Raw genomic sequence first — 144179 nt, forward strand, 5'->3', positions numbered from 1 at the left:
GGTAGGCGAGAAAGCTAAGACAGCAGTGACAGAGATGGATGACACAGGAGATGGCAAAACAGATGGAGGAAAAAGCCAAGCGATGGGGGCCAAAGAGAGCAAAGAGGTCTGATTGCACTTGGGAGCATACATCATGTTAGCCACAAAAGAAAATATTTGGAAGGGAGAATATGTGGATATGTTGAAGCTCCTGCATAGGGAATTGCGGCCCAAAGAGAGATCGAAAGAGGACCATAGAAAACTGGACAGCAGCTTTTCTGACTTTCGCTAGTGTATATTGCGAGAAATACCCGGACAGGTGTGTGTCCTTGTTTAAATACATGGACGTGGTTAGGAGGGCACAGTCGACATACGGGTTATGCATGGTCGCACTACTACAAAGAGTTCCGAGCCAGACTAGTTTGGGATCCCGAGGCAAATTGGGAAGGTATTGTATCACCAGATGATTGGGGCAGTCAACTTCGGGAAGACAACGTATATGGCCAGTGGGCTACATTTAGTTTACCGCCCTTTTCAAAATCGCCCCACCAGGGGAGGGGTAGGATACACACCGAAGGAGTTGGGGGGGTCCGGGGGTATGTTGGGATTACAATAAAGGAACCTGTACGCGGGTATATTATAGATTTCGTCATGAATGCTCAAAATGCACAGGAAGGCACCCATTGGTGCAATGCTTCGGGGCAGGATATGCAGGAAGGGGACAGCAAGGGGGGCAAGGTTTCCAACAACAGAATGCTTATAGTGGACAGCAGGGACAACAGAGGGCTGAGAGGCAGGGGAGGAAGAGGGGCGCAGGGTTACATGGGCAAATGCTCATAAATCCATTAAGAATGACGGCGTGGATGCCTGGCTGACATTCTACCCACGAGAGCAGGATGCATAGTTACTGAGTAAGGGTTTCAGGGAAGGTTTTAAATTGGGGTATGAGGCCCCTCGGACAGCAAGATGGGCAGAGAATCTGAAGTCAGTGGTGGCTCATACATCAGTGGTTTGGGGAAAATTGAGAAAGGAAGTTGAAGCAGGGCGCATGGAGGGCTCATTCGCTGTTAGTCCGATAACAGATTTGATTATTTCTCCGGTGGTAGTGGTGCCAAAGAAAGAACCAGGCTAGTATTGGTTGATTCAGAAATTGTCATGGCCACAGGGAGGGTTAGTGAAGGATTTCATATCGAGGACCTGACATTAGTTTCCTATTCATCAGGGGACAAATCGAGGGACCTAGCGGAACACGTTGGCAGGGGTGCCTAGAAGGCAAAATGTGACATTAAGGCTGCCTTCCATCTGATGCCAGTATACCCAGAGGATTTTCAGCTGCTGGGCATCCAAGTGAATGGGAACATCTTTGTGGATAAGGAGTTTCTCTTGTGCTGTTCAATATCATGTGCCTTGTTCGAGAAGTTTAGTTCCTTCTTGCAATGGGTCTTCCCTTGGAAAAGGGGCTAAGAGACGGTGACACACTACCTTGATGACTTCTTCCTGGTGGGATGGCCTGGTTCGTTGGACTGTCGGCAACAGTTGGCATGTTTCCAAGAGCTCAATGGGGCACTAGGTGTGCTCCTGGCACCAGAGAAGACGCAGGGTCCAAGCACGGTGTTGTCATTTCTAGGTATTGAGTTGGATTCGGTGGCAATGGAAGCGAGGTTGCCGGCGGATAAGAAAATGCATGTGAGATTGTTTATTGATGACATGTTGGCCAAGACAAAAGGGATGGTGAGGATGGTACAGGTGCCTCTAGGGCATCTGAACTTTGCATGCAGGGTAGTTAGGTCAGGAAGGGCATTTTGCAGGAGATTGAGCAGGTCATTAGCGGGACTCATGTTGCAACACCATCACATGTGACTGTCCGCAGGGACGAAGGAGGATTTACACATGTGAGGCAAGTTCTTGGAAGAATTCAATGGGATTCCCATGTCCGCACCAGATGAGTGCGAATGGGACGTGCAGATATTTTCCGATGCTGTAAGAGCATGCTGGTTTGGGATGTAAAAACAACAATTGATGGACAGAATGCAGAACAATGTCATACATTGACCTCAGTACTGAGATCTGGGCCTAAATCCATCGTTTTTTTGCACTCTACACCACCCCAGGTCAGACATGGCCATATGCATATCAGCCTTGACCCTGTACCTCATGGGAAAAGTCCAGCTCGAACTGCCAAGCCATGTATTTCCTGGACCGGAATCAAGCATCCAATGACCGGTTTCTGGCTATCAGCCTTCATCAGCCTGGATAGCTTGACTCCAGTGGTGTGGAGAGCATAGGACCAACGTCTGAGCATACCCATCCCACTCGGGGTGACAAATGCAAAAACAACAATTGATGGACAGAATGCACAACAATGTCATACATTCACCCCAGTACAGAGATCTGGGCCTAAATCCATCGTTTTTTGCACTCCACACCACCCAAGAACAGACATGGCCATATGCAAATCAGCCTTGACCCTGTGCCTCATGGGAACAGTCCAGCCCGAACTGCCAAGCCATGTCTTTCCTGGACCGGAATCAAGCATCCAAGGACCGGTATCTGGCTATCAACCTTCATCAGCCTGGATAGCTTGACTCCAGTGGTGTGGAGAGCATGGGACTCACGTCTGAGCATACCCATCCCACTCAGGGTGACGAATGCAAAAACAACAATTGATGGACAGAATGCAGAACAATGTCATACATTCACCCCAGTACAGAGATCTGGGCCTAAATCCATCGTTGTTTTGCAATCCACACCACCCCAGGTTAGACATAGCCATATGCAAATCAGCCTTGACCCTATGCCTCATGGGAACAGTCCAGCCCGAACTGCCAAGCCATTTCTTTCCTGGACCGGAATCAAGCATCCATGGACCGGTTTCTGGCTATCAGCCTTCATCAGCCTGGATAGCTTGACTCCAGTGGTGTGGAGAGCATGGGACTCACGTCTGAGCATACCCATCCCACTCGGGGTGACAAATGCAAAAACAACAATTGATGGACAGAATGCAGAACAATGTCATACATTCACCCCAGTACAGAGATCTGGGCCTAAATCCATCGTTTTTTTGCACTCCACACAACCCCAGGTCAGACATGGCCATATGCAAATCAGCCTTGACCCTGTGCCTCATGGGATGTACTGGCAGGGCAGGTGGTGCCCAGAGGTACGCCCGCAACAATGGAAGAATGGGGACAGGAGTATTGCTTTCTTGGAGATGTTTCCTTTAGTCATAGCGGTCACAGTGTGGATGCAGAGCCTAGCGCATAGAAAGGTAATTTTCGGGGTGGTTAACATGGCAGTGGTGCAGGTGGTCAACAAGCAGTCAGCAAGAGATGAGCAGGTCCTGAAGTTGATGAGAGTATTCATTCTAAGTTGTCTGAAGTGTGATTTACAGTTGCGGCAGAAGCACATCCCGGGAGTGGACAATGACATTGCAGATGCTTCGTCCCGTTCGCAGTGGGGGAGGTTCCATGGACTGCCACGGAGAGGGAGTTTCAGAAGACGCTGGTGCCTGCGGGGATGTGGGTCCGTAGGAGACAAAGGATGCTGCAACTGGTGGTAGGGTCATTAGGAGTTTCTACGAGATGGGCATTTGGCCAGGATCTGGCAGGCCTTTGTAACAGGAGGGGCAAGGAGGAGGACAGGGACTTGGGCCGGAGAGGAGGATGTCATACAGTTCATTATGTCTCTGATAGGGGTTTGGTGAATTTCACTGTTGCTGCCAAGCTAGCGGGGATAGCACTCATGGACAAGATGTGGTGGGGATATGCCCCTTCAGCAGGTGAATTAGGAAAGTGTATGCTGGAAGGTTGGGCCAGGCAAGCAGGCAAAGGACAGCGGGCCTGGATGCCGGTGTCAAAAGCATTATTAGGCAGGATGATAGAGGAGCTACCCAGGATATGCATTAGCTTACAGGAAGCAGATTTATTTGCTGCCTTAATGTAATAGCTGTATTTCAGAGCATTCAGAGTATCAGAGTTGTTGGGGAGGAAATGGATTGCAGGCCTTCATTGAGGGAAGTACACGGAGTGAAGCGGTCATGATCCTCCTCACGCACTCGAAGACGGACCAAAGGGTGTGTAGCAGACAGTATTACTAGGGGCCAATGAAGAGGCTTTGATATGTCCCGTTCGATGGGGGTACGTATTACAAACATGAACATGTGTCTTTTCAGGTGCAGTAGCAGGGCCAGAGTCGGAGGCGCTAGCCATTTGCATAGTCAGGCATTTATTCGTCAAGTTGGCAGAGAGACACTAGCTTCAAAAAGGGAAAGGTGTTAACTTAGGATTGAAACCTGCCTTGTTTAAAATAAGTTGGCATGGGAAAGGGGGTTTGCGCTGGCAAAAGCTCAATCCTAGTTTGAATAAATTGATGCCCGAATGTTCTAATAATTAATTTCGGGGAGAATGATTTAGTGGTTTGCAAGGGTTTGGCCCTCCTAAAGCAAATGAAAAGGGACTTGAGGGAGATTAGGCAGCAGTGGTCGGGATGCTTTGTTGTTTGGACTGAATTCATCCCTGGAAGACAATGGAGGGTGCCGCCATTGATAAAGCCAGGGGGAAGATAAACAGGGACATGAGGGTCTTTTGTGGTGAGTCAGGTTTCGGTAGAGTCTAACAACCAGAACTAAGATATGCTGCAGTGTACTTTTTCAGGGTTGATGGCGTTCATTTGTCTCACTACGGGATGGAGATTTACCTGATATACAAATAAAGGACGTTTTAGACAAAGCACTATACATACGAAGATACCCAAGAATAGCCTAGGTGATGGGGGGGGGGGGTTGGCAGGAAAGTTCTAGGGACTGTTTCTGAGTGGCGTCTGGTAGCTGGTTCTGTACAGTTTTCCTGTTCACTTTATGGTTGAGAACAGGTTACTCCAGGAGCAGATAATAAGGGTAGGATAGGAGATACTTAGTTAGGTAGATATTTAGACAGGTAGAGAAGATGTTACAGGATTTAAAGGGTCACCAGTTATTGACTGAGTTGGGTTTGTTAAATAGTTGCAAAGAAAGGAGAAGGGCGGGGAAACTTTAGGGGTGGGCGTGGAGGATATGTAGATGAAAAAATTATAGCGGGGTTTAGTCTTGTGAGGCATAGGACAAGGGTATGTTTTTTGTAAGATGCACCTGTTTTCAATAAAGTGTCCTTTTTCACACATCTTGAGATTTGATTGTGGTCCATTCTGGGCATGTGGCCCAATGGGGCTTTGGGGAGGCTCGCAACCCCAGGGTTTTTGGGCCATTGGTGCAACCTGCGACAAATTGGTCCCTCTATGGGCTGCACTTGGGCTATGTGCTTGAGTGTTTTAGCTGGACATTTTAGAGGCTGTGTTACCATTTTGTAAGGTGACATGGCAGCCGGCAGTTAGGGACAGTTTCCGATCTCCTCCTACCGACCCTTTAGAAGGTAAGATGGGGGGTTATTTTGGTTATTATGTGATGGATGGCAGTATTTGTTGAGTACAGGTGCATCGGGGGAGTGAAAATGCACTGTAATTGGTTGTCACTTGAAGCAGGTTCATGGCGTCTGGAAGCTAGTTCTGTTCAATTTTACAGTTCACTTTATAGTTGGGAACAAGTTACTCCAGGAGCAGGTAATAAGAGTAGGATAGGAGATACTTAGTTAGGTAGATCTTTTGACAGGTAGAGAAGAGGTTACATGGTTTAAAGGGACAACCGTTATTGACTGAGTTGGGGTTGCTAAATAGTTGCAAAAACAGGAGAAGGGAGTGGAACCCTTAGGGGTGGTCGAGGGGGATATGGAGATGAAGCATGTATAGAGAGGTTTAGTTTTGGGAGGCAAAGGCCAAGGTTATGTTTTTTGCAAGATGCACCTGTTTTCAATAAAGCAGCCTTTTTCACACAGCTTGAGAGTTGACTGTGGTCGGTTCTGCGCTTGTGGCCCAAAGGTTATTCTTTCAATGTGTTACAGGCATGTACTATTTAACAAGCGGCTCCACTGAAGGTTGTAAGGCTGAGTCAGAGATGACTAAAACCACGTTCATAGAATTCTTGAGCAGGGTGTTTGCGTTAAGTTTTTTATAAATAGTGTTTGATTTTAACACAGGGTTTATTCACTTTTTGTTTCATTCACTTTTTGGTGCTTTATTCATTTTGCGGTGTAAAGGCACATATGCAGATATGAACAGCATGGGTAATTTTTCACTAATTTTCAATTTTAAGTAATTGATAATAGGCACACATATTTTGATAAAATATATGTTTGAGTACAATATGCATAACATTTTACATTCATTTTGAAGAACAATTTATACATGGTTCCTGATGGGTTGTTCTAAATTTCAAGTTACCCCTGATGAAGGGCCTGTAGCCCAAAATGCATTTGGTGGACTTTAAATCTGGTTACTCAAATTGAAATGTGATACACAGAGCTGTTGTAAAAAGCCCAGACGGGCATTGTTGGAGCATTGAAAGATTTTAAATCACATTCTCTCTGTCTGAACTTTAAATTGAACACAGATAAAAATGGATGAAAAGTATTACTCACAAATTACTGTTGGTCAACAAGAGTCAGTTAGTAAAGGCCTTTAGTGAGGCACTATACCATATGACATGAGTTTTCATGTATCAAGTAAAGACGAAGTAATAAGGGGCATCATGAGGAAAGAAATCCCTCCAGAGATTGCAGTATGAAGCCTGCCATAAAAAGCACCAAACCCTCATCCTGCTTATCTGATCCCATCACTCCCACTTTTGCTAAACAACAAGCAAATTCTCTCTCACAAAGGACATTTTGAGACACACAGTGGCAGGGGTTTGTTTTCTAATTATCTCGTCTCTAACCTGTAACAGAGAAGTCATGTGACCCTGAGGTAAATATCTTCCTTCTTAGAATGAGTCAGGAGTAGAAAAAATAATTTGGGGTAAAGTTCTCATGCAAGTTAGGGGCTTGTGCACAGATTCACTTTTTTTAGTTTTGTCCTTTATGTATTTCTTTAAGAAAGATGTATGTTCAAACAGTAAGATTCTTTTTGTCCGTTGAACACCCCAAATTACGATGATCGTTGAGAATAGCCAAAGAAGATTCCTAAATGTGATCAACATGGAATTTATTTTTATAGTGGTTTGTGTAAATGCAGTTTCCTAGATTCTTAATGGCTGGTATAAGCGTTTTCGTAAACAAGGGACAAAGTAGTAGGCCTGGCCAGAGTTTGCGGAGTGACCAAAAAACTCTCCACGGACTTCCGCAAGCGATGGAGTGAGGTAAGTTGCACTGCTGATTTTTAGCTCAAAAGGGTGCAGCTTCCTTCTGCCACTTGAGATGTTCTACTTGAGTGGCAGCTTCCTCACTGCAAGTGGCAGGTTTCTCAACATGAGCAGTAATGACCTACCGCGACCCCTCGCAATGAGAAATCTCGCCGGGAGATAGTCTAGCATTGGATTTTCCTAGATCGCTCTTGCTAACTCAATATTGGCGAGCCATGAGAGAGGAAAGAATCTGCTGCACACCAATATGCTGAGTTTTTAGAAGCTCTACGGTCCATGCGGAGTGCAGAGTTAGAAAAAGTCCACAAACTCCTCAAGGGTAGCAGAGTTTACCGCCCAGGCCTACAAATTAGTCTAATGATCAAAATTGTTTTTTTCATATTGCTTCCCTTGCACAGATCTGAGCCAAGCAAACTAATAGACAAAGACCAGTGGGTCTCTGTGTTTCAAACTTTTGAATGTGATTGAAGAAGCATGTTCCATCCAAATCCTAAATTCTGCATAGAAAAACATTGCTGAGAGTGATTTTTCAAGAGTGACGCATTGTGATGCAACATGCCCCACACCTACTTAGTTTTGAAACTCTGTCTTCAAGGATTATGCCAGTCATGTAGCCAAGAATATATGAGAGTCATCATTAAAGACAAGAGTGATTTAATTTTTCAAACATTTGTATTTACTGCCAAGGGCCCTTAAATTAAATTACATAAAATAATGTACAATGTTCACAATCCGAGAGTTTGCACAAGAGCATTTGCAATACAAACATGTTAAACAGTAAGATTTACATTACAAATAGTAAGCAATTTTAAATTCACCATGGCTGTACAGTGACTATTGAACAACTGCTTAATATTGCTCAAGTTATTATGAACTAACATGTCATGGATGATATTGGTGAATGATTTGATGTAGGAGCACCAGACCAGGGGGAAGTAGTGCTTCGTTATCATTCAAAGTGATCCTCAGCCATACTCCTGAGATGCGGTTGTCGTCCTTAGCCAAATCACATAAGTCAAATCCTCATGTTTCTCTATGGCTGGTGTAGCTTTACTGTTCAATGATTTCTAATGGTTCTCTGGACGTCCTCTGGTGGGATATTGTGTTTCAGCAATGAATGTTTATGAGAAAGGGAGATGGTTAGGGATCCTCAATACATTTTGTCAGTGGTATCAGTCGCTGTGGTCGAATCAAAGGCCAAAGAAATGGTAAGTAGGCTGAAACCTGAAAGTTGAAAAATACAAGGTCAGATAGGTCAAGTGGGCAATTGCCCATCCTCACAGTCCAGCAAGCAATGGAGACACCAGGAGCTCATAAAATATATTTTGCTCTGTTTTCAACTTTGGCTTGCAAAGAATTTGAATACCGTTAACCAAGGTGACGAGGGAGTCAGCACTGAAGAGATTGTGACTCTTCAAACACGACAAGAGGTAAGGCAGTTTATAAAAATGTGCTGCCATACAATATTGTACTCCAGCAGGTGCCTCTTGTCTTCTCCAGTGGCACACCCTGTTGTTTTGAAATCATACAGATTATTTTTAACAATGTGAAACAGGCCTAATAAATGTCAGTCCTAGGGGTCGATTACGATCTCGGTCGAAATTGAGGCTTTCCGACCGAGATGGTTGGTTTCACTATTGACACCCTAACTACAAATTCGGTTGTCGGAAATGAAACTGGCCAGTCATTCCAGCTGGCCTCCAACAGGCTCAAGGAGCCCGTCGGCCTGTCGGAGTCTGGCCCGTAATTCATATGGACGCATTTTTATACCGTCCATATTATGATTAGGGTTCCCTGATTTCCGCTTTGTCTGATTTTTACAGATAAACACAGGCAGAAAACACTGTCTCCCCTGTCTGTATTTATTTTTGAAAGTGAAAAAATACAGATAATTTAGCTTCTTTTGAGTGATTCATCATGCTGAGATTAATCACTTTTAGGCCAGTAGCTGTACATAATGACAGCAAGGGGAGCTACAAAACTCAATGATATGTCCTTAAATTACTGCATATCTCAACATGCATATGTGTTATTACACTATTTCTTTAATGTGGGTTTATTATGTTTATATTTTGTACTGTGTAATGTGCTAAAACCTGACAGGCATTTAAGTATGAGTCCCCATTTATCTGTTGAATAAATGCAGAAATACACAAGTTATCACCTCGTTTATTTAAACAACACAAATTAAATATGGATAAATACCAATAAGCTGGCCAAAAAATAAATATGGACAAATACAGACGGAAATGTTCAAATAATAAATACCATAAGACCGTGAGACCTAATTATGATGCACGGTTTCCGGGGCAGACTTTCCATGCCGGCTTCCGACATGGAAAGCCTGTTGGAAAGCGTGTTTGGGGGCCTCTAGCAGGGCCCCTTCTGTTGCGGCCTCTGGTTGGGGTCCAATGGGGCACGTTGATCCCAGCACTGTGTGGCAGGCACCTTGAGGTGCCCTCCACGTGGTGCAGGGAGGAACACAGCCTCCCATTTCTCTATGGGAGCTTGTGCTACAGCTGATTTATAGCCAGAACACATGCTCCCATAGGGAAATGTAAGTATGTGACCGCACCATGTGTGGTTGCATCATAATTAGGCGGTCGGGACTGCCAACTAGAGGTCAGTCGGTCCATGTTTCCCTGACAGTGTTGGGTGGACTCAAGGGGGCCGATAACGATGATTACTCATGGGCCCCCCCTTTGCATCTGTACCACATTTGCAGAATTATTTTTCTCTTCTGTGCAATCACAAAGCATCCATAGAGGAATTACAGCCAAGCTCTTGGTGGTTCTATTCTCACATGATGAATCTCTGAATTGGTAAAGTAGTTCTCTTCTAAAAGGTTTTACACCCAATCTTCCCCTAAATAGAGGTGTTTCTTTTATGATGATGAGTGCTTTGGACAACCCTACCCTGAAATCTCTCCTCCTCCAGCACCAATGGGATGTGATGAACAAGTTACTTACCTTTGGTAACGCTTTTTCTGGTAGATACTATATCTGCCTGTGGATTCCTCACCTTGTGAATATCCCCTTGCGTCAGCAACATTCGGAAATTCTTTTTGTAGCTTCGCGCCGACGTGGTCCCAGACGTCACAGAGGCACGGCACCGCTCGCGATTCCGCTGACGTCACCGACGCCTATAATAGGCCCACGCCGGCGTGATGACATCAGTTCCGCCCTTTTTTCCGTGCCTTCGAGGCACACGGACGGACCGATGACAGTAGACATATACCCAGTATACGCAGTACAAATACCAAGGTAACACACACAGAGTAAAGCAAATGCAACAAAACATTTGAAATAAACAAATACATAATAGAAACTCTGGCATAGAAGAGTGGACAACGGGGAGGCGGGTGGGTCAGTGAGGAATCCACAGGCAGATATAGTATCTACCAGAAAAAGCGTTACCGAAGGTAAGTAACTTGTTCTTCTGATAGATACATCTGCCGTGTGGATTCCTCACCTTGTGAATAGAGTCCCACAGCAGTCCCCACTCCCGGAGGAGGGTGTCCACTCTTCTAAACCAGGAAATCCTGAAGGACAGAGCGTGCAAAGTGACCTTCCCTCCTCACCTCGGAATCCAAGCAGTAATGCTTCGCGAATGTGTGGAGGGAAGACCAAGTTGCGGCTCTACAAATATCCTCAACAGGCACACCTCTAGCCAACGCTGAGGTTGATGATTTAGCTCTTGTAGAATGAGCCCTTATACCCTCTGGAGGTTCCTTACCGGCCAAAGAGTAGCAGATCTTAATACAGAGGACGATCCATCTTGATAAAGTCCTCTTATGGACCGCTCTTCCTTTCTTGCAGCCAACAAAGCCAATAAAGAGCTGGTCATCCAAACGACAGTCTTAAGTCCTGTCCAGGTAAAAATACACCGCCCTCTTGGGGTCAAGACGGTGTAATCTCTCCTCCTCCTTGGAAGGGTGTGGGGGAGGATAAAAGGTAGGAAGGGTAATGGATTGACCAAGGTGGAAAGGAGTCACCACCTTTGGCAGAAAAGCAGCCCTGGTCCTAAGAACCATTCGATCAGCATGAATGGTCAAGAAAGGGGGCTTGTCACTTAGAGCTTGAAGCTCACTTACCCTCCTTGCCGAGGTTATTGCAACGAGGAAAACCGTTTTGAAAGTCAGAAGCCTCATAGGACATTTGTGAAGAGGCTCAAAAGGAGCACCCATTAAAAAGTGTCAAAACAAGATTTAAATCCCACTGAGGCACAATAAAAGGAGTAGGAGGGAACTTATTCGTGAGGCCCTTCAAAAACCTTAAAACTATAGGAGATTTAAAAAGAGAAGGCTGGTCAGGCAAACAGATAAAAGCCGACAGCTCAGAAAGATAACCCTTCACCGTGGCAACAGCAAGCCCCTGCTGTGCCAGAGAAAGGGCAAACTGGAGAACATCAGATAAATGGGCCCTCAAAGGGTCTATAGACTTCTCCCTGCACCAAGTAACAAATTTAGACCACCTATAAGAATAGATGGACTTAGTGGAGTCACGCCTGGCCGACAAAATGACGTCCACTACATCAGGAGGGAGAGAAAAAGAAATCAGGTTGCCCCGTTCAATCTCCAGGCATGAAGGTGTAAGGTCTGGAGGTGGGGGTGTAGAACCTGCCCCTCCATCTGAGAGAGGAGATCTGCCCTGTGAGGGAGACGGAGCGGCGGGTGAGAGGAGAGGTGGAGGAGATCTGAATACCACACCCTTCTTGGCCAATCCGGGGCGATCAATATGACTTGGGCCCGGTCTTGGCGAATTTTCCTCAGAACCCGAGGAATCAAGGGTATGGGAGGAAACGCGTAAAGGAGTTGCGAGCTCCAACTCAACTGAAACGCGTCCCCCAAGGCTCCTTGCATCGGATACTGGAGACTGCAGAATGACAGGCAGTGAGCATTCTCGCGAGTGGCGAACAGGTCCACCCAAGGAGTCCCCCACATCTGAAAGATGTTGTGAACTACCCCCGGATGGAGCCTCCACCCGTGATCGGCAGAGAACTGCCGACTGAGACTGTCTGCACGAACGTTCTGAACTCCGGCCAGATGATTTGCCATCAGACAAATCTGATGGTCCTGAACCCAGGACCAGAGACGCAGAGCCTCTCTGCAGAGACACTGCGACCCTACTCCTCCCTGCTTGTTGATGTACCACAACGCGGTCGTGTTGTCCGTCAGGACCTGAACCGACTGACCGCGAAGGGAAGGGAGGAAGGCCTTGAGCGCCAGACGTATCGCCCGCAATTCTAAAAGGTTGATGTGAAGCAACCTTTCCTCTGGAGACCAAAGACCCTTGACCTCCAGGTCCCCCAGGTGAGCACCCCACCCGAGAGTGGACGCATCCGATATCCCTGTGGCAACCGATGGAGGAATCTGGAAAGGCTTCCCTTGAGACAGATTGCCTTCCACGCTCCACCAAGACAGATCCGCTGCAGTTTCCCTGGAGATCTTCACTGACTCCCTGAGATCTCCGTTGTGCTGATACCACTGCCTGCGGAGGCACCACTGGAGCGCCCTCATGTGCCAGCGTGCATGGTTGACCAACAGAATACAAGAAGCCATCAGACCGAGCAGGCGAAGAACCTTCAGAACTGGAAAGACCGCTCCATTGCAGAACAAAGGAATCATTTCCTGTATGTCTCGAATCCTTTGAGGAGGAGGGAATGCACGACATACAGTAGTGTCCAGTACCGCACCTATGAACAGGTTGCGCTGTGAGGGCACCAGGTGAGACTTGGGTACATTTATCGAAAAACCCAACCTGTGCAAACAACTGAGTTGTCTCTTGCAGATGATGGAGCACCTTCTCCTGCGACTCCGCCTTGATCAGCCAGTCGTCTAGATACGGAAACACATGTATCCCCGTTCTCCTGAGATGAGCTGCCACCACTGCCATCACCTTGGTGAAAACTCGAGGTGCAGTAGTAAGACCAAATGGAAGGACCACAAACTGGTAGTGTTGTGACCCAACCGTAAAACGGAGATACTTTCTGTGCGACTTCAAGATGGGAATATGAAAATACGCATCCTGCAAGTCGATCGACACCATCCAGTCTTCTTCTAGCAGCGCTTGAAGAACCTGCGCAAGAGTGAGCATCTTAAACTTTTCCTGTTTCAGGTAAAGGTTCAAAATTCTGAGGTCCAGGATTGGCGGAAGTCTGCCATCTTTCTTGGGGATCAGGAAATACCGGGAGTAGCACCCCTGCCCCTTTTCCTGCTCCGGAACCACCTCTATCGCACCTTTTCGGAATAAAGCCAGGACTTCTTCCTGCAGGAGAAGCAGGTGGTCCTCCGAACAATAACCCTGGCAAGGAGGGTAATTGGGAGGGAATTCCTGGAAAGGAAGTGCATACCGATTCTCTACAAGATTGAGAACCCAAAGATCCGATGTTATTAATTCCCAATCTTGTAGAAAATGTGTAAGCCGACCCCCCACTGGGCCCACATGATCCGGAATGGCGGATCTAGGGCTACTTTGCTGCGTTGGCAGGGGGTTTGGAAGGGGAGGAGGAAGAGGAGGAGGAAGCTTGACGACCTCTAGGGCGGGATTTTTGCCTGCCCCTGTACGACTTGTACAGCGTATTTTGCTGCTGTTGTGGCTGCTGCTGAGATGGTCTGTAAGAACGAAAGGAAGATCTACCAAACCCTCTGAAGCGTCTTCCAGTAGTACCTCTGGACTGGAGACCCAAAGATTTTGCAGTGGCTCTACTGTCCTTAAAACGTTCCAAGGCAGCATCAGCCTTCTTGCCAAACAATCCTGAGCCATCAAAAGGCAAGTCCATCAACACAGACTGAACATCTGCAGAGAACTCCGATGATTTAAGCCAGGCAGCCCTCCTAGTGGCCACGGAAGAGCCCATGACCCTCGCCACCGAATCAGCAGTGTCCAGACCACTCTTAATCACTTGTCTCGCAGCTGCCTGAGTGTCCGATATCACCTCCTGAAAATCTTTCCTCTCTTCCTCAGGATTTTCAGAACCAATTGCTTGACAGAATCCATCAATGCATGAATATACCTCCCCATCAGACAAGTTGCGTTAGTTGACTTAAGCGCCATACTGGCTGAGGAGAAGACTTTCTTAGCGGTTTGATCCTGCTTCCTGGATTCCTTATCCCCAGGAACCTGCGGAAAAGCCCCAGCAGACCTTTTCGAACAGGCAGCCTGTACAACCAAACTCTCAGGCAGGGGGTGTGTTGACAAGAATTCAGGGTCACCTGGAGCAACTCTGTACCTCCTCGCCACTGTCCTAGAAACTGCAGGAGCAGACAAAGGCTTCTTCCAGACTGCATAGATGGGCTCAGATAAGGCATCATTGAAGGCTAACATAGGTTCAATAACAGATGAGGGTGAATGAAGAACCTCAGTTAAAATATTTGGCTTATAATCAGCAGTGGGCAGAGTAATGTTCAATAAACTCGCTGCTTTTTTAATAACAGTGTGAAGAGGCACCACATCTTTCGACGGTACATTTGACACTGAAGTCAAATCCCACTCAGGAGACAGTTCAAGCCCACTGGCCTCAAGCCAAGTCCTCAAAAGGATCTTCAGAATCCTCTAACTCCCCTTCTTCAGTATCTGAATATTGATATCTTTCTTCTTCCAGAAGTCTCTGAGCTTCTCTCCGAGATCTTTCCTTCATAATAGAAGTCGATGGATTCGGAATTGACTCCGACGGGGTCGGTGCCGGCGTCGAACCCGAAGTCGGATGAGGTCGTTTTATACGAGGTCGAGCAGAATCCTGCTTCGGAGTCGTAGGTATCGGCGTCGATGGAACCGGCGTCGATGGAGTCGGTGTCGTACGCCTCGACGTCGACGACACCGGAGGTGTCGGAAAATGCCAATGCGGTGGTATAGCCGGCATAAAAGGCACGAAGGGCGCAGGGGCATAAGCCTGGGGAACACCCAAGTTAAAAGCCATAGGACCCGTGGGACCAACAGGTGCACCAGACGGGAACATTGCCCTGGAATAAACTCCAAACATGGCGTTCAGGAACTGAGAAGGATCCTGACCTGGAGTCGGAAAATCCGGATATGGACCTCTTGGTTGTTCCTGGGGAGGCAGTGTCGAAAATACGTCGACCTCTTCATCGAGTCCAGGAACCGGGGTCGACGAACCCGCAGGCACCGGAACCTCGACTTCACCAGCCCCCTGCTCCTCACCTTCATCCTCCTGACCAGAAGGATTGGATAGAACTGGAGAATGGACCTGCTTCTGAGACTCGGGCGAATTCGGATGCGAAGCCTCACCAGCAGAGTTATGGTCTTCCGATTCTGAAACTTCCACTTCCTTACTCATAAGTTTGACCTGGGACTTCGGTCTTGAACTAGAGTCCTTATCTGAGTGATGACGTGACTCATGGCTCCTCTTCTTGTGCTTCTACTTCGAAGATTTCGAAGCATGAGCCGAAGACGACTCCGATCGTGACCTCGAACGAGACCTCGACCTCGAACGCCGAGATCGAGACTTCGAAGACTTCTTAACTTTCTTATTCTTTAATTTTGCCACGAGGAGTTTCGTCTCCCTCTCTCGTAAAGCCTACGGGGTCATCTTCTTGCAGCAAGGACAATCTTCGACGTCATGGTCGGAACTCAGGCACCAGACACAGCATTCATGTGGGTCGGTTATAGACATTGTCTTGCCACATTCCCCGCAAGCCTTAAAACCAGTCTTCTTCGACGACATCTCGAAGAAATTAAAGATAGACACAGTATTAGAATAATAGTAACAAAGTTACTGTGAAGCTACAGTACGATCCCAGAAAACCGTTAGCGTCGACGACGCGGAAAAAAGGGAACTGATGTCATCATGCCGGCGTGGGCCTATTATAGGCGTCGGTGACGTCAGCGGAGTCGCGAGCGGTGCCGTGCCTCTGTGACGTCTGGGACCACGTCGGCGCGAAGCTACAAAAAGAATTTCCGAATGTTGCTGACGCAAGGGGATATTCACAAGGTGAGGAATCCACACGGCAGATGTATCTATCAGAACGCTCAGTCTCGCTAGTTCCATCGTTGGTTACATATTTCCCTAGGCTCTTGAAAACCTATGTATTTCGGTCCTTTCCAACCCTCATAACTGTAATGTAATTTAAAACAGTAACCAAAGGCCTTATATTATAAGTGGCTCTGGAATTATGAGACTAAGAAGGGCCAATTGTACTCTTGAACGTCTAGTACAAGAATATCGTGGCACAGTAATACTGTGGACAAAATATCGAGGGACAAAATATTAAAGGGTAAATGCACAAAGGGACATATACATTTGCCATTCTTAACTCCAAATAAATAAAGATATATGTATATGTATTTTGGTACACATATGTTGAATTAGGTACAGAAAATCTTTACATACTTACCTTTTGATATTTTGTCTCTTGATCTTTTTATCAATGATATTAGTGTCCCACAATATTGTTATTCATGAGACAGATAGGAAGGCCAAATTATGGAACGCAGTGCAAATTATGCAGCATAGTGTAGTACATTCTGTGACAGTACTATTTTGCTGTTTTATCAAATATTAATGCTGTTCTCGCAAAATGTTTTGCCTCTCTAGTACCTGTATAACACATGGGTGATAAATTCAGGTGAGTAGTTAACGTTTGCCACAGAGCAACACCATGTGTTGATTCTTCTAAACTAGCAAAACATTTATTTGTAAAAAAACTGTAAACTATGTAGCATAGGGTGGATTGTTTAGCAAGTATAGTAAACCCATTATTGTATGGAAGAAGTGCCTGGAGACCCTCACGGGTGACAAGCAGCTCTCTACAAATCCACCCTACATTTACATTACATTCCAGTGACCCCCATCGATAAGTGATAGTTTGTTGTGTGATCCTTTTAGTCTGATAGTACTCACACTCTCACTCACATTGACAGAAAAAAACATCAAAATCTTACCTCACCCTACTTAGAAAGTATGAACTCGCACAACCTGAGAGTGCTTTTCATCATTTTGATCATGTCCTCAAGCTGGTAGATAGAGAGATTGGAAAGAAGAAGGCTATTTAGACATGACAACATGTATAACAGTTGACTTATTTTTCTCAAAAAACTCAAATTGTGGGCATTGCCAGTAAATGGTTGACCCCAAGGAATAGGAGCTTTTTTCTCCATTGATTGAAGCCAAGGCCAGCCAAATTCTTTGTCTAGTCTAGAAGTGAGGATAGAAAAAGCTAAATTTGCTCCTTTTGTGAAAGGGAATTTTTAGCCCATAGATCCTTGCTCGCCCACAAATTGGATCAACCCCAGTGTATTTTGTTTCGCAGAAGATGTTAGTCTAGTAGTCAGAAGGGTAATTGTGTTAAATAATCTCTTTTTCCTTTAGGAGATAAATTCCACCTCTGTACATTTACACTGTGCACTAACACCAATCTTGAAGTTAAGAAATCAGCTCTAGCTCTCTAAGGGTACCAGTGGATGAGAGACGGATTGAGTTGCTACACCATTCACTCCTTGTTAATAACGTAAAGAATTCCTTGTGTTTCTGAGAATGGAGTATAGTTTTCATGGGAAGTTATTCGTGTGATATCATGTGGATGTACTTTGTTTGTGAAGATGGTATGGAAGAAACAGAATTTGAGAGAGAAGGCACATGAACATGATGGTATTGTATTTTAAAGAAAACTCACATGTTTCTCAGGTGAAAAGTTGGGGATGTGGAAGTCATCCCTGTATTCTGGTGGTGGCACTTCTTCAAGCAGATTGTCTGGATCCTGAAAATATAATAAAAAAGATCAGCATTATCAAGACCGTTGTAAACAAATGTAGACTGTCATGAGTCTTGAAGATGAAAGTCATGAAAGGTTGCACACCTCAAGCAAATAAAAAACATATGTACAAGAAACAGCATACTATGTTCACTCCTATTTTGGAATTTCACATCCTTAGCACCTTGTACTCATCACCTAAAAGCAGAACATATGTGTGAGTGAAATATTGCTTTTGTGAGTAATCGATCAAAGATGCAGTAACAGTGAATAATAGTGATTTGGCAGTGTATACCTGTGCTGCTACCATAAGTGCTCACTCTGCTCTTTACCTAAAAAATCTTGTATGGCTCTTTCTAAACAATACAGTTTCTACCTTATCTGATAAATACCATCCTGGCTCCCAAAGGGCTCGCCTACCATTGACAGATTACTCACCTCCACTACATTGTAAAGAAATCAAGAAAGAAATTACTGGGGGGCGTGGCCAAGCAGCCTAAGATGGTAGCCGCATTTTGAGCGAGCTACATGCCAGCTCCTAGAACCTTGCTGAATCCGAACCTTAGGTGACCTATTTTCAGTTGCAGGCACCAGTGCAGTGGCCCTATAATCACCCCCTTTGGCCCACCCACACCTATCCAGGGAGCCCTGGATGAGAGAGCCAATATCTGCGATCGTCGGCCTGGGTGTGCCTGTAGATGGGCCTGCCAGAGGCAAACACCACCTGGAGCTGTGAACCCACAGTGGCAAACCCTCTCTGCATCGACTCCTGGAGCGTGAGAGGGAGAGAAGACAGGTGCGTGGCTGAGGTGTGGCACATTGCTGCTTTCACTTCCAGGTGGTGGCCCGTAACAATGTAACAGGCACCTTAGAGTGGAGGAGATGGGCTGGTCACCACACGTGGCTAGGACAGAAACTGCAGCCTGGTTGAGCCAACTATGGGGCAACTTTTTCTTGGATGGAAACATTCATGTGGTGCCCGCTACACTTGTCCCCTTTGGCCAACCTAAGCCCATGTAGGGAGTCGGGGATGAGAGAAACCTATTAGGCAAACATTGACCTGCCGGGAGATGGACATGCCGCCAACAGACTCAACCTGGAGCTGCAATCTCACTGCAGCGACTTACCTCTACCTCTGCATTGACTCTTGACTCGCAAGGGAGAGGATACAGCCACTTGGGAGGGGAGTGGTGGGGACCACCTTTCATTTTAAGCACCCCCATGGGCTTGTGACAGCCCAGCTGATTTGGTGGCCCAGAGTAGAAAAGAGGGGGTGGGCAACATGAGAGAAATTCCCCACAGAATACTTCAGAACCTGCATCATGGATTGTGAGATATCCTCCTACTTCATTCTGGAAAGGGCGCACAGGGCACTGGCCCTAAGGCCACAGCCAGGGAGACCGCCTAGAGGCATTACCATCAGTATACTGTACCTTATGGACAGACTATATCCTGCGGCAGGCACAACAACGTCCATTGCACCAACTCTATGGTTACGCTCTCCCCCGATTACGCAGGTAAAGTGCAGCCCCTTCTTACATCTTTCTTAGAGGTTAAGTGAAAAGTCAGGGCTAAGGACATTCAATATATGCTGATGTACCATGCCAAACTGAAAGTATTGTATCTGTGGGGAACCATTTTGTTTAAGAGTCCGGAGGAGCTCTGGGACTGAGCGGCGGAGAGGAAATAACTGCCCATATCAACTAAGGAGCCAATGACAATTTGGGAGGCCGAAGGGGGTCAACCATCCCACTCTAGGAGGAAACTCAGCAGACTGATAGGAGGCCAACTGTGATCACAACTGGAGGACAGACATAGGGCATCCTCCTCAGAGAGCTCTGGTGATCAAGGGGGAGGGGACGCTACCAGTGGATGATGAGATGTTATTCAGTGGTATAGAGGAGGAGTTTGGTCCCTTTCCTTCCTTTCTTCCATGTAGAGCTACAAGTTTATTCTCATTCGCTGACAAAGAAGAGACACATTGCATCTGCAAAGAGGGGCTGTCTTGGGGCAAATCACTCCCTGCTACACAAGACTATGGTGATTACTTTATTTTGATAGAGTACTATGTTGCATTGTATGTTGTTCCTATTCAGGTTGCTTGTTTTTGGGGCGACAGATGCTTCCTCTTTAGAAGTGTTGATTAGAGGGTTGTTGGGGGAAAAGTTGGGTACTTTAGGATTTAGTTAGGTCACAATACTACGACTCATGCAAGACACATTGAACAGGCCCTAGTCAAACGGGCTCTTTTTAGGCTCTATTTATATACAGCACTATTAGAAAGTAGACATTGCACTTACTGCTTTTTTGTGCGTGACAGCCCGTCTCTAATGTATGTCTGGGGTGGGTGACAGCTACACTTTGTACATTCCCGCAAGACCGCCACAGCACATAAAGGATAGATGGAGCTGAGTACCCATCTAAATATATCTGCATTCTGATGGCCTTGCTTGGGCGGGATGGAAGGGAGGGTCTAACACGTCACTTGAATAGGCAGTGTCCTGTCCTCACACCAAGGACAGATTATCCCTGATGGACAAGACTGAGTTGAAAGGAGAACCTATGCACTTCAGAGGGCTGCTTTGAAGTCCCACCCTCACATCAAAGGCACTTTTGGATATAAGTACTGGGTCTTTGACCCTCATCCCGAAAATCAGACACTTCTAGATCTTGAACTGAATCTATCAGAAGGACTGTTGTGGTGCTCAAATGACTAAATTTTAGACTCCAAGCTTGAAAGGCCTGCTTCTATCTTGCGTTGCCCTGCTGTCTGCTGCTCTCGGACTCTGCTGAAGGAGAGCTTGACTCTGCCTTACCGCCAAGTCACTCCAGGTGCTTGTGGCTTGCCTCCTGTTGCTTGAGACTCAGGGATATCAAAGTCCTTACCCCTGCTCCTGTGCCTGAACTTACTGGAAGTGGTCCGGTTAGAGGCTACACGCAGGTATCAAACGGGTGCCAGGCATTGCGGGCGGTGTGCCATTTTCACCTCCACCCCCCTCCCGAGACCTATGGGACGTGGATCTTTTATTTTTCAAACTATACAGGTTCCTCTGATTATGAGGTAATTTTCCCACAACTTGTTGGTTTGTTCATTTTGCACCTTTTTTTACACTGATTTTTAACTTCCATGTCCTCTGGTCAGTGTGGGCCTTAGCGTGCCCATACCGCCGAGGTACACTCCCTATGGTCCTGATGACTGCCCAGTAAATCACACATCAAGGGCAGAAACATGTTGACCCCACTTTAAGTGGAAATAGCCAAAACATTAACTTGGTAGTTTCCTAAACACATTGCTTTTATTATGTCATATTGGCCACAGAATAAAGTTTTTATGTGAGACACAATCTGGACATTTTTAAACCCTTTTCAAATTTACATAATCTTCACAACTAACCAGCTCCGCAGTAATCCGGGCGTTGTAGCACACCGGGGAGGCATTCGGCTTCTCCCGGTGGGCCCGATGATGAAGCATGTCACCAACCAGGGTGGTGAGTGAGGGCTTCCTATACAAATCTAATAAGACTTGCATACTCATCTTCTCTCCTTTTGTGCTTCTCTACATTTATTGATTTACACTCTTTCGTTGTTTGAAGCTTACTGGAAGTGGCCCAGATACTTGCAACATGGAATTTGGCGCATCTCCTGTCTGTGTGTAATAGAACCGGCGATCAATACTGTTGCTGGAGTTTAATTGCCACATCACATTTGAACCAGCACTTTGCCTCTAGAGATTAATGCATCGGACAGCGCATCTCCACCACTGCAGCTTGGTGAGATCGAGGCATCCCCTCGACTGTGTGGCAGAATCTGGTGAGGCACATCACTCAACACCTCTCGACTCAAGCACCCATCTTCCGAACTGACACATCGCCATCACTACATGGAACAGATCGACCCATCTCACTGTTTGTGACCAGGAAAGGTACTTTGATCACTTGGTCCTGCATGGGTCCTGTAGCTGGCCTGCCCTTCCACGCGGTCAGCCTGAACGTTGACTTTGACCCGGTCCAGCACGATGTAAAGTAACTTTTTTAATGCTACTTGCTTCTAAGCGCTTCACTGCATGTATTGCTTTAACATTTAATATCTCAACTTCTATACATTGGATTTTTGTCATTTTGGTCTTGTTTTGTTTATAATAGTGTTAGTATTTCTAAACCTGTATGGAGTCTTTTTGTGGGGTATTCTTTCTGTTGCTGTGTGTTTGTGTGTTGCACAAACACTTTACACGTTGCCTCTTTATGTAAGCCTCACTGCTCTGTGCCAAGCTACCAGAGGGTGAACAGAGGTTATCTTTTAGTGTGGATTAAGCTTACCCTGACTAGGATTACCGCTTCTGCTTGGACAGGCTGCATTCTTTTGCCAACTAGAAACCCAATTTCTAACACATGAGACCCATAGGAAAGCTGGGACAGGAATATGACCCCGTTGACACGCACAATTAAGGGAAATATGGTGAGATAGATCTCCCCCCGATCATGATGGAGTATAGAGCCAGTCAAGTCAAGAATAACTTTATTTCAGCTCAGAGAACCATGAAAAGAATTACAAATTAATATGATTAAAATACAATACATACACAATTCATCATAAAAAGGTAAAATCTCTGTAGAGATTTTACTCCTAAGGCTATCTGAACGCAATGGAGTCTCTTATGTAATTAGCTACTGCAATACAGATTTCAGTCGTAGCCAAAGACGGTAAGAAGTTAAAACCATTAATACGAGCAAGAGTGATTATTTCTTAGTAATGGGAGCAGAAATCTAGTTCTCTCTGATTTATACAATGTGCAAAATAATACAAAGTCCATAGTTATTTAAACTGAGACATTATCACATGGGCAGAGCATAACCTTGTTTGACCACCCTCCTTGGCGAGGAAATGCCGGCAACAAAGTGCACAGTGCATAAACAGAACCTGGTTAGATAAAATCAGAACTGGAACTTAGTAGAAATAAATAGATAACATTGTGCAGGGGCAGGAAGCAAACAGGGGACTCCAATATTGTCATGTTGGTAACTAATAAGCCTATTCCCTCTGGAACAGTATGCCTCCTTGAAAACTCCTTTGACATTTAGGGGAATTTCTTCAGGGTTTTCAATAAAGTATTCCAGACCAATCTCATGGTAAATCCTCTCTAAATATTAAAACCATGGAACCTTTAAAACATTGTCTGATTTTTGGGAATCTTTTATAACATCACATGAAAATATTAAATCCTCAGAGGTCCCTATCTTGGTCTATAGAGGAAAAGGAGCACTGCCTATACGGTCTTCCATAAATTCTAGTTAAGTTCTGTATGGCAAAATAGGTAGGAACACATTTTGGGAGCATCAGTAATCTTTTCATGAATTTATTTTCAATTCCTACAAACTGTTGGTTTTTAGCTTAGCCCCAAACCCCAGCTCCATACCTGGCAATAGAGAGACATTTGGCTATAAAGGGTAATTAGTTCCTTCACAGGCTTGTGCCCCAATGTATGGTTTAAATATTTTATTAATTTTCAAACAGGAAAAAGGACAAGACCCCCAGCTCCCTAGGGACAATGCAATAAAGACAAAAAGTTGTCCCCAATTTAGAAGCAAAACGAAATAGTGCATCCATCACCCTACTTGTCTGCTGTGCTCTTATGGTTAAAAGAGGTTCCCATCTCAACAGTTTGCTAAAAAGATTGCCCAAGTATGAGAAGTTACTGACCTTTTCTGTGTAATGTGCTAAAACCTGACAGGCATCTAAGTATGTGTTTTTTCCCCTTTACTGCCATATCTTACTATGAATGTGGTACCGGAGTGACGACTGGGGAGTAGGGTTACTAACGCTTTTTCCAGACCCATACCTTCCAACATAGCCCATACTTTATCTCGGTTGACAGTGTCAAAAGCACCTGATAGGTCCATGAAGGCCAGATGGATAGAACTCTTCAAGGACCTTCTGTGCTTATTAATGATTAAAGATAAATTAAGATATTGTTCAGTTGTACCCCGCCCTCTCCTAAAACCATTTTGAGTATTGGACAGAATCCAATATTCTGATGCCCAATCTTTCAAGCGTGCAAGGAGGACTCTGCCCAAAACCTTATCTGTGGCATTTATCAAATAAATGGGCCTTTGGCATGCCAGGTCATGTTTTGCCCCTTTCTTTAAAGATTGAAACCACTGTTGCTTTCTTCCATGATGAGGTTGTATAGCCCTCTTCAAAATGGTGACATTGCCACAGCTGTTGTATGTTTTGCCACACTACCTCCCGAAAATCCTTACCCATTGGTTTACAACCCTACAGTTCAACATCAATAGCTACAAGTAGGGAGGACCGGTGCCATGAATCTCTCATAAGGAGTGTCAGTCAGTCAGTCAAATTAACTTTATTCGATTTGTTAAAATCATACAAAGTACATAAAAACAGTATTATTTACAATTTAAAAAGGAATTAAACAATATCATTTATGAGCAAGTTAATTAGACGAAAATCAGTACGTTAAAATATTTAAAAAACACATTATGTACATCAGATTACCAAATTCATGCCCCTTCTGGCTCTGGTTGCTGCCACAAGAAAATTGGCCATGGCGAAAGTGATACAGATGTTACCCAGTGATTTTAAATATAACATGGCTGGTCTCACCTGGGAGAAGCCCGCTTCTCTTAAGACTGGTAGCAGGTATTTTTTCCTTTGGTCGGAGAAGAAATCGCAAAACATAACAAAATGTAAACTGTCCTGAACAGAAACATTGTCACAAGTGCAGGGGGGAGCTAACACAGGTTTCAACCAGGTATTAAAATGGCCCAAATAAAAATGAATAGTGTTAAATCTGAATTTTGTTAACAAAAATCTATGGAACGGATTAGTGACGAAACATAAATAGGGTTCAATTGCAGGTGACTGGAGTGACAAATAATGCATTCGAACAGATGGTTTTGATAATTCGACTTCTTCTCGCAACATATATGCCCTAGACATAAACTGTTTTTTTATAAGACTCACATCCTGCTTTGTGATACACGAAGGGGAGGTGAATAAATCTGGACGACCTAGTTCATTAAAAGATTTGTGCAAATACGCCATCCATGGTATCTTGTGACTATACTCTAAACTCATCACATCCCTCATGATCGTGTGATTTAACAGTAGTTCAGGATTTAACCAAGTCTTAAGCCAGTATATTAATGGGGCCAGTCTCAGTTTGTCCTGGATGTAATCCAAACCAAGTTCTGTATGGATGGAGAAAACCGGGGAGGATTGGGGGAGGGACAGGACTGAACGTAAAAAACTATTTTCGGCTACCTGGATTTCTTCTAGTCGTGCATAACCCCATAAGGAGGCACCATACAAGGCCACGGGAAGGGATTTGCTGTTATAAACCTGGATGATGGCCTTCATGGGTCTATGTCCCAGCCTTTTAGCAAAACTTAAGATGGCCCTAGATGTTCTTATAACCGCTAGGCTTTTTGCACGTATCTGTGGGCCCCAGGTACCCCTGCAATCAAAAAGCACTCCCAGGTATGGAAACACGGGAACTCCCGACACAATCTCCCCTTTGCAAAAGAAGGTTTTAGTTCCTCTCTTGCCACTTTTCCCTTGTGTCCCCACAACCATGGTGTGCGATTTGGAGGCATTAACCTTCAGGTCCAACCGGTCCATAAAAGTCCCAAAAGCATCCAACAATTTTTGGAGACATACCCCTGTGCGTGCAATGAGTACAGCATCGTCCGCGTATAGGAGAGCAGGGATCTTAGCTTCTCCTACACGCGGTACGTCACATGCTGCCTCGAGTAAATGCTTGCCTAGATCATTTATATAGATAGTAAACAACAGGGGGGCCAATATGCATCCCTGCCTAACGCCCCGTAGAGATCTAAAACTTGACGTGCATCTTCCCTCTTTGGTTACTCTTACAGCAGCGAATAAATCCTGATGCATAGAAGCTATAAAAGCCACCAAGTCGGCGTCAATTCCCATATTAGTTAGGATTTCCCAAAGTTTCGATCTGTTGACCAAGTCGAAGGCCGAGGAGAGGTCCATAAATGCTAAATACAAGGTCCCCTCCTTGGCCACCGTATACTTAGAAATCAGAAGGTGCAGGTTTGAGCACTGTTCTAGCGTGCCCCTTTTTTCCCTAAAGCCATACTGTATATCAGCCAGGCCACCGCAATCCTCCAGGCTATCTCTTAATCTCACTAAAAGGACTCTGCCCAGGATCTTAATAGCAGAGTCCAGGAGAGAAATGGGCCGGTAGCACCCTGGGTCATCCCTTCTGCCCTTTTTAAATATTGGCACGATGGTGGACGTAGCCCATGTATTTGGGGGGGCGAGGTGTTTGCGGCTGTGAACACATTAGCCAGGATACCAGCCCAGAATTTGGGGGAATGTAAATAAAAGTCAGCTGGTACCCCGTCTGGGCCGGGGGCTTTATTCTTTGTTGTGGCACAGATTGCTTTTTCCACTTCCCCACTGTTAAATTGTATAGGTGTGGCCACAAAACCTGCACAGTTTTGTGGCAGCGAACAGGCACCAGACTCACCATAAACAGAGCTGAAGTGGGCCAGCCACTTCTCGTCGGGTATTACACAATCGGTATCTAGATTTGGAGAATCTGAAAAATAAGGGTGATTTACTACAGCCCAGAATTGCCTGCTGTCTCTCAAGATGTTAATGTCGTTTAGTTGGTCCCATGCCTCCTGCTTGATGCTATCCCTTCTGGACTTTGTGGCGGCCCTATACTCTTTTCTCAATACTGAAACCAAAACCCTGTCCCTAGGTTGTGCTTTAAGGGCCATTTTTAAGGCTCTAAGGGCCCTGGTGCAAGCAGAATCAAACCATTTATGCGGCTTTTGTTCACCCCTACCCCTTGATACCGTAAGATTCTCAGCCACTACATGACATATTGATTGAAAGGCGGACATGGTGTCATTACCTGGCACGGTCGGGTCTTGGCAGATTTTGATGTGCTCTTCAATCTGTTGACCGATATTAGTGTAAATCTCATCTGCCACCACATTCCCCCATTTCAAACGCCTGCCTTGGTCTGTTGTACGAAGGGTGAATCCCTGTTTAGAATGCCCTGGCATGGGTCCCAAAGCACCCCCCCAGCGGATGGACAGGGAAACAGGATTATGGTCGCTAAAAGGCGAAAACACAGTACAATAGGTAATAATACATTTAAAAATGGCAGAGGTCACGAAAATATAGTCAATAACAGAACCCATGGGGGAGCCCTTGAACGTTGATGCTCTAGGAACCCCCTCTCCTGCTGTGAATTCAAGGAGGTTAAATTTGGCCAGAAAATCCTCCAGATCCTCTCCACGCCTGGTATGTTCGAAGTGTGGACCCTCCTGTTCCCAAGCCTCCGTAACTCCTAGGGCGGAGCAACCCAGATTACAGGGGTGAATATTAAAATCACCCATTAACACCAGTTCATGGCTGGAGGGGGAATTTTGGATAAAAGCGGTTAAAAATGCATCCAGTTGGGTGATGTTATTGCCCCCAAATTCCTTATTGACAGAGTTGTAGAAGTTGATGAACAGAATGCTTTTTAATGGGCAGATTTGCCTTTCCACAATTAGACAATTTGGGGAATCATAATCAATTTTTTTCAGCGTGCCAGAGAGGTCTAAAGAAAAAAAGGTCGAGAGACCTCCCCTCGCTCTACCTGCAGCACTGGGGCGGGCCGCGACTGAAAAGCCTGCAAAGCCGTCCAACCATTGATTGGAAGACAGGTCCCAAGTTTCTTGTAGGGCGATGACGTCGTGACTTGCGACGAAGGTGACCCACTCGTTGTCACTCCTTTTTGTACTAATTCCGGCGATGTTCCAGCTAATAATTTTACAGCCTGTTTCTTCCTTCGAGATAGGTGTCATAGGAGAACAGGGGTGTGTAGTGGGCTTATGTGACACCCTGCCCCCATTGGCCTGGTTAGTGGTAATTGCATTTGATGGACCCGGAGGATCATTGAGCGGATACCCCTGGGTACAGCCTGTTGTTAAATTACTGATTGCGTCAGGAGTTCTTTTGTCAGCGCAGGGCAAGGGGATGGGGTTACCGATAGGTGGTTGTCAGTCGCAGTCATCTAAATTAGAGAATGCAGAAAAACGATTTTCCAGCCCCAAGCCCCAATCCACAGACGCAACATCCTTCCTCCCTCTTTTAGTCACAATGTTCCATTTGGTTCTCAGGATGCTCGAATTAGGACCACTACCCTTTCTGGGATAGAAGAAATCCAGAGTCAATGGAACTATAGAGGTTGATCTCCTTTGTGGTGGTAGGATGTTAGGTAGGATGTTAGGCAGAACCCCAGGGTCAGAGAAGTGTAGAACGACGCACTCCCCCTGAAACTTTTTCACCCTGTCCCCAATCCACTGGACCCTTCTGGCTTTGACGAGCTCTTGGGAGAGTTGCTGTTTTCCCCATGGAGTAATTACCATGTTGTTGGTTAGCCATGATAAAGATTTGTTAATTAGAGAAGATGTTGTTTCCCGCTCTCCTTGAGCCAAAGGAGGAACATTGGCAAGGACAAGTACCAGTGGGGAGGCTTCAACCACAAGCTCGAAAGTCCCTTTTTCTGTAGATGGGTCATCAGCAACAGCAGCAGAGATCGGTGCAAACAGGGGGGCGCCAGGAGGAGTGCTATTAGTAATGTAATTTGTTGGTGGTGGGTTTGAAGCGGGGGTAGGAATAAGTCCGCTGATAGCTGTGGATACCGATTTATTTAAAGATTCCTCTATCTTAGCAGAGACGTTATCAGGGAGTTTTCCTATCTCAGCCATAGTTTGTTGTAATAGACCTTCCAGTCGGTTGACCTCCGATGTTAACTTGTCTATTTTACTGACCAGAGGCTTAACCACACCTTTGATTTTAGAGTCCATCATGGCCAGTAATTTGTTAAATTGGGCGTTTGTAAGTGTGAAATAAGCTTCACTGGTCAAGTCTAGCTCGTCTTCCTCAGAATGCTTCCTCGGGAGGTTAGCCACTTTATTTTTAGCTGATCTTAGACATTCCCGTTTTCCCGGAACAGGTACTAGTGGGGAAATATGACGCTCAAGACTAGTAGTTGACTCTAGCGCTGCCTCCTGCGCGCTACGCTCTTCAAGACCAGCGACAGTGCCACTAGGCTGGATAATACTGGTGTCCGGAAATGGATTAGGTGAATCATTGTTTGTACTAAAAGTGCTTAAAAGACCAAAGGGATCCTCTGACTCAATGTCTATAAAAGGGGATTGAGTGGGTGAGTCTATGCCCAGCGAAGCTCTCCTGTCGCAGTTGATTTTTTCAACGACTTGTACCAGGTAGTTCTCTATAGAGTTGCTGGGTGTGGGTAACTTTTTAGGAGGCATTATGCTGTTGACACACGACCAAAGTTAAGCAAACACTTACATGAAAGCGCACAGAGACCTCGATCTCGGGGCAGGAAACCAAGGGACCAGGCCCAGCCCAACCGTGGCCAACCTCGGACGGCCTCAGACGGCCCGCCCTTTGCCCGGGCTTAGCCCGGCGCCTGCCCGCGCGCGTCCCGCGACGCGGGAAGGGATGCCCCTTTTTGTGCGCCTCCTGGCGCGCTCAGCCTCGACGCGACTTCCGTCCAGGTCGCGGAGGCTTCTGGGGCTTGTGGTCTCAACTCCCCCGCTCGGCGGCAGCACTGGTGGTCAGAGGCTGCAGCGGGGGGAGGAGACCGGCGATGTCAGGGCAGCGCACTGGGCGCTACAAGCAGGCTCCGCGGTGGTGAGGGAAAGCCCAGCAATCAGCAACAGCGGACAACTTGGGAGCTCCAAACAGCAGCAGGTAACCGGCAAAGACGCACCCACTCCCCAGCAAGGGATGCCCCTTTTTGTGCGCCTCCTGGCGCGCTCAGCCTCGACGCGACTTCCGTCCAGGTCGCGGAGGCTTCTGGGGCTTGTGGTCTCAACTCCCCCGCTCGGCGGCAGCACTGGTGGTCAGAGGCTGCAGCGGGGGGAGGAGACCGGCGATGTCAGGGCAGCGCACTGGGCGCTACAAGCAGGCTCCGCGGTGGTGAGGGAAAGCCCAGCAATCAGCAACAGCGGACAACTTGGGAGCTCCAAACAGCAGCAGGTAGCCGGCAAAGACGCACCCCATAAGGAGTGCATTCAATCTTTTGTGATGGCGGACTAGGGGCAGTAGACATCAGACTATAATACTGGGCAGCTCAGCTCAGCTGCTGGCGGTTAATGACTGGATCTTTGGGGACCGGGGGGACCCAGCCACGAAACTTAAGCAGACTCCCTTTACTGGGAAAGCACGAGGGTTTTGGCTGTATGGGGAGTTTCTCCTGCCCACTATTCCAGCCATTTTAGCCGTTCCAGCCATTCCATTGATTAACTGGAGGTTGCCTACTAGGAAGAAGCTGTTGTGCATGGGTACATGCCCAATGGAAACAGTAGGGCTCCAGGGCACTGAGATAAGTTTGGGATCTGTAAATAGGGAGACATCTGGCAGACATGCCATATGATGTTCTACCACCAACTTGAAGCTAAAGAGGATTTACAGAGATCCCAGTTGTTTATTCACCTACTGTGCGGACATGCACTGGTTAGGCACACAGGCCACATAATAGCGCTCACAAGAGTACAGTCCATTAGAAATCTGACTCGTGATGTTAGCTATTGGTAGGAAAGGCAGATCTTGCTTATACAGAATTCTGGTGCTCAATGTCCCAGACCGGCTAAACAAATTGCAGGAAAGATATGAGTCAGACCTGCAGCCCTTGGATGATGACACATGGATTAAGGCAAACAATGGCAGCCGAAAATGGGTAATATTGCCTCACCTGAGATTAGACCAGGTTAAAGAATATATTAAACCCCTGAGAGGCTATGAAGGATGGGGAGGGACAGCTGCCCTGAATATTTTCGTTATGGACAGGCCAGAGGCTCCTTCATGCATGTGGTATGGAAATGCCAGGTGGTTCAGGTGTATTGGATCCTGCTTTACCCTAACCTACAAAGGGTATGCCGATTTCTGATAGAACACAATCCCACGTTGGCTATCATGGAAGTATTTCTGGGATGGGATGGGTAAGTGGACAAAAACTGATGATTGGGACCGGTTGTGTTTTTGCTAAATGTCACAAAGCAGGCAATTGGAAATGCAGGCCCCCCACAATCTCAAAGTAGCCAAGAGGGATGGTATAACTGCTCTTTAGCTGCGAAAGCAGTGTACAGATCCAGAGCCAGAGGCTAACCACAAAAGTATGATAGAATCTGGGGACAGTGGAAAGTGCAGCACAAAACACCCAGAGCTGGCCACCCATAGGAAGTTCTTGGTGGAAAGTGCACAGTTGTCCATGGCACATATCCATCTATAGTGAACCAGATTGGTAGCAGCATACTTAACTGACGTCTACTTCATGGTATTCCAGAACTAAATGGGATGTTGTGCAAGGGGGGCATGGGATGGAGTGCTATGCAGTGATACAGTAGTGTGATCTTAAATGTGTTGAAAACTCAATAAAAAGAGTTTTCAAAAAATAAAGAAATTACTATCCAGCTACAGGTATACTCAACAAGAATTTCCTCTTGCGCAATAACTGCTCTTGAACCAGAGTGAAATTGCAGCAATGAAACTCAACCAATCTGTTCACTTAGCTGTCAAAGCCTACCCTGCAGTTGTGCCAGCTCGACTTTTCCCCAACTTTTAATATTATTGACTGAAGTCCTACAACCTATCATGGGATTTTCAGGCTGTCAGAAATCCCTCAATACGGTGAGCTGTATGGCTACCAGGTCAGGGGAGTACATGCTTCCACTGCCCTGCCCAAATGGAGTTCATTATTTGATGGGCTGGCCCATCTATCAACACTTCAATATTTCTGAAGTTCACATTATAGAAATATCTATGCATACATACATGCAATACCAGTGTAAAGTGTTAGAGTAACTAGCTAGAGCTGGGACTGCTGTTGTGACTGACATATTCTAAGACACCTTTCTCCCCCCTTTTTTGGTGCTGTTGCATTTCTCTAAACTATTCATCTAATCTGAGCCTTTCATTGTCTTGCTTTTGTTAGCCACTGATCATCTTAATCACCATTGTCATACTCCCAGCCAATGAGCAGTGACCTTCACATATATTAGCTTGCATGATTTTACAATAGGTCTCGAATTTGCACGGGTTAGAGCTATAGACGTACATGACAATGTCTTTTACTTTTGTTTTTTGGTTTGGAGTGTAGTGGATGTATGTGGTGTCCAGTGGAATTATGTCGGTTGTATTCAAGTTGTTAGTTTTGAAATTGTGTGGGGTGGAAGTGTGTGGTGTATTTGTGTAGTGGAATTGCGGTGCATTGTGAAAAGATAGGGGTGAGAGCTGCACAAAATAGATAGAAATGGATGATAGAGAGGGATAGGTAGTTTGTGCAGGAAATGGTGATTGAATTTGGGATAGAAGAGCAGAAAGAGTATGTGACAAAGAAGGGGAGAGCAGGCCACAGATGCATAAAAGGGAGCACATGTGTATGTGGAAAACACTTGAAGAATAAGAGGAGAGTGTGGGTTTGAGGGACAGAAATTTGAGATAGAGGAGCAGAAAGTGTATGTGAGAAAGAAGGGAAGAGGAGGCCATAGATGCATAAAGTGGGGGCACATATGTATGCAGGAAAGTAAAACACTTAAAGAATAAGAGGAGAGTGTGGGTTTCAGGGACAGAAATTTGTGAAAAGGCATGGTATGGAAACTGTGCTTGAGAACTCAAGTGAACCGTATGAGAGAGGCGGGAAGAGTGCATGAGAGAGCGAGAGAGAGCAGTGAGAGAGAGTAAGAGAGAGAGAGATAGAGGTACAAGTGGAAGAGGCACCAATAATAGGGGGGAGGCGAGAGGTGGACCAGTGAAAAGCGTGAGGAGGTACAGGAAGGTAGCGGATGTGAGCAGGCAGTATAGAGAGAAGACAGGGAGCGTGAGGGAGGGATGGGAGAGATCAGTGGTATTGTAAGATGAGAGGGGGTACTGGGAGTCTGAGGGAGAGATGAGAGAGGCAGTGGGTGTGTAGGGAAGTGACGACAGGGTTGATGATAGTGCAAGGGAGTGAGTGATGTGTTAGATTGGAATTGTTTGTTGTGGAATTGTATGGTATGGTGTGAAGCTGTATAGAGGAAATATGTGGCATGGTGTGCTCTGGGATATGTGGATATAACTGAAGAGTGATGATGGTGGCAGCAAATGGGAAGCCCATGGGCAGGCTAAAGCCCATCCAGTAGATGCAGCATGTCTCGGTTTGAGACAGCCCATATGCTCCGTCTAGAGCTGAGGCCTAAAACACATGACTTTATCCAGCTGCGTGGTTTACCATCAGAGAGATACCAAATAGCGCTGCAATGCTTTGCCTGTACAAGCGCATATGTGTTCTCTTCCGTGTTCTCAGAGTGAGACAGAGAGCAAGATTGAATAAGCAAACAGACATTGTAGTTTATGAATTGGTGGTCGCAGCATTCCCGACAAACAAAATGGCTGTGTGTGTTTTGACCACGGTGTGGGGGCAGTTGACAGATTTGTAGATGCAGAAAATATGGGTGGCACTAAATGTTCAATATGTCAATCTTCCCCTTGGAAGAATGCCCACGAAGGTAATCCTAGAAAAATCACATGTGCATGCAATTACGGTATAATCAATATAATAACAGAAACATATGTAACAGGTTTCATTGGATCAGATAATGAGTGTAAAATGACTTTGACAGTTACCAAAATGTTTATTGTGTAGTACCTTACAGTTTGCCACTCATTTCCATACACATACTAACCGTTTGACCTACATTTACTTTCTGAGAAAAATAGACAATGTTCATGTTTTATTGACCAGGCAGTGCACAGAGTGGGAGGCCACTTCAGTGCGGGCCACACTTTGCAGGAAAAGGCCCTACCGGCAGAGCCCAGGTGGGCGGTGGAAAGGGACAATTAAATGCTCACATTTTCAATTCCACTGCAGTGTGAGGGGTGCAACGCCACAGGAGTTAGAATCATAGAATAATGAACAAGACTAGCCTCAAAAGAATTGAAACAAAAATTCCAGCAATTTGCGGCAGTCCCGGCTGCCAGGGCGTGGTATACAAATTTTCAACAGGATACGACTAATGCTGAATTACCGTACACATAAAAGTCTACCACAGTTTGCAGCTCATCATTTTTTTAAATTTTTTTTTTTGGCAGAGTTTTATATAGCGCGAACTAGACCCGAACCGAATCAGGTATCAGAGCGCTTTCCATAGCACCAGTTACATTACATTAGGACACACATTCATTTTTGTTAGACACGGGGAGATTAAGTGATTTGCCCAGAATCACAGGAAGTTTGGCGTCGTTACCGAGACTCGAACCCAGTTCCTCCAGGTCCAAGGTCGAGCGCCCTAGCCGTTAGGCCAACTCCTCTCCCCCATGCTCATGCTCAGAAAGAAAAAAAATTAAATGTAGCAAGTTACTGTTTGTAGCATGCTTCATTAAATAAACCCTGGCCTACGACGAAAGGCCTATGCAGGGCTTCAAGTGGTATGAAAAAACTGGTGGGTCCCTCAAAGAGGCGTGGCAAGAAGAATACGGATGTGGCTTAAAACATGTAAGCTAAAAATATGTGCTTCTGTATATTGTGCCTCCCCACTAGTATTTTGGAGCTGCTATCATTGCACCCAGATATATAATACAGCAAGTTACATGGCTGATACAACAAGCTCAGGTTGTCAGCGTTGTCAATGGTGTGTATTTCCTATGGCTATATCTGAGGGTGAACATTTCCATGCCCTTTTCAAATAATTTGTTTCCTTTTAAGTCTTTTCTCTCTCAATGGGGGCTGTTTATCAAAGGGGGGATTTGAAAAGGTTAGTTTAAATAGGCCATCTTCTGTTTTTCCTGAGTTTAACGCCGGATATCCAAGTAAAGCCCTTGCCTTTCTCTCCAAACTTTTTTTCCTGCACAACGTATTTTTAACAACCTTGGTGTTTAACAAAATATATGCTTCAATACCTCGATTACACACTCAAAGCATTTCTTCCTGCAGAACAGTTGTCATGTAAAAATATATGGTTTACATGTAAAGCCCTTTAGTGCCCTAGGGCCAAGTTTACACTATATAAACTGCCAAACAAAAAAAGAAAGAAAAAAGCATAACGTGACCTTGGTGTGGCCTGGCTAGCCATATGTCCTTTTGTGCAACAACAGCATGCAAGCATAATTGTTGCCTTAATAGCATAAGTATACAAGCACATGAAGGGCAGAAACCTTCCCTAGTAGAGGACAATGACAGTTAATGTCATTTGTAGTGAACACTGTAATAATGTACTCAGCATTATATTGCTGTTCTGCAAAGTATGTTGCAATGGTAAAAGACCCATGCTTCCCTGTAGCAAGGAACTTCCCTTAAGCAGCGGGATTAGAGCAGATATTCCAGCAAAAAAGAGGAATCAGACAAAACTGAAGTTTCTGCCTGGAGGGTGCGGGAAAAAATGGAGACCCCGTTAAGGACCCGTCCCAGCACTTGCTTTTTAGAACTGCTGGTGCACCAGCAAGACCCAGCCCACTTAAAGCCCTCAGCCTATGTGATATCTATTTGTGCCTGGGTTGTTAAAAACATTATCTGCAAGACGTGCGGCAATGCTATGAAACTACTAAAATGCAGTTACATGAGCTATAAATGAAAACATACATTATTATTATTACTACGGTGTTCAGGCTGTTAAACATGAACATGTGCGCAGAGTCGGAAGCAGGAGAGCAGAAAGAAAGTATACGAGTAAACTGAATGTTTCTGCTGGGTGAGAACGAAACCTGCAGAGAAGACTGCAGCCCTATGCAGCGTGTACCCCATGTTTTCACATCTTGCTTGGTCCCATCTATGATCTTACTGCGAGGTCCTATAGGCAGGCTTGCTTCCAATGTGATCTGACTGAGCGCTCCTATTTGATTTTCACAACTTAGAAGCGGTGTTTTAGCCAACACAGAATTGGGCATTGTCAGAATTATGCTCTCACTACAGAAAAACAGCTTTTTACACGACAGGCATTGTGCTGTTGAAATTCCAATTTCTTTGCGATACTCCTTGAATAAATGAAGCAGCGGCCATAAAGGGGCACCTGCTGAACAACGGAAACACCACAAACGGAAAACAAACCTGAGCCAATAATGTGTTGAGATAAAAGCACAAGATAACAATAAAAAAACAAGCATTTCCAAGATCAACGAGAGAGTGCGCCTGTAACCACCGTGCACAGTAGTTCTAACCAATGGAAAAAGTATTCCCAAAATGAGTACCTAAAATGGCCATTGTGTTAACACATAAGTAATTGGCTGGTGCTTTCAGGGGGGGTTCAATACAGGAAGAAGCATGATGTATTCATGCCACGGACGAATGGAGTGGATTGGGGCAGCTAAAGGGAAGCCTATGGGCAGGCTGCTTAGAGCAGCGCACATGCGTTGTCTAGAGCAAAGACCTATGAAGTAACCACTTTTGTAAGTTAAGAGCTTTGTCAGAAAGCGGATCTTTAACCTGTCGGAAAAAGTAATTTCATCCATTTAGTGACGACTTCATGCAGCTTCTGGGCACTGCTAAACTTCAAACGAAAACCTAAATTTCAGATATCGATCCATCACACTTAATATCATTTATAACCTTATACAGCTTATTTTTATTTCATTTAAAGGGTGCAGCTCATAGGTTTCATGCCTTAACAAACACATTTTTTGTCATAGCTATTGGCGCATTTATTGGAGTGCAGCTTCCACTTGCCCTGGTACGCAATGTACTGCGAAATAAGTGAGGGATGTGTAATGGCTGTTGGTTATGACAAAGTTTAAACACAATTCTTTTTCTGTGCTAGACAATTGTGGTGGCGCAGGCAACATAAATTATTCACTCAAAGTTGAATTATGGTGTCAAAGAACTTTTGGTCAGCACTACCTCATGCACCTGTCTGCTCAAAAGACACTTGTCCCCTGCCAGTGGTATTTAGGTTAAAATTTAGAAATTAAATATTGAGGAAAAAATACAAAAAGAAAAGTGAGAAAACTGATATTTCAAATGTTAATGCTGTATAAGTATCTGAACATGATTTTATAGGATTTTATTATTGTTGTAAGGTACACAAATCCAAAATCCTATGCCTAACCATAATGCTATCACTATCACTTGCCCATTACTATTATGTACTATAACCGAAACCCAAACCCCCTAACACTAGGAGGATAATATACCCACCACTTTTCATAGACCTGAACCTAGTTCATTCCAGCAAAGTATGCTTAACAATATTCTTTACCCTAACCCTGTATCATGCCCATACTTCATCTCTAGCCATAAAATTATCCTTAAGACTAACATTAAACAAGAACTGTTCCGTAACTGGCACAATATACGCAACCTAGGTCAATCTCTATCCTTTATGCTTACATTAACTCTACACCTAACTTTAATGTGTACCATTACCCTTACCCTAACTCTTATTCACACACACACACACACACACACACACACACAACCTCAAAGGCGGCAGGAAGGCCACAAAGAAAATGCCCTGCAAAACCAATGATCCAGTGAATATTGCCTTACCCGGCTGCCTGAATCAACCCTGGCCTCAGTGTCACCCAGCCCCCAAATACAATGATCCTCCCTGGCCTTGTCCTAGGCATACGGGATATGTGTGGTTCTCTGCCCCTACAACGCAATCGCACTGCCTTACCCATGTGTCAGGGTGGGTTGTTCACGTTGGCCTCATGAAGGCCCATCCTCAGACAGGAGAGGTAGTCCTGTTACACAACAATCTAGTGCTGGTGCTGGTTGCCTCCTGGCCCGAGCCAGTCACCATTTCAGTAGGAGTTTAGAACACAGTAGAACAATTTACTTACCTTCGGTAACGCTTTTTCTGGTAGATACAATATCTGCCTGTGGATTCCTCACCTTGTGAATATCCCCTTGCGTCAGCAACATTCGGAAATTCTTTTTGTAGCCTCGCGCCGACGTGGACCCGGACGTCATAGAGACACGACATCGCTCGCGACTCCGCTGACGTCACCGACGCATACCAATAGGTCCACGCCGGCGTGATGACATCAGTTCCGCCCTTTTTTCCGTGCCATCGAGGCACACGGACGGACCAATGACAGCAGAAAGGTATACAGTATACACAGTACACAATAGTAAGGGCAAAACACACAGTGTAAAGCAAATGCAGGAAAGCAATAGAAACATTTCCCTGACAACAAAATATATATACATTACATCACAGTAACTCTGGTATAGAAGAGTGGACAACGGGGAGGCGGGTGGGTCAGTGAGGAATCCACAGGCAGATATTGTATCTACCAGAAAAAGCGTTACCGAAGGTAAGTAACTTGTTCTTCTGATAGATACATCTGCCGTGTGGATTCCTCACCTTGTGAATAGAGTCCCACAGCAGTCCCCACTCCCGGAGGAGGGTGTCCACTCTTCTAAACCAGGAAATCCTGAAGGACAGAGCGCGCAAAGTGGCCGTCCCTCCTCACCTCAGTGTCCAAGCAATAATGCTTTGCGAAAGTGTGGAGGGAGGCCCAAGTTGCGGCTCTGCAAATGTCCTCAACTGGTACCCCTGTAGCCAAAGCTGAGGACGAAGACTTAGCTCTTGTAGAATGAGCCCTTATACCCTCTGGTGGTTCCTTACCGGCCAAAGAGTAGCAGATCTTAATGCAGAGGACGATCCATCTCGACAAGGTTCTTTTATGGACCGCTCTTCCTTTCTTGCAGCCAGCAAACCCAATAAAGAGCTGGTCATCCAAACAAAAGTCTCTAGATCTGTCCAAGTAAAAAGACACCGCCCTTTTGGGGTCCAGACGGTGCAGTCTCTCTTCCTCCTTAGAAGGGTGAGGGGGAGGATAGAAGGTAGGTAGGGTAATGGACTGTCCTAGATGGAAGGGAGTTACCACCTTAGGCAGAAAAGCAGCCCTGGTCCTAAGAACCATTCGATCAGCATGAATGGTCAAGAAAGGGGGCTTGAAACTAAGAGCTTGGAGCTCACTTACCCTCCTTGCCGAGGTTATTGCAACGAGGAAGACTGTTTTAAGAGTAAGAAGTCTCATGGGACATTTGTGAAGAGGCTCAAAGGGAGCACCTATCAAAAAAGTCAATACAAGATTTAAGTCCCACTGAGGCACAATAAAAGGAGAAGGAGGGAACTTATTTGTGAGGCCCTTCAAAAATCTTAAAACCACAGGAGACTTAAAAAGAGATGGCTGGTCAGGCAAGCAGAGAAAAGCCGACAGCGCAGAAAGATAGCCCTTCACTGTGGCAACCGCAAGTCCCTGTTGCGCCAGAAAAAGAGCGAACTGGAGAACATCAGACAAATGGGCTCTCAAAGGGTCAATAGACTTTTCCCCACTCCACGTGACAAATTTCGACCATCTATAAGAATAGATAGACTTAGTGGAGTCACGCCTGGCGGATAAAATGACATCCACAACGTCAGGCGGGAGGGAAAAGGAATTCAGGTTGCCCCGTTCAATCTCCAGGCATGAAGGTGTAATGTCTGGAGACGGGGGTGTAGAACCTGCCCCTCCATCTGAGAGAGGAGGTCTGCCCTGAGAGGGAGACGGAGCGGCGGGTGAGAGGAGAGGTGGAGAAGATCTGTATACCACACCCTTCTTGGCCAGTCCGGGGCGACCACTATGACTTGGGCCCGGTCTTGGCGAATCTTCCTCAGAACCCGAGGAATCAAAGGTATGGGAGGAAACGCGTAAAGGAGTTGATTTCCCCAACTCAACTGAAACGCGTCCCCCAAGGCTCCTTGCATCGGAAACTGGAGACTGCAGAACGACAGACAGTGAGCATTCTCGCGAGTGGCGAACAGGTCCACCCGAGGAGTCCCCCACATGCGAAAGATGTCGTGAACCACCTCCGGGTGAAGCCACCACTCGTGGTCGGCAGAGAACTGCCGACTGAGAACGTCTGCACGAACGTTCAGAACTCCGGCCAGATGATTTGCCATCAGACAAATCTGATGGTCCTGAACCCAGGACCAGAGACGCAGAGCCCCTCTGCAGAGACACTGCGACCCCACTCCTCCCTGTTTGTTGATGTACCACATCGCGGTCGTGTTGTCCGTCAGGACCTGGATCGAACGACCGCGAAGGGAAGGGAGGAAGGCCTTGAGCGCCAAACGTATCGCCCGCAATTCTAGAAGGTTGATGTGAAGCAACCTTTCCTCTGGAGACCAAAGACCCTTGACCTCCAGATCTCCCAGATGAGCACCCCACCCTAGAGTGGATGCATCCGTTATCACTGTGGCCACTGGAGGAGGCAACTGAAAAGGCTTCCCCTGAGACAGGTTGCCTTCCACGCCCCACCAAGACAGATCCGCTGCAGCTTCTCTGGAGATCCTCACTGACTCCCTGAGATCTCCGTTGTGCTGATACCACTGCCTGCGGGGGCACCACTGGAGCGCCCTCATGTGCCAGCGTGCATGGTTGACCAACAGAATGCAAGAAGCCATCAGACCGAGCAGGCGAAGGACCTTCAGGACTGGAACGACCGCTCCATTGTAAAATAAAGGAATCATCTCCTGTATGTCGCGAATCCTTTGAAGGGGAGGGAATGCACGACATACAGTTGTGTCCAGTACAGCACCTATGAACAGGTTGCGCTGGGAGGGCACCAGGTGAGACTTGGGTACATTTATCGAAAAACCCAACCTGTACAACAACTGGGTTGTCTCCTGCAGATGATGGAGCACTCTCTCTGACGACTCTGCTTTGATCAGCCAGTCGTCCAAATAAGGGAATACAGGAATCCCTGATCGTCTGAGATGCGCCGCCACCATTGCCATCACCTTGGTGAAGACTCGAGGCGCAGTAGTAAGACCAAATGGGAGGACTGCAAACTGATAGTGCTGCGATCCCACTGTAAAACGGAGATACTTCTTGTGCGACTTCAGGATTGGGATATGAAAATACGCATCCTGTAAGTCGAGCGACACCATCCAGTCTTCTTCCAGCAGAGCCTGAAGAACCTGAGCAAGGGTGAGCATCTTGAACTTCTCCTGCTTCAGATAAAAATTCAAGATCCTGAGATCCAGGATTGGACGAAGCCTGCCATCCTTCTTGGGTATCAGGAAATACCGGGAGTAGCATCCCTGAGGACCACCTCTATCGCACCCTTCTTCAATAGAGTAAGAACTTCCTCCTGAAGAAGCAACAGATGTTCCTCTGAGCAATATCCTTGGCAAGGAGGGTAATTGGGAGGGAACTCCCGAAAGGGAAGGGCATACCCATTTTCTACGAGATTGAGAACCCAAAGATCTGATGTAACCGATTCCCAATCCCGTAGAAAGTGGATAAGCCGGCCCCCCACCGGACCCACATGATCTGAATGGCGGATCTAGGGCTGCTTTTCCGTGGCTGGGGGGTTGGAGGAGGTGGCGGAGGAAGAGGCCTGATGCCCTCGAGGACGTGCCCTTTGCTTTCCCCTGTACGATCTATACAAGGTATTCTGCTGCTGCTGCTGTTGTTGTTGCTGCTGCTGACCTTGTCTAAATGTACGAAAGGAAGAGCGACCAAAACCTCTGAATTTCCTGGTCGTAGAACCTCTGACTTGAAGACCAAGAGATCTAGCAGTTGCCCTGCTATCCTTGAACCTCTCCAAGGCCGTGTCTGCCTTTTTGCCAAAGAGTCCTTCACCATCGAAAGGCAGATCCAACAAAGCAGACTGTACATCAGCCGAAAAATCAGATGATTTCAACCAAGCTGAACGCCTTGTGGCAACCGCCGTGCCCATGTATCTTGCCACAGAATCCGCAGTATCGAGGCCGCTTTGGATGACCTGACGAGCTGCCGCTTGAGTGTCAGATAAAACTTCCTCAAAGTCATTTCTGCTATCTTCTGGAACCTTAGGGATCAATGAACGCATAGAGTCCATAAGTGCATGTACATATCTACCCATAAGGCAAGTGGCATTAGTTGATTTTAATGCCATACTTGCAGAAGAAAAAGTCTTTTTGGCCATTTGATCCTGCTTCCTAGCTTCTTTGTCGCCAGGCACCTGCGGAAAAGCACCAACCGACTTCTTAGAACATGCTGCCTGAATCACCAAACTCTCAGGAGAAGGGTGAGATGACAAAAAAACAGGATCTTCAGGAGCCACTCTATACCTCCTAGCCACACCTTTCGAAACTGCAGGAGCAGAAAAAGGTTTCTTCCATACTTCCATAATGGGCTCAGTTAAAGCATCATTAAAAGGGAGTAAAGGTTCCACAGCAGAGTTCGGAGAAAGAAGAACCTCAGTCAGTAAATTTGACTTAAATTCGACAGTAGGCAAAGTTAAACCTAAAAGTCCCGCTGCCTTTCTCATAACCACATGATATGGCTGAACATCCTTAGAGGGTGCATCAGGGCCTGATGGTAAAGCCCACTCCGGAGAAAATTCAAGACCACTCGCCTCTGCCAGGTCCTCAAAATAACTCCCATCCAGCTCACCTTCTTCTAAGTCGGAATGAGACTCACAATATCTCTGTTCTTCTAGGAGACGTTGAGCCTCTCTCCTAGACCTCTGCTTAACGCGGAGTGCAGCCGGATCCACTGCCAAATCCGACGGCGCCGGAGCCGACGTCGGAATCGAATCCGAAGGCTTAGAAGGATGTTCCATAGACTTGCTTGGAGCAGGCGACGCCGGAGCCGGAATCGTCGACTTCGGTCGAGCTGGCGTCGATATCGGCGTCGACCTCGGTGGAGCCTGGTACTGCCACAGCGGGGTCGGGGCTGGCATATACGGCATGAAAGGTGCCGGGGCATTAGAGTGAGGTACACCCAAATTAAATGCCATTGGACCCATGGGACCCAAAGGCGCTCCAGAGGGGTACCATGACCTCGAGAAAACACCATACCTGGCGTTGAGAAACGCCGAAGGGTCCTGACCTGGAGCTGGAAATGGCGGATGCTCAGGTTGACTTCGAGGTAGATTCGAATCTGTTTCATTAACAGGAGTCGAAGTCTCTTCCTCAACAGGAACTCCACCGGCGTCTTCTGGAGTCGGAGATGGAGCCGGAGACGGAGACAGAGTCGGATCGGGAACCGGCGTCGGAGAATGAACTAGCGACTCCGAAGGTGAGGCCTCACCTTCCTGATCCGATACTTGTGGAGGAATTACCTTCGACTTCATCCTCTTGGGAGATTTCGACCTTGAGCCAGACTTATCATCCGAATGACGTCGGGACTCATGCCTCCTCTTCTTATGTTTTTTACGAGAGCTGGAAGCGTGATCAGACGAAGACTTCGAAGCCGACGCCTCTCGAGACCTCGATCTGGATCTTGACTTTGACCTCTTCGAGTGTTTTGAAGATCTTCTAACTTTATCCGCCTTCAGCTTGGCCACAAGAAGCTTAGACTCTCTTTCTCGCAGAGCCTTCGGATTCATCTTTTGACACGATGAACATCCATCAACATCGTGGTCAGAGCTCAGACACCAAATACAGTCTTGGTGTGGGTCCGTAACAGACATCATCTTTCCACATTCTCTACAGGGTTTAAAACCTGTTTTCTTTGTCGACATGACAACCGAGTAAAAAGGTCAGAGAATGGAGAATCGAAGAAATACAGTAACAAAGTTACTAGAAGCTACAGAGTATCCCGAAACCGTTAGCGTCGACGACGCAGAAAAAAGGGAACTGATGTCATCACGCCGGCGTGGGCCTATTGTAGGCGTCGGTGACGTCAGCGGAGTCGCGAGCGATGTAGTGTCTCTATGACGTCCGGGTCCACGTCGGCGCGAGGCTACAAAAAGAATTTCCGAATGTTGCTGACGCAAGGGGATATTCACAAGGTGAGGAATCCACACGGCAGATGAATCTATCAGAAAGCTGTGTGCTATAGAATATGGACTCAGCTGCATACCTTTCCTCAATGTAACTGTATTCTGTAGATACAGAGCCCAGCCTTTACCCAGGCCTGTTGTTTGATATCGAGTACCACTTCCCCCTTGAGTCCCGGGCCTGGTCTTAGACCCTGTCTTGTATTGAACACCCACATTCCTAAATGTAAGTTGTCTTGGAGGGTGGCATTTCCGTTGGTGCTCTATTACTTCTGAAGTCATGAGTAAATCAAAGGAGAAAGTAAAGGTTGAATGACTTGTTTTTATGGTAAATTTAAGAGATTGTTGCATTTGGTATCATAAGCCCCTTCAAAATACATTTTCTAAACAAATTTCTAAATTTCTTCAACAAATGTTATATACACATGAGGAATGGAAGCTGCACTGGACATTTATTTGATACAGTTTTGTTTTCGGAATTGTAGACTACCTACGGCTTTAGACATATTTTAGCTTTTCTTTCTCGTAAACTTTTATCTAATTGTAAAATACATTTAATAAATATGACCCGCCGCTGCTGAGGAAAGTTTGAAATATGAGACAGAAAGAGATGCATGGTTCTTACCAGCTCAATATCAGAAAGACAACCCTTGTACGCTTCAAGTACCTGCCGGCATGCGAAAGGATGAACCTTGGCACATGTTTGGAAACCAATTACTATGCCCTGCAAATAGGGAAAGACAACTCACAGCCTCAGGGAGACAATAGACATTAACCAAACACAGGCATTTAGTACAAGAGATTTCATATTAGAAAGAAAGGATAAAGCTGGTTCTTGATTTCACATTCAGTGTTTACAGCTGGTATTGGTGAATGATTGTCAACTAGTAAAGCAAATATATTCAGGGGGCTGAAAGCATCATTTAAGGATTCCTTTATACAGCTATGCTGGAGGGCCTTTACCATGCTATTTAAAAAGCATCTTTGGACAATAAGATGAGAGTTTCATCACTATTTGTTTTCTGTCACTTTGTTCTCTCTGGTGTTTCACATAAAGAAACTGCAAGGACAGTTCAATACACAAGCCTTCTTTACAACAAAGGAGTGCGATTTCTTTAGAAGGGGTGCTTATCCTTTCTTCCTCATGTCTACAGTTGTCTATTTTGAAGGCCTTTCTGAGAGAGTCATTTCAAAGCCTTCACATGGCTTTATGTCTTTCACCGCTTTATCTGCTACATTGATGAAACTTGATTTATCTTCTTCAAACACTGTCTTCTATCAAGAGAGATCACCTAAAGAGGCTCCTAACTATCCCTGATGAAATGCATTATTAGTCACCTATAAAAAGGAGCTCTACATTTAGTTTCTGCTAACTTAGTCCTCATCTACTCTGTAGAGGGGTTTCACTCTAATATAATTTGGCTATGCACGGAGTACAAAATCACACTTTTGGGTGAGACAAAGTACTGAGTGAGGAATGTTTCACCGGTCATCAATAATTTACCATCAAGCCCTATGAATGACGTTACAAACCTATACAATGTACATTCAGATGCCCAACAGCCCCATATGACTACCTTCTCAACTTGTTTTTGTTGTGGTCGTACAGGGTGAAATACCCTAGGGAAATAAATCTATGATAATTGTAAGAAATGCACTTGATACTTACTGCATGGTGAGGTGTAGCGATGAACCTAGTAGATTCGAACATGCTTCGAAGGAAGGGTAAGATCAGTGCAGTATCATCACAGCTGGCCATGCACTTACCAAGGCACTGGAAAATAAAACCCTAATATGGGAGTGAATTAAAGACAGTCTGAGTTAAGAATAAACAGCATCTCCTGCTCACTCTATGAAAGTCTTACTTATATTGGAGTATTCATCTTTGATTCACTCTACACACATATTTGTCTCCCACTTTCAAATAGCACTTAATACGTTGAGTGAAATGTTTGTTATCTTATGTATAGTATAGTTATATTTTCCGGACATTGTAGAGATTTGTATATGGCCCTGAATATGACTCAAAACAAGGAAGTGAGTGGTAATGTGAGCCAATGAAGGTCCAGTACCTAGGCTCTGAAAGTGCTAATGCAGAAACCAGTGGAAATACTGCTCCTTTCAGAAAGCAATGTAGAAAGAAAGGCGGACAAAGAAAGGGGAATCCTAAGGATTTTTTCTTGGTGCCTTCACAAATCCATGAGCATGTAAATGCTCATCATCAAGGGTGTTCTTCATAGGTCTGGCAATGCAATGCCCTATGGGCCCCACGAAGGGTCGCTTTAGCAGAGATCTTTTTAATTTTGCCATCTGATGAAAGTGCCAGTGTGCGGGCGTTTTGAATGTGTGTGGTTGAGTGAATGTGTATAGTGAAATGAAGAGAGACTAAAAAGAGGTATTCAACTGGACTTTAAACTGATAGTTTCCTCGGCAGGTTTAAAAAAAACATAATTTGGTATGGGCGACTACAGGGAGGTAATGTATCCAAGTAGCCTAAATCTGTGAATGTGGTCAGGTCAACGTGTTTCTTGCCTGTTGGCCCAAAAAGTATCTGTACCACTTCTTCAGGACTAAAAAAGGGAGAGCTAACCCTACCCCACATCTAAGATGTGATATAAAGTGTAGGTAATTCCCTAAAAGAAAATACCTTTGTTCAAAAAGTTTAAAATTGATCGTCCAACTTAGAAAAAAAATGAGAAAATGAAGAAAACACAGAGTAAACAAATGTTTTGCATGTATGGGCCAATGTGTCTCCAGGATCGCTTTTCCGGGACACTGTATGTGCATGCTATTGTTATGGCTGATCAGTCGCCACAATGTGAAGGAAGTAACAAACACACTAGTACATGCAACATAACAGAACAGGGAAGTGGACATACAGGTAACAGACAACATAAAACCAATCTGTGTTGATGTTACACAGTGTATCACAAGTTGTCCTCAGGAGTGAGTGAAGGGTCTTACCCTTTGGATCAATGACCCATAGGTCAAAAGCAGAGTGTAGCACTCAGCTGCTAACTGTGGAAAGAACAATGATAGTCAACATAAAGAAACAGCAAGTCAAGTGGACCCAAATTGCCTTGGGGTGAGAAAAAAAAGAAAAACAGACAGTTTTCAAGAGATGCCACCATACTCATGTGGTTTCTGTGCAGAGAGCGCAGGAGACCTACCATCCTCTGTTCATCTGGATTGAGACTGATCAGGGGAGAAGACCCGTCTTTTAAGGTGCAGGTAATTGTAGTGATTGTCCTTGGGTGGGGTGCATGCGACTGTGGGAAGGAGTGATGACGTACTGGGCCCCTTGAGATTCCAGAGCCATGATTCGCTTTTAAATGTACCCAGAAACTGAAGGACCTCCTGGTAAACACCAGACCTCATATTCAACAGTCCCACGTGCAGAACACCTTGTGAGCCTTACCACCTGTCACAGGGCACTATCCCTGTGGGTCCTACGGGGTATGCCCACTGACTAAACATTGCTAAGAGGTCAGGTTGGGTCCCCAATTCTCCTGGAAACAGAAAAGTCACAGTAACTGCAGTACAAAAAACTGTGTTTACCTGATCACCTGCCTTTGTGGCCTTCATTATGCGGTAATGACCACGAGCGCTATTGAACCAAGAATAATGGAGTACTGGAGCAACATATGATGCAGACACAGCACTACAAAAATGTGCCATCACTTTTCCAACTCCAACCACTCTCCAGATGACCTCCGGCAGATAATTTTGGAAGCTATTAATTCATGGAGCCCTTTAAACCTTTTCAGAATGGAGCAAGGGTGGATTTTATGCCTCTCCACCAACAGCAAAGGTTTGAAAGATGAAATCCTCTAGTGCGAGGTGTAATTCAGTCCCCTGTGAAATCAGATACTCTCTTACTATGGCTGGATTGACATTTTCTTCATACATGGGACCTGATATACCATATCACCATTGACACCATGTCACATATGGAATGCCCGTCTATGGAGTCCCAGACACCACACTAAGCAGTGCTTATGATAAGCATTTTGCGACTTGGCATTGGTCTCTTCTTCAGTAACACAAATGATTCTGTTGATACCAATGAGGTGGTACCCTCCAATAAGAAACCATTTATCTGTCTTAGTCTACTGTTTGAGATGAACAAGTTACTTACCTTCGGTAACGCTTTTTCAGGTGGATACAGTATCTGCCTGTGGATTCCTCACCTTGTGAATATCCCCCTGCGTCAGCAACGTTCGGAGAATTCTTTGTAGCTCGCCGGCGTGGACGACGTCACAGGAACGCACAACATCGCGCGTGGCTCCGCTGACGTCACCGACTCCATAATAGGCCTACGCCGGCGTGATGACATCAGTTCCGCCCTTTTTTCTGTGCCTTCGAGGCACACGGACGGACCAACAACAATAGATATATACACAGTATACACAGTACAAACTAGTCAAGTTAACACACATAGTGTGAATATAACATAGTAAATCATGTACAAGAACACACTTCCTTTGAGGATAACATGTATACATTAAAAAAACATTACCAGAAATTCAGGTATATAAGAGTGGACAACGGGGAGGCAGGTGGGCATGTGAGGAATCCACAGGCAGATACTGTATCCACCAGAAAAAGCATTGCCGAAGGTAAATAACTTGTTCTTCTGATGGATACATCTGCCAGTGGATTCCTCACCTTGTGAATAGATTCCCACAGCAGTCCCCACTCCCGGAGGAGGGTGTCCACTCCTCTATATCAGAAAGTCCTGAAGGACAGAACGCGCAAAGTGGCCGTCCCTCCTCACTTCGGTATCCAAGCAGTAATGCTTCGCGAAAGTGTGGAGGGAGGCCCAAGTTACCTCGCTACAAATGTCCTCTACAGGAACACCCCTACACAAAGCAGATGTTGATGAATTTGCTCTAGTAGAGTGAACTCTTATACCCTCTGGAGGTTCCTTACCAGCCAGGTAGTAGCAGATCTTGATGATTAGAATAATCCATCTCGAAAGTGTGCGCTTGTGCACAGCTCTTCCTTTTCTACAGCCAGCAAATCCAACAAACAGCTGGTCATCCACTCGATAGTCCTTTGTCTTATCAAGATAAAAGCTTACCGCCCTCTTAGGGTCCAGACGGTGAAGCCGTTCCTCCTCCTTGGAAGGGTGAGGGGAGGATAGAAGGTAGGAAGGGTAATAGACTGTCCTAGATGGAAGGGAGTTACCACCTTAGGCAGAAAAGCAGCCCTGGTCCTAAGAACCATTCGTTCAGCATGAATGGTCAAGAATCGGGGCTTCGAACTAAGAGCTTGAAGCTCACTTACCCTCCTTGCTGAGGTAATAGCAACCAGGAAGACCGTCTTAAAAGACAAAAGTCTCAAGGGACACTTGTGCAAAGGTTCGAAAGGAGAACCCATCAGAAAAGTAAGCACCAGATTCAAGTCCCATTGAGGTACAATAAAGGGAGTAGGAGGAAATGTATTCGTAAGGCCCTTTAGAAATCTTAAACCAACAGGAGACTTGAATAAGGACGGCTGATACGGCAGGCAGAGAAATGCCGACAAAGCCGAAAGATAACCTTTGACTGTAGCAACAGCAAACCCTTGCTGTGCTAAAGAAAGAACAAAATGAAGTATATCTGATAAACGAGCCCTCAAAGGATCGATGGGATTCTCCCCACACCAGGAAACAAACCGAAACCACCTATAAGAATAGATAGACTTGGTGGAGTCACGTCTGGCCGATAGAATGACATCCACCACATCATGTGGGGGAGAAAAGGAATTCAGGTTGACCCCTTCAATCTCCAGGCATGAAGGTGTAAGGTCTGAAGGTGGGGGTGTAGAACCTGCCCCTCCATCTGAGAGAGGAGATCTGCCCTGAGAGGGAGACGGAGCGGCGGGCGCGAGGAGAGGTTAGGAGATCTGTGTACCACATCCTTCCTGGCCAATCCGGGGCCATCAATATGACTTGGGCCCGGTCTTGGCGAATCTTTCTCAGAACCCGAGGAATCAAGGGTATGGGAGGAAATGCGTAAAGGAGTTGTGAGCCCCAACTCAACTGAAACGCGTCCCCCAAAGCTCCCTTCATCGGATACTGGAGACTGCAGAATGACGGGCAGTGAGCATTCTCGTGAGTGGCGAACAGATCCACCTGAGGAGTTTCCCACGTCCGAAAGATGTGACAAACTACCTCTGGATGAAGCCTCCACTCGTGGTCGGCTGAGAACTGCCGACTGAGACTGTCTGCACGCAAGTTCAGAACTCCGGCCAGATGATTTGCCATTAGACAAATCTGATGGTCCTGAACCCAGGACCAGAGACGCAGAGCCTCTCTGCAGAGACACTGCGACCCCACTCCTCCCTGTTTGTTGACATACCACATCGCGGTGGTGTTGTTCGTCAGGACGTGAACCGACCACCCTCGAAGGGAAGGGAGAAAGGCCTTGAGTGCTAGACGTATCGCCCGCAACTGTTATGTTATGTTATGTTATGTTATATGTATTTGTTTTGCGCACAGCTGCTCCAGCAAAGGAGCGTCCTGGCGCCACCAACAAGGGGAAGCACAACACAACAAGCAGCTGGAAAACAGAAAGAGCTAAACAGGAATACTAAAACAGAAATGTTTTCATAGCTTTCCGAAAAAGCATAAGATCCTCCAACAGACGAATTTCCATCGGGAGGGAGTTCCAAATATTTGCGGCCTTAACACAGAAAGAGCGTCCACCAACACGACAAAGCCTGAAACGTGGGACCACGGCAAGAGCCTGGCCAGCGGAACGCAGAGCACGAGTTGGAACATAGAGGGACAAAAAGTTAGATAAAATCTGAGGCCCCATGCCCTTCAGAATTTTAAAAGCCAGACAGAGGACTTTAAAATCAATTCTCTTCCTGACAGGTAACCAGTGCAAAGAATGAAGGACATTGGAGACAGGACAAAATCTGGGCAGACCGACTATCGCTCTTGCGGCAGCGTTTTGTACCCGCTGCAAGCGAGAAATCTCTGCCTGATTAGCTCCCACCAGGAGAGAGCTGGCATAGTCCAGGCGAGAGATAATCACCAGCTGCCTAGTTGGGGCATCAAAAAATCTAAAATCTAAGCACGGGTCTCAAGCCTCGAAGAACGCCAAAACAACAAGCTGCTGTTTTCTTAGTATGGCCGATAAAAGTAAGGCCAGCGTCCAGCCAGACTCCCAGGTTTCTTAGTTCCAGAACCGGAGTCGGAGCAGGACCCAGTTCTGGAGGCCACCACCTGTCGCCCCAAAGCTCCACTCTCTTCCCGACAATCATAATCTCCGTCTTAGTGGCATTAAGCTGGAGGCAATTCGCCGTCAGCCAGTTGGCCACCGCCTTCAGTCCATTCTGAAACCATCTGGGGGCATCTCGGTCCGCATCCCCGCTGAGAGTAACCGCCAGCTGAGTGTCATCGGCATATGAGACCAAAGTCAGGCCCCACTGCCTAGCGACCTCAGCCAGCGGTCTCACGTACAGGTTAAATAACGTGGGGCTCAGCGAGGATCCCTGCGGAACCCCCATGGCCAGAGGATGATTTTTGGACTTGAAGGGAGGAATAGCCACACAGAATGAGCGATTGTCAAGGAAAGAGTGGAACCACTGTAAGGCCTGTCCCTCTAGAAGGTTGATGTGAAGCAACCTTTCCTCTGGAGACCAAAGACCCTTGATCTCCAGATCCCCCAGATGAGCACCCCACCCTAGAGTTGATGCATCCGTTATCACCGTGGCAACCAATGGAGGTAGATGGAAAGGCTTTCCTTGAGACAGATTGCCTTCCACGCTCCACCAAGATACATCGACTGCAGCTTCTCTAGAGATCCTCACAGACTCCCTGAGATCTCTGTTGTGTTGATACCACTGCCTGCGGAGACACCACTGGAGTGCCCTCATGTGCCAGCGTGCATGGTTGACCAACAAAATGCAGGAAGCCATCAGACCGAGCAGGCGCAGGACCTTCAGGACTGGAACGACCGCTCCATTGTGAAATAAAGGAATCATTCCCTGTATGTCGAGAATCCTTTGAGGTGGAGGGAATCTTCGACATACAGTTGTGTCCAGTACCGCACCTATGAACGGGTTGCGCTGGGAGGGCACCAGGTGAGATTTGGGTACATTTATTGAAAAACCCAACCTGTACAACAACTGAGTTGTGACTTGCAGATGATGGAGCACTGTCTCTGGAGATTCTGCTTTGATCAACCAAGCGTCCAGATACGGGAATACAGGTTTTCCCGACCTTCTGAGATGTGCTGCCACCACAGCCATCAACTTGGTGAAAACTCGAGGTGCAGTAGTAAGACCAAACGGAAGGACCGCAAACTGGTAATGTTGCGATCCCACCGTGAAACGGAGATACTTTCTGTGCGACTTCAGGATAGGAATATGGAAATAAGCATCCTGCAAATCGATCAACACCATTCAGTCCTCTTCCAGCAGCGCCTGCAGAACCTGAGCAAGGGTGAGCATCTTGAACTTCTCCTGTTTCAGGTAAAGGTTCAAGATCCTAAGATTCAAGATTGGACGAAGTCTGCCACCCTTCTTGGGAGTCATGAAATACCGGGAGTAGACCCCTTTCCTGCTCCGGAACCACCTCTATCGTACCCTTTCGTAACAGTGACATGACTTCCTCCTGCAGGAGAAGTAGGTGGTCCTCTGAGCAAAATCCTTGGCAAGGAGGGTAATCCGGAGGAAATTCCCGAAAGGGAAGAGCATACCCATTCTCTACAGGATTGAGAACCCAAAGATCTGATGTAACGGTTTCCCAATCCCATAGAAAATGGGTAAGCCGACCCCCTATAGGACCCGCATGATCCGGAATGGCGGATCTAGGGCTGCTTTGCTGATGGTGAAGGGGGTTGGGAAGAGGAGGAGGAGGCTTGACGTCCTCGAGGACGAGCTCTTTGTTTGCCCCTGTAGGATTTATATAGTGGATTTTGCTGTTGCTGCTGCTGTTGAGTTTGACGGTAGGGACGAAAGGACGAACGTCCAAAACCTCTATACCTCTTAGTCGCAGAGCATCTGGACTGCAGCCCCAAAGATCTGGCAGTAGCCCTACTGTCCTTAAATTTTTCCAAAGCAGCATCAGATTTTTTGCCAAATAGTCTAGCACCATCAAATGGCAAATCCAACAAGGCTGCCTGAACGTCCGCAGAAAAGTCAGATGACTTCAGCCTGGCAGCCCTTCTAGAGGCAACAGAAGTTCCCATAATGCGAGCAACTGAATCAGCAGTGTCAAGACCACTTTGAATCACTAGACGTGCAGCCGCCTGTGTATCGGCCAACACCTCATTAAAATCCTTCCTGCTGTCCTCAGGAATTTTAGGAGCCAACTGCCGTACAGAGTCCATCAGGGCATGTATATATCTCCCCAAGAGACATGTGGCATTGGTCGATTTTAGAGCCATACTTGCCGAAGAGAAAATCTTCATCACAGTCTGATCCTGTTTCTTGGACTCTTTATCCCCAGGCACTTGAGGGAAAGCACCAATAATAATAATAATAATAATAATAATCCACATTTGTAAAGCGCACAATCACCCGTAAGGGTCTCTAGGCGCTGGGGGCCGTCGGGAAGATTAAGCGAGCTATTGCCCAGAGTCACATGGTGCTGGGCTAACCTGCCGCCGGAGCCGGGGATTGAACCCCGATCCCCAGATTCCAGCGTCAGTCGCCCTAGCCGCGGCGCCACACCTCTCCCACCAACAGTCTTCGTCAAACAGGCTGCCTGTATAACCAGACTTTCAGGCAAAGGATGCGAGGATAGAAACTCAGGATCACCAGGTGCTAACCTATACCTCCTTCCAACACCCTTAGCCACTGCAGGAGCTGTAAGAGGCCTGTTCCAAACCTCCAATATAGGCTCAGTCAAAGCCTCATTAAAAGGAAGCAATGGTTCCACAACTGAAGATGGGGATTTGAGGACCTCAGTCAAAAGATTAGACTTGTATTCAGATGTAGGCAAAGTCAAATTTAAAAGATCCGCAGCTTTTTTGATGACCACATGGTATGGTGCAACGTACTTTGAAGGGGCATCAGATACAGAGGACAGCTCCCATTCAGGGGAAAGCTGTAAACCACTAGCATCCCTCAAATCATCAAAATAGTCCTCCTAAAGCTCACCTTCTTCCACCTCAGCCTCAGCCTCTCTAAATCTTTGCTCCTCTATAAGGCGCTGAGCTTCTCGCCTCGATCTCTCCTTCAAGAGTCGCGCCATCGGATCCGTGACCGACTCCGACGGAGCCGGTGCCGGCGTCGAGATTGAATCCAGAAGCCCAGGTCGCTGCTCACGAGGTCGAGTCGAAGCCGGCGACGATGGAATCGGCTTTGACGACCTCGGAGGCGCCGAGAAATGCCAAGGCGGAGCCGGCGCCGGCATAAATGGCATAAAAGGAGCTGGAGCATTGGAGTGGGGAACTACTAAATTATATGCCAATGGACCCATGGGACCCGAAGGTGCACCAGAGGGGTACAAAGCTCTCGAGTAGACTCCATACATTGCGTTTAAAAACGAAGTAGGGTCTTGACCTGGAGCTGGGAAGGGCGGGTAAGGACCCACAGGATGCAATCTCGGAGGTTCCAGATTCGCCTCCGCTTCCACAGGCGGATGGACTGGAGTCATCAAGCCCTCAGGTAATGGAGCCTCTTCTTCCTCTCGAGCCGGGGACGGCGCCAGAGAGGGATCCGATACCGGAGCCGGAGAACGCACTGGTGACTCCAAGGGCGAAGCCTCACCTTCTGGAACACCAGGTGAAGGAGACAACTCATCTTTTCTATGCCTCCTCTTAGCCGACTTCGGTCTCAACTCCGAGTCCTTACCGGAGTGATGTCGAGATCCATGCCTTTGCTTCTTATGCATCTTCTTCGTTGACCTCGAAGCATGACCAGATGACGACCTCGAAGGCGACGCCGTGCGGGACCTCGACCTCGATCTCGACTTCGACCTCGCCCTACTCGAACGCGATCTCAAAGTCTTCTTCTCCTTTCTACCTTTCAACTTTGCCACCAGAAGTTTCGCTTCCCTTTCTCGAAGAGCCCTTGGGTTCATCTTCTTACACGAAGAACAGCCTTTGACATTGTGGTCCGAACTCAGGCACCAGATACAATCCTCGCGCGGGTCCGTAATCGACATCATCTTGCCGCACTCCCCACATGGCTTGAACCCGGTCTTCTGAGATGACATCTTCAGCGAGAAACAAAGAAGCAAGAAGACACCAAACAGAGAAAAACAGCTACAGAGGTTCCCCAAAAACCGTTAGCGTCAACGACGTGGAAAAAAGGGAACTGATGTCATCACGCCGGCGTAGGCCTATTATGGAGTCGGTGACATCAGCTGAGCCGCGCGCGATGTCGTGCATTCCTGTGATGTTGTCCACGCCGGCGAGCTACAAAGAAGTTTCCGAACGTTGCTGAGGCTTGGGGATATTCACAAGGTGAGGAATCCACTGGCAGATGTATCCATCAGAAGCCGCCTTACGAATACCATTGACAACTTTGGTCGGCCTGCATTTGACCGCTACACACTCCAAGATGTCCACCACGGAGGGATGATACTTTTGCTACACAAGCACATGAGGGCTTACTCCTATTGGCTCCAGCCTACCTCTTCTCTTTCCTCTTCTCCTCATTTGACATTTCCCAATAGTGCTCACCAAGCATCCTAATCCATTGGGAATAGACCACTTGGCCGCTTCGTGTTACTTATTACATGAGGTGGCCTAGATTTCCAACATGAACACAGATGCCAATATGCCTAGATTCCACCATGAGTGATCACTAGTAGTTATGTGCACCTGATTTGCTCTCCATCACTGTATATGCAAGAGTACTTAGGTTTACTATACTTTTCTCTTACCATTACCCTTGATTAACAAAACATTCAACCGTCTTAGTTTACTACTTAGAGGCCACCTTACAAAAACCATGGATGACTTTGGGATGTCCAGCTTTTAACCACTGCACACTCTGAGATAGGCACCACTGAGGCATGATACCTCTGTTACATCAGCACGTGAGAAGCTCACTCCTTTTGGCTCAAGCTCGCCCCTCCCCTCCTCTCCTCATTGTCCACTAGGTCATCACTCCTTCCAGCTGCTGCCCACACCACACCTGAGGACAATCGCTCCAATAGCCCGTACCTTCAATGACAGGTCTTCTCCTCTGCTCAGTCTCGAGCCAGGCGAGCAGAGGAGGGTAGGTCTCTTGTGCTCTCCGTGCAGAAACCATGTGAGTATGGTTGCTTCTCTTGAAAACTTTTTCTTTTTCTTTTAACACTAAGTCATTTGTGTCCCCTTGATTTACTGTTTCTTTTTACTGACCATCATAGCTCTTTCCACTGTCAGCAGCTGAGCACTACCCTCTGCTTTTGACCTATAGGGCATAATTAATTGATCCAAAGGGTAAGACCCATCACTCACAATGGAGGACAACCAATCACTTATGATACGCTGAGTAACACGAACACAGATTGGTTTATTTTGTCTGTTCCATGTATGTTCACTTGCTTATTCTGTTATATTATATGTACTTGTGTGTTTTTCACTTCTTTCACGTTGTGGTGACTGGCCAAAAATAGCATGCGCATGCCTACCTTTAGAGACACTATGATACAGTGAGTTGGAAAATCGATTCTGGTGACACATTGAACCAAACATACAAAACATTTGTTTACTGAGTGTTTTCTTTATTTTTCAATTTATTTTCTAGGTTAGATGATCAATTCTAAACATTTTGAACCAGGTATTTTCTTCTAAAGGAATATCATAGCAGCATATCATGTCTCAGGTGTGGGGTTGGACTTTCCCCCATATTTTTGGTCCTGACGAATCATTGTGGAACCTTTTTAGGCCATCGAAACCTGACCATACTCACAGATTTAGTCTACTTGGGTACATCACGCCCCTGTATTAGCCCCAACCAAATTATATTTTTTTAATCCTACCAAGGGAACCATCACATTACAGTTCAGTTCGGTATCTCTTAGATAGTTTTAGTCTCCCTTTACTTCACTGTACACATTTACATCACCCCTCACATACAAAATGCCCTTACACAAGCACTTCTCATCAGACAGCAAAAATAAAAAGATCTCCCCTAAAGTGACCCTTCTTGGGGCCCGTAGGGCATTATAGCGCTGGACCTATGAGAAGCAAGCCCACGTTGAAGCATTACATCCTCAGTGATGTGTGAGGGCACCAAGAAATAATCCTTAAGATTCCCCCTTCTTTGCCCACCTTCCTTTCTTCTTTGCTTTTTGTTAGGAACAATACCTCCACTGCGTTTTGCATAAATATGGCCTAACATCCCCTGAATGGGGATTGGCTCTAACATGAAGACTACCTATTGGCTAAAGGAGATCCATTAGGGAAATGAGTATAGCCCTGAAATGTTGTGGCTTTTATTGATTCAAGTGAAGAGGATTACCTCAGGGACTTCATCTCCATCTGCTTCTTAGTAGATCAGTCCTTCCAGGGAGTGGGAGAACCATACCTGATTTTCCCAAAAGGCTAAGCCCAATGCTGTGTACCCATATTATAAAAATTACCTTTACTAATGGAATACACAGTTCTACCGTTCCCCGACTTTGTGTTATATTGACTTCCCCAATGGTTCAATACTGACCCTTGAGAGCACTAACCTCCTCATTCACATGATGGGCGAAACTGTCAATCTGTTCAGTGAATTCTTCCATAAAAGAGACATGCCATTCTCTGTATGGGGCTTGTTTTAGGATAGTCCCCAGGAACTGCAAGGAAAACAGTGAGAGACTTTAATGCAGTAATAGAAACGTAAATGCAGTATCGACGGCTGACGGCTGCAGTGATTTTGAGAAGATAAGGGTAAACAAACTTCAGATAACAACCTCTGTAATGACGAAATTATATTTGGACAGAAGAACCAGAGAACACATACAGCAATGCTTAAATAGTGTGGTGTGATTACAGTGCTCAGAAGAAACAGGAGGCCTTGACAGTGGCCGTGATTTACACAGAAACACATGCAACAAAACCATGCTGCCCACAAATTATTGTGAAAAGAGCAACAGTGCAGCCATCCAGACAGAAAACACATTGGGACTATGCAACAATAGAACATACTTAGAATCAGAATGCAAAAACATTTTTGGAATCCAGCAAGTGGGCAGAATGTAAGTTTCATGATAACAAGGGTGAAGACTGAACACAAGGAACATACAATTGCATCTCAGGAGCACAATAGAAGCTCAGTGGAGTGTGATGGCCTGGCAAAACATACAGTGACAGAGTGACAATTAAAATGTAGATAGGGAGCATGGATCATGTGCCAATCCGATTGCAAAATTTGAACTTACTGATAATGTGGAATGCAGTGGGAAGAGTGATAGTGTGACAATCCAGAGAAAGAAGAAAGTTGTGCTAGTGTGACTATCCGTGGGGATAAAAAAGAGTCGGAGGAAACAATTACCAGTAAGGGGCTACATTTGTAGCCATGTGCAACAACAGTCAGATTTATGAGTAATGCAATGATCACTGTAGAGCCTGTAATTTACCTGGGTAAAACATGCAGATAAACTCTGATACATGTAGGACTAGGTGTCGTAAGCATGAAATTTCCAGTTTTATGAATGTCAACTTGTGCCAATATGGTTTTTAATGCTTCTGGTAAATATTGCATATTATGGAAATGTTATGTACCGAGTACAGCTGCTCCCCCTCTGTGCCCAATCATAATCAACATCATAGTAACAATCATAATCCATAGAAATAATAGGGATATGGTGAGAATATTGCAACCTCATAGCAGAACAGCACAATGATGGGGTGAATTTAATATCTGCATATATTCACGCTGAATGAGTAGCTATGGAAAACAAAGAGACAAGCGTCATGTGTGACATTCATTAGCAATTCATCCTTACTGAAACAAGCGTGCATTTCCACTTTGCCAAGTCGAAGGTTCTTTCCGTTGAAGCTGAAATAGTAGTTGGTAAAAAAGAAATATATGTAAGTAAAAGTGAATAGCAAGCAACATTTCAAAGGCAATGTGCTTACATACCAAGCACTAGCAGAAGTAGATTCACACAATTCAAAGTATGCAAAATGTGTTTGTTGGCTCAGCCTGTCCTGGGAATTGAGTTCAAGGTCATTAGTTGTTCATGTGCCCTTGATGTCACTCTTAGCTCCTTATATCTGGTTGTAATTTCAGGTTTATATATTCTGGTTTCCTTTCTTATATAACAGAAAGGTCACCACACCACTTGTTTGCAGAAAATCAGTTTATTATAGAGCTACTGCCAATAAGCATTTCAGCTGTCAGATGAAGCCTTGATCACATAGGGGATCGCCGTTGTGGTTCAGAGTAAAAAAGTGCATATGTGCTCTAAAATTACAAACACATAGAAAAATACTCCTTTAATATATCAAAGACCAAAATATTTTGTAACACTTCTTAATTTGCTATAATACCCAATGTACCCCAATATAGTCCTAGGTAGTCACACAAGCTTTTACCTACATTTGTCCTACCTTGCGCTACTTAACAGTTCTGGCCCTGACCTTTTACCTAGTTAGGTGCTGCATAAATGTTGTGTCGTTTTCTCAAAAAACTAGCCTAATTTATTATGCATGAGGATTCTTAGTATCACAGCAGGATTACAATCTTGTGCATAATATCTCTGTATAAGGGTCACCACTATCGTCATCCTTGGCTGACATGCCCACAGTACCATGGGACATCTAGGTAGAACCCCTGATGGTAACTTTCAGGTATATAAGTACCACATCTTTGCTGGGCAAGCCGGAGGAGAAAAAGATTCTATGCTGACATGCTCAAACGAGACACTGAAGTCCCTGCTTGCAGACACTCCAGTTAGCAGTTGTCTGACATTACTTGTGGGTTGTCCACTCGAGACCAAGATGGGGTCCTTTGCTTTCTCACATCAGGTATTGGGGTTTGCTCTTTCCTAGGGGGTTCTTGACTATACACCAACATACATGCTAGGTACACTTAGGTACATCTAGTTAGGGTTTGCATCGTAGGAGTATGCACTATTAACTTCATCTATTTATATGTCTGCATATATTCACTATTTTAGCACCATGGTAGAATTCTACTTTTTATTTACTCTATTTGTGCTTGTAATCGTCCATATCTGTTTCTGTCTCGTGGTTGTTGCAGCACATGTATTTTATGCTAGAATGACTCTGGTTCAATAAATACTTATTGAAAACGCCCCCACCATTTAGTCTGTGTATCTCTCTGAGATAAAGTGAGCACAAGTGACCAAGCAAAACGTATTGTACTGTTTCCATGATCCCTGAGGGGTCAGGGTTCTCATGTTCGATAGTTGCCAGAAACGATTCTCTCCTTGGTAAGGTTGTGGGGCTTATAGTGGCACTGTGAGCTCGCTGGTCTACATACTAACATATCCTTTGTTGGTGTCTGGAATCAGTCTGGACACCAATCCCTTAGTTTATGTTGTCTAAAACGTGGAGATCCTTTATAGATTTGTAGGAACTACCCGACTAATTCACATAAGTGACATTATAATTTGCAATTAATTCTACCTTAAAAACACAATAAAACACTTCCGCATGATATCTGCTACACAGGCTGAAATATAAATCTTGTTTTTCAGAAAACAAGGGTGTCTAACCTTACAGAAATATGTATCAATCAATTTATTAACAACATAATATCATCAACTTTTCTAAATGTTCCTCCATGTGAACTTCTCACATCGTAGGATTCAATTATGCAACATTTAAAACATTACTTTTAACTGCAACATATTGTTATACCAGAGTTCTAACATTTTCTTTCATATTAATTGCTGTGAAATATCCTGTTCATCCTTAGTCATCACACAAACAATGTTATGCCCGAGTAGACTAATCTAACCTACCATGTACCCTGACTAATACCTACTTCTAATACAAACGCAGAGAGAGCATTTGGTGTTTATAAATGTTTGTGCAAAATCTCTTCTGTATTGAGGCCACCAGGGGTCTTTGTTTCAAGTTTAGTCATTAGAAGAGTTGGTGCTACTGAGTTGTTACAATAAGTCATAATTGAAATAAAAGAAAACGTGCCAAAACAGGTAGTGCTCTAAAATAATGTTGACCTTAGATATACTGAGAAATATTTTTTTCTATGTTTATGGAATTGTTTGGCACATATGTACTTTAAAACACTGAATCAAGATGCCGCATTCTTGTGTGATCAAGGCTGCGTCTGACAGATGAAGCGCTTCATGGCAGAAGTTTGTATTAAACTGATTATTTCGGCAAAACAATGTGTCAACTGCCTTTCTGTTATATGCGGAAGTAACCCAGAACTTGCAAGAAGATACCTGACTCCGTTTCTGTTATTGCCTCATTCGGTTTGGAGTATGGCATCGGCCAGCTACAAAGAAAGACTGTGACTATTTCTTTTTTTGCTTACTTATACAAGCCTTCAGCCATCCCTTCTCATCTCCTGGTCTAACGTGTCCCATCATTCACATTCTCTTCTGTCCTCCACAGCATACATCATGGGCCAATTCTGCCGTTGGCTAACTACACTGTGAACAATGGCGTTCTGCTTTTTCACAAGGAGCACATCCATACACAAATTATTTTCATTTAGTTCCAGGGACAACAATAAGAATGTGACCTTTTGAAACCAAAACAGTATTTTTTATCTTGGTATGTACCTGGCATCACCTCCCACAACACAAGTTTATAAAAACTGTGAAAAAAACATGAGTGGACAAGGTCTAAAAGCTAGCAGCCAACACCAGACTTAATGGCTTTGTCATTGGTCAATGGTTGTTTGAAATGCCATTAATACTTGTTTAAATTGTGTGCTCACTGGTTCATGCTTTGGGGTCTCACCTTCTAAATATGTTATCAGCGGGGGGATCTTCATTCTGAGGAGTTTTGCTAGAAATGGGTAATTTGCAGGAATCAGGCGCTCGAGAAGAGCCAAGACTGAAGTTCCCCTTTCGACATCCCAGCGAGGATATGAAGAAATTACCTGAAAACCCACAACAAATAATTTAGAAAGTGATTCTTTCATGAGTTCCTATTCTCTAGCCTTTAAAACTTCTGGAAATGCTACCTTGTTCTCTACGCAGTACTTAGTACCAACCACATTTTGGCTGTTTCTGTACAATGTAAGTAGCATGTCGTACTGATAACCAATTGACTGGAAATAAAACCATCAAATTCAAAAGGATAAAAGCTGAGTTGAATTTAAGATCTCTATTAGCAGGTTGCATAGAAATGGCAGCAAACAACTTGGGAAGAGGGACCTGGTGGAATATGATGGGGGTGGAATGTGATACTCACCAGCAATCTTATGAAGAGTCTGTGTATTGGAATTTCTTTAGCTGTTTAGGTACAAAAGAACGAAGACATGTCATACTCAATCCATAAATTACTGAGCAATACTTGCCAAAGGAAGACATATGGCTGACACACACACGTAAGACACCCAGTAGTACCTGTAAAGAAGATGATGGGTGATGGGTGGCATTTCAATGAGCCTCTAGTGGTCATGAGGATGCTTTGAAATTCCTGCAAATACTGGCAAAGGCACCCCTACCACTAAGGAGCGCCCAGGGGTGTACAGTACCTTGACAGCCTATGCTGCAATTCTCTTCTTCCCTCCCTTAGCGGTTGCTGTCAAGGAATGAAAGCTGGAGGAGGAGCTACCTAAGCTGCCATGCACAGGTTCCTGCTACAGCTTTCATAGAAGACTCCAGTGGGATAAGAGAGGATGCGTCATGAGCCGTGGACGTGCTTTACATCCTGAAGAACCATGGAAAAATGGGAACCATTTTCTGACAGCGGATACCCCAGAAGAAAAGAGGACCCCAGAACATGTTCTTGCATATCTATTTTTTAATAAGGTTAACGACCTGGGGCAAGCAAGAACGAGCACCTATTTTGCCTGTTCGATTCTGCTCAGACTCCTAACATGAGTGACAAATAAATAGACTATGATAGCATCTGCCCAGGTCACTTACACTTTATCAACACATCCACTGGAAAGTTGAACGGGGAGAGCTAATTGGAACCCTGGAATTATAGCAATTACAGGTATTCACCACCAGATGCGAATCTCCTTCATAACCTTGGAGTCAGTCAAAATATTTATTTTCACTTATCATCATTAAGCATGCATCCCTGCTTACAAGTGAGGGTCAATAACTACATTTTAGTATGGAGCTGAAGTCCAAAATGTTGAACCAGAAACATTGCAGAGACAAATATCACAACTAAAAGTAACTCCATGGAGAAATAAAATACATCCCTGTTGCGGTCGGCAAAAGTAACAACACATAAATAGGTACCATACCCAGCAGGGCATGATCAACATACTAGACAGAAGTAACATCATGGAGAGCAAGAATATTCCAAGTTTTGAAGAGGAGCATTAGAGCCCTGGGTAGCCTCATGGTGTGTGGAAAACTGGGACAGTTAGTACATTGCATTTAGGGGTGGGAGCATTAACCAGACTAAGAGCTGAAACAAACCGGAAAGTAACTTTATGTCTGGCAAACTACAAAAAGTATATAGGGATTATTTACAAGCCCCTTGCGCCACCTGTGCATCACTTTTTGAGACACACCAGCAGTGCAACCTGCTGCTTCATATTTACAAGGACAGGTAACGCCACCCTGCGTGGCTTTTAATGCTCTTGTAAATATGGCCCCTTTACACGCAACACTTTGTGTGGAACAGTTGTGCCATGCGTTTTGCTGTGAGATTTCCTGCGCAACACCCAAGGCTTCTGACGCATTTCCAGATTTACAAGAAATAGTACACCTGGAAATGTGTCAGAATGCTACACCTCCCCAGAGGGAGGTATAGAGAGGTGCAACAAGAACAAATATTTGTATTTTCCTCGTTGTTTACCTCTTTCTACGCGTACTGCATACTGCAGCACATTTAGGAAGAGGAAATTAACCATTGTGATTGTTTTTGTGCACAAAGGTATGCCTAACTGCATAAAAACAAAGATATGCCTTACTGCACAAAAACAATCATCCCTGTGACGCAGCCACCCTTGCACCATGGTACAAGGGTGCCTTCATAGGTACATAGCAGCTAATTATGCACCAGCACTGGTAAAGCAAAGGGATCCATTATATCATTGTAGATAAGAAGCATCCCTGTGCTTCGGAATTAACGCAGCGTGGCACAGCCAAATGACTTGAGGCACAGCAATTAGGTAATTCCTTGTGAATAAGGCTCACAGCGAGCAGCAACATCAGCACAGACACATATATCTCAAAAAGGAGAGCAATAAATGTTATTTGAAATATTGACAACCACATTCTATAGTAACTCAACCATAACATCCTGAGCTAATGGACTGGTTCTTCAACTGATGCCTGATCATGACAAAGTAAGAGGGGATCTGGGGAGTGGAGGAGGAAGCATTAACCAACTTCAATGGTAGATCCCACTGTGTCAATGAGTAGGATTCTAAAGACTAACCACATTCATGAAAGTTGATGCATGCTTTCTTATCAACAACAAGTAGCATCTGGCACAGTGCTGGCACAGATGAAGTATAGTCATCTTCCAGCATGTAGCTCAAAATCTCTTTCAAAAATCCCTGCAAGAAAGAGCAGTGAATGTGTTATTAGTATCATTAGCATTTAATAAGGCTGCATTCCCACAGATAAACAGTCATAGCTGGTGGGAGGGTTTCTAGTGAGTCTTCTGGAGATGGGGCTACATTTGAATTATCCCCTTCCTGATACCATTCCTTGCTGATGGGGTCCAAGACAGATTGCTGGTATTACACTGATGTAGCACCAACCCTATTCAATGCTACAATCCGTGATTCTATATCCGAGCAATTATTTGCAGAGAATGAGTGCAACATTTATTCTCCAAAAACCTGCGTGTGAGCTGCTTTGTAAATGATCTCATTATCTGCTGTTATCCTCATAACAATCACAAAACAGAACTATCTTTATAAATGTGCCAGTGTGTGCAAAGCTATGGCTGGGAATGAACGACCCTGTTGATATGAAATATTGGTGCTTGGTGTATCATCGGGCAAGTAGCAAATAGGAGATGCAGATGGAGTAGCTATGTTTTGCAATGTGACTGATTCAATCTTGTTTCAAAGTGGCTATTTAGAATAATTTGGAAAACCTCCTGCCTCATTAAAAAAAATTTGGTAGGATTTGACAATCTTCTATGAATGCCGGAAATGCTGGGAATGAGGACTGCATGGGACAGCAGACCTCTATCACTGCAGCAGAGGAAACAGACTTAACATCGCGTCTCAAATCACGCTGTGCCTTAACAACTTGGTCCAAACCACTAATAATAATAATGAGATTTATAAAGCACATAGCTGCGTCAGCTGCGTGTCCCAGCACTGGGGTATCAGTCCTATTATACAGAGTAAGAATATGAATTCCCCTAATCTAAGTTAGCGTGAAAAAACCTGTTTTTAAATTCTTGCGATATCGTATTTCAGATTTTTCTTGCCTAAGCCAAAGTGGTAGGGAGTTCCACATCTTGCCTGCCAAGTAGTTGAAGGAATGGCCTCCAATGTTAGCACTTTTGATTCTGGGGATAGATGCAAGAGAGGCATCAGCTGATCTCAGATTTCTTTTAGGAAGATAAGGTGTGATCAGAGGTGAAGATATTTAGGGCCTTTATGATTGAGAATCTTGTGACAATAGCACATGGCTTTGAAATATACCCAATGCCTTAACGGAAGCCAGAGCAGCATTGGTAGAGCTGGGGCTGATGGTGAGTGTCTAGGCAGATGAAATAGCAGCCAAGCTGCCATATTCTGCACCCACTGTCGTCTTCTTCATCATGTCTGTGACACTCCAAGATACAGAACAATGCAGTAATACAGTCTCAACATGATTAAAGACTGGACCACTGTCTTTCTGGCAGCTTCTGGCAGGAAGACAATATGTTTTTAAGATATTTAAGATCCCAACACATTGCCCTGCAAGACTCGTAATTGCTCTACGTGCCCTAATGTGTCTTTTCAATGCATTCCTTTATCAAGCAAGCCAATACAACCACTTCCCTGAAGGAAAGCGTTGTTGGACTAATGTACTTTAAGTGCAACTCTTTCCCTACAGTTTCACAGACTAGAATTGGAATAGTAAATACTATTCCAAAGTCCAGTGCTTTCCTGAAGGCAAATCATGGTAACGACTTGGGTGGAAATGGAATGCATTTTAACCCCTTCAGTGCTGCGCGAATTTCGCTGCAGTGCTGAAGGGTTAAAAACCGTATTGGCTCATGACGGAAATGTTCCGTCATCAGCACCGGAGCACCGACGCTGATGACGGAACCGTTCCGTCATGAGCATGCAAGGGGTTAAACATGCATTCATGGTTCAGATTACTATGTGCATATTTCCCACATACAAACCTGCAGCAGAGAGAGCTTAACTAAAACATGCTATTATGTGAGTTAGAAGATAATGAAGATAACCTGAGAATTGAGGAGTCTTTGGACATTCTGCAATTTATATTTTGTTCACTTCTAGTTTATTGACCCACCTTATTTCACATCCTTCTCACTTACCTCGTCAGTATTTTTATGGCGTAATGCAATTTTATTGAGGAGCTGAGAGATTTGGATGTGGATGGGCTCTTCTTCAACATCAGATTCAGGATCCATGTGACTAGTGCCCTGTGAAAATGTGGAAAAAAGAGAAGTAAAGTAACATATATTTTCACATCATTTTCACTGTGTTTTCTCTCCTCATGGAGGTTCAAGAGATTTGAGAGTGAAAACATCACAATTTTCAAATCAAGGTTGTAAGCACAGAGAGAACCTCCTGGCTTAAATTAAAATGTGAAATTAAAACCACTAGCTGAAAACATGTAAATAAAAATGTATAAATGAGGTTATGCACCCATGCTCCGCTCTACAGAGAATAAAAGTATATGGTCGTTTGGCGGAGAAGTGTGTAGCATTCATATACAGTCAAAATACCGGTGGACTCACTTATAATATGTAAGGTTCTGATGCACTGGGCACTACATCTGAGACATTGCACCACTGCCACCACAAGGTAGTCTCTTTTGCTCACTACAAAGATTGTGATGCCCCATGAGCCCTCCCCTTGCTGCTTGATGGGGAAGTATGTGCTACATAATGGTACTTCTTACACTCAATAAGACAAAACCGGGAACTGCATTTCTGGGAGGCAGTGTTGATATGAAATACGGATTTGAAGTATGTTTGTGCTACTTTGTGTAGGATTTGGTAGTTTGCCCTGTTAGGCATTTTGACGATAAAGCGGGGTATGTAACAGAAAGGAGTCCACTAGATAATGTATTATCAGTGAAAAACACAGCTTATCAGTGCATTCGCTGAATGCCCATGTGCCTTGCCGAATCACCCAAGAAATTTCTCAGTTAGCCCCGGCAAAGTCTAAGGGCCAGTTGTCTCACAAAGGCTGGATTGTGTGGTAGGCCTATGTACTACATGGGAGCACTGCTGTTGAGACGTGTATGGAGCGAGTCCCATTCTCACAGTGTCTGAGCATCTTATTTCTTTGCACTCATGCCAGTCAACATGTGCATCAGGTTACTAAGATGGGATCTAGGTATTCAAGCACCATTGTTACAATGCGATGCAACATAAGGACAGGCATCTGAATTGTTCCTGGAATGATGCCTCTGGCCTGTGGTAAAAACAAAACTATGGACAGTGTCTGGCTCATCTATTAGTTGAGCTTACTGGGAACCCAAGAGTAAGACTAAGCATGGACTGCAGACACTCTGGATTATGGTCAGGCCCCAAGGAGATGGATACCAGACGTCATCAGTGGTGCCCAATCCCCACACATATTACTGAGCATGGACTTGAGATGTGCATCTTGGTACAACTACTCTGTAACATGGATGCATTGACCAAGCTTGAGGAAGTCCTACCTGGTTCACAGTGATCAAGAAGGTCATGGCACCTCTGCTGTTATGGAGGAATTGGTGAGACCATAAGCCACTATGGCCTACTCTCCCAGAAACACTGACAAAGCCAAGAATACTGCAGTTTTCAGACACCATGCCACCTGCCATTGCCAATGCTGCCACATATCACCTGCAGCCCCACAAGCACCGGTGAAGAGCACTGATTCAACACCCATTCCTGGCCCCTAGTCAGAAGACAGGTGTTTCCTCCAGCTACTAGAGATAGGATCAAAGTGTAAGTGCCCAAAGGACTTGAGATAGTCAAAGAAAAGAGAAGAAACAGAAGAAGTGCCCAATACAAAATCATACATGAGGCCTGTGGAAGAGGAGGGCAATGAAGGAGAAAGAGAATAACTAAAGGAGATTATCAGACCACTTTCTGAAACTCGTTGTTCACAACAGTGGACGATTTTGCACAACATAAAAGCAGGATAAAAGTTATAAAATTGCCAGAAGTGCCACAGTATGAATCAAACCAGCTGCAATAGTTGAACTTCGGGACAACGACTCCACTTGCATTTGACATCACTAACTCAGACCCCACAATAGTAAGGGTACACTAGGTTAAACTTTTCACAATAATGGAAAAACCATAGATTGGGTGTACTGGAAGAATGACTCTTGAAGTGAAAGCTATGAGTAAATTCACTTGAGTGGTTTGGTTCACATCATGGGCACCCTGGAATAACAAGACATGAAGAAAAGGCATGTACAGTGTTGGCATTGATGGGCAGCTGCTGAATTTCAGGTACAAATGTAAGCAGACAAATGGATAAGGGACACCCATAAAAGTGACGGAGGGAGAAAGGCGCACTGGAGTGGAAGTAGGGAACATCAAGCTCAAATGTAGAACATAGAATGTCTAGGTGAGACTATGGGAATTAACGAGAGGGACATGAGGTCTATATTCCACCACCAGGGGCAAATATGTGACACTGCCAATGTATATTATATGGCAAAGTAACTACATTGGGGTACAAGGGGGCTAAAAGGTCCACTTATTTCTTGTGTGCTGACTACTGTTGCTGTTCCCTAACACATTCACCTACCCAAATATGTACATCTGCCACTTACCTGCTCTTTGATAAGGAGGCTGGTTTTTTTAAGCACATAATCCATCACAGCTCTTCCGTTCACATCATAAAAACCTTTTGCTGTTAAACTGGACATTAAACTTAAAGTGGCAAGAATAACCTGTAATTGAGAAAAAAGGTAAACATGGTTAGTGAGAAACCCTTTTGGTGTATGAATAGGAGAAAATCACACATTCCAGTGAGAAAGTAGCAAGGGAGTGTGAGAAAACCATGTATTCTCTCCTTCCCTTTGTCCACAGAGTAGACAGATATACATTTTTATGTGTGGAAAGCCAGTACCTGGATACAACCTTTTAAAGTATGTTGCAAAAAGGGCTATTATGACACTCTGAGAATGAAACTAGAGTCAATTTAATGAAACTGTTTTTACAGAGTGTCTGACTGAAGTGTGATTGAGGGAATATTCAAATATTCCAGGTGGGCTCCACCTTCTATAGGTGCCTGAGATTTGATAAAAGATTTAGAAAAAACATTGCAAAATATGCCTAGGTAGGCTACAACCAACAAAAAAGCTTTAAGGACCTGATATTGATTACAAAAATGCAAATGAGAATTCAATAGGCTGTGGATTCCACTGCTAAGGGAATTACAAAAAAAACTAGAGTTGTCTGTGGGAAGAATGATGGCCGCTGTCTAACTCCACCTGTAAGATTGAGCAGACATCCCAACACGGACAGCAGATAACAAATGGGTTGCAGTACTTAGAGTTCATTGTCCCACACCTTGTTGTTTGGTTGATCCATATCACTTTCAAGAAGTCGTTTTGGCTCAAGACCGTAAATAGTCAGTCTCCTGTATCCAGTATTGAGTTAAAATTCACATCCCTAACATGGTTCTGTACGCTGTATATTTGCACAATCTGGCCACAATGGCTTCAACTGCCAAAGAATACATCCATGCTTGATTTCTGTGATTCTAACATTCCTAGCAGAGTCCTGTCTCTGATGTTCCTGGTTTAATCTGAAAAATATCTAAGGATAACTTGGTTTATATCTTGCCCTGAGGTTAAAAATGACAAACCCAATACACCGCTCAAAGAGAATCCAATAGAGACAAAGTTATGGCAATACAGCCTTTTTTTCGTTATCAAAAGAAAACAGCTTTATTGATTTTCCTTTGTGCCTATGTCCTGTGCTTGCTAACATGCTGAACATGGTGATTCTGATACTGAGTTACTTGCTTTCTCCATGGCACTGAAGTCAGGCACATTGTGGACATACATGGCATCAAGAAAGTCACATATATTCCAATTTCTACATAAAATACATCTTTTATATCACAATCAGACTTTTCAAACGTGCACATTGAATATTATCCTGTATTATCGATCCGCGTTTGGTGAAATTTCGCTGAGACATAGCCCAAATATTATTCTTGGTAGAGACATTTGAAATACCTTACACCACGGTTGTTAAAGATTTGAGGAGATATTAATATTCTGAACTTCGAAACCCCTTATTTGATCATCAACATTCTCCTCCTCAGTGAGGGGCATTACAGATCAACTCAATGTGAAATACAGACCAAATATGTTAACAGCATTCACAACCTTTCTTTTAACACACATTTATTAAACAATTAGGGATCAGCAACCTCTGGGATTGGGTCTGAAAACAATGCATTGACACAGACTAGGGAAGGAAAACTGGGATATGTCCACTTGGACAGGGAGACAATGGAACACAAGATACACTGAACTGACAGAAATGGCTGGAGGTTGCATGACCCAACACCTCCACTGAAGACTTGCCTTGGAGAAAGTCAACAGATTGTGGTGTGCAAACCACAGCTCTGAGTCCATGTAAGTAGGACTACTGCACTATGCAAAAACTGCATAACTTTAATTAGATTGAGTTGCTAATTATGAAAGTGCTTTAACACACGTATAATAGCTTGATGGTACCTTGCGATTGTCATCCTCAAGCACGTGATGGACAGCATCCAGATAAAAGGCACCTTCTGAATCTATTAAATAAAGCCATACATCAAATGTTCATAACACATAGATATTGACTTTGTCTAGTAAGATCAAGATTAATACATAAGTAGTGAAGTTTCCACTATCAACTGTGAATACCACCCTGAGGGTCCTGTCTTTCAGTTTTGGTTTGTGAGTCTGTGACTGTGAGCCCCATGGGGTTATTAAAGCCTTCCTGTTTTGCCGTGCATGTCTGTGTCATCATGTACCACTGAGTGTGTCTGTGTTGACCTGCTTCATATTTTATTTCCCTTTTTGTTCCTGTCCAGTGTCTATGTCAGAATCAGTTTTCACAGTGTCCCTGTCCAATTAATGGCTCACAATGGGAACAATTAACCGAAAAGAAAACAGTGGCACTCCTTTATTTCTTCACCATGATTCACATAATTGAAGTTGATGTAAGCAAGACTTTATTCGTAAATTGCAGTGCTCTACCAGGAAAAGATGGCAGTTAATATAGCTGAAGAATATAAAATTAAAGTATTTTGCTTATAGCTGCACCATGTTGGACAAGTAAGGGAGTAAGTTGGGAATACAACTTAGGGCTCCGGATTCTATGACAAGCATTATATCCTTTTAACTATTTTCCCTGCCTAAATCACACACTGCCACCCACCCACTGACAGTCTTACCAGTTTCCGAAAGGAGCTTGCAGAGCAGCTGTAATGTTGTGGCACGGGACTCTGCACCTATCTGCATCAAGCTACCTTCAAAATATTTAAGGACCTCACTAGAGTGAGAATGGGCTGCAAGAGTAAAGTGAAAAGAAAAAATAGACATAATTGAAAAATAGCACAACATAAAATTATGCAAGAAGGAACTCAACGCCGGGGAGCAGCCCATCAAGGCCATTCTTCAACGCATGTCCAGGAGGTATGTTATCAATGGTCTGCAACATTTAATGATGATCTTACGAGCACATGGTACTCACGTGACTACTATAGCTGTATATAGTAAACTGGGCACCATATTCCAGTAGCAAGCCAACCAATGTGCTGAGGGGGGGAAGTTAAATACTGAAGCAATAGTAGCTTTTAAGACGATCAAGTTACGTGCAGGGCAGTGTACAGAAATTAATGTTACAGAGGACCTGATCCCTAGTAAAGGCCAATATATACTTGCAGTATCACAAATATATACATACATACATTTATGACCAACTCACCCAGTGACAGGATAATAGCCGTGGACAACTTGAGTGGCTCTTCTGTTTCATCGGAAACCCCACTTGAGGGTGTGCAGATCTGCCAATAACAAAGCCATAATAAATAATAATGGTAGCTAGGCTATCTGAAAGCCAATCCCATACATCCAGACAGCAAATAACTTCCAGTGGGGGAATGACAGCATAGGAGTTTGTCAGGACTTGTGGGGCCATGATCCATACCACGCTACAGAAAAATTAATTGTGTGGAATACAGCATGCTCAGGGTGCCCAATATTGGTGGAAGTGCAAATTCTCAGTTACCACTCTAAGATGGATGCCTTAGTTTCCTATGGTTTTTAGATAGTTTGTAGACTCAGAAGTCTGGCGAGATTGCAGAAGGTAGTGGTACTTAATGCTTTTAACAAAGCTGGCACTAGTGGCGGCTATTCAACGTAATCAAGACGAAGGCTGTTGTTATACTTCATCTTGGTTTATCTCTGGGGACGGTAAAGCTGTTGCCCTTTAGCATCCTACGGTGTCTGGCCAGCATAGTGGGTTGCATGCTTTTCAGAGCAGGCCTTTTTTGCTTCACTTTTTGCCCATTTTGCGTCCCAGGTCTCTAGTCAGCAGAGTGGGGAGCGAGTGTTTCTGTCGGTGGCTTCATTAGGGCCTTTTTCTGTTCTCACCGCCACTCGCTGTTTCAGCTGTACCACTTCATTTTTTTTTCTTTACCGGCATTCAGTTCTCGCACTTTGGTCCTCATCAGAGATGCTTGTCTTTTGTTTCCCATTCATTCCAGATTCCACGAGCCAGCATTGCTATTGTAAATGTCATGCTTATGGCCGTCAAGTTGTGCACCTGTTTTCAGAGGGCCTTCTTATATGTAGACAGAGGTCTTGAATGCTTCAAGTTTGGATTGTAAGGATATTCCAGAAATGTTGTGTATTTGGATTATTTGAACTAAATTGTGGGGTAGTTTCTGCACATATTGACTTTAGGAACCTTAGTGGGATAAATACTGAAATTCCTTTGATTGATGGCATTAATCAAATGTATATGATATAGCCTTATTATTATTAAATATATAGATTTAAGATTGGGTGTACTGTTGTTGGGAATGTCATGCATAGTCCAGTATATGTTATATAGTAAAGTCTAACTGGACAATTGAACCTCCGAGATAAGCTTTGTTAGTATTATGTCTCTGTTGTAAACCATTGTTATTGGGTACAGCTTTTTCTTTCAGGTCTCCATCCTTGGTCTTCCCCCTGGGTCCCTTCCCTTTCCCTGTCACTCTGTTCCTCTGTTACCTATTATCAGAGCCAGAGCTGCCGGGAGGCAGACTTATGGGGTGTTCTTGCAGAGGAGCTCTCAACACTGACAGATTTATATCCATTGTTTTCTTTCTTTGCATCTTAGAAGCAAATTGGTTCATATAGGATTTTTATGGATTATAATTAAATATTTTATGCAAGAGAGTTACCAAATGTTGCCCTTTAAAAACACTCCTACTATAAATTGGATGAAGGTATAAACTTTATTTGTTACAATATGTTGCACAGGAAATGTCTGTCACCTCCCACTGAAATACTTTGTTTGTCCTCATGTATATACTTACCAGGTGATGCAGGATGGCAAGCACGGTTGGCACAGTTCCATTCAGCGCTCTGCAACTCTTAGTAACAGCTGCCTTGATGCATAACTCAAGGGTCTGCAAGGAGATAAGAAAATTGAGATGAGGCCAAAGGGCAGTTTGTGCAAATGATGATGGTCAGTGGTGAATTACAAACTTCAATGTGTACATTCTGTCTGAATGCAAGAGTGAGTTGGTGTGTGAATGAGCTCTCTTGTGTACTAACTCTAAATACATATGACCACAAGTAGATTTTGACAGATGACCGTGCTTATGTCTATTTTTTTCTTTCCTGGTTGCTCTGTTTTCTTGACTCACAGTGCCTTAAGATCTCTCAGATCCACATAGTGATTTCTGTAGAGGTTATCTTTTGGAGTCAGATGTTGGATTTTAGTCCATCAAGGAACCAGAAGAGAACATGTTCAGCATTTAACAGGGAAGTTAGTCCAGTCATGCACTGTTCACTTGGTGTTGTCTCACACCTTCTAAATTTCTCAAACTTAATCAATTAATATAACCATCACTTATCATTCATTTGAATGCTTCTTAATCGCTTCAAAATTCATGTTTTAAATCACATGTTATAAATGAATCACAGTAAATTTTTTAAACACAATATATACATAAAATGTATTGTCATAATTCTTCAAATGTTCCAATCAATATTAACATATAACACATCTTAATCGCATGCCCGGTGGCCACTCTTGGTGGAGTTGGTAATTTATTAATATCGCCGGAGCGTGCTCAATGTTATCAACGATGTGTGCTGTGCCGGGTAGTAGTCTACTTTCAACCTGAAATTTATGATGTTCGCGAGTCTGATTATATTCCTTTTTTCGTCTTGAACTTTCGAGCGCTGGCAAGTCAACAAAGAGCTAGTCTTAACAATAATTTAACCAAGGAGTGACAACCCTTATCAATCATAGCACCAATTGACTAGGAGGTTAAAACTACTAGATTAGGAGTGCTCCTCACGCACATTCCCATTAACCAGCATTTAACAGGGGCATGTCCTAACACATGAAGCCTAGACTAACTTGTCATCATAGGCCCTGTATTCTTAGCCACTGTTGATGACGGCCCTTGCCTTGGTTGTCCTAGTTCTCTTGGTGGTTCTATTTCTCTTGGTTGTCTGCTACTCCTTCTTCTACTCCTTCTTCTTATGGCACAGTCTAGATCCTCTTGTCCATCTTAGTCCCTTCCTTCATGGCCTTGGTCTTCCTGCTCCTGGTCTTCCTGCTGGTCTTGATCTTAATGGTACCCATCAGTTTTGTTGATCTCTCTTTCATTTTCAAATCATCATTCTGCCTTTGCTTTTCCTGTCCCTAGTTCTCCTGATGCGTGTCCCATTGTGATTCCCTTGATAGTTGTGTCCTCTTGGTGGATCTGGTAATCCTAGTGCTCCTGGACTTCCTGGTTGCCCTGGTCCCTCTACTCCTATTGGTCATTCTCATCTTCCTGGTCTTCCACCTATAGGTTTTCCTTTTCATGCTCCTGGTTTACCAGGTCTTCCTTTTCATAGTTCCCCTAATCTTCATATTGATTTTCATGTTCTCCTTTTTCTAGGTGTCTTCCTCCTGATCATCCTCTTATTCTTCTTTCCCTTCTGTCAACTCATATTTTCCTCAAAATCATCCTCCTGGTCTTCATCTACATATTCTTGGTCCTGGTCTTCTAGGTATTGGTCATTGGCCATAAGTAGCCCTTATCCAACTGAGATCCTAATTCTGTTAAAAGGATTATCTTTAACATGGTGCTTATTGCTGTGTCCCTCCTAGTTGTTCTTCTGGTGCTCTTGCCCTGGTGTTCTTCAATCTTTTCATTCTTCTGGTCCCAGTCCTGCTGGTCCTCATGATCTTCATTGTCCTTATGTTCATGGTCCAGCTAATCTTGGTCATCCTCTTCCAAGGTCCTCTGGATCCTCTGGTGCTGTTACTCCTAGCAATCCTGGTGTTGGCCCTCAGTTTTTTCATGGTGGTCATGGTGGTGGCTGCTGTTCTGGACCTCCTAGCCTCCGCTTTCTCTTACTGGTCTCCCTCCTTCTGGTTTGCCTCCTTATTTTCCTAGACCTCTTAGAAATCCTTTTCCTATTCTTCCTGGTCTTGATCCTCTTGGTTTTCCTAGTTCTTGGACATGGTATTGGTCCCCTGTTGGTTCAAGTTTTCCTAATCTTCTGGTGGTCCTGGAGTTTCTAAACTTCTTGGCTGTCCTGGACCCTCACCTCCCCTTCTACTCATCCTCATGGCCATCTTCCTCCTCCTCATTCTGTGTAGGGTCTTCACAGTGGTGTAGGTTCTCCATGTTGACCTGCTCATCTTCTTCCTTCTTGTTCTGGTGGTCCTGGTCCTCCTGATGACCCTCCCTTTCCACTTGCACATCCTTCTTCTCCATTCCATTCCATTCCAAAGTACCTTTATTCGAAGTATACTCATAAAAGCACAACATTTAGATACAGTTAAAAATGCCTTGGATGGATAGTTAAATATGTTTGATAAAACTTAGATCTCAGAGCAAATGGACGAGATAAAAGTTACACCCAGTTAAAATAATCAATCACATTCACTGGCCAGGCTATGGAAGTTAAAATTAATGCTCACCAAAGAATTACCCAGATTTAGGTTTCAGCCTTATAGCCCACGCCCATCCTAGGTATTTGGCTACCGCTAAATGGTAAAGTGCTGGTGCGCATAAGCCTTTCCGATTCGGCGCTCCTAAATGTGCAAAGTAGTTTGCACACTGGAGCCAGCCAAACTCGCCTAGTGGGAGTGCATAGGCGGGACAGTCAAAAAGCAGGTGGGCAACTGTTTCGCTATGACTCCCACAGGCAGGACAGATGTTATCACTTATGGGAGTCCACCTGGACATAAGGGACTTTAAAGGTAAGGAGCCTGCCCTGAGTTGGAAGAAAAGCTTCCTATCTCTCGGCCTGGTGATATTATCCCAATAGGATTCTAATCTGGGTGTGAGTTTTGTTTCTAAGAAGATTCCCACCATAGAAGATGAGTCAGAGTTACTCCAAGCATTAAAAGCAGCCCACTCCCAATACTTCTCTTTTAGGATGTTTTTAGAGGGAAAGGAAGCCTCTAATGGGTTCTCCCATAGCATTCTCATTCCAAGGCCAATTAGGCTATTCCTAACACCTCTTAACCAACCGATTTTGTGGAAGGCATCAGATTTTATTACATCCAGAAAACCTGAGGCATATGATGAGAGTTCAGGTGTCGTCCACAACCTGCGCCAATATAAAATCGGACGCAACTTGGCGACATCAATAATAGCTTTTCTACCCAAATCATATCTAAGTGGCTTAAGAGGGGTGCTATGTGGGAGATTGGTAATACTACGGAGGAACGTATTTTCAGAAAGAGTTAAAGGAGCTGCTTTCTCAAACCCCCATAATTCGGCGCCATAAAGCGCGGAGCTAACAGCTTTAGATTCATAAACTTGGAGGACTGGTCTAATTGGTTTTGCTAGAGACCTTTTATGCTCCAGACTTAAAGCTCCTGTAACTTGTCGATGTTTCAGGGCTGCTAAATCTATATGGCAGTCCCACTTAAGGCTCTTCTCTAACTGTATACCCAAATAGGTAAAAGCCCTGACCAGTTCAAGTGGTTGTTTATTCATGAAAACCCTCCCCTTAAAACTTCGATGCGGATTAAAAGCCATTATTTTCATTTTTGACACATTAACTTCCAGGCCTCGAGCAGCACAAACATCTTCAAAAATTGATAGAGCTCGCTGGAGGCCATTAGGAGTCTTGGAAATAATTAATGTGTCATCTGCAAACATTAAAATCTGAATTTTTACACCTGCTAGAGAAGGGGCATCTGTATTCACTGGCAACAAACGGTCCACTATTCCATTAATATACAAAGATAATAACGTTAGTGCCATGGCACAGCCTTGCCGTACCCCTCGTTCAACCGGAAACTGGGTGGTGACCCTACCCTGCCCTCCCCAGCAGATTCTAGCATGATTTCCCTTGTGTAGCCTCATTACGAAGGTTAGGATGTCGTCCGAAAGGCCTAATTCACTCAACGCCACCCATAAACGGGAACGGGGGACAAGGGCAAAAGCTGAACGTAGATCAACAAAGGCAGCATAAAGGCTGCCCTTGCCCAATGTCACAGTCTTCCACTGTAAAAGAATAAAATGAATGACTTGATCAATGGTGCTAGTGTATTTACGGAAACCCTCTTGGAAAGGGGACAATGTACCATTTTCTTCAATCCGGTCTAAGATATTGTTCAGGATCAACCTCCCAACTACCTTCTGAATCGTATCTATCAAGCTGATAGGTCTGTAATTCCCCGGTTGAGTGTCATCTCCTTTTTTATACACTGGAATTATCACGGCCCCTTTCCAGGGAACCGGGATCGGGCACCCTGGGCCGTAGCATTTGCCATCAACAAGATATATCTACCCCATCGTATTTTGTCGTAGAGGAACACATTCGCAGGGACACCATCGGGTCCTGGCGCTCTACCTCCAGCAACTGCACTAAGAGCTGCTAAAACTTCTTTGTCATTAAAATCCTCATCAGTATAAAAAACATAACTAACTTCTTCCATTTGATCATCTAAAGGGTTACGCGCGTATTGGGGCCTAAAGTAATTAACCCATCCTTCATGAGAGACATGACTTAGGGGCTGATCAGGTTGACCCCCTCTGCCTCGCTTAATGATATTCCAGAATAATTTGGTATTATTCTGCAAACTAGCTTCTTTTAGGTCCTGCCATCTAAGCTCATCCCATAGGCACTTGGCTTTATGGATAGCTTTTTTGTATTCATATCTTGCAGTACGGACAGTACCCATTTCCCCAACCCTGATAGCATTGCCAAGGGCAATTCTCGCTTGCATACATTCATTGTTATACCACTGAAAGGGTTTGGAGTCAGCTAGTTTCTGGCTTCTATGGCGCTTAATAAAGGGTCTACTTGTACTTCTTCTCCTCTTTGGCCTCCTGGTTCTGGTCCTTCTGGTCTACTTCATTCTACTTATTCTCCTGGTTTTACTGATCCTCCTCTTTGTCTTAGGCATGCTGGGCCTTATGTCCTTGGGATCTCAGTCATCCTGGTCGACTGTGGTTTTTGGCTGCCTGATCCTCCAGGTTTTTCCCATGGTCCTCCTGCTATTGCTTCTCTTCATTATCTTGGAAATCCAGTTCCGTGTGTTCCTAATCCTGCTAGTGATCTTGGTCCTCCTCCTCCTCCATTCAGTTGTACTGCACTTTTTGGAGAGTCTTGTTCCCTTATCCTCCTCCTCTGTTTGACCTCCCTTTCACCTTCCTGTTTCTCCCTGTTCATCCTACAGGTCCTCTAGTTATCTGCCTGCTTCTCCAAGTGATCCACACTCCACTAATGTAGTCTCATCCAAAGTCAGCAAAATACACCGTCAAGCCAAAGGGCACACTTAGATGTAGCATGGGTGGATGAACACTATTGGAAATACATTTTTCCCTTTTTTCCTGTTAGATAGTAAAATACAGACATAATTGGGGTGCTCCTCTAAAAACTGGATCCATGTATGCGCCGCTACATCTGTTTCACTATTAACAGTTGTGGACCAGGATTGCTCAATGTCCCTCTTGCACCCCTGCACACTGTGAACCATGGGAGTACAGAGGAGCCTAAAACGATAGTGTTTGCTTATGAGAATCAAAGGCAACGTGGAGGCAGGAGCTGCAACACAGAAGATGGGTGATGACTAAAAGCAGTTTTAGGAACACATTTAGCTACACAGATGCTAATGAGGAGAATGCTCACCTGCAATGAGGGCTTGTAAGACTCACTGGGGGAACAACCTCAAAATATGTATATGGTCAATATGCCATACAACAAAATTCTGTCATGTTTTTATGTTTGTAGCTGGTATTCAAATTTTTATTACAAGTGGAGACTGTCAAAAGAAGGACTTGTAAGGAAATTTGAACATCCTGTCCTTTTAACTGTAAGTGCTCCGACCTAGCAGAAACTGTTCCTCTTAGAGCCTCTACATTAATCTACAATTCTCAAGCCTCAAAAACAATAGTACTGCGGAAATGAAAATTGGCAGATTGGAGACGTAATAATTCTAATAGTGTGTCCACCAAGGTCTACGTCACTCTTGCTTTTTCAGCTAATGCAGTTCCCACGTCTCTAACTACGGACTCTTTCCTTTGCTATATTTGTTTTTATAGCAACTAAAAGTAGTATTCTATAATTCCAACACATTATTGATTACCAACATGATACATTTCCAGTGCTCCTCTTTAGACTTCACTGTTTTACCTGTATGTTCGGTCACCAGAAGTGCAATGCAAAGTCATGGGGCTCCTTAGTGAAGGTCATTTGTAAATTTACTTGTATTTCACAGGGTGTAAGCAGCCTCTCAGACTAGAGAAAATGCAATGGCACACTGTTTGTTATAAGAGGTCACTAGGGCTTTAGTAAGCCCAATTACTGCTTAGGACCTATGTCAGGGCTCTAGTGACTGAAGATCTGCTGTTTTGTTATGATTAACGCATCAAGATGGAGCGTCAGTATGCTCAATTTCACTTCCATAACCAACTTTTACTTACCCAGTATCACAACAACAGTTGAAGCAAATTTCAGCACTGTTGATGTTTATTTAAATTCTAGCACAATTGCTTTGGCACACATTTCTCCTTTATTAATCCCGATTTCATATGTAACAAATACAAATGTGCATTTTGCTTCTCTGGCTGGCTTCATGGATTGTGTACTAATCACAATTGAGCTGGTTCAGTATTTGGAATTAATGTTGGAAAACTATATTCCCTGTAATCCCTTCATCTCCCAAAACAATACACCAGCTCAAAACTGAAATAATTACCAGGCGTGAATGTGTCAAATAGTGGGGAATTACTGTCCGAATTGGTGTGGTCGTTCTATTTCTCAGGGGTACCTAAGGGGCAAACTTGGAATCATACATTTTTCCTACATCCCAAAATTTCTGATACCCACAACATTGGTACTGTCGGGAGAGGAATGCCAATATGTTGGTCCAATGAACACATGATGGAGGCCTGAACCATCTCACAACTCCACCTGTGGTGTAACTAACTCACCAATGGAATCCTGTAGTTCTTTATTCAACCCTCATTTCTCAATAATGTAGTGTTTCATTGCAGCTAATCTCTCATTATGGGATACAGTGTTCATTATGAGTGGATCATTTGAGATTGGTTGAAGTGACAAGCATGGACAGCAAAAAAAGGTCACACTCACCGTGAGCAAACGAAATGCCATATCAGCAGGCAGCTGGGGCTGGAGCCTTTCAACTTCATTGACCAACCAAGGAAGCTCCTTATCTAGTTGCTCCTCTGGCAGAATGGCGGCCAAATGTCCCAGAGTGGTGATGACCTGCCCCCAGACCTGTTAAGATAAATTACACTAGGTTTTCAGTTCCACACACTACACATTGACTACTAAGAAAAGATGAGCCTCATGTGGAAGTAGAGGGTTCCCTGGAGAGGCAGCTGCACTTGACATCTGTTCTCTAGGAAGTGATTCTGTCATGCAAAGGCAGTGGTTTGTTTCACTGGCAGAATATTCCAATAGACAAAACTGATTCTCTAAAATAGAAATGTTATCCATGAATTTGTTTCGCTCTTGTCTTATTTGGATGAGGGTTCCCCACACACTCTCTCTATTTTCTCACTCTCCCCAGCTCTTTTTAAAAAATATATTTCCCCTGCCTCCTATTCATGGACAGGTTGTGGTAGACATAGAAAATACACTACTGCAGCTGCGATTTTATTAAATTGTCCTAGAATCTAATTCTGTCACTTTCTTTTTCAAAAATACTTATTTCACTTACTGTTCCCTTACACTTAAGTATTATAGCATGGTTTTGCTTTGATTTTGTTTTATATATCTGACCTGATAGGAATTTGATACTTGGTCAGTTACAATAAAGGTTTTTACACATTTTATTCAGCTACATAAATAGAGATCACAAGTCTGGGTCAAGAGAATGAATTTCATATTTTTTTGTATTTCATCAAATGAAGTATATATGCAAAGGCAGAGGAAGGGGCAGTCAATGTGTATGCATCAGTTATCTCACAAAACGTAACAGCTCTAAACCTTCATCCACTGCACTCTGTTCTTTCCCCACTTTACCAACTCACCTCCTGAAGACTGGGGATGGTTTCAAGAAGAAATACCTTACAGGTTGAGTAGGCTTCAAAGAAAAGTGTGACTAGAGGAGTGTCTACACTGGAAGCAAACTGGCCTGATAACATCTCAATGACTGCATAAAAATAAAAAAATTACAGTTAAGTTCAAAGGCTTAAGTGTTGCATTAATCTACACATCTACCACCTTGTCTGGTAGTGCATAGGACATACTGAGCAAAAACAGTGCAATGCGTCTGCTGATAGGAAATGATTTTTAGCAGGTATTAGACTAAATTCACATAGGTATTCTCTGACTCTCATAGATACTGTAATGGTATCCATTTCGATTATGCATCCTATTGCACTTTTGAAGCATTCTAGACAATATATGGTAATAATTCCACATTACTGCAACTCGTTGTATTGAACTAAAATGAAGGAAAGGCAGAATATGTGTCACCAGAGTACTTTTTACATTCAATTAGCAACAAAGCAATTTAGTTTGTACAGTTTTGTTGTTTATGAAATAAGAGTGGAGAAATCAGATTTTGCACAAGTTATTACTGTATGACAATATTTGTCCTCTTGGCAAAATAAATAAAAGTATGTAAAAATATAAAAGATGATGCATCCGAGCATTCCTTATCAGTAATTTTGTGAATCATTGTATGTGGTTAACAAAGAAGTGCTGGTTCAGATATCACCAGAGTAAAAAAGCGGTGCAATGATTTTTCACTATTCTGCTAATCAGGCAGGAAGACACTACACAGGTTTTAATCTCACATCTAAATAAACACTGATTCATTCAATTTCCTATATTAAGCATAGCAAAACGTGTAAAATCACATTGCCCCTTTTTCTGTCCTAATATTGAAAATGTTTAGTTGCAATAGAGCGAGCTCTAGGTTGCAACAAGATGTCTGTGCCATTGAAGTGAACAATTACCTCTGGGAAATGATGTACAATTTCTACAGGTATTAATGCTCCACATAAGGCCTGATTCAGGCTGTGGCAGATGGGTATCCCATCACAAACGTGATGGGATAGCCCGTCCCTCTTATTACACATACAATAGGATACAACTTGTCCACCAAACTCTAAATGAAGCCCTTAGTTTTTTATTACTGAAAAGAATAGGATGTTTCCCGGAGGTGCACTATACAGACTAGAGATGTGTTCCAGTCATTGCATGGCAAACTTGACACAGCAGCTCAGCATGCCAGTTCAATTGGCAAATGTACTAGAAAATAGTTGAGTTACACATTATGCAGATCAATGTTGCAGTTGAGTTCTGATTTGTGCCACAAATTAAAGTTTAATGCAGATAAGTAATCAGTTGTTGAAAACAATGGGATGAATAGGGACTGTTATTCTCTGCACCAATCAGACATAAGAAATTGCATCTCTTTGCATGAAGGGTGCTCTCAGGAAATGTTACAAAAGTGAACTTAATAAAGGTGTCCCCTCCCCACACTCTCCCAACCATCAAACCGAACCCGACCGCTCCACCAGCGCAGGTGCACACCAAGGCTAAACCAATATTTCTGGTTGATTGTAGAAGCAGTCTTCATAACAGGAAAGAATGTTCTGAGAATCAGATCTAGATATGGTTCCATTTCTGGTCCTATAAGAGAAAATAGGATAAACAATATTAATTAAATTAAAGACTAATACCAACTTAAGATGATGAGTGTGCTGCAAAGGTGGTGTTGGTCATGAAACATATTGTAAAAAAATCTTGATGCACGGCTTTGGATATTTTCCACCCAGCAGAACATAAAACGTAATGCAATAAGCGTTAAAGAACGTTTCACATTGTCTTTTCCCAGGATTCACTCGCACCTTTTTATGACGTGATGAAGGAGTTTGGCATTATAGCAGAGTTGCTGCATTTACAGAAATTCTAAATCCTTGTACAAATAAAGGCTTAATAGTTAAGTAGCTGGTTGGTGTAGAGCTGTTTCAGTTTTTAACAGTTTTTCCTCAAGAGACATAATGAAACAAAACCTGTAAGGGACATCTGGTGCTGGTATGTGGTGCTAAAATGTGAATCTACAATGTGAAATTACTAAATTTCAACAAATCTAAAACAATATGTATCAATTGAACATAATAACCAAAATAGTAGCAATACATTTGCATCTTTCAAAAGCGGCTGTCAGTGGACCTGTATTTAAGATGCAGCCATTCACTTCTAAGGCCTCTTTCTGGAGTTCCATATTTTGAAGCCTTCTGATGGCATAAGCACGGAGATGCTTGTTTCTTTAATTAGCACTGTACAGAAATTAATCGTTTTAGAGCTTATTTGAATTACCATTATGACATGGAGTTGCAACACATAGTGGTGCTGTTGTATTTCCTTCGAATTAATTGTCATTTCATTAAAAAATTAATTGTTTTAACTATGCAGGCTGAAATGGCAAAGGCATGGGCATGGGACTCTATTCTGAATGCCACAATCAGTTTGAAATATATGTAGAAAATAACTTAAATATACCCTGTGGCTTCTTTCCACTTTCAATTTGCATTGTATATGCAATGCTAGTGATTGATCCATTCTCAATCACCACTGTAAAAGGCATACATTCACCATACTGTTATGTGTTTTGTACAAAATGTATAAATACTTTAAACAAGCAATGGAGTAAGGGAACTGAAAGAACAATGGAGTAAGGGAACTGAAAGAACATGTTGCCGCATGCTTCAGAGCCCACTCTGTGTATTTGAGTGTTGTGATGACATGAGCCATAGACAGATAAAACTATTTGCAGACAGACCTAAAATGAATGTAGAATCCGGTAGACTGCCACAGAGCACAGTGTTTGACAACAACATAGCATTTTTTCAAATTACCGTATTGAATTGTCATTTGATGAATGGCCCAAAACACAATCTCCTCTGGAATAGAAGGCACCGTAAACAGATTTACAATCTTAGAAGATATTGACTGTGGTATCCACTTGGTAAGAGTAATTTGACACATTAAAGCCATCCTTTCAAGTTCAGGCGCATTCTCTTAAATATGCAGAAACAGGAAATATTGGTAATTTGAAACATTTGTGACGAACAAGAGGAGAAAAACAAATCCAAAACAAGTAATAAGTACCATGGATCAGATATAGAGGGAATATTGTGAAACAGGAGATGCCTGAACAAATTAATAACGGCTTGATTATGAGTTTGGCGGATGGGATACGCCATCACAAACGTGACGGATATACCCTCCGCCATATTACATGTTCCATCCATAGGATATAATGGAATTGTAATATGGAGGTCGGGATATCCCTCACGTTTGTTATGGAGTAAACCTGTCCTCCAAACTCCTAATCAGGCCCTAAGACTCAATTATCAATAAGATAGAAGCGGAGCAAAAAACAACAATGTAATCACTCCTTGAAATAGACCAAGTAGAACCAGCAGTTGCCAAAACATATTGAAAATAAGGCTGTACCTGAGATGTATTGACCCCTAGCAGCAAGAACGTTTACAGGATAAAAATGGGTCATAACAAAATTATAAATATATTGGTACCCCCAATGAATGAATAAATAAGTCCATCCAGTGGCTCACTGGTTAGAAGCGGCAGACCCTGAAGCAGAGGTCGGCCCGCGACCAGGGTTCAATTCCCGTCGTGGCAGGGTCTTGGGTCAATGTCCACGGACTCGATAATTCTCGCCTAGGTGCCTAAGCTAATCATGGGTCCCACTCTGCAACTCTGGGCAATAGCTTGCTTAATCTCCACAACGGCCCCATCAGCGCCGGGGATGCCTGGCTTCACCTTGGGGGTGCCCAGGAGGGACCATCTCACAGGGAAAGCCAGGACGGGTTCCCCAGCGGTATACAGCGCCAGGACACTCCGAGATGGAGTAACAGTGCGCTTTACAAGTATACATTTACAAAATATCAGAAATTGTTGTCTTTTCTTAATTTCACATCAAAAAGACTTTTCTTTTTTTATAAATGAATGTCTTTCTGCACTGCAGAGGTATCCAAAAGTGACTGATACCATTAAGGATGTGCACCAAATGTACTGTTGGTACGGGCTGAGAGGTGTGAGCTATTCGACCTAGTAGCTGTCTGTATTGGCATGGGGCATATATCATCAGAAATAATTAATTCTATTTGGCTATTCTCTAGACCTGGATTACCTTAGTGTTTTCTACTTATAAAATATCTGTACTAGGGGTATGAGTTTGTGAAATATTTAACCTCTTTTCAACACAATACTGGCCTTAGAGACTGCAATATCCTTTTGAGCAGAACAAAAGGTAAACTGGCTTTAAAAACACTGAATGATTATTTTTACAAATATTTAACCTATTGTAAGACTAACACAAATGTATTTTAAACACTCTAATTAGGATGGACCGTCTTAGATAAAATTACATGGAAATACATGATAAAGCACAATGTCAATAAATCAACAGTACTGTAATGGTATAATACATGAACCACATGCTAATAACAATGTGGTGTATTACGAAATAGGTCTACAGTTGTTTCATCTCCTTGTATATCTTGATAAAAACATGACCTTGCTAGTGAAGTCCTGAAGTCTCAAAGGCCAGAGAGGGTGCAACAGTGAAAGATGTGTGGCACTTCCAAGCTGCTGTTCTGTTTTGTACTGCCAGCATAACGGAACACATTTGGAGGTGGGTATATTACTTAACTTCATCTTCATGGGGATGACTGGGTTTCTGAGACTCTCCGTAGCACCTCCCAAAGTGTGCCTCGGTAGGTGTGCTACCTTTGCACCGCTTCCCTTAGAGTTAGACATCTTCTGCGATCCAGTTTGCCTTTGCCAGTGCTTAGTAATTTGACAGAAACACCTGGACAAAAGTGTTCCCTCATTTGTATGGGCCCTAGCCTCCTAGAAAAATGGTGTAATGCATCTTGACACAGTGTGGGGGTGAAATGGGTGCAAGTACAATGCTTGTTACAAAAGGCCCAGCACATGCCTTGGCAGAATCTGCTGCAAAACAAACACCACCTACCTCCTGTGGTTTTTGCCAATCTAGTCCATGAATTTAAATGAGCGCAGCCCCGAACTCTCATCCTCTTTCTTATTCTCTCTTCTCTCAGTTTCTCACACACATAAACAACTACACACATAAACCAGTACAGACATGCACACACATTTCTGTGTGCAAATCAGGTACTAAAATAGGCAATTCATTCTACAAAATACAAATCAAGATCTATGAGAGAGCTTTACCTTTGAATTTATTAGTTTGTTATATACAGATTGACTCTATTTTGTGTCTCAGCCCTTGCCTACCTGTGGAATGTAAAGAAGAATCCGATTCTCGGTGTTACAATATTGCTACCTTTGTCAGGATATTTCAGAAGTTCTATAGAAGTGAAAATATGGAATTTGGGGCCTGATTTTGTATTTGACAGGCAAAGCAGTGTCCTCCAGGGTGTCAGAGGACATTGCGTCCACCACCCCAATGGTATTTGAGTTGTTATGTTCCAAGCTGACCTCTTACCCAGCGATCATCTCTGTACTTTGAAAGGAACCACTGTCACAGTGGTTTCCATTAAGGTACAAAAGGTTTGGTGGATGGCCATCCTCGGTTTGACAGCCGTTCACCAACTAATTAATTTTTTTTTTCAGAAATCCATGAAGCGGCAGTTTCTGAAAAACAAAAGATTCATGACCTCCACACTCTGGGAGTTTTCTCCCAAGGTGTGTAGATCATTATTGTTTTTTTCCTGTCCCTCACAGGCAAGTTTTTTTGCAGCGATGGGCAAAAGAAAATCATTCTAGGCTTTAGTTGACTAAGCCTTCAAGAAATCCACTGATTGAAAAGCTGTAGTCTGCCCACCTGTAAATAAGGCAGAAGCTTGGAGGGCAGGGTACTCCGTCATATTTGCAACGGTATAACCGGTACGCCAACCCCTAAATCAGGGGCCTAATGTTTGTTATAGTCTTATTAAAGGCTCTGCAAAATATATAAAGAGGTGAAACAATCATAGACCTGCGTTGAAATCCACCAGTTTCTCTGAGCATCATATTGTTGCAAAGAAATATTTACTTTGATGAATGCTCATTTACTTTTTAATTGATCAATGTATTTACAGCTTTCTTTTGCCGTTAGTTGTGAAATAAACCTCTCTTTCTTTTACTGTCAATGTGCAGAAAAAATAGAGTGGATAACATTTGAGATTTTATGACTTTTTCCGTTTGACCAGATTAATGTTTTCCTAATGTATAAGGTGGGTTAGATGTATTCATAATTCAAAACATCTGAACACAATATGCAAAAAATGTATTTAATAGTTACAAAAATCACAACCAAGTATACCATTATTTTGCAATAGAATCAGAGATAAAGCAGAACAGTTTTATTGTTGCATTTTTTATGGGCATCGGTGTGGGATTTTGTGTTTATGTTTGAGATAAGCTGTATAGAGTAAAGTTTGTGAGACTCATGATTTGGCGGGTATTGAGAGTGACAGTGGTGGTGCAGGAGTTGTTGGTCAGTATGTAGGTATACATTATAGGATGTCTGATCTGGGGGTTAGAATTTACCACGAGGCAGTTGATTTATTTGAGGGTAACATTGGGAGGGCTCTGCGCTCCACCAGGAGTAACCTTGACTTCTGGGCCTCCCTGCCTTTGTCAGTTGCGGGGCGTGTGGCATTATTAAAAATGATAACCCTCCCCGTTTACTTTATTACTTTGTTACCCTGCCGATTTGGATACCTGGAAAGTGCTTTGCCCAATTCAACTCCATGGTTTCGAGCTTCCTGTGGGGAACGGGACGAAGAAGAGTGGCTCTGCCGTCCATGATGCGCCCGCGTCGGGAGGGAGGCTTTGCAGTGCCGGATTTTGAGGCTCACTACAATGCGGCCCAGTTCCAATGGTTCACACAACGGCTGGCAGGGAAGCTGGGAATGGAGACAAACCAGAGAAGTAGGGACCTAGAGCTTCGTCACTTGAGTCGGATTTTGCTACAGCTCCCGATGCGGGAACGTGAGGTATCCAGGGATCTATGGGTCCTGAGGCAATGTTGGTATAGGACTATACGACGCAATAAAGGGAGTCCAGCATATGCCCCTGAGATCCCGGTGTGGTTCTGTGAGGCGCTCCCCCATGGAGGAGATTGACAGTGGCTACATGACTTGGAGGAATCGGGGATCTCCTCCATTGGAGATCTGTATGAAGATGGTGCACTTTTACCATTTCAAGACCTCATGCAGAGGCACGAACTTCCTGCTCAGGACTTTCTTTTGCACGCGGGCATAACAGCTGCTGTGCGCAAGCACTGGAAAAAAGGGGTTAGAGGAACCACGGGTCTTCCTTCCCTGCCAGTATGTGGTCACCTCTGTAGGTACGATCAAGGCGGTGACGTGCTTGTATCGGAGGTTGACGCAGGGCTTGAGGACACCTCTGGAGGGACTGCGTATTAAGTGGGAAACTGACCTGGGAACGCTTATAGAGGAGAAACCTTGGGAATTGTAAATGGTACGGGCCTGGAAATGTTCCCGAAACACGAGATTCCAACATATTCAATTTTATGTTTTATGTTTCATCGAGCGTATCTTACGCCTCAAAAAATTAATGATTTTTTTGGCTCCCACGCTACCTGCCCACGATGTAGACTGGAGGGTGTGGTATTCATACACATGTTCTGGGATTGTCCGCTGCTTCTGGGATTCTAGGGAGAGGTACTGGCCAAACGGACGGAGGTGACGGAGAGGGACCTGCAGAATACTCCAGGGGTGTGCCTGTTGCACTGGTTTCCCCACACTTCCTGCAACAAAACCACCAGTAAGTTCCTAGGCCTGGGGTTAGTTCTAGCCAAGCGTGAAATCACTAGCCATTGGAAGGTGGCCACGACCCCTAGCCTTGTGCACTGGCTACGTGGCTACGTGACTTTACTAAGTGGGCGGAATGCGAGGGGACGCTGCCCCTCCAATTAGCTCGGAGGACTGACAACGACAAATTGTGGGACTCGCCGAGAGCCTGGGTGGCTTTGGTGGATTTGCTCAAGAATCCGACTGAGGATGATGACTGACCTCGCTGGCTATGGGTGCCCTCTTTATTATATGAGGATGCAACAGCAGGTAGTGAGTTGAGAGAATGGGAGGAGCGAGCGTGGAAATGGGAGTGTCCCTCCGGCGGAGATGTGGGCTACTGACATAGTACTAGAGTGGAGTATGAAGAACACATTATGAGCATTACATGCGCGGCTAGGGAAAGCGACATGTCTGAGGGGAGGTGGGTAGTAGGGTTTGGGGGGTTAGAGGGTGGGGAGTTTGAGTTGAAGGGGGGATTTTGTTTGTTATTGTCAGTGCTGAAACATAGAGGCTGACAGTGCCTGAATAGGCTAGGAGCAACACAATTTAGCCCTGTAGAACTGTGTCTCGGGTTCACTGGGATATAACTCTTGCTATTAGAAAGGCCTCACTCTATATTTGGAACAAATGGATAGACTAACACAGACTTGGCGGGGCGAGGCAAAATCTGGATGGGGATACAATTATTGGTCAAGTGTTGCAAGACTAAGGTAATGAAGTTGCATGCATCACTGAATTGTTTGTGCATTGCATGAAAACCTAATAAAATATGTTTTAAAAAAAAAAAGTTATAGGATGTCTGGTGCAGGTGTTAATGTAGGGCACCGAAGGAGGAGGAACGTAGGTACAGAAGTAAGAGAGACTTAAAGAGTAGGCAGTGGCGTGTTTCCTATTGGTGGATTAAAAGCAATGGTCTCCAACTAATCAATCACATGTTACTAGTAGCTTGCAGACTGCCATTGAGTAGCTCGCATATGATAATTGCCTGTCAACAAGCTTGAGAATATACAGGTGCCCACCTGATAACACAGCTATTTAAAACACAGCTCCCGTTCCTATGATTTACTCAAACGCTGACAGTACTTGAGGATGCAGACTACCCTTTTCTGAAAATAATTTCTTTTTCTACTTCTTTCTAGCCTCTTTTTACATGTCTTTCTGATTTCCTTGCTTTTATGTCTCTCTTTCATGTCCCAATGTATTTTATTCTCTCTTTCTTGCTGTCCTCTTTCTTTATTTTTCCCTCTTTCCCGCTTCCCCCCCATTTGTTTACACTATCTCTTTCCTTCCCTCCTTTGTTGTGCATTCTTTTTTAGTTCTCTTTCTTTTTTTCTTATTGGCTTAATATTCTTCTTTTTTCCTCCATTTTCCAGTTCTTTGTATCTTTCTTACTATTTCTTTCTTCTCTTTTTCAATCTTGTGTCTCTCAGTAATTCTTTCCTTTCTTCTTTCATTTTTTCTTTTTTCTCCAATTTCTGTTTTTCTCTTTTCTTCGTTTATTATTCTTTCTTCTACTCTTACTTAATTTTCCTCCTTCTCTCCTTCTTTTCTTTTGTCCTATCTCCATCTTTCTCAATGTCTTTCTTTCTCTGATTGTTTCCTTCTCTCCCTTCTTTTATTCAGTCTTATCTGTTTTCTCTGCCTTCATCTTCCCTCCTCTGTTATTCTTTTTCTGTATTTCTCCATTTGGTGTTATTACTTATTGTTCTGTTTCTTTCTTTTTCTCCTTTCTTCATCCACAAGGATCTTTTCTTAATTCCACCTCTGACCTGATCCTCTCCCTTCTTTTTTCTTCTACTTTTTTTCTCTTATTTTTTTTCCTTCCATTGTTTTCTCGCTGTCTTTTTCTTTCTCTCACCTTCTTCCTTTATTCTTTCTCTGTTGTGCTCTTCATTCTTTCGCCTACTTCTTTTTTACCATGCCTTCTTCCTTCCTGTATTTTCATTTATTCCTTTCCTAGTTTGTTTCTTCGTCTTTCATGTCTTCTTAATTGCTTTCTTCCTTCATTTCCTGCATTTGATTCTTTTCTCTGGGTATTTCGTCCTCGTTTTTTTCCCCTTTATTTTATTTCTTTTCCTATATTTCTCTTTCTTTCTTCCTTTCTTTCTGTTTTTCATTCCTGATTTCTTTCTTTATTTTGTCATTCTTTCTTTTTTTTAATTTATCTTCCTCTTTTATGCTCGTCTCTCTTTCTCTCTCTTTAGGTGTTTCAAGAGCAAAGGGACAACACTGATCCTCAGGGACCCCAATTGTAAACATTTGCGTTACAGCTCCTGTTCTATTAATACTTTATGCTCCCTGTATCTGGAATGAAGAACTTAAGGGTACTCTAGGGGCAGTGTTTAAGTTATTTGGTCTCTGTGTGCATTTATGAAATTCCTATATTAGACAGTAGCTCAGGAAAGGTTTGAGACTCCTGATTTAAAGAGTGCTAATTGAACTCAAGGCTGCATTTGATGGGGAAAGAAGTATATGCAAGCTAGTTGTAACTGATGTATTTTGTGATGCAGGAGTGTAGAACAGCAAACATTGGGATGTAGGTTTCGTTTCATGTACCATGTAGGTAGTGAAGGTGTGGTATGGAAGTGCAGTGTAGATGCAGGTTATAGTTTAGCTGGTGGTGTCAGATTTCCCTACAAACGTATGAGAGTGTCATGCTTACCCTAATGTGCATTGCATAATGATGTTCAGTACACTCATTTTCTACAGGCAGACCATTTAAGGCACACTATTTCTTTCTTCCTCAGGACACACCCTAATATCAATATAATAATTCATCACTATCAACTCTAAAGTACTACTACACCAATCTAAAGGACCTGGAATGATAAAAAACATAACACTCAAACACTAGATAACAAAAAATTAACTGTTGTCTTTTGAGTGCTAACAGCAGAGAAACGCCTTACTAAAACTTTTAAAAGGGAATAATTGAATATTGCACCCACAATAGTATCAGAGATGGTAGTTAAAAAGATCAGCACATTGCATTTTACTCCTTCCTAAAGAATTCTTAATGGAAAAACATGAGAAACCGGTGTGTACATAACAAAACTGTTTGGAATATGCCATATTTTATAGTTAATTACTTTTTTATGTGTGCAATGGTTTTAATTAACTATGCACTTTACAAATAAAACTGACTTACTTAAACTTACTTAGTTAATAAGGCCATTGTCAAAATAATGTGTATGGATACAGTGTTACGTTAAGTGTTTGCAGTTTAATTGAAATAAAAATACTATGGCTACATTTCAAACTCTGTGAAATCAAATATAACTTCTTGCTGCAGACACAGCTGAACTAGCACCTAATCTATCATATAGGTCCATCTGACATAATGTTATGACACAGTTGCAGTTGGTGTCAATGCAGTACTGTACATAGAGTTTTTCTGCTCTGCCTTCAATGAACAGCCCCAAGTGCAAGGTCAACATGTGGCCATACATACTGGATTTTCATACGGTACATCAGCCTGAAGAAAGCATGGGTCCCCTTAGTTTGAAATGGTAGAATAAGCTGAGGTAATTGCCAGCGTTTCTCTACCGTTTGATGGCCGTAATCTGGCCTAACGAAAAATTCAACCCCCTTGCCAACTCTTTTCCTATCGGGGCGGGCCAGATCGGAAACTGCTTCTCGTGCCAAAAAGTTGTTAAATTAAATCAGTATGGCCCTTGGTTTAGCCACTTCTGCCGACTGACCTGGCGGGGCCTGGACAGAAAAGGGAAAACGGTGAGCCCTCTGAATCCACTGTCTGCCAGTCCCATTGAGTTCATTCAGGAAACACCTCAGTAAACAATTCAATAATACATTTACGAAGGTCCTGTCCTTCAACCCCCTCAGGAATGTGAAAGACTCGCAGATTGTTCCGCCGAGCTCGGTTCTCCAAATCAATAAGTTTCCATAGCATATCATCCTTCACTGCATGTAAAGTCTCATTCATCGTCTTTTGTGAAGCTAGTTTATCCTCCAAATACTAAATACAGGCTTCTGCCTCTGTAATTCTTGCAGTAAACTCTGAGCAAGTCTTGGCGATGCGCCGTACCGAATTTTGTAATTCATGACAGACATTCTGTGTCCTTTGGCTTTCTAATCGTGTTTCCTCCCTGTGAGTAATCACTGTTCAATATATAAGACTCAAGGATACCTCTTCTGATGGCTCTAGTGTTCTTCGCACCACAGAGGGGTCAGATTTATTCGGAGTTCTAACCATTGACTTTTGCACCGGTAAAGAGGAATTGGCAAAGTAGCAAGACTCCTCTGTCAAAGCCCTTTTCTTCCGCATTGCCTGGGGGCTTCCCTACGATGAATCCCTTCCCGTATCCTCAGGGGGTGTAGTACTATGCTCACTCAGTTCATCCCAATGTTGAGCCATAGGCGTTTTCCCATTTCTCATCATCTCCTCACTGGATATATCCGAATGATCTGATAATGACAAGAACTTATCCACAAGATCCACCAACTCCGCCTCCTTCGTTAGTGAATCTAGACTGAGTGACTCTGTCCCATTAAGAGCCCCAGCCAAGCCAACTGAGCCATTTTCGCTACTAACCACAATGTTATTATCATAACAAAGCTTCTGTGGTACAACTGGTTCAGTATCTTGGCAACCCAGTTACAGGGGTTCACCCCACTGTTGTTCACTCCTGCAGGATTGCGCCCATCCTTTTTACCAGCGCCGTTAGCCAGATCCATATTGCTGCCAGATATTAAATTGCCCACGGCAACAGCATCATACAGAGAAATCTGCTGAGCACCTGAACTCTCCTTCATGATGACCGGGGGACCAACAACAGCTTCAACACCTAATGTTCCTAGGAGCTTGTCTGTTTGGGGATTCAGAATACCCTGGATTCCCGTTTTCCCACTCTTCCCACCTTTGCCTTGTAATGGACATTTCTACCGCGCTACTACCACTCCAAGGAGTATCTTGGCGCTTACACAACCCAGATGGAGGAGTTGGATAGGGAAAAGAAGTCCTAATTTCTACACATCCACTACACTAGGGTCCTACACAAAGCATCAGGCAGAGAGAAAATCCAGGTTTTCAATGCCTTCCTAAAGGTGGCTTCTTGGGAGAAGGACCGCAAGGAAAGGGGAAGCTTGTTCCAGGCCTTAGTGCCTAGCACAAAAATGGATTTGCCACCCTTTGTGGCCAGTTTGAAACGAGGAGTAGTGAGTAAGTTCTGGCTTGCGGATCTCAGACAGCGCGCTGGATAGTATCTTTTAAACCCCTTGTCAGAACATTTGCGGGATAGTGCATTTTGCGGGACTGACCATGCCCGTAGAGTTACCATGGGCACAGCTCTCGCCCTTATTTGTTTTACCATTGAGATTAGAGGCTTTCTTATGGCTCAGCGGCTCCGCGGTTTTTCCTACCGTTCCGGAGACAGTTCCAATGGCTGCCACTGTAGCAGCAGCGGTAGCACCATCAGCCAGGGCCTGGGCTTTCCCTCTAGCTCCTTTAGGCGGCATTATCGATGTTCTGCGATATCCTGTTCTCGACTCTCCAGTAGTTTTGCCCGCAACAGTTGCTGCTTCTCGGCTCGGCGTCTACGCCCGGCCCCTTGCGGCTACAATGTATCCAAATCGGATTTTGCTGAGATAATGAAAAATAGCTGTCGCAGCAAACCTGAACATGCCAATAGTACCAGGACTGAGCTTAGCACACCTCGGTAAGTGCTCAGACCCACTTTCACCCTCTCGTCCTCTCACTATCCACAGCACATCTTCCTCACGGGTGTAGGAGGACAGGAGCTACCAGCTCACACGACTGAGCTGGCAGACGCCATCTTGCCTCTGTCAAATGATATTCTATATGTAATATTCTGATATATAGTTCTGTTGATTTCTACATACCCACCCACTGTAAAACTAAGACAGTGTCCTTGTTATAAGAGCTGCTATATTTCTTGTAGCTCCCATGATATCCCCAATCCAACAAAATCCCTTCTATTTCCTTTGGGTAACTGATTAGACTTTTTCATGTCAGTAATATCTTGTTTTTTTTTGTGCCCCATTGTGTCTCCCATGCACTACTTCTGCCAGGCTCTCTACTCACATCCATTGTGGCGACAAGTTATTCATCCTGTGCAAATTTTTTCAGATACTTTGAGAGAGCCAACTGTATAACCCTGGTAACAATTCAATCGCAACACTGCTAGTTTCCATACCGGCTGCAGACCATGATGGAACTATCTGGAATACCAAAGTACTGACTGAATGATCAGAAGTAATTCTGCTTTGCCCTGAAGGTTCTGAGGTTTTCACAGACTGAATGAATGATCACCATCTGTGGGTGAGAACCTGTTGCTTACCGAGTCCGTCAAGATGCTATCCAGAGTGTCAGCAGTCACCAACATGTTGCTCATTGTCACTCCCCTTTGAGTGATGGTAGTATGCATACAATGTACAATGGCTAGTTCCTGCAGGAGTGTTAACTGGAAGAAAAAGTACATTTCATACATGTGATTAACAGAGTCAATCAGAAACTTATTCACAAACTGCAACATACTACAAAATGCTTATCCCAACACATTTGTCTGAAGACCTCTACCTCCACCTCTCTTATCTTTACTACGAGATCTTTGCCCTACACATATAACTATATATTTGTACTACCCGAATATATGATGTTACCACGAATACAAGTTCCACGCATGGCAATACCACGCGAATTTTAGTTCGCAAGTGGCTTTACCACGCTGGAATTTGCAACGAAGGATCATACCACGCATTTTTACGTCCTAAACACAAACACAAATGCTAAAGATTATTTTCTTACCTGACACCTTCCTGTCTTTCACCAGCAGCCCGTACCTTCCATCCACCATCGAAACAAGCGTGAAAACACGTCTGCCAAAATTAAAAAAGGACTGCCGTAACGGCACGTCTTTGGGGGAGGCACTTTCCTTTTACCTCAGTGCGTTTTTTTTTTTAAATGTAATTAACCCGCTCTGGAGGAAGCCGTCGACGCCTGCTCAATTAATTTAGGTTTTTCTTTGTCTAATTATCGTAAGCACTGGGAAAGGGAGCCGAGCTCAGGGCAGTAAACTGACACTCTGACGCCGTGTGTGGCATCCTCGTTGGTACTGAAGTGCGTTTTTTTAAATTTAATTAACCCGTTCCTTTTTTTTTTTCTGGGGGGGAAACCCCCCCAGGCCCCCCCCAGCCCCTCCCCCAGCCGACCCCCGCCAACCCCCCAATCCCCCTAGCCAGAACGTATATGCGTGGCAAAGACTGTCGTTGAAGGCATACGCGTGGAAAAGACGTTTGCGAGGTAAGTGCCTCGTAGTAAACGTCACGCGTAGAAAAGCCTTCGTTGAAAATGATGTTTCCCGTACTACCCGTGGGAGGGATGGGAGTGAGTGGCTGGAAAACAGGTTATAGTTATTACTAAATGGGAGAGCTTTAGGTAAAGGTAGATTGGGTGTATATATTTTCATTAAAAACCAAAGGTTATAGGGAGGTTACAGTTAGGTTCAGATTTTCCACACTCAAAACCATAGAAATTTAGCAGTTATAGCTAGAGTTATCTCAAGTAACTATAACTTGTGCCTAAGGTAATTATAACGCAACCCCGCCATGAACTGTTATCTCATCAACAATTTGACAGCAAAAGTTGCACTGATATTATCAATAATGTCAGAGAAGATGTCACGAGTGAAGTAAAATGTGAGGTGCATGGTGACCTTGCGAGTTATAGTTGCCTTAGGGCACAAGGTATAGTTACTCCTCATCAGTAACAGGGCCGGGCCATGGGGAATGGGGTCCCTAGGGCTTGAATCAGCCTGCATGCCCCCTCACCCTTCTTACCTATATCTGTACCCAAGAAGATGGGGTCCGAGGCTGAAAACGGTAAGGGGCCTATGTGCTGCCCTCTCAATATTTTATAAAGCTGGGACCCGGGAAATGGGGACATCAGGGTTGGCCCATCATTGGGAAGTGGGCCACGTACGTCCCTGACCTATATGCATATACAAAAATTAATGTGCCCTCAAGTAATACAACTGGTGCTATGTAAAGCGCTCTGATACCCGATTCGGGTCAAGTTCGCGCTATATAAAACTCTGTAAAAAAACAAAACATGGGACCTTACCCGCCCAGGGAATTAAAGAAAACAAGCACAGGAGACTGTACTTGTTTATTTATTTTTTGATTTGGCCACAGATCCTCTGGAAAATCAGAGAAAATTTTAAATCCAAACATTTTTGCCCAGACACGGTTACCTGGGGCCCCCCGCAACCAGTCCTAGGGGGTCAGAGTATTCCTACCCTGCCCCATTGCATTTTTTTCCTGTTTTTTTTTGTGAATCGGGCCAAGTTCTGAGTCCCAAGATGTCTACCGCTACTTTCTAGTAGAAGTGTTGGCAGCCAATCAGATCTCACTATGAGAATTGTCGGATCTGCAGACCCTCTGCGTCTCTATATATACATATATATTTGTTTTACTTAAACACTACTGAACAGATTTAAACCAAATTACGAGAGCATGCTTTCTGCAAAATTTGGTGTAATTCCATTCAGCAGTTCAGGTTATAGTCAGGTTCAAAATTCCTATGGGAAATTACATGAGGAAAAAGTGTTTTGGATCCTCCTACCTAATGGCAACTGCCAGTAGGTGATTTAAAAATATATGTAAATAAACAAACAAAGGATCCCTATACTCTCAGTCCTTCTTGCAATGGTTGTCTCTTCAGATTTCAAGCCGTGCAGTGTCTCTGGCCATTTTTTGTTGCTCAAGTGAATATGGAGAGTGGATAGATCTATAGATAGATCTATTATTCACTATAAAAACAAAGGGTACAGGAACGTTATAGTTAGGCTCAGATTCCACTTATACAAAATCTGATCTAACTATAACTTACGGGCCCGCAATGCACTGTTTAGTACCTCACATATTACATCACTCATGACATGGTCAGTGACATCACTGAGGACATCACTAATGACATTATCCACAGAACTACTCACACACCCTCACAGACCCATACAAGTACTCACACAACCACTTACTCATCAATAAAGCCACTCACACACCCACTTATAGTGAAGATTCGCCAAAATACGCCAAAGATATAAACAAGTTGCAAAACCCTTTTCCTATGGAAACATGGTCCAATTGTCCAAACTATAACTACCTACTGGTGTCCGCCAATAGGTAACATGGCATACATCTATATGTACATATTGTCAGCATACAAATATTTATTCGGCTATAATCACAACCATACAAGAACATAAAATCATATGTTTATAAAATAGTAAAAACTAGTAGGTTTAACATTTTTTAAAGAAATACGAATGTGTCAACAGTAACAATACATTATATAATCTCATGCATCACATCAAGGTTAATCAGGTCTACATTGTCTTGATCTCAAAGCAGCATGTAGAAAGCATGAAACAGCAAAAAGATCATGTTTGATCATCAGGAGCTGCAGATACATAAGTGGCAGGTATCCTTGTGAGAAGTTCAGAACTTTCAGTAACGGAAAAATGAACTGCTTCCTAGGCAAGCTCAAATATTTGCAAAACAAAATGTAGGGTAGCCTGTGGTGACATATTGTTGCATCCACAGGGCCCTAAGTGCCTGAAAGAGACTGACCACTAGATGTGGCCAAAAGATGATGTAGCACGTTAACCTTGAATCGTACCAACAGAAATCTATCCCTTTCATTAGATAGGAGAGAAAGGAAAGCTCCATGCCCTGAACAGGTTTTATAAATAAATGCCCCTATACAATGGGTTTCACAAGCTCTATGTGTTCATGTTGTAATAAGAGACTTTTGAGAAACACGTCTCTCACTCTTTTGAGTTCCAGGGGGTACGGGGAGTAATAATTGCAGTATATGTTTACCCAACCCATGCTGGTAAAAGCTGTCTTCATATAAGCAATCCAAGGGATTTGATGCATGTTGTCAAGGGTCAGACAATCAGACAAAATCAGTCTATTTAGTTGGCATCCCTCCCCAGTCTATATCTTGATCCAGCAAAGCAAGGGTCTGAGAGCAACAAGGTCACCAATGTATCTAAAACAAAGTTCCTGACGAACAAAAAAAGCTGGGGTACTTTGAGGACCCGCAAAATACACCTTAAAATGTATTTTCTGTGAGTTCAATTTTATCGACCGTCATGTAACCCCATACATCACTGTCATATAGCTCCTTGGAGATGCACTTGGACTTAAAAAACTTAACTAGAGGGTCCAGTCACCATGAGCCCATTCTCTGTGCAACGCTGAAGGACTGGACTTTTTAACAGTACCAGCGGTGCCAGGGAACAACACCTATAACCTTCATGGGATACCTGTTTCGGCGCACAAACTACAGAGACACGGGACACTTCCTTCGGCGTCAAAGATTCAAGGTTTATTTACTGCAGGGAACACAGAAGTCACAACAAGTACAACACGTGCAACTTGGGGAGACTGCTTCAAATTGGTTCTGTGGAGCGCTCCTTTTATACAGAATTTACTCATAGGACAACATGGTACACAAAAGTCTACAACCTGGTTCCCATAATTATCCCCCAGAGGGGTCGCTTTGGTCACTTTGGTACACATAAGGTCCGGAACATAAGTGCGGAAACATTTGGCGGTTCCCAACTGTAAAAACCCATCTTCCCAACATTAGTGAATTCCGATCGGCAGTAAAACAGATCGAAATAGGGACAAAGACAGGTGCAGAGGAAGATGGAGACAGTGGGGAGATCGAAAAGGGTGTAAAAGGGGAGGTATCGGGAAACACGAGATACAGGCATCAAAGGGACGTGCCTAATGAGATGCACGGCTGAGACAATAAACCGGCACGGCAGAAGCGGGGCCATCTGCCTTACAGTATCATCCCCCTCATCGTAAAAGATACTTACAAAGAACATGTGTCTTCCACAAATATCTTGAGAGTCCCAAGGTAACGAAGCGGACAGTGTCCGTTCGCTGGCTACTTGAGGGCAAGAGACAAAATGGATGCCGTATCTAAGATGGAACCCGTGGGTACAGATGAAAAACCCACATATCAAACGAACGGTTTAAGTTAGCACAGCGAAACTGCGTATACTTACTAAACTCGTCATTTGCGGTTCTTAGATACCAGACTCGACCATATTCGTGCGAGTCGAAAACATCACTTACAATTGTCACGGAACCTCAGACGCTCCTTTTGCCCTCATGTAGGCAAGCACTAGTCGGAATCATATTCGATATTCATCAGACCCTCGAGATGTTGCTGTAGCATAGCTCTGTCCAACCGAGACCCTTTGGTAACAGGTGGCTGTCTCATACACGTTGTAGCACAGAGGCCACATAAGGCAGGACCGCACTGCACGCAAAGGCAACACGTGAACAGGAACGCTACAACGACTCCAATGATCATCAGAATCTTCCAACCCCAAGTCGACATCAGGCCCCAAAACCATCCAAGTAGCGTCCAATCCCCTACATTCACGTGTATGGATTCGGAGATCTTATGCAACTTCGAGATGGCTTGATAGACAGTCGGAGCGTTATCAGGAATGAAAATACAGCAGCTCGAATGGATCACCTTACATACCCCACCTCGATCTGCTAAGCAAGCACTCTCTCCAAGTCGGGCTTTCGATCTACGGCCGCGACCTATTAAACAAAAGTTACCAATGTGGGGTACGACCCATATCGGAGGCGAGCTTTTAAGCTGTTTTTCACCAGTAAACACACTATATTCGCCTCTACTTAGGACCCTATAGGCTTGTACCTCTTCTTCAGGGATAAGCGAGGGATCATAGATATCGCTATCTAAATCCTCTATTGCTATAGACAAAGGTTTTTGGTACGAGGTAGGACCAGAGTAGGGGGAACGTGGTTCTCGAATGGGGTGGAAACCCAGTGCGCTTTGAAACATTGTTTGAAATGCTCGAGCAGACCCTTGGGAGCTATACGGTAACACCAGATATGGAATTCCCTTATCCGTAGTATGCGGCATCAACCCACACACCCAACAATTAGTAGTGTTAACCACTAACTGATGCTGATGAAGGAGCTGAATAAAGGAATTGTTGCGGAATTCTGCACGTCTAGCCTGCTCGTGTTCAGGTAAGATGTGAAAAGAATGAGGAGAATCAGTGGAGATGAGTTTAAGGTCAGGGGTAGGAGTAGGTATGATAGAAGGCAAGAAGTAAGACATCGTGTAATATACTCCACCCGCCAATAACGCAGAAACAGTCACAAACAGTACGAATATTTGGAACACAAAACATTTGGTACGACTGAGTTGCTGCAGCTTGAATCTTTGTGCTTGAGCTCTTTCCAAGTCCATCAGCTTTGAAAATGCCATTCCCTATGACCGTCCGCAACGTTTCTTGACGCACTTCGTTCTGTGTAGCAATAGTCAATTCCTAGGAGTTCCCAGGAACCGACGGTCTTTAACCTAGCGTCAAGACCTACTAACCAGAAGGAAGTACGCGCGCGGCCCTACGGCCTTCATTTCACAAATATATATATATATGCGAAAACAATGTCTCTCAGCTGTGGAAACAAAAAGTGTAAGGAACGAAGCTCAATGAATATGTACAAAATAATTACAATAGTATGAGTGTTCAAACTGATCATGGAAAACGGGATAATGCACTTGTCAAGGGACAGAACGGGGTTTTTTATTAGTCTTTAGTGCTGGATCGCAAAAAATATCGGGTTTTCCCAGGACGTGTCTGTTCGTTAAACAAAAGATCCGTCGAAGGGACAACGCCCTGTTGATCAGCTGAATGTTCTGGTCTTGAGTCTTTTGATGACAAGTGTTCAACAATGCCTTTTTGCTGCACTGAGGATTCTCCGACAGGTTGTGCGTCGCTGAAAGGTACAAACGCTGACAATCCTTCGGTTTCAGTTGATGCAATGCCTTTCCTCACCCACGAGTCTGCTGGCAACGGGATGGGGACTTTCTTGGTATGGGTGGCATGCACCCAATTCTTTCGCCCCTCAAGACGAACTGCAGTTCTCGTGGCAAGGAGGACCTGATAGGGTCCAGTGAACCTGGGATCCAAATTGTTCTTGCGCGAAAAATTTCGCGTTACCACCCAATCTCCGGGCTGGAGCTGGTGGCCTGGACCCTCCGTCTGCGTCGGCAATGCTTCGTGAACCTGTTGGTGAATTAACCTCAGTTTAGCAGTCAAGTCATGAAGATAATCGATCAACATTGGATACTCAAGATCACAAAAGGCACCCGGTCTAGGGACCCCCCAAACATTGGCAGGGCGACCGAACACTATTTCATAGGGACTGAGCCCTACTCGGGAGTGTACAGTTGCCCTTGTTGACAGTAATGCTAAGGGTAAAGCGTCAGGCCATGAAAGACCTGTCGTAGCCTGAATCTTTGCTAGTTTTAGTTTAAGGGTGCCATTGTACCCTTCAACCAAACCAGCTGACTGAGGATGATTGGCACTATGGAATTTCTGATTAATTCCAAGGCCCTTGCACACACTCTTCATCACACTCCCCACAAACTCACTTCCGTTGTCTGACCACACAATTCTAGGCATTCCATACCGAGGAAAGTATTCCTTCAGTAGGATTTTCGCAGTGGACAAAGCAGTATTGTCTTTGAGAGGATAGGCCTCAATCCATCGGGAGAATGCGCAAACAACAACTAAAACGTATTTCAAGTTATTGCACCGCTCCATATGGATGAAGTCCAATTGGATCACCTCAAAGGGACATGAAGGGGGAGCAAAACTACCAGGAGGAGTTGGGGTTCCCTTACCAGGATTGTACAACATACATACCATACAATTCTTAACCAAGCGTTCAGCACATTTCGTAATACCATCATTCTTCCACACAGGAAACAGCAATTTACAGATACCTTTCGCGCTAATATGTGCTAACCCATGTGCCATAGTCACAACAGCCAGCACATATGCATCAGGCAACATCCATCTTTTCTGTTCCGATAAGTCAATCCAACAACCATTCGCATCCAACTTTCCCTTACTTTCTTTCCACTTCGTCTTTTCAGTCTCGGTGGCCTCATTCTGAATTGCTTTCACACTCTCGATAGTGTTTTCACACATACTTGATTCTGCAGGCCACCTAACCGAACTCGTCACATACATTCGAGTGCTAAGGTTCCGGGCAGTCTCCTTAGCAGTCTCATCCGCAAACGCATTACCACGACCAACATCATCCGTCACCTTACGATGCGCACTACATTTAACAATCGCCACTTGCTTAGGCAACGTAAGTGCATCCAAAAGATCATTTACAAGCTGGCCATGCTGAATCTTCGTACCATGTGACGTAAGGAATCCTCTCTCTCTCCACAGTCGTCCAAAACTATGTGCCACACCAAACGCATATTGGCTATCTGTAAACACATTCACCCGTTTATCTTTAGACAACACACACGCTCTCGTCAAAGCAATTAACTCAGCAGCCTGAGCCGAATTCTGACTTAACCTTGCGTTTTCCACAATCGTTCTCAATGTAACTACAGCATACGCAGTTGTCACATCACCGTTCGGCAACTTGAAACAAGAACCATCCACATACAAAGTACCATCGGGATCTGTCAATGGAGTATCTTTTAGGTCAATGCGACCCTTGGTTTCCTCTTCAGTTCTGAGATAGCAGTCATGCACTGCTTCACCACTTGATTCTGTGTCGATCGGCAGCAATGTTGCTGGATTCAACACATTACATCGTTTTATCCGTATGTGACTGGCCAGCAACGTCAACTCATATCCAGACAATCTTGCACTTGTCAGATGTTGAGTTTTCGTTCGGTTCAATAGAGTGTCGACTGCATGCGGAACCATTACCGTGAGCATATTATCCATGACTAGACCTGCGGACTGTCGAATGGACGCCGCAGCTGCCGCTGTTGCCCTTAAGCAACTTGGCAAAGCTCTTGCTACTGGGTCTAAAGTCGAAGAAAAGTAGGCACATGGGCGTTGCTTACCACCAAAAGGTTGTGTCAAAACACTCAACGCGCAACCATCCCTCTCGTGGACGTATAGTGTAAACGGCTTACTGTAGTCAGGAGTGCTCAACACAGGAGCCGAACACAACGCATCACGCAATTCAGAAAAACTTTTCTGACATTCTTCAGACCAAGGTACTGGGGATGAAACATCTTTGCACGTAAGGGCTATCAATGGTTTCGCCAACAATGAAAAATTTGGAATCCATTGTCTGCAGTAGGACGTAATACCTAAAAAGGCGCGAACATCTTTCTGGGTTTTTGGCACAGTCATTCGGGAAATTGCTGCAATTCTCTCTGGGGTCAACCTTCTCCCTTCTTTTGACAATAAGTGACCTAGATAGGTAACTTCTTGACAACAATACTGTAGCTTTGAAGGCGATACCTTGTGGTGTAAGTCATGTAGATAGTGTAACAATGATACTGTAGCCGTTTTGCAAATAGTTTCTGTATCAGCTGCCACTAAAAGATCGTCAACGTATTGAATCAAAGCTCATTTACAAGCTGGCCATGCTGAATCTTCGTACCATGTGACGTAAGGAATCCTCTCTCTCTCCACAGTCGTCCAAAACTATGTGCCACACCAAACGCATATTGGCTATCTGTAAACACATTCACCCGTTTATCTTTAGACAACACACACGCTCTCGTCAAAGCAATTAACTCAGCAGCCTGAGCCGAATTCTGACTTAACCTTGCGTTTTCCACAATCGTTCTCAATGTAACTACAGCATACGCAGTTGTCACATCACCGTTCGGCAACTTGAAACAAGAACCATCCACATACAAAGTACCATCGGGATCTGTCAATGGAGTATCTTTTAGGTCAATGCGACCCTTGGTTTCCTCTTCAGTTCTGAGATAGCAGTCATGCACTGCTTCACCACTTGATTCTGTGTCGATCGGCAGCAATGTTGCTGGATTCAACACATTACATCGTTTTATCCGTATGTGACTGGCCAGCAACGTCAACTCATATCCAGACAATCTTGCACTTGTCAGATGTTGAGTTTTCGTTCGGTTCAATAGAGTGTCGACTGCATGCGGAACCATTACCGTGAGCATATTATCCATGACTAGACCTGCGGACTGTCGAATGGACGCCGCAGCTGCCGCTGTTGCCCTTAAGCAACTTGGCAAAGCTCTTGCTACTGGGTCTAAAGTCGAAGAAAAGTAGGCACATGGGCGTTGCTTACCACCAAAAGGTTGTGTCAAAACACTCAACGCGCAACCATCCCTCTCGTGGACGTATAGTGTAAACGGCTTACTGTAGTCAGGAGTGCTCAACACAGGAGCCGAACACAACGCATCACGCAATTCAGAAAAACTTTTCTGACATTCTTCAGACCAAGGTACTGGGGATGAAACATCTTTGCACGTAAGGGCTATCAATGGTTTCGCCAACAATGAAAAATTTGGAATCCATTGTCTGCAGTAGGACGTAATACCTAAAAAGGCGCGAACATCTTTCTGGGTTTTTGGCACAGTCATTCGGGAAATTGCTGCAATTCTCTCTGGGGTCAACCTTCTCCCTTCTTTTGACAATAAGTGACCTAGATAGGTAACTTCTTGACAACAATACTGTAGCTTTGAAGGCGATACCTTGTGGTGTAAGTCATGTAGATAGTGTAACAATGATACTGTAGCCGTTTTGCAAATAGTTTCTGTATCAGCTGCCACTAAAAGATCGTCAACGTATTGAATCAAAGCTGCACCCGTTGGTAATACAAAGTCATCAAGTTGACCTTTAAGTGCTTGGCTGTAGATTGACAGACTCTCACAGTAGCCCTGTGGAGCGCGTTTTAGCGAAAAACTGCGACCACCTAATGAAAATCCGAATAGGTCTCTGCTTTCCTCTGCAATTGGGATGCTAAAGAAAGCATTCTTTAAATCGATCACTGTGAACCAGGAGGCAGATGCCGGGATCATTGTTAATAAAGCCGTAATGTCAGGGACCACGGGGAATTGTGGAACCACTATTTTGTTTACCTCTCTCAAATCTATAACGAAACGGTACACAGGAGGTTTAGTTGGGTCAGTTCGTTTCAGAATTGGCAATACAGGGCTATTACATACATTTCCACGAGTTTCTTCAACAACACCCTTTCCAATGAGATCATAAACAATTTCTAACAGCGCTCGTTCGCCCTCGAGAGAAATACGATATTGAGGTAAACGCGGTAATCGCGCATTTGGTTTCAATTGAATCACATAGGGTGGAATGTCTAACAGGCCCACGTCATTGGGACCTGTGGCCCATAAGGACGCAGGGAGGGAACTCAACTCCGGTGGGAATTTATCGACTGACAAATACATGGGAGAGATCACTCTCCGTCCCAATGTAAGCTTCACTCCTTCGGGGGAACAATACAATGTTGCATATAATCGTTTCAACAAATCCAGACCCAAAAGATTTTCACCACAACCTGTAGATAGAATCAGTGGAGCGGTTAGCTCACGGGGTCCAATCATAAGAGGCAAAGGATTAGAGACTGGGTTACTAACAGGGGCGCCAGAGAATCCAACGGAAACGTTCGTTAAGCCAGACAAAGGTGCGCCAGGGAGTTTTGAATGCATGATGGAACTTTTTGTCGCACCAGTGTCTAACAGAAAAGGCTCAACTACACCCGATGTAGCCACTGCAACGTAAGGCCCACTCTGATCGACCGGAACTGACACTACTCCCTCTCTTTGTCGTTGGCTGTCCTAGTAATGGTCATTTACAACAGTTTCATACTCTACATAATAATCATCAACATTATACTGTGCAGATCGAACTGACCCCGCATTTCGCTGATCAAAGTAATTATTTACATCCGATTGATTTTGATAACGATCACTCTGATTGTGGGATGAACCACGACCTCTACCACGAAGTGCCTGTTGAGGACCACCACCACGGTTTCCACGTGTCGACACACCATTCAGACGGTCCCGTAAGGCAAGACAATCATATTTTAGGTGTCCCTCTTTCCTACAATATGCGCACTGATTATACCCAAGTGAAGATCTGGAATCAAAGTTGTCAGAGCGCGGCTGTGTTCTATCGAGCTGTGCTCGTGGTCGATACTGCTGTTGTGCATCATTTTGGTTTGATCGTGGAGGGTATGCTTGCTGCAACAAAACCTTCGTTTTGAGCTCCTTCGTTTTCTTTTCTACACGATCACTTTCTTCCTTTTCCCTATTCTCATAATACTGAGCCGTTGCTAGTATTTGCGCAGGGGTTGAAACTGCCCATGCACTTTCTGAATTCTTTAGTTTGTTGCTTAGTTCAGGCAACAAATTCGACACGAATTTGTCAACGAATAACCGCTGGCCTCCCTCAGCGCCCATGTCCTGGCCGCTGTGGTCGACAAACGCTTCCTCAAACCTTGTAAAGAAATCCGAGACACTCTCGTCTTTCTTTTGCTTACAAGCTGATAACTTATCCCAGTTCACCTTCATCGCTGGCATGAGAGTTTTCATGAGCGTAATGATTTTCTGAGGCAAATCCAAGATCAACTGTTCAGGCTTGGCCCCACCGACTTGTAATGCATCAGCTGCTAGCAGTGCAGCCCAATCACCCCCTAATTCAGCTGCGTGATTGGCTTGACGAATTTTAGCCCAAACTGGTTGCGGTACAACGTTGCCAAACAACATGTCGATGTCGGCAAGGTTCATAATAGAAGCTTCTATCAGTTGTGATAACTCCTTATAATAACCAGCCGGATTTTTACGCGGATCGGGTAAGGATTGCTTCACTTGCAAAACTTCCGATCGTTTCCATGGAAGATGTATCCACACTCTTCGAAAATGCGGTAGCACCACAGGGTTACCCTGCGGATCTCCAGGCACCCACAGTGGCGGGACTTCTCTCATAGGATACTGACCAGGAACCGCTTTCCAGTTTCCAGTGGTATCATCTAATGATACCCGAGAATGTGCTGTGGGTCTGAATGCTAATAAGCGTTCCACAGCACGTCGTACATCGTCTCCTATAATCATACCGTTTGAAAAGTGACTCTGAAGTTCAATTATGTCGGACGGTACATTATCTACATCATCATTATACCATTCTTCTCTCAAAAAGTTACACATCTCCTCAAATACGAATCTCTGCGTAGGCTCATTAAACTGAGAAAACGTATCAAAGACTACACGTGGAGTGTAATTAGCAGGATGTCTTATCCACCTATGTGCCATTGTTACTAACGTCTCTTTCTCCCTACCACTAGGGATCTGACTCCGTCTCTGAGGAGTTTCAGATAAATTAGACGAAAATAACGGACCAGAAAGAGGTGAATAAAGGGTAGCAACAGAGTTAGGAACACGCTTACGAACAGAAGGAGAAAGAAAAACAGGGGCAACAACACTGGAGGTGAAGGAAGGCATAGTAGGAACGGACAAGATAGTTGGAGTGGCAGAAACAACAGTCTGCGAAGGTACAGGTACAGGAGCAGTAGGAACGAGGACAGGTGGTGAAACAAACGTAGGGTTAACAGCGGGCTGACCCGCAGCCGCTGGAGCAACAAGAGGTACAACAGGAGGTACTACAGGAGCAACTACAGGAGCAGTAGCACCCTGTACATAAGGAGGTGGTGATTTCATCAAGTATGACAGCAAGGAATCCTCCTTCAAATCTTCTTCTTTCTTTTCTGATTTATTCGGTAAAACTGGGTAACATTTATCTATTTTCATGTGATGCAATCTAGTAGCGATTTCCATGTCTTTTTCTTCTTTGTCTTGTCTACATTCTTTTATAGCTTGCATTACAGGAACGAACTCTTGCTTTTGATCCTTTTTAAGTTGTTTGATTTCTTTCTGCTTGGCCTCTTTACGCCATATCCGAAAAGAATCAAACATAGCTGGCCTAGCTTTCTTTGAAAATAATTTAGCCTCAAGATTATCTAAAATCGAAAGTTCAAAAGTTCCATGTGGTGGCCATCTAAGGTCACCGTCTTTCTTTGTATAACGGACCCAGTAATCATTATAGATTATAGGACCCACACCATGTCGACTATAAAGATCATGTATCGGAGTTCCAACTGGAGGTATCGGACATGATTCCTCCAACCGGGAATCCATTGCGCAACATTTGAAAATACGAAACAAATCACTATGGCTAGGCATCGTGCACACTAACCTAGTATCAAACTTCAAGGATTACCGAAGCAATAAAAACCTCGTGTAAGTCAAAACCCTCGGTTTTTGGCAATTGCAACTGTCAAATAATACTAAAAACCAATACTAAGAACCACAAATGCAATGGAACCATGCAATACAACAAAGCCTTAAGGCTATTACAAAGCTCGGAGAGCTATTACCACAAAGCCTTAAAGGCTAACCACAAAGCTTTCAAAAGCTAGAACAACCACTAAGGACTGGGAGCGACCCACAAATACTTAACTCAGAACTTCAATGGCGTCACCAGGAAGGCCCGTCTGTCGTCTCGCTTGTACATAAGGTCTACGCCGGGCGTCGAAGACAGGTCGACAGTCAGGGCATCGGTCCGTCGCAGCCGTCAGGAGGCGGGAATCTTCGCAGGGAAAAACTTCGGGCCACTTATTTCGACAACAGGATCGATGAAGCGGGGTGCACCTTCCCTCGGAGATTTCACACGAAGTTCCTCACGATCATCAGGCTTTGGACCGGTACCGCTGAAGTCGCCCCACATTGGGCGCCAACTGAAGGACTGGACTTTTTAACAGTACCAGCGGTGCCAGGGAACAGCACCTATAACCTTCATGGGATACCTGTTTCGGCGCACAAACTACAGAGACACGGGACACTTCCTTCGGCGTCAAAGATTCAAGGTTTATTTACTGCAGGGAACACAGAAGTCACAACAAGTACAACATGTGCAACTTGGGGAGACTGCTTCAAATTGGTTCTGTGGAGCGCTCCTTTTATACAGAATTTACTCATAGGACAACATGGTACACAAAAGTTTACAACCTGGTTCCCATAATTATCCCCCAGAGGGGTCGCTTTGGTCACTTTGGTACACATAAGGTCCGGAACATAAGTGCGGAAACATTTGGCGGTTCCCAACTGTAAAAACCCATCTTCCCAACATTAGTGAATTCCGATCGGCAGTAAAACAGATCGAAATAGGGACAAAGACAGGTGCAGAGGAAGATGGAGACAGTGGGGAGATCGAAAAGGGTGTAAAAGGGGAGGTATCGGGAAACACGAGATACAGGCATCAAAGGGACGTGCCTAATGAGATGCACGGCTGAGACAATAAACCGGCACGGCAGAAGCGGGGCCATCTGCCTTACAGTATCATCCCCCTCATCGTAAAAGATACTTACAAAGAACATGTGTCTTCCACAAATATCTTGAGAGTCCCAAGGTAACGAAGCGGACAGTGTCCGTTCGCTGGCTACTTGAGGGCAAGAGACAAAATGGATGCCGTATCTAAGATGGAACCCGTGGGTACAGATGAAAAACCCACATATCAAACGAACGGTTTAAGTTAGCACAGCGAAACTGCGTATACTTACTAAACTCGTCATTTGCGGTTCTTAGATACCAGACTCGACCATATTCGTGCGAGTCGAAAACATCACTTACAATTGTCACGGAACCTCAACGCTAGCTACAGTCCCCGTGGTCTTGACCAAATCAAAAGTCTTACCCTCAACTAGGGGTTTAAAACTCATATTAGCATCAAATAGCACCAGCAGGTAAGAGAAGGCTGGGACCTTACCCAGGGTATGACTCCCCACCTTGAAGGGTTTGAAACTGGTGGAAATTCAGCGATGTAAAGAACTCTCTCCGCAAGTTGGGCTTTAAATATGATATGCTCTACCCTGCCTGTCTATGAGTTGAGGTCAATGGGAAGTCTCGTTCCTTTGACAACCCAGCAGAGGCAAACAACTTTTGCAAACACTTTGCTTTCAAGTCCTCCTCTTCTAGACAGAACACGCTACAAAGTACTGGATCACCGACTCCTGCTCCTTAGTCCCCTTAGAGCTGATATGGCCTGCAGTATTTGGATTCTCCCTCAAAATAGGGACTACTTCTGCATAACACCTGTGGACTGCCTCAGACAGTATGCTTTGCTCATCATTGCCTTCTTATTACTTTTTCCATACAAATGTTGTTTATATGTGGTTAATTCTTCCTTTCTGTTTCAGCTATTCCTCTAGGAACGGGCCACACCAAGCAAACACGTCAACTCTCCCCCATGGAGAACACCGCAGTAGCCTCATTGGGATTGTTTAGTTCTTTGTTTCTCCTTTTCGGGGCTTTATTGGATGTTTTCCTATATAGTGGGGGTGGGGGGGGATAGGTGTGGTCCCTTTCTGCTTTCTCTTCAGTTTTGTATTTGTTTGTTACCCTTTGCACAACAGGTACACTATATGCCAGCTGATGACATGGTGCTGTTCTTTTCACACCTGTTTACTCTATGCCATCTCAGAAAGGGCCTGGAGAGGTGATAGACATTACTTCCCTTACATGAAAGATATGTGGCATCAATAATCCACGTAAAGGCAAACAAGTCCTCTCATATCTGTCGCGACATAGCCTTCCTTCAGGAAACACGTCTCCTTCCCAATGGCGCCCAATCATATGCGACTACTTGGGGCCCCCCGCTATTTCTCCTGTCACAGCTCCTATTCCTGTGGATTCTGCCCCCTCATACATAAAAGCAGCCCCTATTCCCTCCATAAATGTCACTCGGACCCAAATGGATGCTATTTAATCCTACAAGGCAGCCTCACTGACAAACAAGTGTTATTAGTCAACATATAAGCCCCGAACACTGAGTATCCACAATTCTTTCAGGAGTTTTATGCCCATATGGGACATGCAGATGCCAACTTTGCTCTTCTGGGTGGGGATTTCAACATGGTACATACTCTAGCATTGACTCTAGTACCCAGCTGAGTGGTTATCCCCAATCATGGGAAGCACTCCACCTTATATTGCAGACGCTTATGTTCTACAGGATATCTGATGTGTTTAACAGACATCCACACCTGGTTATACCTTTTACTCTGCCCCACATGATATTTAGATATGGCTAAATTATTGGTTCTTGTCCGCTAATGTTTCACTCTGGACTACAAAGGTAAAACTTTACCGCAAACTCTATCAGATCATAGCCCTGTTCTCTTAACCCTACAGGTCCCCTATGGATGTAGGTCAGAGCGCACCTTGAGTATCCATCACTAGGCTCTACATGATCCTGCCTTTTGTAGCGAACTCCTTCATTCCATCGTCCACTACTTCGCAATAAACTTGGGCATGGTCTCCACACAGGCAACCCTCTGGAAGGCCTTTAAAGCATATATCCGTGGGGTGTGCATATCCAAGCATCTGAGTATCCTATGAGATATCCACTCCCAACCGCAATGCTTTTAAACCTTCAAGGTATAGACTTAAGTGCCTCCTAAGGCGGCGGCCTCCAACTCCATTGACGTTTAGTATTGTTGACTGAAATTTGCGATCTGGCTGATAGGGAAATCGCATATCTAGGGAAATACACTAGGGCTCCGTGCTATGGTGAGGGGGTGCTCCCGACCGCACTCTTGTGCGGATAATCCACCCTAATCGCCTAGGTAGTTATGTCGATGAATTGCACACCGTCTCTGAGTCCTCTGTTTTTGTTGGCGAAGATGTTCTGGCAGAGTCCCAATGCTATTATGAACTCCTTTATACATCCTGCATGCCTGACAATGCACCAGAGATCTCATCATACTTGGTGGAGATCGCCATAGGTCTGGCCCACTGGTGGCCAATGACAATTTTTTAACAAGATGATTTTTTGCGAGGAGGTCACCCAGGTGATCGACTCTTTAGAGAGATCCAATGGCCCTGGCTTTGATGGCCTTATGAGAGCTTTCTATAAAGCTTTCAAACAACAAGTCACCCACATCTCTTTGTAGTGGTCAACAGGATCTCCTGCCAAACACCTGCTGTAGTTACCCTATTGGATGCCGAAAATAAGTTTGACCCCTTAGAGTGGCCCTTCTTGAAAGAAGCTCTGATCAAACTGGGAATCCCTACCGCACTTGATCTCCTTGCTCATGCTCTTATATCCTAATCCTGTGGCACACATGGGAGTCAATGGCTCCCTCATGGATTTGTTCCCTATATTGAGGGGACTAGGCAAGGCTGCCCTTTATCTCCTCTCCTCTACATTCCCTTAATGGACCCTTTGGTCTGCCACCTTCTGGAGCGCCACTTAGATGAGGCTCCCACGCTTCATTTTTTAAAATATTTTCTGCCGGAGTCATGCTGGGTGTGAAAATCCAGCCCACCCAAAAAATGCTCTTTTGGCCCTGTGGGACCCTCTGATCAGGCCTATGCGGTCAGGGTGCTTTTACCCTGCCACCTTTTCTTCTTTTTTAATCGTTTTTCTTTCTCCTCATACCAAGTGACAAGATGGCTGTCAACACTTCCTGTTTACAAGTGTTGGCAGCCAATCAGAGGCAAGCTCCACTGTGACACTTACTGGATGTACTGAGTGGGCTAGTTGGACCCCACACTGAAAAAAACATAGGTTTCAGGGACGTTATAGTTAGTTGGAGATTTCACTCGTACAAAACCATAGAAATAGTCAGTAGACCTAACTTTAACTCGTGCCCATGCAATGCACTGCTGATGACGTCACATATTACATCACTCATGACATGCTCAGTGACATCACTGATGACATCACTGATGACAACTCAAATTTTCCATTGGGCATACAAGTCACACAGTCCTTAAAATAACAAACGGAGATGTCGGTTCACCATCTGCCCACTGGCTCAACTACTGTCTCCCGATTGGATAGAAAATAGTCAATTGTGAAATTAAATTGCTTACATTCTCATGGTTCTGCCTATGTCGAATATTTACTGTTGCCACACTGATGAAGGCTGATTGCCGAAACGTGTATGTGGCCAATAAAGTTATGTTGAAAGCCCCGGGAGTGTTACAGTTGCTTTTTTGGTTGTTGAATGAAATGGGTCACACCCCCGGGCACCAGTTGTGAGTTCAGAGGAACTGGTGGGAAACGTGTATGGAGATATATATATATATATATATATATATATATACGAATTACAGTTATTATAATTTAAATACATTTAACAACAAACAATTAGTAATTTTTAATTCAGATTAAATAAAAATATACATTTTACTTTCTGGTTAATTTTTTAAATAAATATTTAAATAAATAATTTTGGATTAGCTTGTTATATTTACAGGAAATATTTTAACATACTTTCAAGATAGTATTGCTGTAGAATTTATTTTCAATTTCTTTTAGGTTTAAAAAAAATATAAAATACATTAAAATATTTTCATTAACTTATTTTAAAGATTACAAATCCCCAATACTACACCGTAGGGAGAACTCTGCCCTGGTGAAATAAGCGTGAAACGTTACCAGTGGCAACTAGTCACTTATAAATTTGCCTCCACCCTCTAGTTTCAGGGATCGAGGATATGCAAATGTCCACTGTGTTGTAACTTTACATGTGAAAACGGTGAATAGCCAAAAGCAGTAAAGTTACTACAAAGTCTAAGAGTAAATGTGCACGTTTGCAGGTATTTCTACTTTTGTGAATATGGATGATAGTCTTTTTTGACCTATAATTATTGACCTTTTCCTTGTGCGACATTTTTCTCAATGATCCCTATCCAGAGTAGAAACTAGCCATGCATCCTACGTCTCACAAACGGCTCCTTTAGATGACACTCAACATAATATTGTAAGGACAAAAGTAGCTGACATGAGAGATTTCCATTCACAGATTTGCTGTAATCAGGATCAGGGTATTTCACAATAAGTCCCTCAAAGCAAGATTCTGGTTACATTTCTGGATTAACCAGAGTGGTTAAATTATCTTCATTTCGATGAGGTTATGTACATTTGTTTTACAGCGATATCTTGAATACCTGGCATGATCCAGTCTTTCTGTTTCTAGGTTGTAGACCCCAAGATCTGAAGTATTTTTACAGCAAACTAGCAGTGTAACTGTTCTTTCTTCACTCCAAGAAAGAATTTGCCATGACATGTTTCGGTGAGAGGTTAGTGTCTGCCATTTTCTCCCACAGTCTCTGACCGAACAGAGTTGAAATGTTCAAACAAAGGGTACAATACTGTTTTCTCAAATGACTCATCCATGAAGTACGATATCAATATGTATACTTAATGGATGCTTTAGTTGAAAATCTGTCATACCAGGCACTTGCAACACAACACAGCGATGTAATGCAATACAATACATCTCTGCATCATACTACAACATAACACCACAAAACACACATAGCTGCACTACAGCACAGCATGACACTGACAAACTACACAAGACTATAGTACACTGCACAAAAATATGATATAACACTGCAACACCACACTAACTTACTTATTCTGTACACTATAGCAAAGCATTGGACTACAAGCCAAGACAACCTAACCTTATACAACTCTACTTCACACCACATAGTCCTTTGCAGTACCCTAGGGCCCAAAAACATCACACCACAACCCTACACTATCAGGAAACGGCCTTTTTGCATGTTCCCACTCCAGTTCTTGCACCTATTTGAGTACTAGTTGCTGTTTTTTCGACTCAGTGCACTTAGGCCTGTTAACCTGACCCCAGTGCCAGTGTACTGACCCATTATAAAAGATTTCTTGAATTGGATGACCCCAATTTGCAAGCACTAACTTACTTGTGAGTCCCTAGTATATGATGCAGAGTGTGACAAAAGACAAGAAGGCTACCAACCTCCCACTGCAGACTAGAAGGGTAGTGTTCACAATGCTAGTTTGACTATGGCATTGCCATTAATGGCAAAGCCACCCATTCCCTTAATGATATATGTAATTCACCCCTAAGGAAGCCATATAGACCCCTATGGCAGGGAGCTGTATATTGTTGAGCAAGACATATAAGTTTATATAGCCTTAGGAGCAAAACCCTTAAAGTTGTTGTTTTGATGAGGAAAGTTAGTCCGGCTAACTTCTGAATGGGACTACCTTACATCAAATTCAACTTGATGCCCAAATCGAAATTAATGTCACTGTTAAAGTTGGGCAGCTTTTAAAAAGTTGACACTCTGTGCCCTAGCTAGTCCAGTGGCTTTGTGCAGGACCGGGCCAACAGACAGCTTTCTTCCCACCTGGGGAGACATGTGAACAACTCCAAGGCTTAAGCACAAAGGCAGTTGCCTCAGAGTGAGGTGTCACCTCCTTTCGCAGAAAGGCCAACTGAGGTGTTATCCCAAAAGGCAGGCTCAAAGGAAATGCCCCCTTTAAAGGGTGACAACACACCCGAGCAGGATGACTTTTGTTCCTGCAGACAAGTTGGAGGCAGGGACGGAGAGGAAAACTGTCCTCAAACCTGTTTTCCTGTGGGCTTGACAGTAGCAAGAATATTACACACTGGGATTGCGAAATGCCACACATAACTTGAACTTTGTCGCAAAAAAGGAGTGGGCCTACTAGCCCATTTGATAGTGACCACATTGTCCCCCCAGGCACTTTCCCAGGATAAAATAGGCACCCCTGGCATGCTAAACCTCAGTACACATTGGATTTGGAAAAAGAACCCAACAAAGACTGTCCTCCTGCCCTTGGAATAGCACAAAGAGAGGATTCACTGTGGGAAGGACTGCACCTGCTGCACTTTGGACTAGTAAAATTTGGACTGTGCATGCGGCTCCCGGCTTGGGAAAACATTGATCCCAGAGCCAGATTGAAGCAGTGACTCCAAGGGTTAGTTGGTTGGCCCCCTGGAACAGCACCATGGATACCACAGTTTAGAAAGCCGGGACCGACAAAGCAGTATCCTCTTCAGAGGAATCACCACTGACTGCTGTTGGGTGCACCTAGAGACATCTCCGATGTAGCCAAAAGTTGCACTCGAGTCTGTTGGACCCAGGACTGCTATCAAAGGATTTCTTGCCTTAGAGGGACACTAGCCTCTACCAAAGATATTCGTAGTGATTGCTGTGTCAGGAGAACAGTAGCCCAGTCGCTGCTGGCCTTCGACTGTCACAAAGAGGATGCCCTGGGAACTCACATGCAGTGGCCAAAGTTGCCCCACCTCACCCATGCACCAATGAATCACCCACAGCTCACCCTTGTCGACTGCACAGCTCCAGGATGATATTTGAACATCTTTTCTGCCTGCATCCCCAGCATAGGAACCACTTCATTGTTCTCTATGGTGGTTGTTTTATAAAGGCTGGAACAGAACTGAAAAAGGGTCTGGTGGCCAGGTCACTGCCCAAAGTGACCTTAAGTCAGGCTGAAGTTTACAAACTAACTGTTTTAAACATTAAAATGTTTTACAATCTTTTGTTGACCGGTGCTGTTTTGTGGTTGTATTGAAAGTTTTTTAAATTGTTTTCAAAATACATATCTCTGGAACCTCCAATGAAATTTAATGAACAAGGATTCTAAAAATGTATAAAAATATGTTCTATTTTCATAAAGTATTGTTGTATCTCTTGTGTGACATTCTTATTCCATTGTTTGGTGCTCTTAAATGATTTACACTAAGTTCCTTTGTCAAGCTGTGCTGCTCGAAGCCCCAGATACCCAGGGTTGAACAAAGGTGATACAAACAAGCTTCACTGGATGCAAGACAGTTTTTGTGACTGTATTCCATGATAAGGCTTCTACTGCCATATATAATATTCCGAAATTCTCACATACATAATATATCATACCATGAGACAACCACATGTTTGATAGAAGCACATTGCCTCTTATTCCCTAGAATGCCCGGTAAAGCAATGGAGAATCACAGTTACCTTTTTTCGATGTTCCAGGATTTTACAACATAACAAGATGTTCTCATTTGAGTTTGCAGAAGCAGATGTATGCAAAAAAGCCATAAGGGTGTTTACGTCCATGCGCCGGACAGATTCCATCAGTCGAACTGTAATGACAACCCAGAGAAACAGACACATGTACAAATAATGCCCAAACAGAGGTTACTTGACATTTTTTAGAAGTTTAGAAAAGTGTCACAAGATATTTTTAACTTGCAGCAAAATTTGCATGAAATACTAAAGAAAGGACACTTGTCCAAGATGCATTGGTGCTTGTGCAAATTATGTTTCATGTTATTTTCTTACAGATTGATTATATCTGGAATTCAGCGGTAGGTCTTGCCACATTGAGATTGACACTTTGTGTTCATTTTAGACTTTTACTCCAACTGTTAGGATCATATTTGGTTTTTGTACCTCATTCCCCAAAACTTACAGGCGCTTCGTTTTAGCTTGCTAATCAGGGTGACAGCTGTTGTGATCTTCCGTCCCCGCCCCGTTCCGCCGTGGCTTTTGCTGTTTGTTGCGGAGGGCTAAAGGACCGGACATACCTGACTAGCACTTGCGGGTTGGGAACAGCTGATGTGTGCGCGAGACGCCCGACTCACTGCTATTTAAGCAGCATGCCGGAGCGGACGCGAGAACACCAGCGGTAGGTCTTGTCACCTATCATTTTGCCCTGCTGCTACTTTTAAAAACCGCATTGAGATTGACACTTTGTGTTCATTTTAGACTTTTACTCCACCTGCTAGGATCGTAATTGGTTTTTGTACCTCATTCCACATGCTTACCGGCACTTCGTTTTAGCTTGCTAATCAGGGTGGCAGCTGTTGTGATCTTCCCTCCCTGCCCGTTCTGCCGTAGCTTGTGCCGTTTGTTGTGGAGGGCTGAGGGACCGGACATACCTGACTAGTACTTCTGGGTTGGAAACAACTGATGTGTGCGCGAGACGCCTGCCTCACTGCTATTTAAGCAGCATGCCGGAGCGGATGCACAGAGGGCGCGCCGCTGGCACGCCAAAGGCAAGCCCGCCCGCGCCCATCCGCGCCTAGGTCGGGCCCAGGGCCACCCCCCCTGTCCGTTACCTACTGATTTTGGGTCCAAGTTTAAAATATACAAGAGATACTCTTCTAAGTCTTAACCCCCAGATGAAGGATTCCTGTCCACAACTCGATCCTTTGAAAGAGCCTAAGGTGTGCCCTCTGTGTGACATGAAGTTCCTCTTCACCAAAACAAAATGCAGCTTTAACTCGCATCATGTCCTTTACCCGCAAACAGTTTTGCAAAAGTCCCTCCAGGGCATTCCTGAATACACGCTCTTTAATTGAACACAACATTGAATTCGCCGAGCTGCTAGAAGCTCACAACATAGATATGGCATATGGCACGGAGACGTGGGCAGATGGAACATCTGATCCGGAGCTATCATTAGACATTCCCCAAGGATACTTATTAATCAGGAATGACAGACAGGATAAGCGGGGAGGGGAAATAGCGATTATTATCAAGGACACCTTGTCGATGAAAAGCTCTACTTCAGGAAACGGTCCTGATTGTGAACTGCTTTCATTTGGAATCACCATCAGTGAAAATTATATATTTAACGGCATACTGCTGTATAGACCACCAGGGGCTAAGAACAAGTTTGTTGAGACAAAGGGTCATATCATCGAGTCTAGTGTTGACTTTGAGGAATTTTCTATCTTAGGTGACTTCAACTACCATTTAGAAAATATAAAAGACCAATATACAATCTCGCTTCTAGAGCTGATGGCCAGAGTCTTGATGGAACAACTGATCAAGCATCCTACCCACGAGGATGGGCACACCCTAGATGGAATATTCATATCTAATCCTCAATTGAAAGTGCAGGAGAGGTTGCCAATCCCATGTTCTGATCATAAGGCCATTCGGTTGGTACTTACCTCGTCCCATCATCTTACTCGTCCTCATTCTGCTCTTAGGACTTTTAAAGGGAGAAATTGGAAGGAAATCAGCCCACAGCAGCTGCAATTAACATTAGCTGCCTCTAAACCGACACTAATGCCCGAAGTAAATACATCCACAAATATTTCTACTAATTGGATAGCAACCGCAGTAAATATTCTAGCTCCAGAAAAACATTTACTAGCAAACGGTTGAAGAAATCAGAACCTTGGTCTGTGACTCACTGCGCATCCAGAAGCAACTATGCAGACAAGCTGAAAGGCAATGGAGAAAAACTTGTACAGAAGCCAAAAAAAGGGTTTATACACAGTCACTGACCGAATATAAAAAGATGATTCTGGAGAAAAAAAGCAGCTATTTCTCTGAAAAATTGAGCAGGCGGGCAACTCAAGTAAATTACTTTTCTCAATTTTAAAAGAATTAGTGACACTTCCCATCCCACTAGCACTGAATAGCAATGTTACTTTCTGCAATCGACTCGCAGATTCCTTTAGGGACAAGGTGCTTTCTATCTATGATTTCTAAAGTGGAAAAGGCAATGAGCCTCAATTGAATCAACCCTATTCTCCTACATGACAATCTTGGCCATGGCTTGAATGCTTTTATCCCCCCAAATGTAGAACAGGTTTCGCAGATAGTCAGATTGGTGAAAGCAGGGGCTCCATCCGACCCCTGCCCCCTTAAAATATTCCACTAGGCAGCTGATGAGATCAGCGAGCAACTCTGTCTGATTTTCAACGAGATCCTTATGTCCAGCATTTTCCCAGAGGCTTGGAAGAAGGTCTCCATCCTCCCCTTCTGAAAAAACCTACACACCAGCGATCACAATAATTATCGACCCATAGCAAGGATTCCGTTCCCAGCTAAAGTTTTGGAAAAAATCATAAATCTCCAACTTACGGCCTTCGTTTCCTCAGAAAATCTGCTGGACTCTTCACAATACGGCTTCCGGCAAGGGCATGGTACGGAGACGGCCTTGGTCATGGCAGCAGAGGAGCTTCGCCCTATGCTGGTTTCCGGTGCAAAGGCCGCCTTGATCCTTTTGGATCTTTCAGCGGCCTTTGACACCGTGAACCATGACATCCTCATTCTAAGGCTTCAGAAGTTGGGAGTGTCAAGCTTAGCACTAAGCTTAATCAAATCCTACCTTAACAATAGGCGACAGTAGGTTCAGATTGATGATTCTTGTTCATAACATTTTTTCACTTCCTTGTGGGGAACCGAAGGGCTCATCTTTAAGCCCTACGCTGTTCAATCAGTATGTCACCCCCCTAGCTGACGTCATCAGGCAGTTTGGCTTCTCGTTAGTGTCCTACGCCGATGATACCCAGATTGTAGTATCCATCTCAGGCAATCTGGAAGAAACGGCGGCCAGCTTTAATCAGTGTATGACCTGCATGGATCACTGGATGCGGGCAAAGTGCCTAAAGCTTAATGGAAGTAAAACAGAGGTGCTTCTGCTGGGCTCAGACTCCACCATTTGGTCTCAGAAATGATGGCCCCCAGCTATGGGAATACTTCCCACCCCAGTGTGTAAAGCTAAAAATCCAGGGCCTTATTTATGAAGGCCTTGCGCCACCGGTGCGTCACTTTTCCTCATTTTAAAAGTGACGCACCGGTGGCGCAAGGCCTTCATAAATAAGGCCCCTAGACTTCATCTTCGATGACAGTCTCACCTTCCAACATCAAACGAAGGTCTCCTCTCAGGTACATTTAACTCTAAAACTAATTCAGAAGGTGAAACCTTATATTCCCCCTCCAGCAGTAAAAACATTGGTAACAACTTTGGCATTGGCCAGACTGGACTATGGAAACGCCCTTTATCTGGGCCTTCAGAAACAGCACTTGCTTAAACTGCAGTGTCAAGTCAAAATTGTCAGAACAGAAGTTAAGTAGTATAAGGGGTAACAGATGCTGAAAACAAGAGCAGTGAGATAAAGCAGCATTAGACAATGTGCAGGTAGGTGTGCCTACCCGAGGGACCTGTATATCCAGGTTGACAAATAACAAGTATTTCATTAAGAAGAAAGCAACAATTAGGTCAGGTGGGGGGACAGTAGGTCCTGTCTAAGAAGTGAACACCAGGTCACTTGACAAAATATATCCGCTTAACCTGACCCACCACCAGCAGGTACCAAAAAAATGGGGCGAGGCCTAAAATGTGAAAACATATATGTGGAAAGAGGACCAAATGATATAGCAAAATAATGGTGGAATTATTTGCTCACTTCTAATAAATGTTGATGATCAACTCCAAGGATCTACTTAAAAGCTTCCCATCATACATTTCATATTTCAACCTTTTCTAAACTCAAAACCTAAATTGAGATACAAAGCTAAATGTTTGGTATTTTGCATCATTGCTCTATAGGTTGTATCATATTTTATATTTATTCAAATGTATCAGCGACAGCTTAGTTTATCTGCATGTTAAACTATATTTCGAGCATTTGCATAGTGCACATTTTGCCTTTGGCTTTGTCCTATGGTGCTGTCCGCAATCTGGTGGTTTTCCACGTGATGCAAGTGTTAACAAAGCAGACCAGCCTCTGCTTTATGGAGTAAAGATGTGTTATTGGTATTGTGGGCTGGTCATACTTTGGGTGAACTGGATAGTTAAGGGTTAAGGCTGTACATGTTCACCAACAGCGCAAACATTCTCCAAATAGCTAAGTATAGGTGTGCATGTGCTTCTGTGTATGTGCTGTGTGTGTAGTGTTTGTAATGTTGGTGCTTTTGGTTTTATAGTGTATCTGAATCTGTGTTCAATGTATGCTAATGTTTTCTGTTGGAGGAGCTACTGTGATAGCCATCATACTACATGCCTGCAGTGTGTGGCATGCTGAATATGTGGGTGGTGTTCTATTTAATATGTTGTGGAACTCTGTGAGTTTCGTAATCAGTAGGGCTACTGTAACTCATATATGCTGGCCAGCTAAATTACATCTCTTGTCTGTGTTGAGTTTGGGAAACATGTTCCGTCTTATGTGTTCTGTTGGAATTGTGTGGCGTTTCCTAAGTGCAGTTGAGACCCCCATGATAACTGATCATAGATTCATCTTGAATGTGTTGAATTTATGTGATAGAGTGCTTGATTTTATTTCGGAGCATTCTGTGGGAGAAAGGCAGACTGTCTCAGGTTTGGTTATTTCCTGTATCCTACTTCTATGTAAATCTAACTGCTTGAACTACACCTTGCACGTGAAGAAGCCTAAGGAGGGAAATGTAAAGAGAATTAGCACTCCCAACTAAGCTTCCATAACTATGCAGATGTAATAAAAGTGCCTCTCATGATAAATTCTAGAGCTGTTACTCCCCATTTTTATAATGAGACTCCTCAAATGTTATGCTGTGTTAACGCCCCAGGCATACAAGACAGCATATCCAGGAGCTCCCTAACCTATCCAAAAGGACACCAATGGCATTTGCTAATCACAAAGAGCCTTTGGTCAGAAATTAGGGTTAGTTTGAGGGCACAAGTATCTCTAGATTGAATATCAATTTCAATTACAGAGTCCCTTATGTCTGCACAAACTGAAGAAAGTGGCTCCTCAGATGGTCCTCCCTTCATGCCCCAAGTTGCTGCTGATTGAAATTATAACATTAAATACAATATAATAACATAGTATAAACTAACATAACATAACATAACTTATCAATCTACTAGAGTTTAAAAGCCATGTTTGCTTGAAAACTAATCAGTTTAAATATGGATACAAAAATGTCCTGAAACTCGGTAGCTACACGTTTCACTGCCAGTCCTGTAATGCTCCTGGTGAAAAAGGCCCTCCAACTTGGGTCTCCCTATTACCCCAATTGTATAGTTGTTGCCTGCCTTTCTCTGTTTGCAAAATGTGAATATTTGAGTCAGGATGGGTGATGGGGGACCATGCATGGTCAATTCAACTCATCTATGTTAGACTTCAGATACAGCTGAACAATTGTTCATGTTATGTGACTATACGTGTGAATTTATGATAAGGTTTTTTTTTACCCAGGAATGGTGCAGCTGTTTGTGACTTTTGTATCAAATATAAGAGATTAATATATGTAGATTTAGAAGGCACTGCTGTGGTAGGCTCTTCTAATTTGCCCATGTAGCAAATCACTGCATTTTGTTAGTGAGGCTTACAAGTTGTGTTCCTGCTCCTATGCTCCCCATTGGAATGTATTTTCTCCTGGTCACTGTTTTGGACAATAACTTCTGAAGCTATTTGCCACATCTATGAACATTTTAAAATGTAAGCATTTTTGGTGGCCCAGCCTACAACTGTTCATTTTGCTTTATATTTCTGGGGTTAGGTACCTCCTATCCACAGCCTAGGAGTTCTGTAAAAATGTGTCCGTACTGAACAAAGATTCCATTTGTGAGCGACAATTGCTGGGAGCCCAGGCTTCTCCTTTTGCCATCAGCATACACTGTCCCTCGGTCTCTGTGAGCCAGGTACTTCCAAAGACACCTGCCGTCTAACATAGCTCTGCGGCCACCACCAGCATTTGGCTGCACATTTTGACAGCCCACACTACACTTGATCATCTGTATTGTCCTCATAAGGATTTGGGGGGCCCTGGGTAAGACATAATTTGAGGGCATCTGTACAGTACAAATTTGAAATGTATTTCCTACTATTTCAATCATGCTTGATGCCAAACAATACTAAATCATGTCACACTATAACAGGAGCACACAATAAAAGATTAAATATGTCCTGACAGGGATCCCAAAAGTCTTTAAAATGACTCAAAAGAGTCAGTAGTGGCATGAGGTAGAGAGTTTTAAGAGAGAAACAGAATAGTCAAAGATCAAATAGTGAGAAAGTTCACTTTCCCATGGGGCCTCTTGGAAGGTGGGGGCCCTGGGCAATTGCCTAATTTGCCTATGCCTTAAAACGTCTTTGACCTTCTTGCCTGGTGATCCAGTGGCCTCCAAGCCTACCACACACACGCCATAAGGCTCCAATAATTTGTCAGTGCTGTGTTTGGTTGTTGAATGACCATTCTGCCGAGGTAGTGCCAGGATTTGAAACACAGCCAGTACCTTCCACCACAATGACTGTGGCCCAACACGCTCAGAAATGAATTACTAAATGATCAATGCCGGCGGCATACATTGTAACATTGAGTGACTGCTGCATCCATATCCGCATGTACTTGAATATTGAGGGGTTTATTCACCTGCATTTCACGTACTATATTATTACATAATAGCTTCAAGGACAGTGTGTTCTGTGCTGAAAATTTACTTTTCCAGAAATGCATCCCTTCATTTCATTAAAACTATAAACAATCAAAGAACTCACACAAAGGGGAAAACTCAGGGGCAGATTTACAAGAAAGTGACTCAGGGGCATATTATCAAGGACCGGTGTAAAAATGTTCGCCGTTTTATCGGCAGGAAACTGCAGATAAAACGGCGATAATGGGCTTGATGATACACCCTTGTTAATTCCCATAGAAGCCCATGTTCTGGTATTAACATGAGCTTCTATGGGAATTAACAAGGGCATATTATAAAGCCCATTATCGCCGTTTTATCGGCAGTTTCCTGCCGATAAAATGGCGATAATTTTAACACCGGTCCTTGATAATATGCCCCTCAGTGCCTAATGCAAGCCACATTGAGTCACTTTCAAAGCACAGGGATGCAACATATTTACAACAATATGTCGCATCTCAGTGCTTCCCTCTGCGCTGGCGTACAAACTGCTGCCATGAGCCGTGCGTCGTGGGGAGATTGTTTTCTGAAATTTCTGAAAAATCTGAAATGTCGTTTTTCAACTTCCATGTGTGCTGCATTAGCACCCATAGAAGTTGAAAAACTGCATTGTTTCAATGATTGTTGATGTTCCAGAAGGGAACCCTTCCTGTACATAAACAATCATTAGAGGTGATTTCCTCTTTCTATGTGTGCTGCAAAATGCAGCACACATAGAAAGAGGAAAAGAAAACGAGGAGAAATGAATACATTTTTCCTTGTTGCCCCTCCCTACGCCTCTGATGGGGAGACGTAGAATTCACACTCATTTCCCGATTTATGATTCCTTGTGAATCTGAAAATGTGTCTGGTTCCATGGATGCTGCGTGTGAACACCCATAGCAACACCCATGGAAAGCCCCTTTCAGGCAAAGTGCTGCGTGTAAAGGGGTCATATTTACAAGGACAAGCAAAGTCACACAGGGTGGCTTTTTCTGTCCTTGTAAATATGGAGCGTTACCATGCGCCACCGGTACAACACAAAAAATGATGAACCGGTGTGTCAAGGGGCTTGTAAATCTGCCCCTCAGAGTACATTTATGTCTAGTGGCATGAGCTAATGAGGGGTTTTGCTTTCGACCACTTACCTCCCTCAGGGACTGGTCTGCAGCAGCAGATTACTGCCCTCAGGCGGGCTCGCACGCGGAACTACAAGAGAAACAGAAAGAATCATTTGGTCTTTCTCTCTAAAACCAGATTTCACCATTTCATCATATTGATATACAATGTTACACCCTGTGCCGCTCAGCCCTTTTCTCGTTGAAATGTAGTAGCTAACTACTGAAGGGAATCTGCTATATTCAAATGCCATGGTCGGGGAACAGTCGGAACACTGTGGTCTAAACCATGAGTGTTCCAACTCCGCTACATCTACAGCACATGCCTTAACCACACATATGCCCTAAGCACGCATATGTGTGGTTAAGGCAATATGCATACTAACTGCTGCCTGCTACGGACAGAAGCAAGAAGAGCTTGCAGGAAGCGGTGAGTTTATTTGTGCTGGGTGTAGTTTTGGGCTGGGGGTTGTTTTGTTGTAGTTTAGTAGGCTGGTGGGGTTGGGGTAGTTTTATAGGCTGGGGGTGAGTCAGATTTTGTTTTGCCGGCTGGAGGGGGTGGGTCGGTTGGTTTGTTGGCTGGTGGGTGGGTCAGGAGTAGTTTTGTGGCCTGGGTTGATTTGGTGTTGTTTCACGTTCTATGAGCCTCCTCGGTGAGCTGCCCTATATCTCACTCCTGCTTGAAGGGGAAGTATGTTGCATCTCTCTGCTTCCCCCTGCGCTGGCACACAAACAGCTGCCATGCACCGGCGCAGGCATCCTTGCACAGTGGTGCAAGGATGCCTGCGTCATGGGGAGATTGTTCTTGTGCAGGAAGGGGCACCTTCTGACATTCTGACACATTTCCAGATTTACGATTTCTTGTAAATCTGGAAATGCATCAGTGGACATGGGTGTTGCGTGGGAACACCCATATCAACACCCATGTCCCGCCCCTAACACGCAAAGTGTTGCATGAACTGGGGCGATACTTACGAGCCCAGGTTAAGTCACGCAGAATGACTTTACCAGTGCTTGTAAATATCACTCAGCAGGCTACGCCACAAGTGCCTCATGCAAATGTTTGCACCGCTGGACATGGGGATTGTAAATTTGCTCCCCTATATTTAGGTCCGATCATTTCTCAGTCATCAAACAAAAACATAGTTCAAAGGTCACTGCAAAAACTCTTCTTGCTCCCTGTGTTTTTAGTAGGTGACACTATATTGTTTCCTCTCATGTTTTAAAACATTGCATGTCTTATGTTTTACCTTTGTTCACCTGCAGCTTCTTTTAGAATCGGGACTCAACATGTGAATTTTCACTCAAATAGCAGTACTCATCTCTATTTCAGAAACTCAAACCCTGATAATGACAATTAAGCATAATACCTCATTTACACTTACAAGCATGAAATCAAAACTCACATTGTTGGACATCCTGAATTGAGTAAAATCCAAATTTCAACTGTGGTTGATGGTGCTCACTCAACTAGACTGTAGACAATTAACTAGGAATCAAGAAAGAAAAGTAATGAGTTGAGTCAAGAACTTTAGTTGTCACAATAATTTTAGAGCAAAGGATTCCATGAGCTGTGAAAGTCGGAGATCAGTGGCATAGCCTCCCATAGTAGGAACTAGTATACAATATATGCTTTATAAAAAATTGGAGATTCAAGACGGGCCTGTGAACTATGACCTTATTTTTTAACATGAATAATTTCTGATGTCTAAAAGGGATTATAAGAGAAAGAACATTATCTCTATATCCAGGGTTCAGTTCTGTGGAGGCGAGAGGAGAAAAGAAAACTTGATTCTCACCTATGCTGTTGTTATACTAAATCACCAAAATACCAAAATATTTCAATATCATTTCGCCAAATAGAATGAGAAAACACCTTCACTGCAATGTGCTGTACAAAAGAATTCCTCACTTCTCATCCCTAAAACCCAAACCTTAAGTTACTGTTTTCATAAAAGGATTGGCCTATATCAGAAACTGGGGGGATTCACATTTTCATCAAGTAACACTCCCTTTCTATAAGTGACTACTAAAAAATTGTCTAGACTTGGGATGAAACATGTTGGCCCTATGGAACCTTGTAGTTGATTTTTAACTATCCATAGTGCTTTTGTTACATGGAATCAGCTTCATTTTGCTATATGAGTATAATGCCCTAAAACATCACCTACTTGTGACACAACTATTCTCTGTCTACTACAGCGTCATTGTTTAAACATATTTTTGGTTGCTTTTCAAGTTGCAAGTTAAATGTATGAGTATGAAGGAAATAGATGGTAAGAACAGCTCAGGATGACACCTAGGCTGTTCAAAAAGCCTTTAAAATTACCTAATGAGCTAATTTATAAGTTACTGGAGTAAGTATGTAGATGAATCAAAATAAGGAATTGGCAGGTCTCTTGGAGGGATTGTAGTTGGCATAAGAGACTTGTAGGGGAGCATTACACTCCTGTTAGCAGAATGGATGTGTGGGTGACAGTGATATTTTATGAATGCAGGACACCAGGTGCCCCTGTAATAGATTATGTGTGTGTGTGTGTGTATATATTTGAACTGGATGTGAGAACAGACGTATTGTGAGAGTTCAATGAGTTGGGGTTGGAGGGTGGAGTTGGAGGGTGGAGTTGTAGTTGGAGGATGGAGTTGGAGTTGGAGGGTGGAGTTGGAGGGTGGAGTTGGAGGGTGGAGTTGGAGATGGAGGATGGAGTTGGAGGGTGGATTTGGAGGGAGGAGTTGGAGTTGGAGGGTGGAGTTGGAGGGTGGAGTTGGAGTTGGAGGGTGCAGTTGGAGTTGGAGGGTCCTATTGGCTATGGCAATGCTTGTTGGTAGCAAGCAAGGACAGTGCTGTTGTGGTGCTGAGTGATGATGTGGTTGGGCTGAGTGATGTGGCGGTGTATTAGAGTGATGTGGTGGTGTCCCAGAGTGAATTGGTGGTGTCCCAGAGTGATGTGGTGGTGTCCCCGAGTGATGTGGTGGTGTCCCTGAGTGATGTGGTGGTGTTCCTGAGTGATGTGGTGGTATTCCCAGAGTGATGTGGTGATGTCCCTGAGTGATGTGGTGGTGTCCCTGAGTGATATGGTGGTGTCCCTGAGTGATGTGGTGGTGTTCCTGAGTGATGTGGAGGTGTCCCTGAGTGATGTGGTGGTGTCCCTGAGTGATGTGGTGGTGCCCCTGAGTGATGTGGTGGTGCCCCCGAGTGATGTGGTGGTGTCCCTGAGGGATGTGGTGGTGTCCTGAGTGATGGAGGATGGAGTTGGAGGGTGGAGTTGGAGTTGGAGGGTGGAGTTGGAGTTGGAGGGTGGAGTTGAAGGGTGGAGTTGGAGGTTGGAGTTGGAGGGTGGAGGGTGGGTTGGAGGGTGGAGGTTGGAGTTGGAGGGTGGAGTTGGAGTTGGAGTTGGAGGGTGGAGTTGGAGGGTGGAGTTGGAGGGTGGAGTTGAAGGGTGCAGTTGGAGTTGGAGGGTGGAGTTGGAGTTGGCGGGTGGAGTTGGAGGGTAGTGTTGGAGTTGGAGTTGGAGGGTGGAGTTGGAGGGTGGAGTTGGAGGGTGGAGTTGGAGGGTAGAGTTGGAGGGTGGAGTTGGAGGGTTGAGTGGGAGGGTGGAATTGGAGATGGAGGGTGGAGTTGGAGGGTGGAGTTAGAGTTGGAGGGTGGAGTTGGAGGGTAGAGTTGGAGTTGAAGGGTGGAGTTGGAGGGTGGAGTTGGAGTTGGAGGGTGGAGTTGGAGGGTGGAGTGGGAGTTGTAGGGCGGAGTTGGAGGGTGGAGGTGGAGTTTGAGGGTGGAGTTGGAGTTGGAGGGTGGAGTTGGAGTTGGAGGGTGGAGTTGGAGTTGGAGGGTGGAGTTGGAGGGTAGAGTTGAAGGGTGGAATTGGATGGTGGAGTTGGAGGGTGGAGGGTGGGTTGGAGGGTGGAGGTTGGAGTTGGAGGGTGGAGTTGGAGTTGGAGGGGGGAGTGAGAGGGTGGAGTTGGAGGGTGGAGTTGAAGGGTGCAGTTGGAGTTGGAGGGTGGAGTTGGAGTTGGCGGGTGGAGTTGGAGTTGGAGGGTGGAGTTGGAGTTGGAGTTGGAGGGTGGAGTTGGAGTTGGAGTTGGAGGGTGGAGTTGGAGGGTGGAGTTGGAGGGTAGAGATGGAGGGTGGAGTTTGCAGGTGGAGTTGGAGTTGGAGGGTGGAGTTGGAGGGTGAAGTTGGAGTCGGAGGGTGTAGTTGGAGGGTGTAGTTGGAGGGTGTAGTTGGAGGGTGGAGTTGGAGTAGGAGGGTGGAGTTGGAGTTGGAGGGTGGACTTGGAGGGTGGAGTTGGAGTTGGAGGGTGGATTTGGAATGTGAAGTTGGAGGGTGGAGTTGGAGGGTGGAGTTGGAGTTGGAGGGTGGAGGTGGAGTTGTAGAGCGGAGTTGGAGGGTGGAGTTAGAGTTGGAGGGTGGAGTTGGAGTTGGGGGGTGGAGTTGGAGTTGGAGGGTGGAGGTGGAGTTGGAGGGTGGAGTTGGAGTTGGAGGGAGGGTGGAGTTGGAGTTGGAGGGTGCAGTTGGAGGGTGGAGTTGGAGGGTGGAGTTGGAGATGGAGGGTTGAGTTGGAGTTGGAGAGTGGAGTTGGAGGGAGGAGTTGGAGTTGGATTGTGCAGTTGGAGGGTGGAGTTGAAGGGTGGAGTTGAAGGGTGGAGTTGGAGGGTGGAGTTGGAGGGTGGAGGGTGGATTGAAGGGTGGAGGGTGTAGTTGGAGGGTAGAGTTGGAGTTGGAGGGTGTAGTTGGAGGGTGTAGTTGGAGGGTGGAGTTAGAGGGTGGAGTTGGAGTTGGAGGGTAGAGTTGGAGTTGTAGAGCGGAGTTGGAGAGTGGAGTTAGAGTTGGAGGGTAGAGTTGGAGTTGGAGGGTGGAGTTGGAGAGTAGAGTTGGAGTTGGAGGGTGTAGTTGGAGGGTGTAGTTGGAGGGTGTAGTTGGAATTGGCGGGTGGAGTTGGAGGGTGGAGTTGTAGTTGAAGTTGGAGGGTGGAGTTGGAGGGTGGAGTTGGAGGGTAGAGTTAGAGGGGTGGAGTTGGAGGGTGGAGTTGGAGGATGTAGGTGGAGGGTGAAGTTGGAGTTGGAGGGTGGAGTTGGAGGGTAGAGTTGGAGTTGGAGGGAGGAGTTGGAGTTGGAGGGTGGAGTTGGAGTGTGGAGTTGGAGGTGGAGTTGGAGTTGGAGGGTGGAGTTGGAGTTGTAGGGTGGAGTTGGAGGGTGGAGTTGGAGTTGGAGGGTTGAGTTGGAGTTGGTGGGTGGAGGTGGAGTTGGAGGGTGGAGTTGGAGTTGCAGGGTGGAGTTGGAGGGTAGAGTTGGAGTTGGAGGGTGGAGTTGGAGTCGGAGGGTGTAGTTGGAGTTGGAGGGTGGAGTTGGAGTTGGAGGGTAGAGTTGGATTTGGAGGGTGGAGTTGGAGGGTGGAGTTGAAGGGTGGAATTGGAGGGTAGACTTGGAGGGTGGAGGGTGGGTTGGAGGGTGGAGGTTAGATTCGGAGGGTGGAGTTGGAGTTGGAGGGTGGAGTTGGAGGGTGGAGGTGGAGGGTGGAGTTAGAGGGTGGAATTAGAGGGTGGAGTTGGAGTTGGAGGGTGGAGTTGGAGTTGTAAAGCGGAGTTGGAGGGTGGAGTTGGAGTTGGAGGGTGGAGTTGGAGTTGGAGGGTGGAGGTTGAGTTGGAGGATGGAGTTAGAGTTGGAGGGTGGAGTTGGAGTTGGAGGGTAGAGTTGGAGTTGGAGGGTGTAGTTGGAGGGTGTAGTTGGAGGGTGGAGTTGGAGGGTGGAGTTGTAGTTGGAGTTGGAGGGTGGAGTTGGAGGGTGGAGTTGGAGGGTAGAGTTAGAGGCTGGAGTTGGAGGGTGGAGTTGGAGGGTGGAGTTGAAGTTGGAGGGTGGAGTTGGAGGGTAGAGTTGGAGTTGGAGGGTGGAGTTGGAGTTGGAGGGTGGAGTTGGAGGGTGGAGTTGGAGGGTGGAGTTGGAGGGTGGAGTTGAAGTTGGAGGGTGGAGTTGGAGTTGGAGGGCGGAGTTGGAGGGTGGAGTTGGTGTTGGAGGGTGGAGTTGGAGTTGGAGAGTGGAGTTGGAGTTGGTGGGTGGATGTGGAGTTGGAGGGTGGAGTTGGAGTTGGAGGGTGGAGTTGGAGTTGGAGGGTGTAGTTGGAGTTGGAGGGTGGAGTTGGAGGGTGGAGTTGGAGTTGGAGGGTGTAGTTGGAGTTGGAGGGTGGAGTTGGAGGGTGGAGTTGGAGGGTGGAGTTGGAGGGTGGAGTTGAAGTTGGAGGGTGGAGTTGGAGTTGGAGGGCGGAGTTGGAGGGTGGAGTTGGTGTTGGAGGGTGGAGTTGGAGAGTGGAGTTGGAGTTGGTGGGTGGATGTGGAGTTGGAGGGTGGAGTTGGAGTTGGAGGGTGGAGTTGGAGTTGGAGGGTGTAGTTGGAGTTGGAGGGTGGAGTTGGAGGGTGGAGTTGGAGTTGGAGGGTGTAGTTGGAGTTGGAGGGTGGAGGTTGGAGTCGGAGGGTGGAGTTGGAGTTGGAGGGTGGAGTTGGAGGGTGGAGTTAGAGGGTGGACTTAGAGGGTGGAGTTGGAGGGTGCAGTTGGAGTTGTAGAGCGGAGTTGGAGGGTGGAGTTGGAGTTGCAGGGTGGAGTTGGAGTTGGCGGGTGGAGGTGGAGTTGGAGGGTGGAGTTGGAGTTGGAGGGTGGAGTTGGAGTTGGAGGGTAGAGTTGGAGTTGGAGGGTGTAGTTGGAGGGTGTAGTTGGAGGGTGTAGTTGGAGGGTGGAGTTGGAATTGGCGGGTGGAGTTGGAGGGTGGAGTTGTAGTTGGAGTTGGAGGGTGGAGTTGGAGGGTGGAGTTGGAGGGTAGAGTTAGAGGGTGGAGTTGGAGGGTGGAGGTGGAGGGTGGAGTTGGAGTTGGAGGGTAGAGTTGGAGGGTAGAGTTGGAGTTGGAGGGTGGTGTTGGATTTGGAGGGTGAAGTTGGAGGGTGGAGTTGGAGGGTGGAGTTGAAGGGTGGAGTTGGAGTTGGAGGGTGGAGTTGGAGTTGGAGGGTGGAGTTGGAGTTGGAGGGTGGAGTTGGAGTTGGAGGGTGGAGTTGGAGTTGGAGTTGGAGGGTGGAGGTGGAGTTGGAGGGTGGAGGTGGAGTTGGAGGGTGGAGTTGGAGTTGGAGTGCGGAGTTGGAAGGTGGAGTTGGAGTTGGAGGGTAGAGTTGGAGGGTGGAATTGGAGGGTGGAGTTGACGGGTGGAGTTAGAGGGTGGAGTTGGAGGGTGGGGTTGGAGGGTGGGGTTGGAGGGTGGAGTTGGAGTTGGAGGATGGAGTTGGAGGGTGAAGTTGGAGTTGGAGGGTGGAGTTGGAGTTGGAGGGTGGATTTGGAGTTGGAGGGTGGAGTTGAAGAGTGGAATTGGAGGGTCGAGTTGGAGGGTGGAGGGTGGGTTGGAGGGTGGAGGTTGGAGTTGGAGGGTGGAGTTGGAGTTGGAGGGTGGAGTTGGAGGGTGGAGTTGAAGGGTGGAGTTGAAGGGTGCAGTTGGCGTTGGAAGGTGGAGTTGGAGTTGGCGGGTGGAGTTGGAGTTGGAGGTTGGAGTTGAGTTGGAGGGTGGAGGTGGAGTTGGAGGGTGGAGTTGGAGTTGCAGGGTGGAGTTGGAGGGTGGAGGTGGAGGTTGGAGCTTGAGGGTGGATTTGGAGGTGGATGGTGGAGTTGGAGTTGGAGAGTGGAGTTGGAGGGTGGAGTTGGAGTTGGATTGTGCAGTTGGAGGGTGGAGTTGGAGTGTGTAGTTGAAGGGTAGAGTTGGAGGGTGGAGTTGGAGGGTGGAGGGTGGGTTGGAGGGTGGAGGTTGAAGTTGGAGGGTAGAGTTGGAGTTGGAGGGTGTAGTGTGAGGGTGTAGTTGGAGGGTGTAGTTGGAGGGTGGAGTTGGAATTGGTGGCTGGAGTTGGAGGGTGGAGTTGTAGTTGGAGTTGGAGGGTAGAGTTGGGGTGTGCAGTTGCAGGGTGGAGTTGGAGTTGGAGGGTGGAGTTGGAATGGAGTGTGGAGTTGGAGGGTAGAGTTGGAGTTGGAGGGTGGAGTTGGAGTTGGAGGGTGGAGTTGGAGGGTGGAGGTGGAGGGTGGAGTTGGAGTTGGAGGGTGGAGTTGGAGTTGTAGAGCGGAGTTGGAGGGTGGAGTTGGAGTTGGAGGGTGGAGGTGGAGTTGGACGGTGGAGGTGGAGTTGGAAGGTGGAGGTGGAGTTGGAGGGTGGAGTTGGGGTTGGAGGGTGGAGTTGGAGGGTGGAATTGGAGGGTGGAGTTGGAGGGTGGAGTTGGAGGGTGGAGTTGGAGTTGGAGTTGGAGTGTGGAGTTGGAGGGTGGAGTTGGAGGGGAGAGTTGGAGGGTGGAGTTGGAGGATGGAGTTGAAGGGTGGAGTTAGAGGGTGGAGTTGGAGGGTGGAGTTGGAGCGTGGAGTTGGTGTTGGAGGGTGGAGTTGGAGTTGGAGGGTGGATTTGGAGAGTGGAGTTGAAGGGTGGAATTGGAGGGTGGAGTTGGAGGGTGGAGGGTGGGTTGGAGGGTGGAGGTTGGAGTTGGAGGGTGGAGTTGGATGGTGGAGTTGGAGGGTGGAGTTGAAGGGTCCAGTTGGAGTTGGAGGGTGGAATTGGAGTTGAAGGGTGGAGTTGAAGGGTGATGTTCAAGTTGGAGGGTGGAGTTGGAGGGTGCAGTTGAAGGGTGGAATTGGAGGGTGGAGTTGGAGGGTAGAGGTTGGAGTTGGAGGGTGGAGTTGGAGTTGGAGGGTGGAGTTGGAGGGTGGAGTTGGAGGGTGGAGTTGGAGGGTGGAGTTGAAGAGTGCAGTTGGAGTTGGAGGGTGGAGTTGATGTTGGTGGGTGGAGTTGGAGTTGGAGGGTGGAGTTGGAGGGAGGAGTTGGCATAGAAAGGTGGAGTTGGAGGGTAGAGTTGGAGGGTGGAGTTGGAGGGTAGAGTTGGAGGGTGGAGTTGGAGGGTGGAGTGGGAGTTGGAGGGTGGAGTTGGAGTTGTAGGGCGGAGTTGGAGGGTGGAGTTGGAGTTGGAGGGTAGAGTTGGAGTTGGAGGGTGGAGTTGGAGTTTGAGGGTGGAGGTGGAGGTGGAGTTGGAGGGTGGAGGTGGAGTTGGAGGGTGGAGTTGAAGTTGGAGCGTGGAGTTGGAGGGTGGAGTTGGAGGATGGAGTTGGAGGGGGGAGTTGGAGTGTGGAGTTGGAGGGTGGAGTTGGAGTTGGAGGGTAGAGTTGGAGGGTGGAGTTGGAGGGTGGAGTTGAAGGGTGGAGTTGGAGGGTGGAGTTGGAGGGTGGAGTTGGAGGGTGGAGTTGGAGGGTGGAGTTGGAGGGTGGAGTTGGAGTTGGAGAGTGGAGTTGGAGGGTGGAGTTGGAGTTGGAGGGTGGAGTTGGAGGGTGGAGTTGGAGGGTGGATTTGAAGGGTGTAATTGCAGGGTGGAGTTGGAGGGTGGAGGGTGGGCTGGAGGGAGGAGGTTGGAGTTGGAGGGTGGAGTTTGAGTTGGAGGGTGGAGTTGGAGTTGGAGGGTGGAGTTGGAATTGAAGGGTGGAGTTGGAGGGTGGAGTTGAAGGGTGGAATTGGAGGGTGGAGTTGGAGGGTGGAGGGTGGTTGGAGGGTGGAGGTTGGAGTTGGAGGATGGAGTTGGAGTTGGAGGGTGGATTTGTAGGGTAGAGTTGGAGGTTGGAGTTGGAGGGTGGAGTTGGAGTGTGGAGTTGGAGTTGTAGAGCAGAGTTGGCGGGTGGAGTTAGAGTTGGAGGGTGGCGTTGGAGTTCGAGGGTGGAGTTGGAGGGTGGAGGTAGAGTTGGAGGGTGGAGTTGGAGTTGGAGGGTGGAGTTGGAGTTGGAGGGTGGAGTTGAAGGGTGGAGTTGGAGGGTGGAGGTGGAGGATGGAGGTTGGGTTGGAGGGTGGAGGTTGAAGTTGGAGGGTAGAGTTGCAGTTGGAGGGTGTAGTTGGAGGGTGTAGTTGGAGGGTGTAGTTGGAGGGTGGAGTTGGAGTTGGCGGGTGGAGTTGGAGGGTGAAGTTGGAGTTGGAGTTGGAGGGTGGAGTTGGAGGGTGGAGTTGAAGTTGGAGAGTGGAGATGGAGGATGGAGTTGGATTTGGAGGGTGGAGTTGGAATTGGAGAGTGGAGTTGGAAGGTGGAGTTGAGTTTGGAGGGCGGAGTTGGAGAGTGGAGAGTGGAGTTGGAGGGTGGAGTTGGAGTAGGAGGGTGGAGTTGGAGGGTGGAGGTCGGGGGTGGAGTTGGAGGGTGGAGTTGGAGTTGGAGGGTGGAGTTGGAGTTGGAGGGTGGAGTTGGAATCGGAGGGTGGAGTTGAAGGGTGGAGGGTGGAGTTGGAGTTGGAGGGTGGAGTTGGAGGGTGGAGTTGGAGGGTGGAATTGGAGGGTGGAGTTGGAGTTGGAGGGTGGAGTTGGAGTTGGAGGGTAGAGTTGGAGGGTGGAGTTGGAGGGTGGAGTTGAAGGGTGGAGTTAGAGGGTGGTGTTGGAGGGTGGAGTTGGAGGGTGGATTTGAAGGGTGTAATTGCAGGGTGGAGTTGGAGGGTGGAGGGTGGGCTGGAGGGAGGAGGTTGGAGTTGGAGGGTGGAGTTTGAGTTGGAGGGTGGAGTTGGAGTTGGAGGGTGGAGTTGGAATTGAAGGGTGGAGTTGGAGGGTGGAGTTGAAGGGTGGAATTGGAGGGTGGAGTTAGAGGGTGGAGGGTGGTTGGAGGGTGGAGGTTGGAGTTGGAGGATGGAGTTGGAGTTGGAGGGTGGATTTGTAGGGTAGAGTTGGAGGTTGGAGTTGGAGGGTGGAGTTGGAGTGTGGAGTTGGAGTTGTAGAGCAGAGTTGGCGGGTGGAGTTAGAGTTGGAGGGTGGCGTTGGAGTTCGAGGGTGGAGTTGGAGGGTGGAGGTAGAGTTGGAGGGTGGAATTGGAGTTGGAGGGTGGAGTTGGAGTTGGAGGGTGGAGTTGAAGGGTGGAGTTGGAGGGTGGAGGTGGAGGATGGAGGTTGGGTTGGAGGGTGGAGGTTGAAGTTGGAGGGTAGAGTTGCAGTTGGAGGGTGTAGTTGGAGGGTGTAGTTGGAGGGTGTAGTTGGAGGGTGGAGTTGGAGTTGGCGGGTGGAGTTGGAGGGTGAAGTTGGAGTTGGAGGGTGGAGTTGGAGGGTGGAGTTGGAGGGTGGAGTTGAAGTTGGAGGGTGGAGATGGAGGATGGAGTTGGATTTGGAGGGTGGAGTTGGAATTGGAGAGTGGAGTTGGAAGGTGGAGTTGAGTTTGGAGGGCGGAGTTGGAGAGTGGAGTTGGAGGGTGGAGTTGGAGTAGGAGGGTGGAGTTGGAGGGTGGAGGTCGGGGGTGGAGTTGGAGGGTGGAGTTGGAGTTGGAGGGTGGAGTTGGAGTTGGAGGGTGGAGTTGGAATCGGAGGGTGGAGTTGAAGGGTGGAGGGTGGAGTTGGAGTTGGAGGGTGGAGTTGGAGGGTGGAGTTGGAGGGTGGAATTGGAGGGTGGAGTTGGAGGGTGGAGTTGGAGTTGGAGGGTAGAGTTGGAGGGTGGAGTTGGAGGGTGGAGTTGAAGGGTGGAGTTAGAGGGTGGTGTTGGAGGGTGGAGTTGGAGGGTGGAGTTGGAGTTGAAGGGTGGAGTTGGAGGGTGAAGTTGGAGTTGGAGTGTGGAGTAGGAGGGTGCAGTTGAAGGGTGGAATTGGAGGGTGGAGTTGGAGGGTGGAGGTTAGAGTTGGAGGGTGGAGTTGGAGTTGGAGGGTGGAGTTGGAGGGTGGAGTTGGAGGGTGGAGTTGAAGGGTGGAGTTGGAGGGTGGAGTTGGAGTTGGTGGGTGGAGTTGGAGATGGAGGGTAGAGTTGGAGGGAGTAGTTGGCGTAGGAAGGTGGAGTTGGAGGGTAGAGTTGGATTTGGAGGGTGGAGTTGAAGTTGGAGGGTGGAGTTGGAGGGTGGAGTTGGAGGGTAGAGTTGGAGGGTGGAGTTGGAGTTGGAGTGTGGAGTTGGAGGGTGGAGTTGGAGTTGGAGGGTAGAGTTGGAGGGTGGAGTTGGAGGGTGGAGTTGAAATGTGGAGTTAGAGGGTGGAGTTGGAGGGTGGAGTTGGAGGGTGGAGTTGAAAGGTGGAGTTGGAGGGTGTAGTTGGAGTTGGACGGTGGAGTTGGAGGGTGAAGTTGGAGTTGAAGGGTGGAGTTGGAGGGTGGAGTTGGAGGGTGGATTTGAAGGGTGTAATTGCAGGGTGGAGTTGGAGGGTGGAGGGTGGGTTGGAGGGTGGAGGTTGGAGTTGGAGAGTGGAGTTGGAGTTGGAGAGTGGAGTTGGAGTTGGAGGGTGGAGTTGGAGTTGAAGGGTGGAGTTGGAGGGTGGAGTTGAAGGGTGGAATTGGAGGGTGGAGTTGGAGGGTGGAGAGTAGTTGGAGGGTGGAGGTTGGAGTTGGAGGGTGGAGTTGGAGGGTGGAGTTGGAGTTGAAGGGTGGAGTTGGAGGGTGAAGTTGGAGTTGGAGTGTGGAGTTGGAGGGTGCAGTTGAAGGGTGGAATTGGAGGGTGGAGTTGGAGGGTGGAGGTTAGAGTTGGAGGGTGGAGTTGGAGTTGGAGGGTGGAGTTGGAGGGTGGAGTTGGAGGGTGGAGTTGAAGGGTGCAGTTGGAGTTGGAGGGTGGAGTTGGAGTTGGTGGGTGGAGTTGGAGATGGAGGGTAGAGTTGGAGGGAGTAGTTGGCGTAGGAAGGTGGAGTTGGAGGGTAGAGTTGGATTTGGAGGGTGGAGTTGAAGTTGGAGGGTGGAGTTGGAGGGTGGAGTTGGAGGGTAGAGTTGGAGGGTGGAGTTGGAGTTGGAGTGTGGAGTTGGAGGGTGGAGTTGGAGTTGGAGGGTAGAGTTGGAGGGTGGAGTTGGAGGGTGGAGTTGAAATGTGGAGTTAGAGGGTGGAGTTGGAGGGTGGAGTTGGAGGGTGGAGTTGAAAGGTGGAGTTGGAGGGTGTAGTTGGAGTTGGACGGTGGAGTTGGAGGGTGAAGTTGGAGTTGAAGGGTGGAGTTGGAGGGTGGAGTTGGAGGGTGGATTTGAAGGGTGTAATTGCAGGGTGGAGTTGGAGGGTGGAGGGTGGGTTGGAGGGTGGAGGTTGGAGTTGGAGAGTGGAGTTGGAGTTGGAGAGTGGAGTTGGAGTTGGAGGGTGGAGTTGGAGTTGAAGGGTGGAGTTGGAGGGTGGAGTTGAAGGGTGGAATTGGAGGGTGGAGTTGGAGGGTGGAGAGTAGTTGGAGGGTGGAGGTTGGAGTTGGAGGATGGAGTTGGAGTTGGAGGGTGGAGTTGGAGGGTGGAGTTGGAGGGTGGAGTTGGAGGGTGGAATTGGAGGTTGGAGTTGGAGGGTGGAGTTGGAGTTGGAGTGTGGAGTTGGAGTTGTAGAAGGGAGTTGGAGGGTGGAGTTAGAGTTGGAGGGTGGAGTTGGAGTTGGAGGGTGGAGTTGGAGTGTGGAGGTAGAGTTGAAGGGTGGAGTTGGAGTTGGAGGGTGGAGTTGGAGTTGGAGGGTGGAGTTGGAGGGTGGAGTTGGAGGGTGGAGTTGGAGATGGAGGGTGGAGTTAGAGTTGGAGAGTGGAGTTGGAGGGTGGAGTTGGAGTTGGAGTTGGATTGTGCAGTTGGAGGGTGGAGTTGGAGTTGGAGAGTGGAGTTGAAGGGTGAAGTTGGAGGGTGGAGTTGGAGGGTGGAGGGTGGGTTGGAGGGTGGAGGTTGAAGTTGGAGGGTAGAGTTGGAGTTGGAGGATGTAGTTGGAGGGTGTAGTTGTAGGGTGTAGTTGGAGGGTGTAGTTGGTAGGTGGTATTGGAGTTGGCGGGTGGAGTTGGAGGGTGAAGTTGGAGTTGGAGTTGGAGGGTGGAGTTGGAGGGTGGAGTTGGAGTTGGAGGGTGGAGTTGGAGGGTGGAGTTGGATTTGGAGGGTGGAGTTGGAATTGGAGGGTGGAGTTGGAGGGTGGAGCTGAGTTTCGAGGGCGTAGTTGGAGAGTGGAGTTGGAGAGTGGAGTTGGAGGGTGGAGTTGGAGTAGGAGGGTGGAGTTGGAGGGTGGAGTTGGGGGTGGAGTTGGAGGGTGGAGTTGGAGTTGGAGGGTGGAGTTGGAGTTGGAGGGTGGAGTTGGAGGGTGGAGTTGAAGGGTGGAGGGTGGAGTTGGAGTTGGAGGGTGGAGTTGGAGGGTGGAGTTGGAGGGTGGAGTTGGAGTTGGAGGGTGGAGCTGGAGGGTGGAGTTGGAGGGTGGAGTTGGAGTTGGAGGGTGGAGTTGGAGGGTGGAGTTGGAGGGTGGAGTTGCAGTTGGAGGGTGGAGTTGAAGGTTGGAGTTGAAGGGTGGAGGGTGGAGGGTGGAGGGTGGAGTTGGAGGGTGAAGTTGGAGTTGGAAGGTGGAGTTGGAGTTGGAGGGTGGAGTTGGAGTTGGAGGGTGGAGTTGGAGGGTGGAGTTGGAAGGTGGAGTTAGAGTTGGAGGGTGGAGTTGGAGGGTGGAGTTGGAGGTTAGAGTTGGAGGGTGGATTTGGAGGGTGGAATTGAATGGTGGAGGGTGGAGTTTAAGTTGGAGGGTGGAGTTTGAGGGTGCAGTTGGAGGGTGGAGTTGGAGGGTGGATTTAGAGATTGGAGTTGGAGTTGGAGGGTGGAGTTGGAGTTGGAGGGTAGAGTTGGAGGGTGGAGTTGAAGGGTGGATGGTGGAGTTGGAGTTGGAGGGTGGAGTTGGGGTTGGAGGGTAGAGTTGGAGGGTGGAGTTGGAGGGTAAAGTTGGAGTTGGAGTGTGGAGTTGGAGTTGTAGGGTGGAGTTGGAGGGTGGGGTTGGAGGGTGGAGTTGGAGTTGGAGGGTGGATTTGGAGGGTGGAGTTGGAGTTGGAGGGTGGAGTTGGAGTAAGAGGGTGAAGTTGGAGGGTGGAGGGTGGAGTTGGAGTTGGAGGCTGGAGTTGGAGGGTGGGGATGGAGGGTGGAGTTGGAGCGTGGAGGGTGGGTTGGAGGGTGGAGGTTGCAGTTGGAGGGTGGAGTTGGAGTTGGAGGGTGGAGTTGGAGGGTGGAGTTGGAGGGTGGAGGTGGAGGGTGGAGGTGGAGGGTGGAGTTGAAGGGTGCAGTTGGAGTTGGAGGGTGGAGTTGGAGATGGCGGGTGGAGTTGGAGGGTGGAGTTGGAGTTGGAGTTGGAGGGTGAAGTTGGAGGGTGGAGTTGGAGGGTGGAGTTGGAGGGTAGAGTTGGAGGGTAGAGTTGGAGGGTGGAGTTGGAGGGTTGAGTTGGAGTTGGAGGGTTGAGTTGGAGTTGGAGGGTGGAGTTGGAGGGTGGAGTTGGAGGGTGGAGTTAAAGGGTGGAGGGTGGAGTTGGAGTTGTAGGGCAGAGGGTGAAGTTGGAGGGTGGAGTTGGAGGGTGGAGTTGGAGGGTGGAGTTGGAGGGTGGAGTTGGAGGGTAGAGGTAAAGGGTGGAGGGTGGAGTTGGAGTTGTAGGGCAGAGGGTGGAGTTGGAGGGTGGAGTTGGAGGGTGGAGTTGGAGGGTGGAGTTGGAGGTTGCAGTTGGAGGGTGGAATTGGAGTTGGAGGGTGGAGGGTAGAGTTGGAGGGTGGAGAGAGAGGGGTAGGAGGAGAAAACAAGGAAAGCGGACATCAAATGAAGGGTGGGAGGGAACAAGCATATGGGGTGTGAGTGAACAAAAGTTTATTGCTGTAAGAGGGGAGCAGGAAGTGAGGCCAAGCACGCGCTGGCGAAAGCAGTCTGCTGCTTTCAAGTCAATGCCAGATGCCTGCTTCACACTTTAATGCCTCACATGCACTGGCCAGAAACCGCATTCCAGAGGTCTTTGGTAGACTTTTCTTTTCCCCTTACTATAATCTCGCATAGCGATTGCTTACGCAATAGCTAGGCTCAACCTAATGAGGGGCATCAATCAGATCAAAACTATTTTATTCATAGTGATTTGCAAAACTCACCACAAAGATTGTGTGCATATATTAACATTGAAGGCAATGCTGCACCATCTACTGCCCTAACCTCTGCAGGAACATTCTTAGTGATCAAAGGTATCTCTAATGATTGTCCAAACTTGATAACCAAATAATTCCCTGAGACACCTAAACCTGACCTGAAGTCCTGAAACCAATTCACCTTGTTCATTGGATAAAATAATTTTGTTAGGAACTGCTAAATGAGTAATCAATAACTACATAGTATTAGCTGCCTATTTTGTGACAAACTGCTTATCTTCACTCAACAAGGCAGCACCATTTATTGTCGAGGCGCTCAGTTTTCCACTTGTTGTAACCTTTCTAACTGAAGGCATCTGTATTTGACTCTTGAACATTCTATGTTTACTGTGACAATCTTTTAGATAATATCCAGAATTACCACAATACAAACACATTCTTTGTACACATCTTCTTTTTGTTTCTTCCTTTTGCAAAGCTCATATCATATTGAATTGCAAGGATTAAAAATAAAAAAAGACTGTTATGAACTGAGGTTTGCTTCCTGGGGCGGGGCCTATGTTGGCACTGCGAATGTCACATCTGCTGCTGACTACGCCAACAATACGATGCAGTGCCAAACGATGCCAACAACCAGCATGCAAGGGGAAATTGCAAAAAATGATTCAGGATGCAGTCTGACACTAGGCAATATTCTCATATAAAGAATCAGCGTCTAGATAGAGTCTCTACCAGCTAAAGCGTTATGGAATGTAAGTAACTTGTTCGTCAAGATGTTAGTTTTCACCTCTGTTGTAGGTAGGGTCAGGTCAAGGACCTCCTCAGACCCCAGGCACCACAGACATAGTTCATGGGGATCTGTCACAGACATTGGTTTTCCACATTCCCTGAAATGTTTAAGCCCTGTTGTTTTGGTAGGTGACATATTGTCCCTGGGACTCTGAAAGAGAACGTTTTGGGAGAAAAATAGTTGTCAAAGAGAGGAGGAGTAAGCTCTGTTTCAGCCTCAAAAAGCATGTATACAAAGGAACTGGCATCAGCACGCCTGGATGGTGGTTATTTACACCCAAGTCTTCTGGAGTGGAACAACGTCAGCACGGAGGTGCACAACGCCATCTACTGGTATAAAAGAGTACTGCTGCTTTTAAATATCTGGATCCAGTCTGATGCCTACCAGAAGCCTTAAAACAGCAGCATGTCATGCCAATTTTATTTGCTCTAGCATCATTCATGTAGCCATGACTGTAACAGCAACCTCTTGCTTTCATTGAACCCCCAAGTCATACTTTCCAACCATTCAGTAAAAGGTGGAAATCCATTAAGGAACTATTTGTCTCATCATCTTAAGAAAAGAATGGTAATTATCCTAGCTTCTTTCTGCAATGTCTATGAAAATCACAGTTTTTGTCAAGACCGTAGGGAAGGATTATGCATAGTTTAAAGCCTACTCACCACCGAATGTACTGCATAGATTTAAAATAAAACCACTTAAAAGTAGAATACCCACACCACTTGACATCCTTGAAAATGTTGTCCAATCTAGCTCCCACTACCAGGGCTTTTAGTGCCTTGGAAACTCCTGTCAATTGTGGCTCAAACCTGCAAATTTCTACCCTCCCTTATTCAATCATCCACCTGATGCATCTGTTTAAGGCAGATGAAGACATTGTAGTGCTGACTGGTCTTGATTCTGTTGTCCTTTTCAAAGTTGTATGAAGTGTGTATCAATAGCAAATTGATGTTGCTAGAAAGCATGTAAGAAAGTCTAAAGACACCGGAGGAAAGGTTTTAACTCAAACCCTAATAAGAATGCCATTTCCAGATTTTAAAACCTATAAAATATCCTTTTAAACAAAACATTCGACTCACTTTGTGCTCTGATTAATCAGTTCACCTCTCGGGCTAGACAGATTTTGGAGATTGTTAGAGAGTTTGGCCCACTCACTGTGAAAGATGTAAGTCTCTGCCCTCCTACACTTTATGCAACCAACTCTATCACTTTTTTGCAGGAAGCATTTTAGAAATTAGCTCACCCTCTGCAGACCCCTCAATAACATGTTA

General features: G+C 45.2%; 2 protein-coding genes across 2 annotated transcripts; both read right to left on the minus strand.

Moving 5' to 3' along the window:
- Positions 1 to 7901: 7901 nt before the first annotated feature.
- Positions 7902 to 62069, minus strand: LOC144771804 (maestro heat-like repeat-containing protein family member 1). The gene is made up of 9 exons (XM_078656083.1): positions 61950 to 62069; positions 61494 to 61635; positions 58538 to 58590; positions 57278 to 57385; positions 45335 to 45454; positions 44291 to 44389; positions 17835 to 17918; positions 17104 to 17175; positions 7902 to 8428 (listed from the first exon to the last, which is right to left on the minus strand). Exons 2-8 carry the CDS (start codon positions 61525 to 61527, stop codon positions 17110 to 17112), a joined length of 564 nt encoding a protein of 187 aa, XP_078512209.1. The 5' UTR covers positions 61528 to 61635; positions 61950 to 62069; the 3' UTR covers positions 7902 to 8428; positions 17104 to 17109.
- Positions 62070 to 68714: 6645 nt separating this feature from the next.
- Positions 68715 to 81111, minus strand: LOC144773818 (uncharacterized). Its single transcript, XM_078658915.1, has 5 exons — positions 80663 to 81111; positions 73414 to 73506; positions 71814 to 71892; positions 71281 to 71394; positions 68715 to 68770 (listed from the first exon to the last, which is right to left on the minus strand). Exons 1-5 carry the CDS (start codon positions 80681 to 80683, stop codon positions 68715 to 68717), a joined length of 363 nt encoding a protein of 120 aa, XP_078515041.1. The 5' UTR covers positions 80684 to 81111.
- Positions 81112 to 144179: the final 63068 nt, after the last annotated feature.

Source organism: Lissotriton helveticus, chromosome 8, assembly GCF_964261635.1.
Source record: "Lissotriton helveticus chromosome 8, aLisHel1.1, whole genome shotgun sequence".
NCBI classification, from domain to species: domain Eukaryota; kingdom Metazoa; phylum Chordata; class Amphibia; order Caudata; family Salamandridae; genus Lissotriton; species Lissotriton helveticus.

Coding starts and splice junctions, on each gene's coding strand:
- LOC144771804 (XM_078656083.1), bottom strand. CDS start 61,527: ATGAAGATCCCCCCGCTGATAACATATTTAGAAG. Junction 44,390..45,334: donor TCGCTACACCTCACCATGCA/GTAAGTATCAAG, acceptor CCCTATTTGCAG/GGCATAGTAATTGGTTTCCA. Junction 17,176..17,834: donor ACTTTTCACCTGAGAAACAT/GTGAGTTTTCTT, acceptor TCTATCTACCAG/CTTGAGGACATGATCAAAAT.
- LOC144773818 (XM_078658915.1), bottom strand. CDS start 80,683: ATGGCATTTCGTTTGCTCACG. Junction 73,507..80,662: donor TGGCATTTCGTTTGCTCACG/GTGAGTGTGACC, acceptor ATCTCCTTGCAG/ACCCTTGAGTTATGCATCAA. Junction 68,771..71,280: donor CAAGCTCCTTTCGGAAACTG/GTAAGACTGTCA, acceptor TCTCAATTACAG/GTTATTCTTGCCACTTTAAG.